General features: G+C 41.1%; 1 protein-coding gene across 1 annotated transcript; it reads left to right on the top strand.

Moving 5' to 3' along the window:
- Positions 1–32,152: 32,152 nt before the first annotated feature.
- Positions 32,153–113,167, top strand: MSN (moesin). The gene is made up of 13 exons (XM_044236060.1): positions 32,153–32,397; positions 79,862–79,945; positions 96,579–96,674; positions 97,928–98,202; positions 99,677–99,760; positions 100,431–100,577; positions 101,926–102,022; positions 103,749–103,912; positions 106,680–106,810; positions 107,070–107,230; positions 110,046–110,138; positions 110,478–110,702; positions 111,253–113,167. The coding sequence occupies exons 1-13, from the start codon at positions 32,386–32,388 to the stop codon at positions 111,415–111,417; spliced, it is 1,734 nt and encodes a 577-aa protein (XP_044091995.1). The 5' UTR covers positions 32,153–32,385; the 3' UTR covers positions 111,418–113,167.
- The last annotated feature ends 31,012 nt before the right edge of the window (positions 113,168–144,179 follow it).

The following is a 144,179-nucleotide window of genomic DNA, read 5'->3' as shown; positions in this document are numbered from 1 at the left end:
CCAAGGGTACTCGATCAATCCCCCTGTTTTAAGAGACCTCCCAATGTCTCTTAAATTTTTCATGACTAGTGCTTTGTCTTTTGAATCTTGAATACTTTCCAAAATCCCTTTGCAAAAATGCAGATAATTCCAGGAAGGGGATCCCCTTAAGCTGCCAGGAAAGGGGGAGAGGTGGGGAAGGGCTTCTGCACTCTGTAGAAGGTCTCTTTTGAGTGTTTAGAGGAAATTTTATATGTTGGAAGGCTATGCAAGGCAGAAGAGGGGAGAAGGCCTTTGGGGAAGGAATTCTTTAACCCAGGGACCTTACCTAATCTGTGGTTAAATCTTTTAAGAGCTAGACTCAGTAGTTCCTAGGCCTAGCTGCACATTAGAATCACCCAGAGAACTTTTAAAAATACTGGGGAACAGGAACTCCTGGGTGGCTCAGTTGGTTAAGCGGCTGCCTTTGGCTCAGGTCATGATCTCAGTATCCTGGGATAAAGTCCCACATAGGGCTCCTTGTGGAGCCCTATGTGTGCCAAAGCAGGGAGCCTGCTTCTCCCTCTGCCTCTGCCTGCCACTCTGTCTGCCTGTGTGCTCTCTCTCTCTCTCTCTGACAAATAAATAAATAAAATCTTTTAAAATACCGATGAACAGACTTTACTCAAGGCAGATTTGATTTAGTTGGTCTAGGGTGAGGTCCAGGAATTGTAATTTTTGCAAATCCTCCCAAGTGATTCTAATGTGCCAGAGCTGTGAACCACTAAGCCAAGAGAAGCCCAGTTAGATGTAATTCAGACTGAGGGAGAACAAACAGGGCTAGATTAGCTTCCTCGTCCTCAGTAGTTCAGGACCATGGGTAAGGGATTGCACTAGTCCACTGCTCCCTAGCTATATCTGCTTGCCTTGAGGGTGATTAGGAGCAGGAGGCTGATTACTTATATAGATGACCAAATTTTCTGGTTTGCTTGGGAGTTTTCTGGTTTTAAAACTGAAAGTCTTGTATACCTAGTAAAGTTGAAAGGTTGGTAACCCTACACAGGGTGACTGCAAGTACTTAAACCTTAAGTCATTTCAGCACTTGCTGGGACAACCACTTCTTTTTCCCCCTCAGTTTTCTCTTCTGAAGAATACTAGCAGCCTTTAAAGGCTTGTTCTGCCTCTCTCACTGGATGATATAAATATAATGCAAGTGAAAGGCCTCAGTGATCTATAAAGCAATGCATGCAGTAGTGGATAGAATGTTATAAATAATAAGCAGTACCTGTCAGGCTTGGGGTCACAGGATTCTTGCCAGTTAAATCTGTAATGTCCATTGTAGTCATGGGATGGCTCACATTTATCCTTTTCTTTTCTCCCATGGGTTCATTTATCTCTTCTTCCACTTTAAAAAAAAATCCTAGGATATCAGAGCTGGAATTGGCCCACTGATACCTTTCAGTCTTATCCCTTCATCAAATGGAGAGATGGAGGCCTAGGCCTATATTTACCTCTCTAGGTAAATATATATCTATCTATATATATATCTATATATATATCTATAATATATCTATATCTATAATATAGATATATTATATCTATATCTATATCTATAATATATCTATATCTATAATATAGATAATTATATTATCTATTATATTATCTATAATTGATAATAGAGATAACAAGATAATGCAGCTCATCAGTAGTAGAGTTGAGACTCAAACTCAGCATACCTTGATGCCCAGCCCCTTCATTTCAGAGTCACAAAACATTGTCAAACCAACTCCTTGATTCCCATAGGCCCATATCCTTTTCAAGGGCATCATATTTAATTTCTCCTATAAACATTGTCTGAGTTCAAAGAGAAAAGAAGCTCAAGGAACTGTGGGAGCTCAGGGCAGGGTAACAAAATTCAGTCTGGCAAAGTGGCTATTGTCAGGGAAGACCTCTAAGATAAGGTGAGCTGAGACTAAAAGAAAATTACTCATTTTTCAGGTAAATGGGGCAGATGGGCAGGGGGAAGCCAGCGGGGGAAAGGCAGTTTAAGTAATGGGAATAGCATGCCCAGTGGCCCAAAGGAGTCAGAAAATATGATTTTTCAGTGCTCTCCCATTGTTGTATGAGTGGAGAGTAAGGTGATCATTAGTTGGACAGCTGAGGCTAGTCATATATGCCTTGCTAAGGAGTTTGGACTTTAGTTTATAGGTGTCAATACCACAGAAGGTTTTTAAGCTTGGGTCAGATACTTAACTCTCTTGAACAATTGGTAACTCCAGGGCAAATAGAGAGGGATTAACAAAAACAGTGTGAAAGTTAGTTATCCTGACTCTCAGAACAAGTCTAACACTTTCCTGGCCCAAGCTGTCAGTAATGGAACTGAGGTTTAGACATGACTGACTCATTTCTGTGATACTGGGCTGGGAGGAGACTCAGCTCCTGTGTGGAGGTTCAGTCCCACCCTCTTCTCTGTGGGCTGAACCAGGAAAAATCTGGGCCTAGGCTGGCCAATCTTCAGGTTAACTCTTCCAGAGTATGTTTCCCAGTTTGCTCTAGAGTCAGGGACCCAAAGCCCCTGGTTCCTCTACCCTTGGCCGCTACTGCCCCCTGGGAATGTGTCCCCCAAGATCATTGCTCTGGTCCTTATTCTCATCTGCATTGGAGGAGTTTTCCCCATTTGTCTTCTGGGATTCATGTAATGACCCTTCATACTCTCAGGTCACCATAGCATGGGGTTCTCTCTCTCTCTCTCTTTTTAATTTAAACTTCAGTGTTCCAAGGTTCATTGTTTATGCCTAACACCCAATGACCATGGGGTTCTCTCTTTCTCCTCTACAGAGTTTATCTAAAGCATGTACGTGTAGCTGAAAGTCTAATGGGGGAGGCAGACAGCAGTAATTAGAGGACAATAGGAGAGTTTGGTATCCAAGCATGGTGAGAGCACAGAGAAAGAAGGGAGTTTCTGTGGGTGATGGAGCATCTTCCCAGAGAAAATGACATTTGACTTGGGTTATCAAGGGTGGATAGTAGTTGGTCAAGTGGAGAAAGAGTATAGAACTGAGGGAACAGTAGGCTCAAAAGTACAGATATTTGAACCTTTCTGGTGTTGATTAGGTGTGATTCCAGCAGAGAGAGAAGGCATGGTAGAATAAGGGAAACTAGGGAATGGGAGAGGAAATGCTGAAATGAGATAGCTCAACTACTTCTGGGCATCTCCACATGGATGGCTTATGGGTAGCTTAAACTCATCATGACCCAAAACTTCTTTTCCTTGCCCCACAAACTGGCCCTTATGTAGGACTTTCAATCACTGAGTCTTAGCAATTCTACCTCTTTAACCTCTCTCTAATTTATCCTCTTCTTCCAATTCCTAATACTACCACCTTCATCAGAACTGAAGAGTACTGTCTTTTCTTTTACTATAATGAAAACTATGTAAGTCATCACATCTCCCTTTCCATATAGACTTCAGGATGCTCAAAGCCAAATTCACAGCTCAACTGTGTGAATCACAGATACTTCCATACCTGTGCTTTATTCTTAACTAATTACTCCTTTTCTCTCACCATCATCAACAGGGTTCCTCAATTTTGACTTCCCAATTCTGACATTGGTCATTTTTATTTAAGGTTTTTATTTATTTATTTTTATAATTTTATTGCTTTTCTGTGGTACTTTGTCTCAGATCATCTGTGGAATGTGTTCAGAGATGGATAAATTGAGATATGGTTGGCCCACAAGAGATTAAATAGTTCAGATCCTCATTATTTTTGCCTAAATTATTACGATGTCTTCCAAAAATGAGTGCTATATTCCATACTCTATCTCATCCCCTCTAATTGGTCTCCCTCTGTTCAGCAGTGTTATCCTTTCTAAAAGCAAAACCTAGTCAAGTCACTCCCCTGTTTTGAAAACCTTAGCAGTTTCTCACTGTCTTGAGAATGACATTAAAGACCCTTAGTATGAGATGCAAGGCCCTTTGCAAACTTACCGCCTCTCATTTATTTATACTTACTGAGTACCAACTATACCATATGACAAACACTGTGTCAGCCACTGGCATTTGATAATGATCAAAAATAGGCACTGTTTCTTTTCTCATAAAACCTATACTCTACTTGGGGAGATTGATATTACTCAACTCAAGACTCAAATAAATGTATACTTACAAATTGTGGTTAAGTTATCTGGAGGAAGACTGGCTCTGTGAACATATGGCAGGGACCCTTATTAAGTTTTAGAAAGTTCCACAAGAAGTAACATTTTATTTTTTAAAAGATTTTATTTATTTATTTGTCAGAGAGAGAGAGAGAGCGAGCACAGGCAGACAGAGTGGCAGGCAGAGGCAGAGGGAGAAGCAGGCTCCCTGCCGAGCACGGAGCCTGATGTGGGATTCGATTCCAGGAAGCTGGGATCATGACCTGAGCCGAAGGCAGCCGCTTAACCAACTGAGCCACCCAGGTGTCCCAGTAACATTTTATTTAAAGGATGGATTGTGTTAGTGCTAACTAGGTAGATTGTGGGAGTGAAGAAACATGTACCCCTTGCAGAATAAATAGCTGGAAAAGATCTTTATAGGGTGGATTATAAGAGGAATGATACATTTTAGAAACAGAAAGGCCAGTGTGACTGGGATCCAAATAGCAACAGGAAGTGTTGGTTGAGAGGTTAAAGAGATAGGCAGGAACCAAACCACAAAAAGCGTTTAAAGACCATGACAAAGATTCTGTTCTTCATCATTCTGTTCTCCATCATAAGAGCAAAGAGAAGAATCCACTGAAGGCCTTTAAGCTGGAAAGTGACATGATTAGATTTTTATATTGAAAAGATTCCTCTAAATGCTTTATGGAGAATAGATGGGAGGAGAGCCAGAAAGGATGTGGAGAGATCAATTAGGAACCTGCTGCATCTGCCCATTCAGCTTGGCTGGGACAAGGGTAGCACCAGCTGAGATGGAGAGAAGTAAGCAGTTAAACAACAACAACAACAACAACTAGGTAGGAGGCCCATTGATAGGACTTGGCAATGGACTGGTACGGCAGAGGATAAGGAAGAAGGTGATGTTAAGGATGACTCTTAGATTTCTTTTTTTTTTTTCTTTCTTTAAATTTGATTTTGTTTTTTCAGTGTTCCAAGATTCGTTGGTTATGCACCACACCCAGTGCTCCAGGAAATATGTGCCCTCCTTAATACCCACCACCAGGCTCACCCAACCCCAACCCCCTCCCTTCCAAAACCCTAGTTCGTTTCTTAGAGTCCACAGTCTCTCATGGTTCTTCTCTCCCTCTGATTTCTCCCAACTCACTTCTATCTCCAATTCCCAATGTCCTCTGTGTTATTCCTTATGCTGCACAAGTAAGTAAACCATATGATAATTGTCTTTCTCCACTTGACTTATTTCACTCATCATAATCTCCTCAGTCTTGTTCATATTGATACAAAAGTTGGGTATTCATCCTTTCTGATGGAGGCATAATATTCCATGGTATATATGGACCGTATCTTCATGATCTATTCATCTGTTGAAGGGAATCTTGGCTCTTTCCACAGTTTGGCAACTGTGGTCACTGCTGCTATGAACATTGGGGTACAGATGGCCCTTCTTTTCACAACATCTGCATCTTTGGGGTAAATACCCAGTAGCGCAATTGCAGGGTCATAGGGAAGCTCTATTTTTAATTTCTTGAGGACTCTCCACACTGTTTTCCAAAGTGTCTGCACCAACTTGCATTCCCACCAATAGTGTAAGAGGGTTCCCCTTTCTCCACATCCTCTCCAACACTTGTTGTTTCTTGTCTTGTTAATTTTGGTCACTCTAACTGATGTAAGTAAGGTGGTATCTCAATGTGGTTTTGATTTGAATTTCCCTGATGGCTAATGACGATGAACATTTTTTTCATGTGTCTGTTAACCATTTGTATGTCTTCTTTAGAGAAGTGTCTGTTCATGTCTTCTGCCCATTTTTTGATGTGATTATCTGTTTTTAGGGTGTTGAGTTTGAGGAGTTCTTTTTAGACTCTTACGTTTCTGAAGGAGAACAGGTTCAATGGGGAAGACTGGAAGGGGTTTTAAAAACGTTGAATTGGAGGCGTCTGTGAGGTGGAAACTCTTTTTCATATAACTTAGTGTTCCGGCCTCACCCAGCTCCAACATGCTAACTTGCTAACTTTCTGTGATCTCTTTTGCTTCCTTGATTTTATAGATTCTGTTCCTTCTGTGTGATGCAACACTTTCCTTACTCCTGCCCTCCATTCCCACTGTCCAGGTGGAAGTAGTAGCTTGAGGAAAGTCTGTTTGGCTTTTCAGGGTGTGTGTGTGTGTGTGTGTGTGTGTGTGTGTGTGTGTGAATATAGAATGAGGGAGTTTACTAGTTAAAAGTGGGGGTCCTATGTAAGAGCATCTGGGCTCATAACAAGTCAGCTTCAGTTGTCAATGACCTTGAGCAAGTTACTTAATCTCTCTCAATTTCAGCTTCCTCATCTATAACATGGAGATAATAATAACCATGATTTGAAGCTGTGAGGATTAAATGAGATAATAATTCATATCAAGTAATTAGATGCTTGACACATAATAAGTACTCCATAAATATTGACTGTAGTTATTGTGTTGAGTGTTTGTCAGGGTAAAGTAGGGAACAGATGTGAATAATGAAGACACCAGCCTGATTAGAAATACCCACCTGTATTTAAAAAGAGAGATGAAGCTGGAAATGAAAAGTAGTGCTTGGATGTGAATGGGGGAGAGACTGCCAAAGATCAGTGTCAATAAGTCACCAAGTGAGCACTCAAACCTCGGCTGGGATTCCAAATCATGTGACCTTTCTACTCAGCTTAGTGCTGACTTTCACCAGGAGGAAAATGGAGAAAAAATAGTTGCTAAAAGGCAGGGTGTATCACTTCAGCAAAGAGAATGTGGAATGTTCAAGATGTAGTCTAAAGGAATAGATAAGATAGGTCCAGTGTATGAGAGTTTATGCATAAGGGAGTGGTGATTCTAATTCTAGCTCTTATACTCATTAGCTTGTGTGGCCTTGGGGAGGGTTCGTACCTTCTCTGAGCCTTTTCATAGTTCGGCTAGGAATCTTTACCTTTCAAAAGCAAGGAGTAAATGAGATAGTAAGATATAATGTGTGAAAAAACAGACTACTGCAAATAACCTATGAGCAAGCTCTTACCATTGCATATGGCACGTAATAATTGCCCCAGAAAAAGTTCTTGGTTGAGGGGTGCCTGGGTGGCGCAGTGGGTTAAAGCCTCTGCCTTCAGCTCAGGTTATGATCCCAGGGTCCCGGGATCGAGCCCCGCATTGGGCTCTCTTCTCAGCAGGGAGCCCGCTTCCCCCTCTCTCTCTGCCTGCCTCTCTGCCTACTTGTGATCTCTGTCTGTCAAATAAATAAATGAAATTTTTAAAAAAGTTCTTGGTTGAAAATCTGCATCTGTACTTAAGAAAGTATCAAAAAGAACATCTGTCATTATAGCCTAATGGAGAGTGTAATAGTTTTCTATGATTATGGCCATAAATCACTACAAATTTAGTGGCTTAAAACAACACTAATTTATTTTCTTACAATTCTGGAGGTCAGAAGTCTAAAATGGGTTAGCAGGGCTGCATTCTTACTGGAGACAAGGGGAAAATTCATTTCCTTGCCTTTTCCAATTTCTTGAGACTTCTTGCATTCCTTGGTTGTGGATAATCTCTGTCTCAAGGTCAGCTGATTAGCAACCTTAATTCCATCTACAGTCTTGTTTCCTCTTTGCTATGTAATATAACACATCTATAGGTCTGGGGATTAGGATGTGGACATCTCTGGTGGGACCACTATTCTGTTATTCTATCTACTGTAAGAAGGTAGATATTAAACAAGTAAATACAGAAATAACATACATTATTGCAAACTCTAGTTAATGCTGTGAAGAAGATAAATCTCTGAGATTGAAAATAAAGTTGTTGTTGTTGTTGTTCTTGTTTCTGGAAGAAGGGTAGAGAGCATTCTGTTTTACAAAGAATGGTTAAGAAAAGGAGTTATATTTAAACTGAGACCTAAAGGAAGAGAAAGAGCCAGCCATGCAAATAGCCAGTGGAAGAGTGTCCCAGGAAGAGTGTACCAGTCAGAAGGAACAGCATCTCCAGAGACCCTAAAGTAGGAAAAGTATGACACTGAACAGGAAGCAGAAGTATCCCACATCCAGTCTTTCATATGGAGTGGGAGAACTCAGGTAGGAGCAGAACACCTTGTAGAAATAAAGGAGATGATCAAATGACTAAATGTAATGAGGTAAAGTGATTTTACTACTTTCATCTCCATTTTCAATATAATCTGTGAGGCCAGAGTCTTTAAGGATGAGAATCAGCCCCCCTAGACAAGCAGGCAACCCTTTGACCCCTAGGGTATACTTTGCTGATCCAGCTCTCTAAAAAATTGAAATGACCAGAGTGTGGAGCACCAGAGGGCCACAGTATACCTGCAGATCTGGTACACAGCCAGTCAGTGGGTGGATCCAGACAGAGGCCTTTGCCCAGGAAACCATCTCTAAGCTTGGAGCTGTTCAAGCTTCTGGGAGATGAGAAGAAAATGCAAGCCATAACTTTTGGCATTAGGAGCTTATGTTGCAGATCTGGAACTCATGTTGCAAGAGGAACAAGACCTCCCCAGTTTTCAGATCAGTTGCTGGACAAAAGCCCACATTTTCCTGGGTCTCAGATCCTGCCCTGAGCCATGGTAGATACCTTGTCCAGGTTTGCTCTTGGCAGAGAGATCCAAAAGCCAGCCTTTATATTTATTTTTCCTCCCTGAGAATCATTCAGCTTCTGTTTTTAGAAGACATCTTCAAAGCAATAGAACTATAGGACCTTTTTTTTTTTTAAAGATTTTATTTTTTTTCAGACTGTTTTTCAGAGTCCATAGTCTCTCATGGTTCACCTCCCCTTCCAGTTTGAAGTGGCGGGGGGGTGGGAGGTTGGGGTACCAGGTGGTGGGTATTATAGAGGGCACGGCTTGCATGGAGCACTGGGTGTGGTGAAAAAAACAATGAATACTGTTTTTCTGAAAATAAATAAATTGGGAAAAAAAAAGATTTTATTTATTTATTTGACACAGAGAGAGATCACAAGTAGGCAGAGAGTCAGGCAGAGAGAGAAGGGGAATCAGGCTCCCTGCTGAGCAGAGAGCCCATTGCAGGGCTCGATCCCAGGACACTGAGATCATGACCTGAGCCGAAGGCAGCGGCTTAATCCACTGAGCCACCCAGGTGCCCCAGACCTTTTTTTTTTTTTTTTTTTTTTTTTTCTTAGCTAACTTTCTTGATCCTTATCGTTCTTGACTGTGGAGGCCCAGCAGAAAAACACTAGTCTGAGAATCGTGGGAGCTAGGTTTTTCCCTGAGCAAGTTAATTTGCTCCACTTGGCCTTAGTTTCCTTACACATAAAGTGAGACATGTAGGCTAGATGATAGGTAAAGGTGTGATATTCTAGAATTCTGATTTCTGTTTTCATTTTTCACAAGGTGGGGTTAGACAATGATGAAAGACTAGGCTAGCTTTTTCAGACTCAGTATTTCTATGAGTTAAACACAAGGCTCTCTCTCTGGGCTCTCTTTCTTCTCCTAAACATTCTTGGCACAGAAAAATTAGCTGAATATCTTTGAACCCAGTATATCTGGAAGCACATTTGAAATTTTGTTGATCTGGAAAAAGTAGAATCAGATCTCTTAGCCTTGAAAAGAGGAGGCTGAGGGGGTTGGGTAGCGATATGTGTGTGAGATAAAGAGGAAAACAGTTCCTCCTCTTCCCCTGAGGCATTACACCTGCCAGTAACATAGCCTCTGGAACCACTGGGGTCATCCAGGAATACGTGTGTAGTTGGTTCTAGGGGGCAAGTCAAACTTGGTGGAGGACCCTGCATTTTTGTCTATGAGACTTATCTGCATATGGGCTTTCATCTGCATATACACACATGGCTGTGTTGAACATAAGCAAAGTGCTTTTGAGGGGATGGGAAGAAGAATAAAGGCTCTCAAAACACATTTTGAGACCTCTATGTCTCAGATTAGAAAAATGTTGGAATGTCTTCTTGTCTAAGACCAGGGTTAAGGAATGAGAAAAAGTGTTTCTGAGGTGCATCTACTTATCAGAAACATAAAAACACAAATTAGGCTCATCAGCACACATGCACTCAAAAGGACACATAAACAGACAAGTATGTGAGTGTATAGACAATACACATATGACAAAACAGGCATATCTAAACCCAGGAGCACCATGGAACCTACATTTCCACCCACATAGCTATGATTATCTTTCTTCTTGGTTTGCACTTTATGGTTTGCAAAAATGCTTCTCATGTTCAACCTTATATATCCTTCTGACAACAATCCTGGGAGGTATCAATTATTATTTCCTCAGTTTTTACAGATGAGGAAACTGAAGCTTGGGGTTAATCAATTGATTTACATAAATTTTTTGGATCATCAAATGAAAAACAGGGGCTAAAAACAGGTCTTCTCCCAAATTCAGTGTTCTTTATATTATTTTATGATGCATTCTAATTGAAATTTTCTTTCTCTCTCTCATGCATGGACAAAAAATATTGTACAGCTATCTGGATATACATATACATATATATGTATATATATAATCTCAACCACATACAACTCTAGCTATTAGTAGAAGGTATTGAGCAGTGCTCTTTTAGAGGCCTCAGTAATTGGGGAGGAGTCTGCTCAAACCTTTGAGGCATCTTCCTTCTATTCTTTGTCCATTTACTTATGCTTTTTCAGAACATTGGAAATAGTTTCAATTGACCTTGCTAAGATTAAGCCTTTGATTTTCATAACTCAACACTCAGCTTGTAGGATGTGAGGAATATTAGAAAAAACACATAATTTCGGAGGGGGACAAGATGTCGGGGAAGTAGGAGGAGGCGCCTTTTAAACCTGTATCCTAAAGTGAGCTGATTACCTACCAAAGAACTCCGATGACCCATGAAATCAGCCTGAGATCAGAATTATACACGTCTGGATCTCTACAGGGGCAGAAGACGCCAGTGGGCAGGTAAAGCGGAATGGGAACAGCGGACTGATATCGGAAGATAAACAAAAGGGGGAGGGAGCCACCAGAGGTGACCGGTTGGAAAGTAATACCCCAATCCGAGCGAGAGTGCCCTGCGTCTGGGGACCAGCATTAACTTGGAGACTGGTTGAAAGCACTCCAAAAGAGCAAAGGATGGGGGTGGGATGGGATTGTGGGAATCAGGGTGGCTAGGGACAGGGGCTTAAGTTCCCTGTCCCAGGACAGCCTCCCCTGGCGCTGAGGCAGAGATAGTGCGGTGGAGAAACCAGGTCTTGGTCCCTAAGCCGCCAGCATGCCCGAAAATGCGTGGGGTCCAGCGCCTGTGAGGGGCTGGGAGCCTCACCAGACGACAGAATGCACGAGCCCTGCTATTCAGCCTGAGATGCGAGCGCCCCTCATCCTCCCCTGAGAGAGGTACACAAAGGCCCGGCTGGCGCTCTTTGACCCGCACCATTGTTTCAGAGCCCAAGACGCGCGCCCCAAACTCTCCCCTGAGAGAGGTGCATGAAGGCCCAGCCTGGTGCTTTTGGACCTGCGCCCTGTTCTCAGAGCCTGAAATGTGTGCGTGACCCACAGCCTTCCCTGAAAGAGGTACTCGCAAGCCGGGCACTCCCAGCCTGGGCCAGCGGGAAAATCTCAGTGTGCAATCCCTGCTTGGAACCTCTCTGGTGGTCTGGAGCTGTCCAGACAGCTGCTGCTGCCCTGGTTTTGGGTACAAGCAAGAGATCCTGTGTCCCCAGGGACGATGACTTGGAACCTGCTCTACCAGTGGCCAAGGGGGAACTTATTTGGACTCTGCAGCCAGACTGAGGTTTCTCTCTGAGAGGGAGGTCAGGGTGCAGTTTGTCTTCCCCTAAAAGGACGAAAACCACCCAAAGCGGTCAAGGTGAGAGAAAAAAAAAAAAAGTGAACAAACATAAAAACAGCCAGAGAACAAAAGCATGAAAAAAAAAAACCAGTTTCCTCAGAGTCCACCCCCTTGAGGGGGGCGGGAGGACTTAACTCAGGGAACATCATTGACTGAAAACCCACATGGCAGGCCCCTCCCCCAGAAAACCAACCAAGAAAGGAAAAAAAAAAAAAAAGACTACAAGAGAACAACCACCACTACTTCATAGGACAACTTTTTTTTTTTTTTAAAGATTTTATTTATTTATTTGACAGAGAGAGATCACAAGCAGGCAGAGAGGCAGGCAGAGAGAGAGGAGGAAGCAGGCTCCCTGCTGAGCAGAGAGCCTGATGCAGGCCTCCGTCCCAGGACCCTGAGATCATGACCTGAGCCGAAGGCAGCGGCTTAACCCACTGAGCCACCCAGGCGCCCCATAGGACAACTTATATTTTTAACTCATTCCCACTATTCTGGTTCATTTTTTTTTATATAGATAATTTTTTAACCTATTTACCATCACAGTGAGCTGTCCAGAGTATCAGATTTCATAATAACCTTCTAACCTGAACTTTTTGGTACATACACCTGTGTTTTTCTTTTGTATTTCTATTTTTTGAAATATTTTTTAATTTTAGTTTAGTTTAGTCTAGTTTATTCCTTTTTATTTATATTTTCTAATATTCATATAGAGTTGAACTTCAAAGTAATCCCCTTTCCCCAACCAATACTACCCCTATAGGTAAACCAATTTTTAATCCCCCTTTATCTTAGGAAATTTGAGTCATTTATCAAAGACATCAAGATACATCCAGGAAATCAAAACAACCTTTCTTGCCCACACTGAGAATTTATAACCACTCTCCCATCTTTTTCTTCCACCACTGTTTCTGTGTTTTTGCATTTGTCCTGATAGTATATAAATCTTACACTTGGGGTTCTTTTTGACGAGGCTCTTCCTTTATTTGCATATATATATATATATCTTTTCTCTTGTCATATACATTTATCAGTCTTTGTGTTTGTCCGTTTTTGTTTGTATACTTCAAAAATAATACCTTGGGGCCCATTTGGACTGACATTCTCTTTCAACTTCCCTTTCTTTCCTGTCTCTCTCTCTCTCTCCTTTTTTTTTTCTTTTTTCCTTTTCTTTTCTTTGTCTCCCGTATGGGTGGGGAATCCTGATTGCTCAGAAGTGTTCCAGGGTGCACCTTGACTGCACCACAGTCGATACATCCAGCTACATCTGGTCAGTCATCTCTCACCAAAATGACTAGGAGGAGGAATGCCCAACAGAAGAAAAATACAGAGGATGGACCTTATGCAACAGAGCTAACAGCTATCAACCTAGACAATATGTTAGAAAGAGAATTCAGGCTAATAATTATCCAGGCAATAGCTAGGTTGGAGAAAGCCATGAAGACCAAACGGAATTGATTAGGGCCGAGCTGAAAGCGACCAGAGATGATGTTACAATGTTAGGGCAGAGTTAAAAGCTACCAGGGAGGAGGCTCACAATGCTCACAATGAGTTCCAATCTAATCTAAACTCTCTCGAAGCTAGGGTAACTGAGACAGAAGATAGAATTAGTGATCTGGAAGACAAACAGAGAGAAAGGATCAGGAGGAAGCCTGGAACAAAGACATTAGAAACCATGAAAACAGAATCAGAGAAATAAATGATGCCATGGAACATTCCAACATCAGAATTATTGGAATCCCTGAAGGGGAGGAGAAAGAAAGAAGTTTAGAAGATTGAGTGGAAAAAGTTCTTCATGAAAATTTTCCCAATCTGGCGAATGGAGCCAGGATTCATGTACTAGAGGCCGAAAGGTCTCCACCCAAGATTATACATTCCAAAAAAAATCAAGGCACCTGATAGTCAAATTGAGGAATCATAATTGTAGGTATATTCGCTTGAAAGCCGCTAGGACAAAGAGGCTCCTTACTTACAGAGGAAAGCCCATCAGAATAACGTCAGACCTGTCCACAAAGACCTGGCAAGCCAGAAAGGGCTGGCAAGATAAATGCAGGGCACTAAATGAGAAGAATATGCAGCCAAGAATACTTTATCCAGCAAGACAGACATTCAAAATGGATGAAGAGATAAAGAGTTTCCAAGACAGGAAAGGCTTAAAAGACTACACAACCACCAAGCCGACACTGCAGGAAATATTAATGGGGGTTCTATAAAAGAGGGAAAATCCTAATAATAGCATTGAACAGAAATAAAGAGACAATCTACAGAAAGAAAGACTTCAAAGGTAACACGATGTCAATAAAAACGTATCTATCAATAGTCACTCTTAATGTGAATGGCCTAAAGGCACCCATAAAATGGCACAGGGTTGCAGATTGGATAAAAAAACAGAACCCATCCATATGTTGTCTACAAGAGACCCATTTTGAACCTAAAGATACACGCAGACTGAACGTGAAGGGATGGAAAAGCATCTATCATGCCAATGGGCCTCAAAAGAAGGCTGGGGTAGCAATTCTAATATCAGATAAATAAGATTTTAAACTAAAGACTGTATTCAGAGATACTGAAGGACACTATATCATTCTTAAAGGCACGATCCACCAAGATGATCTAATAATTGTAAATATCTATGCCCCCAATATGGGAGCAGCCAATTACATAAGAAAACTATTATCAAGATAAAGAGTCATATTGATATAAATACACTAATAGTAGGAGATCTTAACACGCCTCTCTCAGAAATAGACAGATCATCGAAGCAGAAAATCAATAAAGAAACAAGAGCATTGAATGATATATTGGACCAGATGGATCTCATAGATATATACAGAACATTCCACCCTAAAACAACAGAATACTCATTCATCTCAAGTGCACATGGAACCTTCTCAAGAATAGACCACATACTGGGTCACAAATCAGGACTCAACTGATACCAAAAGACTGAGATGATTCCCTGCATATTCTCAGATCACAATGCTTTGAAACTGGAACTCAATCACAAGGAAAAGTTCTGAAGGAGCTCAAACACCTGGAAGCTAAAGACCACCTTGCTTAAGAATGCTTGGATCAACCAGGAGATCAAAGAAGAACTGAAACAATTCATGGAAATCAATGAGAATGAAGACACTTTGATCCAAAACCTATGGGATACAGCAAAGGCGGTCCTAAGGGGGAAATACATAGCCATCCAAGCCTCTCTCAAAAAAAATGAAAAATCCAGAACACACCAGCTGTCTCTACACCTTAAAGAACTGGAGAATCAACAACAAATCAAACCAACTCCACACATAAGAAGAGGAATAAACAAGATTAGAGCTGAGATCAATGAGGTAGAAACCAGAGATACAGTAGAATGTATCAATGAAACTAGAAGCTGTTTTTTTGAAAGAATCAATAAGATTGATAAACCATTGGCCACACTAATCCAAAAGAAAAGAGAGAAAGCCCAAATTCATAAAATTATGAATGAAAAGGAAGAGATCACAATGAACACCAAGGACATAGAAACAATCATAAGAAGTTATTATCAACAGTTAAATGCCAATAAGCTAGGCAACCTAGATGAAATGGATGCATTTCTGGAAAACTATAAACTCCCAAAATTGAACCAGGAATAAATTGAACTTGAATAGACCAATATCTAGTAACAAGATTGAAGCGGTGATCAAAAACCTCCCAAAAAACAAGAGCCCAGGACCTGATGGATTCCCTGGGGAATTCTACGAAACTATCAAAGAAGAAATAACACCTATTCTCCTGAAGCTGTTTCAAAAAATGGAAGCAGAAGTAAAACTTCTAGACTCTTTCTATGAAGCCAGCATTACCCTGATCCCCAAACCAGGCAAAGACCCTACCAAAAGGGAGAATTTCAGACCAATATCACTGATGAATATGGATGCTAAGATTCTCAACAAGATCCTAGCAAACAGGACCCAACAGCACATTAAAAAGTTTATCCACCCTGATCAGGTGGGATTCATCCCTGGGCTACAAGGATGGCTCAACATTTGCAAATCAATCAATGTGATACAAGAAATTAATATGAGAAGAGAGAAGAACCTCATGGTCCTCTCAATTGATGCAGAAAAAGCATTTGACAAAATCCAGCATCCGTTCCTGATTAAAACGCTTCAAAGTATAGGGATAGAGGGAACATTCCTGAACTTCCTCAAAGCTATCTATGAAAGACCCACAGCAAATATCATCCTCAATGGGAAAAAGCTTGCGTCCTTCCCGTTGAGATCAGGAACAAGACAAGGATGCCCACTTTCACCACCCTTGTTCAACATAGTATTAGAAGTTCTAGCAACAGCAATCAGACAACAAAGAGAAATAAAAGGTATCCAAATTGGCAATGAAGAAGTCAAACTCTCTCTCTTCGCAGATGACATGATTCTTTATATGGAAAACCCAAAAGACTCCACCCCCAAACTACTAGAACTCATACAACAATTCAGCAACGTGGCAGGATACAAAGTCAATGTGCAGAAATCAGTGGCTTTCTTATACACTAACAATGAAAATACAGAAAGGGAAAATAGAGAATCGATTCCATTTAGTATAGCACCAAGAACCATAAGATACCTGGGAATAAACCTAACTAAAGAGGTAAAGGATCTGTACTTGAGGAACTACGGAACACTCATGAAAGAAATTGAAGAAGACACAAATAGATGGAAGACCATTCCATGCTCTTGGATTGGAAGAATAAACATTGTTAAAATGTCTATACTGCCTAGAGCAATCTATACTTTTAATGCCATTCCTATCAAAATTCCACCGGCATTCTTCAAAGAGCTGGAGCAAATAATCCTAAAATTTGTATGGAATCAGAAGAGACCCCGAATCGCTAAGGAAATGTTGAAAAACAGAAATGAAGCTGGCGGCATCGCCTTACCTGATTTCAAGCTTTATTACAAAGCTGTGATCATCAAGACAGCATGGTACTGGCATAAAAACAGACACATAGACCAGTGGAACAGAGTAGAGAGCCCAGATATGGACCCTCAACTCTATGGTCAATTAATCTTTGACAAAACAGGAAAAAATATACAGTGGAAAAAAGACAGTCTCTTCAATAATGCTGCTGGGAAAACTGGACAGCTATAAGTAGAAGAATGAAACTCGACCATTCTCTTACACCGTACACAAAGACAAACTCAAAATGGTTAAAAGACCTCAACGTGAGACAGGAATCCATCAGAATCTTAGAGGAAAACATAGGCAGTAATCTCTTTGATATCAGCCACAGCAACTTCTTTCAAGATACGTCTCCAAAGGCAAAGGAAACAAAAGCGAAAATAAACTTCTGGGACTTCATCAAAATCAAAAGCTTCTGCACAGCAAAGGAAACAGTCAAAAAAACAAAGAGGCAACCCACGGAATGGGAGAAGATGTTTGCAAATGACAGCAGAGACAAAAGGTTGATAACCAGGATCTATAATGAACTCCTCAAACTCAACCCGCACAAAACAGACAAACACATCAAAAAATGGGCAGAAGATATGAACAGACACTTCTCCAATCAAGAAATACAAATGGCTATCAGACACATGAAAAAATGCTCATCATCATTAGCCCTCAGGGAGATTCAAATTAAAACCACATTGAGATATCACCTTACACCCGTTAGAATGGCCAAAATTAACAAAACAGGAATCAACAGGTGTTGGAGAGTATGTGGAGAAAGGGGAACCCTCTTCCACTGTTGGTGGGAATGCAAGTTGGTGCAGCCTCTTTGGAGAACAGTGTGGAGATTCCTCAAGAAATTAAAAATAGAGCTTCCCTATGACCCTGCCATTGCACTCCTGGGTATTTACCCCAAAGACACAGATGTCGTGAAATGAAGGGCCATCTGTACCCCAATGTTTATAGCAGCAATGGCCACGGTCGCCAAACTATGGAAAGAACCAAGATGCCCTTCAACGGATGAATGGATAAGGAAGATGTGGTCCATATACACGATGGAGTATTATGCCTCCATCAGAAAGGATGAATACCGAACTTTTGTAGCAACATGGACGGGACTGGAAGAGATTATGCTGAGTGAAATCAGTCAAGCAGAGAGAGTCAATTATCATATGGTTTCACTTATTTGTGGAGCATAACAAATAGCATGGAGGACAAGGGGCGTTAGAGAGGAGTAGGGAATTTGGGTAAATTGGAAGGGGAGGTGAACCATGAGAGACTATAGACTCTGAAAAACAGTCTGAGGGGATTGAAGTGGTGGGGGGGTGGGAGGTTGGGGTACCAGGTGGTGGGTATTACAGAGGGCACTGCTTGCATGGAGCACTGGGTGTGGTGAAAAAATAATGAATAATGTTTTTCTGAAAATAAATAAATTGGAAAAAAAATGTCTATACTACCCAAATTAATCTATACTTTTAATGCAATCTCTATCAAAGTACCACCAGCATTTTTCTCAGACCTAGAATAAGCAAACCTAAAATCTGTATGGAACTAGAGAATATCCTCTATAGCCAAAGAAATCTTGGAAAAGCAAAGCTGGAGGAATCACAATTCCAGACTTCAAGTTATACTGCAAAGCTGTAGTTACAAAACAGTACTGGCACAAGAATAGACACATATATTAATAGAACAGAAAAATAAAAACAGAAATAAATCCACAATTATGTGGTGAATTAAGCTTCAAAAAACAGAAAAGAATATCCAACGTGAAAAAGACAGTCTCTTCAACAAATGGTGTTGGGAAAACTGAACAGCTTCGTGCAAAAGAATGAAACAGGACCACTTTCTAAAGGAATTTTCCCAAGGCCAGAAATGAAATGTAGACCTTTCCAACCTTCAAGCTACTCCTTGTCCAATATACCGCTCCATATTGCTGCTCCCAGAGTTGACAGAGATTACATTAAAGAATTTGATTTCTGAAAGTAACCAGAGGCCAATTTGAAATCTCTGAAAACAATGCACTAGCAAAGATGATGTTGTGAAATCTTTTAAGATTTCTTGCTAGAAAATAACAAATTTTAGGCTCTTACTAAGAAAATGGTATCAAAATTACAGAGTCCTTTCAATAAGCCAGTCTTGATTCCCTAAAGCATTAGACTGTTTAATTTGAATTTGGCTGTTGTGATGAATACAATAAATTTATTTGTGAAAATAAAAAAAAAAAAAAGAAAAAAACCTCCCAAAAAACAAGAGCCCAGGACCTGATGGATTCCCTGGGGAATTCTACCAAACTTTCAAAGAAGAAATAACACCTATTCTCCTGAAGCTGTTTCAAAAAATGGAAGCAGAAGTAAAACCTCCAGACTCTTTCTATGAAGCCAGGATTACCCTGATCCCCAACCAGGCAAAGACCCTACCAAAAGGGAGAATTTCAGACCAATATCACTGATGAATATGGATGCTAAGATTCTCAACAAGATCCTAGCAAACAGGACCCAACAGCACATTAAATAGTTTATCCACCCTGATCAGGTGGGATTCATCCCTGGGCTACAAGGATGGCTCAACATTTGCAAATCAATCAATGTGATACAAGAAATTAATATGAGAAGAGAGAAGAACCTCATGGTCCTCTCAATTGATGCAGAAAAAGCATTTGACAAAATCCAGCATCCGTTCCTGATTAAAACGCTTCAAAGTATAGGGATAGAGGGAACATTCCTGAACTTCCTCAAAGCTATCTATGAAAGACCCACAGCAAATATCATCCTCAATGGGAAAAAGCTTGCGTCCTTCCCGTTGAGATCAGGAACAAGACAAGGATGCCCACTTTCACCACCCTTGTTCAACATAGTATTAGAAGTTCTAGCAACAGCAATCAGACAACAAAGAGAAATAAAAGGTATCCAAATTGGCAATGAAGAAGTCAAACTCTCTCTCTTCGCAGATGACATGATTCTTTATATGGAAAACCCAAAAGACTCCACCCCCAAACTACTAGAACTCATACAACAATTCAGCAACGTGGCAGGATACAAAGTCAATGTGCAGAAATCAGTGGCTTTCTTATACACTAACAATGAAAATACAGAAAGGGAAAATAGAGAATCGATTCCATTTAGTATAGCACCAAGAACCATAAGATACCTGGGAATAAACCTAACTAAAGAGGTAAAGGATCTGTACTTGAGGAACTACGGAACACTCATGAAAGAAATTGAAGAAGACACAAATAGATGGAAGACCATTCCATGCTCTTGGATTGGAAGAATAAACATTGTTAAAATGTCTATACTGCCTAGAGCAATCTATACTTTTAATGCCATTCCTATCAAAATTCCACCGGCATTCTTCAAAGAGCCAGAATAAAAAATCCAAAAATTTGAATGGAATCAGAAGTGACCCCGAATCGCTAAGGAAATGTTGAAAAACAACAATAAAACTGGGGGCATCACGCTGACGAATTTCAAGCTTTATTACGAAGCTGTGATCACCAAGACAGCATGGTACTGGCATAAAAACAGACACATAGACCAGTGGAACAGAGTAGAGAGCCCAGATATGGACCCTCAACTCTATGGTCAATTAATCTTTGACAAAACAGGAAAAAATATACAGTGGAAAAAAGACAGTCTCTTCAATAAATGGTGCTGGGAATACTGGACTGGTATATGCAGAAGAATGAAACTCGACCATTCTCTTACACCATATGCAAAGATAAACTAGAAAATGATAAAATAACTCAACATAAGACAGGAATCCATCAGAGTCCTAGAGCAGAACATAGGCAGTAATCTCTTCGATATCAGCCATAGCAACTTCTTTCAAGATATGTCTCCAAAGGCAAAGGAAACAAAAGCAAAAATAAACTTCTGGGACTTCATCAAAATCAAAAGCTTCTGCACAGCAAAGGAAACAGTCAAGAAAACAAAGAGGCAACCCACGGAATGGGAGAAGATATTTGCAAATGACAGTACAGACAGAAGGTTGATATCCAGGATCTATAAAGACCTCCTCAAACTCAACACACACAAAACAGACAATCATATCAAAAAATGGAACAAGATATGAACAGACACTTCTCCAATGAAGGCATACAAATGGCTATCAGACACATGAAAAAAAGTTCATCATCACTAGCCCTCAGGAAGATTCAAATTAAAACCACATTGAGATATCACCTTACATCAGTTAGAATGGCCAAAATTAGCAAGACAGGAAACAACATGTGTTGGAGGGGATGTGGAGAATGGGGAACTCTCTTACCCTGTTGGTGGGAATGCAATTGGTGCAGCCTCTTTGGAGAACAGTGTGGAGATTCCTTAAGAAATTAAAAATAGTGCTTCCCTATGATCCTGCAATTACACTCCTGGGTATTTACCCCAAAGATACAGATGTAGTGAAAAGAAGGGCCATCTCTTCCCCAGTGTATATATTCATCAATGACCACAGTCGCCAAACTGGGGAAAGAAGCAAGATGCCCTTCAACGGATGAATGGATAAGGAAGATGTGGTCCATATACACGATGGAGTATTATGCCTCCATCAGAAAGGACGAATACCTAACCTTTGTAGCAGCATGGACAAGACTGGAAGAGATTATGCTGAGTGAAATAAGTCAAGCAGAGAGAGTCAATTATCATAAGGTTTCACTTATTTGTGGAGCATAACAAATAGCATGAGGACATGGGGAGTTAGAGAGGAGAAGGGAGTTGGGGGAAATTGGAAGGGGAGGTAAACCATGAGAGACTATGGACTCTGACAAACAATCTGAGGGTTTTGAAGTGGTGGGGGGTGGGAAGTCGGGGTACTAGTTGGTGGGTATTATAGAGGGCACGGATTGCATGGAGCACTGGGTGTGGTTCAAAAATAATGAATACTCGGGGCACCTGGGTGGCTCAGTGGTTTAAGCTGCTGCCTTCGGCTCCGGTCATGATCTCAGGGTCCTGGGATTGCGTCCCACATCGGGCTCTCTGCTCAGCAGGGAGCCTGCTTCCCTCTCTCTCTCTCTGCCAGCCTCTCTGCTTAACTGTGATCTCTCTGTGTCAAATAAATAAATAAAATATTTTAAAAAAGGAACAAAAATAATGAATACTGTTATGCTGAAAATAAAAAATAAATTAAAAAAATAATGAATACCGGTATGCTGAAAATAAATTAAAAAACCACATTATTTACATAACATTTCTTGTCTATCTCTTGAATGAGGCTGGGAGCTCTGTGAACGTAGTGACTTCTATATGTCTACATCCCTGGAGCCTAGTGCAATTCATTTTTTATAGTAAGCATTCACACACATTTTCTAAATGAATACAATGCATGGCTGCTGAGTAATAAAGTCAAATGGCTTAATTTGGGGTTCTTACTGTGGTGTGATCATGGCCAAGTGACCTCACTTTTTTGATCCTCAGTTACCTTATCTGTCAGATAAGGATTGATACCTATCATAACTAAGATGTTCTTAGGAGTGAATGAGATGATAATTTGATAGTGGCTTTTTTTTCACCTGAGGGTCTTTAAAACATTGGTTTCATAGATTCTTTTTTTTTCAATTTATTTATTTTCAGAAAAACATTATTCATTATTTTTTCACCACACCCAGTGCTCCATGCAAGCAGTGCCCTCTATAATACCCACCACCTGGTACCCCAACCTCCCACTCCCCAGCCACTTCAAACCCCTCAGATTGTTTTTCAGAGTCCATAGTTTCTTATGGTTCACCTCCCCTTCCAATTTACCCAAATTCCCAACTCCTCTCTAACGCCCCTTGTCCTCCATGCCATTTGTTATGCTCCACAAATAAGTGAAACCATATGATAATTGACTCTCTCTGCTTGACTGATTTCACTCAGCATAATCTCTTCCAGTCCCGTCCATGTTGCTACAAAAGTTCGGTATTCATCCTTTCTGATGGAGGCATAATACTCCATAGTGTATATGGACCACATCTTCCTTATCCATTCATCCGTTGAAGGGCATCTTGGTTCTTTCCATAGTTTGGCGACTGTGGCCATTGCTGCTATAAACATTGGGGTACAGATGGCCCTTCTTTTCACGACATCTGTGTCTTTGGGGTAAATACCCAGGAGTGCAATGGCAGGGTCATAGGGAAGCTCTATTTTTAATTTCTTGAGGAATCTCCACACTGTTCTCCAAAGAGGCTGCACCAACTTGCATTCCCAACAGTGGAAGAGGGTTCCCCTTTCTTTACATCCTCTCCAACACATGTTGTTTCCTGTTTTGTTAATTTTGGCCATTCTAACGGGTGTAAGGTGATATCTCAATGTGGTTTTAATTTGAATCTCTCTGAGGGCTAATGATGATGAGCATTTTTTCATGTGTCTGATAGCCATTTGTATTTCTTGATTGGAGAAGTGTCTGTTCATATCTTCTGCCCATTTTTTGATGTGTTTGTCTGTTTCGTGTGTGTTGAGTTTGAGGAGTTCATTATAGATCCTGGATATCAAACTTTTGTCTATACTGTCATTTGCAAATATCTTCTCCCATTCCGTGGGTTGCCTCTTTGTTTTTTTGACTGTTTCCTTTGCTGTGCAGAAGCTTTTGATTTTGATGAAGTCCCAGAAGTTTATTTTTGCTTTTGTTTCCTTTGCCTTTGGAGACATATCTTGAAAAAGGTTGCTGTGGCTGATATCAAAGAGATTACTGCCTATGTTCTCCTCTAGGATTCTGATGGATTCCTGTCTCACGTTGAGGTCTTTTATCCATTTTGAGTTTATCTTTGTGTACGGTGTAAGAGAATGGTCGAGTTTCATTCTTCTACATATAGCTGTCCAGTTTTCCCAGCACCATTTATTGAAGAGACTGTCTTTTTTCCACTGTATATTTTTTCCTGTTTTGTCAAAGATTAATTGACCATAGAGTTGAGGGTCCATATCTGGGCTCTCTACTCTGTTCCACTGGTCTATGTGTCTGTTTTTATGCCAGTACCATGCTGTCTTGATGATCACAGCTTTGTAATAAAGCTTGAAATCAGGTAAGGTTATGCCGCCAGCTTCATTTCTGTTTTTCAACATTTCCTTAGCGATTCGGGGTCTCTTCTGATTCCATACAAATTTTAGGATTATTTGCTCCAGCTCTTTTTATTGTATAGGAATCTCTTCTTCAACCTCCCAGAGTGTGGGCTTCTCCAGTCTTTGCTCACACATCTCCTTTTTTTTTTTTTTTTTTTTTTTTGAGGGAGAGGTGGGGAGCAGAGATAGAGGGAGAGGGAGAGAATTTTAAGCAGGCTCTACACCCAGCACAAAGCCCTATGTGGGGCTTGATCTCGTAACTCTGAGATCATAACCAGGGCCAATCAAGAATCAGATACAGCTGACTGAGCCACCCAGGTGCTCCATGATTTCAGAACATATTCAGTGACTCTCCAGTTTTAGACAGGTATGATAATAGCCTTCTTCCTTGCATCTCATAACTTTCTCACAGCTCTGTCCTTTGGGGCTGTATAGAGCCCATCTATTACCTTTTCTTAAGGTGACCATTCTGAAGTCCAAACACATAGACAACATCCCCCTAAATCTTTTCAAAGTCAAACCATCTCAGATACTCCAACTATTTCTCATGCATCCTGGGTCCCAGGCCCTCCACAACTAGCTCACTCTCCTATGAATATATCCCAATGTGTGTGTCTCCCCTTAAAGTGGGGGAACCACAATAGCATACAGTTCTTCAAATGGGGTCTGACTAGAAGAGGACAGAACTATCTTTTCCTCCTTGACCTTAGTCTACTAGGCCTGAATTAACTCTACTGGAAACCACAGCTCACTGTTAACATTTATGAAGTTTATTATTAAGTAAAACTTCAGAGGTCTTTCTTTTCAATTATTTTATTTCATTTCATTTATTTTTTTTTCATTTTCTTTTATTTACAGAGTTATATTAGTTTCAGGTCTATAGTATAGTGATTTGATAATTCTATACATCACTTCAGAGGTTTTTTTAACCCATGCTGTATCTAAGACACATCTTCCCCATGATGTTGACTTTTTGGACTCCAGCACAAATATTACATTTGTTCTACCTTTTAGTTTTACCATTATTTGGGCCTATCACAAACTTTTGGGTTCTAACTCTATTGCACAGCCTACCTACATTTTCTCCTAGATTCTTTTTATTCTCCTTTGTTCTCTTCTTCCTCCTTCTCTTCCTCTTCTTCCTCCTCCTATTCATGTATTCATGTTTCTTTTTTTTTACCATTTTATATAATTACAAAAATAATTTAGGCTCACTAAAAACATTAAATACTATAGAAATACATACATTAGGAAGTAAAAATTCTCTCTTTACTCTCCTTTCTAATACCAGTTTCCTTTCTTGAGATAACAACTGCTATAATTTGCTGTGCACATTTCTCCTTTTCTGGGAACTTACATGTATATAATCACATGGATATTTTAATTCATACTATTCATATTGTTCTGTAACTTCATACTCACAGTTCTCTTCATGGTAGTTCATGGTTTTAAAAGGCTCTACTGTGTCCTGTTGAATGGATATACCATAATGTATACTGTACATAATTAGTCCCCTAGTCATGGATATTTAGTTTGTTTCCTCTATTATAGTATTACAGTAAATGTTCTTCTACATTCCTCCTTGTGAAGTAGAATGTTTTCCTAAGGTAGACTGGTAGCAGAACTGGCTCACACACACACACACACACCGCACACACTAAAGGGAGGAGAGAGAGAGTTGTAAGTGGGGGCAGAAGTAATGAGACAGGAATAGAAAGCTCTGTTCTATTAGTTTTGTCTCCTAACAGGTGAACTTAAGTTAGTGTAAGGGGAAATTTGGGCCATTAGAGAATTAGGACATAATACAATTTGATAGGCCTGCAAGGCTAGATGTGAGAATGGTGGATCCCTCTCTTTCCCTGGCCTAGCTGAGCAATTTGTCCTGAGCTCCAAAGATATGCCTGAAAGTGTGTTGGGATCTTTCTGCCTGGAGCACAAAATGTGATCCCTTCCCAGGAGCAATTATAGCCCTGCCTGAAATGGAGGGAAAAAAATAAACAAAACAAAACAGTAGTTGACAAGACAAAGTGAGATGTGAGAGAGAAACCAGATGAGCACAGAGGACCTTGCACACTACAGGAGCTGGGATGAGGCAGAGAGTACAAGGAGGGCAGGAGAGATCAAGGGAGGGCTTTGTGCAGAGACAAGAGTGAGCACACTATAATGTGTACATGTGGTAGGAGTAGCCTGGCTCCAGGTGAAGGGCTGTGCTGGGAAGCTGTGGGAGGAAGAGAGGAAGAGAAGTGTGCAAAGGTTAAGTGTGTGTGCTAAGAAGAGGGGGTCATCTGATGACTCTAAGCACAGGTGATGGCTGCATTTCTGAAGATCACCATGGTGCCTATGTGGAGGATGGCCAGATGGAGGATGTAGAGGATGGCCTAGATGGGACAACCTTGAGGCAGGGAGACCAGGGAGCTGGTGAGGGTTGACCTAGGGCACTGATCATGGAGATGAGGAGGAGAGAAGCTGTGAAAGACAGAGAACAGGGCTTGGTGACCCATGGTAAGGGTCAGTCAGAGGGGAGTTAAAGATGATAACAGTGTGCATGCAAAGGATGGTGCTACTAGCAAAACCAGTTACACAGAGCCAACAGGAAGGAGAGCTCCTAAGAAGGAAGCGGGTAAACACCCCTTGCAGAGGCTCTTATAAGACCAGGGATCTGGTCACTGCTGGAGCTGTGGTTGGAGTGGACAAATAGTTTCCTTCTAGGTGTATTGAGGTGAACTGAACTGTGAGTTATTCATGGAGGTTGCCATTATGCTCAGCAGGGTCTCTGGCCCCACATGGTCTTTGGTCACTGGGGATGGGCATGGGGGCTAATGACTCTATGGGAAGACCCTTTCTGCAGGGTTAATTTCATATTCCAAGAGGAATATGACTCAAACTGAATTTATATTGGCTGCCTCAGGGAAGTTCTTGAAAAATTTCCAGGCTTTTTAGAGGAAAAGCCAGAGAGAAGCTTTTCCTTCTCACTGTGGTCCGTTATTAATCATAAATATTCCCAGACAGTTGATATTGCCAAGATTCTGTTATCACCACTGTTTATTATTACCTACCTGATATCTCAAGCTATCTAGTGTGACCATTGAAGTGTAGGGATGACATGAATCTTAAAATGCATCTCTCTCCTTGGGTTTGTCTGGTCATAGTTCAGGTTGTGGAAGAATGTGGACTTTGGACTCACATAACTTGAGCCCAAATCCTTGTCCCACTATCAAAAAACTGTAACTTTTGGATAAGTCACTTCACTCCTCAAAACTTCAAACTCCTCATTTCTACCTCTAAAGCTTTTTTGCTAGATATTGAAATGTCCTTCTCAGTTCTCAACACACAAAAAGTGCCTTATTAAAGTTATCTTCTCCCCTTTCACCCAAATCCTAGCTTTTGCTTCCAAGAAGTGGGTAGAAGATGAGGGTGCCTAAAAGCAATATTTTTCTACTGCTCAAGTATACTGTACTCTCAACCATATTGTACCAGGAGGACCCATTTCCTTTGGGGGAGATAGCAGTATATTCTTATGTTTATTCTCTTGTGTGTTTTTTTTTAAGATTTTATTTATTTATTTGACAGAGAGAGAGAGAGAGACATATCACAAGTAGGCAGAGAACTAGGCAGAGAGAGAGAGGGGAGTCAGGCTCCCTGCTGAGCAGAAGGCCCAATGCGGGGCTCGATCCCAGGATCCTTAGATCATGACCTGAGCCAAAGGCAGAGGCTTAACCCACTGAGCCACCTAAGTGCCCCAATTCTCTTGTGTAAAGGGTACCGATAGTTTAGTGCCTGGGCTACTGACTCAGAGGAAGGAAGAGAGAGAAAGGTCTTAGAGTGTGTGACCTCAAGCCAAAGTTTACTCTCATGTCTGCCAGATTTCTCTTTTATGAACAGGGGAACTAGTCATAACTGGGTGGCTCAGTTGGTTAAGCGTCAAATTTTTTATCTTAGCTTAGCTCTTGATCTCAGGGTGGTGAGTTCATGCCGCATGTTGGGCCCCATGCTGGGTGTGGATCCTACAAGAAAGAAAGAAAGAAAGAAAGAGAGAAAGAAAAAGAGAAAGGGAAAGTAAAGAAAAGAGGGGAGGAAGGGAGAGAGGGAGAGAAGGAAGGAAAGAAGGTGAATAAGGAGGAGGAGAAAGAAAGAGAAAGAGAAAGAGAAAGAAAGAAAGAGAGAGAGAGAAAGAGAAAGGAAAAGGGAGTAGGGGAGAAAAGAGACTTCAGAGGCTTAGTTAATTCCTTCCCTAAGCATCAGCCAAGAGCAATTGTGCTGAGTGAAGAGGAAAAGATTTTATTTAGATATAAAGAAGGACTTTTCAACAGTGATCAAAATGAAAAGTGGCCCTCAGAAAGTTCTAAGTGATGGGATCTTTCAACTGTTACCATCCAATAAATGGGAAGGTGAGGTGCTTCTTTATCTGAAGTATCTCTGTGATTCAGTACTGTTCCCTATCCAGTTCCTCTCTGGTATTCTCTCCTGTACTATTGTGTCCTCTGAAGGAGAAATACCATTTAGAACGCAGAAGCTTCTTTACTGCAGTGAGTTTAGATCCTAGGGGTGGGAGGTGATTACAAGTCTGATCTCATTTCTCTCTTGAGTTTGGCATAGTCTTTCACATACATCTGCATCATGCGGTTCCTGCTTTCAATTTCTTTGACTTTGATATCCAGATCTGCTGCTGCTCCAGAATAGCCCTAGTCCCCCAGGAATCCTGAACCTTTCCACCTGGACCCCCTGTCTGGCTCTAAAGCCCAGATATTTTGCATCTCTTATTGCCAATTAAGATGCCCCAAGCTTCCATGGGCTCCAGGTCTAGAAATTTTCTGTACCACCCTCTGCTCATAACTGGCCCTCACCTACATTTACTGCTTGAAAAATACTTGCCTATTCATCCTTGAACCTTCTGAATTTAGATCTTTTGAAAATCTGTCTTTAGACCTTTGACTTCCCTCACCCAGGGTAGCCAATATATGTTAACCCTTATTCATGTGTCTTCTTTCTATAAGCAGTGGCATAAATGTCATCGTATCTAAACCTAAGTGTCAGGATTACTCTGGCCACAGGAAGATTGAGCTAACTTTCATTTCACAAGGGATCATGGTAGGAAGTGGAGTGTGGGGGAGATAAGACATTCTGGTCATATAGGTATAAAGGGTCTTACAAAGAAGTAAGAAATGAAGATGTGTTTCTCTGGCCATCTTGAAAAAAAAAAGAGACCCTCAGCCACTTCCACTTTGCTCTGGAGATGGGGAGAATACCTAAGATGGGTCCCTCCTAGCTAGAGGATTTTAACTGTAATCTTCAAGCAATATCTAGCTGCCTCACCATAATCACCATAACCAGCTTCTGTCTGGTGAAGTTGAAGGGCGTCTACTTTCCTTGTTCTAGCTTTCAAAATTTCTTGCTTATTTTATCACAACAGCTTAACTGACTTCTTTGCCTTCTCTACTATCCCTGAATCCATTCTTTACACTTATTGCCTGATCTTGCGTAAGTTCTTTCCTCTTTCTGATCCTCAGTTCCCTCAACCTGAATGGAGGTTGGACAAAATAGTTTCTGACAGTCTGTGCTTTCCTATTTCTCAACCTTCTCCTGCCCAAAGGGCAAAACCTATCCTTCTCTCTTGACTCCTCTTTCCATCAAATTACTTAGCTTTCCCACCCTCTGATCTCCCTTCCTCCTTCCCTATTTGGACCCCTCTGCCCCTTTTCCTTTTAATAGTGTGTTAAGCTGCTTGATACTCCCTAACCAGCTATCTTTTGTGTGTTATAGAAGGTGTTGACATGGGACATGGGGAATGACACACGGGGGTTTCCATTTTCTAGAATGGACAATGACAGTTGGAGTCTTCAAACAACTTCCCTTCCCCCTTTAAGCACTTAGCCTAGTCTGAGGCTCTTGTGGGCTTTAATAAATGAGGGAATCAGTGATTCCTGAGGCCATGGTAATGTCAAGGAAAGTGACTGGCTGCTCTTGCTATCCCTGCTGCTGAGGCTTTCTGGAGAGTGCTGCTCTTCCTTAGAGGGTCAACTGCTCAACTTAAGAAAATAGTTTGGGCAGGGAACTTTTTTTTCAATTCTTAATACATCTAAAGCATCTAATTTTCATTTTTTGAATTTATTTTAAGTTCCTGTATAGTTAAAATACAGTGCTATATTACTTTCAGATGTACAATATAGTGATTCAACAATTCCATACATCACCCAGTGCTCATCACAAACAAGTGTACTCCCTAATCTCCATCACCTATTTCACCCATCCTCACCACCCTATCTCCCCTCTGGTAACCATTAATTTGCTTTCGAAGAGTCTGTTTCTTGATTTATCTCTTTCTCTCTATTTCTTTTTACTTTGCTTCTTTTTGTTTGTTTCTTAAATTCCACATATGAGTGAAATCATATGATATTTATCTTTCTCTGACTGATTCATTTCACTTGGTATTACACTCTCTAGCTCTATCCATATTGCAAATGGTGAGATTTCACTGCTTTTTATGGCTGAATAATATTCCACTGTGTATATATACCACATATTCTTTAACCATTTATATGTCGATGGACAATTGGTCTGCTTCCATAATATAGCTACTGTAAATAATGTTGCTATTAACATAGGGGTGCATTATCCCTTAGAATTAGTGTTCTTGTATTTTGGGGGTAAAAATTCACAGAAGTACAATTACTGGATGACAGTGTAATTCTATTTTGAACTTTTTGAGGAACTTGCATATGTTTTCAAGAGTGGCTGCACATTTGAATTCTTACCAACAGTACAAGAAATTTCCTTTTTCTCCATATCCTTTCCAGCATTTGTTGTTTCTTATGTTGTTGATTTTAGCCATTCTGACAGGTGTGAGGTGATATCTTCTTGTAGTTTTGATTTGCCTTTCCCTGATAGTGAGTTGAGCAGGGAACTTTGTTTACCCTAGCACACATCAATGAATCTTGGGAGCACTGAGGGAAACTGAGGCACACTGATTGATGCACATTGTTGAGTTGGGAAAGCAAAGGAGCAGGAAATAGGACTGCTGATTCCTGAGGGCAAATGCAAGGTCAGTCCTTATGCAACCCTACTAGACTCAATCTATTGTTGTAGGGATTCTACTTCCCTTCTCATCCTTTTATAATGTCAGAGTGGGAAAGGACCTTGGAAGCCCAGGAATCCATTCTTTTCTTACAAAAGGGGAAACTCGAGTCCAGAGAGGGGAAGGGACTTCCCAAGGCCACAGAGTGGTCACAGAGTGAGTTAATGGCAAAGCCTCACCTAGAAGCCAGGTGTTCTGACCACCCTTCTCAAGTATCCATTTCACTTCACCAAGTTGGCTCATCATCCTTGGGGTATGTAGTGCTCTACATTGCAAAGGATCCTCAGACCATACCTGCACACTGTTGCCTATGGATAGGAGGAAAAAGTCACTTTCAAAGTAAAACTCAAACTTATCCAGATAACTGCTACAGTCTTGAATTCTATTGTCTTGAGATTCTTGAAAGAAGTAGAATGATTTCTGGCAAAGACGTCTCCAATGCGTGGACTGAGGGTGCATCCCACCTGGGAGATTACAGCCTTATCAGAAAGTAAACACATAAATCATGAATGTGTTGGGGGGAGGGAATAAAGCATCAAGGCATTGATTTGAAGAAGATGAAGACCGGGATTTGAAGGAAGGAAATTGAATAGAGAACAGATACAGAGAATAAGCCAAATTCTGTTGAAAATGAGGACTGAGTAAGAATGGGGTGGGAATATGATGGGAAAAGGGATACATAGAGCTACAGAAGAGAACGAATGAAGTGTTGGAGGAGCTGAGGCAGTGTAGCCAAGAGAAGAGAAGTTTCAGGGGGACATGGGATCTTCAGAGCTCTAAGGGATTATTAGGGAGAATCGGGGATTTGTGTGGCCACCGGGAGCAGAGCTGAGATCCCTAGTCACAGTGCAAAGAAGTTAGCTATACGCAAGGACTTTCTGAGAGTCAGTGCTATCTTGAGAGGGAACAGACACTTTTGATAGGTAGTGAGCTCCTCATTTATGGAAACTTGCAGTCAGGGGCTGTAAGCTTCTGCCAGGGTGCCGCCCAGGGTCGGGCCTTGCTTGGGGGTGGGGCCGGGCCGCCTGGATTTGAAAGGGTGGGGGCTGCGAAAGGCGTTGGAGAAAGAGTAGGCCTGTGCATGTGTGTGTGTGTGTGCGCGCGCGCGCGCGTGTGTGGGGGAGTCCCCCTAAGAGTGCCCAGGCCCAGCCTGACCCCCAAGTGGCTGGTGTGGCGGGGCTGGGCTGGGCGGGGCGAGGCCAGCGGCCGGCAAGAAGGCGGGCTCGAGGGCGGGGAGCAGCGCGGAAGCCCAGCCACATAAAGAAACGGGCGACGCGACAGGGGCGGCTCTTTCCTGGGTGGGGTTTCTGAAGTCGTGGCCCGTTAGCAGGAAGCCGAACAGTTGCCCCAGCGCTGGAGAGGGACCCAATCTGAGCCTCCAGCCCTCAGAGTCTGTGCTGTCTGTACTGTGTTCTCAGCGCTGCCAGACAGCTCCTAGCCGAACTTTATATCAACTCTGCCACTTTTGCAGTCACCATGCCTAAGACGGTGAGTACAGGGGATATGCGCTGCCGCCCTAGGGGCTCTAGCAGACTCTAGTAGCCCCCATCTGATGGTTATGGGCTTGGCCAGCCATCCGCCCACTCAGAACGCCGCGCCGTCAGCTGAGGCCTGGGTTGGGGAGGAGCGAGAATGGAGTCCTTGTCTGGTGAGCCCTCTTGTGTGAGTGGGTACCAGGCTAGAAGTGGACAGGGCGGGACCGGCCTCTTTCTCAGATTCCAGTTTCCGGCGGCATGTGGGATGAGGCAGTAGGGAAGGTTCCTTGGGGACCCCGAAGTCTCCTCTTGCTCCTGATGGTCTGCGGGGGCAGGGGAGGGAAACACTTCCTCCAGTTCAGGAATTGGCGCCTTTCTGGGGACAAGGCTGCTTAGGTCCAGGAGAGGCCATGGGAAAGGTGTAGGAAGTGCAGTGGGCTGATTCAGCACCCTCTTTCACCTTTCTCATAGTCTCCCCTGGAGACTCCATATGTTTTCGACTATTAGAGGAGAAGGAGTTGGTGGAGGAGAAAGTTGTGGAGGGACTCAATAGATGCTGTTTGCTTCCATCCAGGATCACTAATACTTCACTTGGAGCAGGAGGTCTACTTTACTTCCTAGTGTGGAAGACTGGTTTCTTCCTCTCTCTACCGACAGATTCTTGCCCTTCCCATTGCTTAATAGTTCTCTGTCTCCTTCTGTCCCATCCAGATTGTTCTGTGAGGTGTGGATTCTCCCCCGTAGGGCCACACCTTTCTAGAATGGTGGTAGCTTCTACGATTTGATCTCCACCCTGCTGGCTGTTATGAGAAGAGCAGAAGCCTCCTGGGAGTGGGGCCTAGGGAGGCCGGATGCCCAGAAGGGAGGGGCATGGGAGGGGTGTGCCTGAATAATGAGTCCTACTTGCTTTTGTGCAAGTCATACCAAGAGGTTTCTGGAGCCCTTCTCTTGTTCAGGAAGGCCTAGTGACCACCCTGGCTTGCGTCCCTAAGGCCAAGAAGCTTGTGCTTCCCGATCCCTCTCCCTAGAGGATTGTCTGAGCCTTGTAGTGCTGAGATAGTGACTAGTAGCCCTGAGAAGGTCCGGGGGTCCCTGGAGGAGAGAAGTGGGGGGCTGGTTCGTTGGGTGTATGCTGATTTTGGTTGCCACGTTGCTATAGTCCAGCCTTTCTGCCAAGTCATTCTTGTCTTTTCAAAACCCTGTCTATTAGAAACACCACGTTTTCAACAAGCATGTGCTTCTACATTCTCTCTTTTTAAAATTGCTCATGGTTTTATGACATGGAGTTTTTCCGCCTCCCCCAATACACATAAAGTGACAGAGAATGGTTTTGAAAAGAGAGAGGGAAAAAAAAAGCTCACTGTTTCTGTCAACACAGAAGATTATAAAGATCCTTACAGGAGACTCTTCTTCAGTTTATCTCTCTGTGGGTGGTTTTACCTAAATAGATGGGTGGATCTCTGAGAACAGACTTTGCCCCACAATCTCTCTTCACTACTGGCATCTTTCATCCTCAATTCTAAAATATCCCACCTTTAAGTACAACTTGATGGGCCTGGAAATTGTCTTAAAGTTGCCTTAACCATCCCATCTCAGTCAGAAGTGGTGAAGAAGATAGCCTGGTGATCCTTTTCCTGGGCTTGGAAAGAGGCTGGAGAATGAGCTGTTTGAGGTCAGGCCTAGGGTACTGAAGGTACCTGAATACTGAAGGTATTTTTATGCAGATTGTCTGAAACTTGAATCAAATTGGAAGGAGAGGGCTGAATTTTGATAGTCTGAAAGCTTTGGAGAATTTTCCATGCTGTTCAGTTCAAGGAATAGTCAACTTTTAGGAGAAACAATTATATCATGCCTATTAAGACCATAGAATCTTGACCTGAAAAGGACCTCTGAGACTCTCTAGTGCAACTTTCTTCCTCCCCCCACTCCACTATTTCTCTTTTAAGTAATGAGGATATTGGGCTTACAGAAAAGAACCTAAGAGTACACGGTGACATAACCAAGACTGGGGCCCAGACTCTTTGATGCTTATCTCAAGGACCCTTCTTTCTGCCTCAGTGACAAGGTTCTTTTTTTAAATATTTTTTAAAGTTTTTTATTTTGTTCATTTGGCAGAGAGAGAGAGAGAGAGAGAGATCACAAGTAGGTGGAGAGGCAGGCAGAGGGGGAGGGGGAAGCAGGCCCTCCGCTGAACAGAAAGCCCAATGCAGGGCTCCATCCCCTGAGATCACGACCGGAGCTGAAGGCAGAGGCTTAACCCACTGAGCCACCCAGGCGCCCTGTGACTAGGTTCTTGAAGTTGAGTCCTCTCTCCTGCCCAAAGCAAACTGCCCCTGTTCTTAGGACTTCCTGGTCCTCAGATAAAAAGAGGTAGATAATTCAGACATAGTGACGTTGGCATTTGGTGGTCTCCTGTTGAGAGTTGGGGGTTTCACAAGGTGCCTCCTGTTACTTTTCTCGTTCCTCATGCCAATGCTGAGGCATCCAGGAGCATATACTAGTTCACTGCATGCCAGCTAGTAACTTTAATGGAGGAAGAAAATCCCCTGTTTGCCGCTCCTCCTTCACTAGTTAGGCTATTAGGCTATTTCTGGATTATGACAGATAGGGAAGGGTAGTGGAAAAATCAAATCCGTTCATTCATATGAACTATGTCTATAGTCTGTCCAGAGTTGGTTTCACTTTTACAGCCAATTGTCTCCCTTAGTCAACCCAACCTCTGTTAAATCTGTTAAAACATGCTTCTCTGTACCCTCTCCCTGCCAATTCTTGGATTCTGCTTCTAGTTGCCAGTTTCCTAAGTCTGCCGGAATGAAGAAGCTTATTAACTGATATCTACACTTTCTGCTAAGACAGTTGTTAAAAAAACAAAAAGCAAAAAACAAAAAATAACTTTTCCCTTCTCTGCCCTCTTTAAATTTTTTTAGGTCACAAAGTCTTTGGGAGTTTTTGATGTCCCAGAAAGAGATTGTTTTGAATTTTCAAGGTTTTCTTGAGTTTTTGGTTTGTTAGAGTTGAAAAGGCTCTTCACAACTGTCAAGTCTAACCCTTCTAATTTATAGAGGGGGGAAAATGAGGCCCACAGATAAGGAGGGCCTGACCTAGTATAGCATGTCAGTAGCAAAGCCAGAACTTGAATTTAAGTCTTAGAGTATCAGTTTGGTAACATCTTTTCAATTTGCTGAATTTTTAACCCTAGCTCAGCAGGTCAGGGGGAAGGTTCTCAAATGATTGTTGATAGGACCATCCATGTGAGCAGATGTAGCATCCACCTCCTTAAAGTATTTGAAGGCTTCTGGATCTGCATTCAGCTAAACTTTAACAGGGACTGTGTGGACTGTTTATTCTCCTGCCATTCCTAGCATTGCTTGAGCCACTCGAGTGGCACTGAAATGGTACTTTGTGAATAGAAGGCAGAATCTCAGTCTTTTAACTCTTGAACCAACCATGCCTACAGACTTCAGGGTGGGGCAAAGGATTAGGAATGGAGGTTATGAGAGAGGGCAGCTCTGGATCCTGCATCTCTCCACCTCTGTTTGTCCAGTTCATTCAGCCCTTTGTGGAAGAATGGATGATAGAGCAGGAACCATCTTGGGGATTTTCTTTAGGCTGTTGCTTGAATAGCCCTTTGGGCAGAGAGGTGCTGGTGGGGTAGGAGGACACTTGAAGGTATCAACTAATCTGTACTTAGTTTTTTAGAGGGGAAAGTTTCTCTGTGAGTGGATGACAGAGGCAGTACTGACCACTACTCTGCTAGCTCTCCATTATTATCTAGCTGCCTATAACGATAGCTTTGTTTTAGTGGAGTTATTTTTATTTTTTTCTCTTCCCCCTCTTAGGAGAGTACTTTCCTGGATGGTGAAGTGATATTTAGAGGTCATCCATCTGGTCTATCTCGCTGACTCTAAATCCAGTTCTATAGATGACAGCTACACTTATTCTGAACTCTGTTCTGCTAGTGTTGCTTGGCAACAGTCTATGTAGGTTCCTCTGTATCTTCTTGGGAGTCCCCCTCATTGGAATTTCCAGACTCATGGTCCCCAGAGAGGAGAATATTTGGCTACCACCACAATCAGGGTTGGGCCTTTAATGGCTAGAGTTGATGAAAATTGGCATTATTACAGGTTGGGAACAGTGTGTTTCTGATTTTTCAAAGATAGAACTGAGTTTATTGTGTACATCTTTCCCAACTCACAGTATTCTTTCTGCTACCACTCTTTCTGCCCCACTCTTCTGCCTCCTCCCCAAAAAGAGTACAAAGATGGTCTCCTTAGGGCCAGTCTAGTGGTCAAGAGGAGAGGTGGTCTTGTCGTGATTGGCTGGCTTTGCTATTCATCCCTCCAATTTCATGCTTGATAGAGCTGAAAAAACTTTTCAATTTTAGGTTTGGATTTGTGGTATAGGAACAGTCACTTGAAGGGTAGTTCAGGACTCCATTGATTTGGAAATTGGCAAATAACACTGACCTGGGAATTTTTCTTCTTCTCTTTCCATGTAGGAAGAACATCTTCCCTGTCCTCAATAAAGTGATCCAAATGAAGTAAATATTTAGACAGATCCTTTCTTTAGGCTCTCAGTCTCTCCAAATTTGTCATGAAGGAATTGTAAAAGTAATAAGGACACTTAGGGACTTTTCCGGTACTGATATCCTTGAGAGCCTTGATGATACAATTTCAAGCCTCCATTTCTATGTTTTTTCCTTCAGACATTTTTTTTCCTCAAAATTTGAGTGCCTTCTATACCAGGCAGTGTGCTAGGCTTTGCTGGGAATACACACTTCATCAGCACTTGCTAGAATGTACCTTCTTTTTCCCCCTACACCTCTGGAGTACTGTTTTTTTTTTAAGATTTTATTTATTTATTTGACAGAGCTCAAGCAGGGGGAGCAGCAGAGGGAGAGGGAGAAGCAAGCTCCCCGCTGAGCAGGATGCTCATTGTGGTTCTCGATCTCAGGACCTGAGCTGAAAGCAGAGGCCCAACCATCTGAGCCACCCAGGTGCCCCTGGAGTACTGTTTTTGCCTGGGTGTTGACTTCAGAATGGAGTTTCTAGCTTGGGAGTTGGTTTGTTTTGTTAGTAGCTCTAACAGAAACACTGGCATGATCCATAGAGCAAATGACCTGGCCTTAAACATTTAGTTCTACCTTTATGTTTTAGATGGGGTCAGCAAAAGTCAGAAAAGGGAAGTGATATGAGTAAATGGTAATAAGGTTGGTACTAAAACCCAAGTTGGCTGGCCCCCAGTGTACGGGAGGAATTTTTTTTAAAGACTCATTTATTTTAGAGAGAACATGACCCGTGCTGAAATCAAGTGTCAGATGCCCACATGACTGAGCCACCTAGGTGCCCCTAGGGAAGGAACTTTTAAGTTCCTGCCTTCTAAGTCGCACTTGGTGCAGGGTGCTCAGTGTTTCCTACCTCTTTGCTGGGGGTGACTTGACCGTAGTGTTGTTATGGTAATGGGAAGAGCCAATTCTTTCTGAGTGTGTAGAGCTGACCTCAGAGGTTATATGAAGATAGCTCAGGCTCTGACAGTGCCTTTGGGACTGTTTGTAACACTTACCAGGAAGGTAAATGTTTTTTTTTTTTTTGCTTTGTTTGCAATGAGTGGTAGAAAATAGATGTATGTGTTGAAGGGAAGAAGAGAAGAGACTAGCCACATTTTCTTGCTTGAGACTGGGCCTCAGTTCTCCTTAAAGTCTTTATGGATAGGGGTTATTTCTTTTGTGTATTCATAGCTAGAGGAGTCGGTCATCTTGTCCAGGATCACATGAAGTTGAAAAGAAGAATTTGGGTTTTCCAGTTACTAAGTTAGTGGTCTCTCACTAACTTGCCTATCTTGGAAGAATGACTATTCACCAAGGTGACACAGACTTCCAGAGAATTGGTTCTGTGGTGATTAAATTAACAAGATGGCTGCAGTAGAGTTCCTCTAAATAGCTTCTGCTGTAGCAGGTTTCAGTCAGTGGGTGACTCAGTTTTTCTGGGGCCCCAGGATGACTGTTTTCTCTTCCTGCTCACTCCTCACCCACATTATTGCTTTCTCTTTGCCTTCTTAAATTTTGAGTTCTGACATCTCTGTATCTGACTCAATGCTCCAGCTTGACCTGTTCCATGAATTAGGAGAACATTATGGTACTTTGGTCGAAGTAGTTGCTGCTGTAGCAGATATTTGAATTCAGACTGGAGTCTCCTGGCCTCAGCCCCTCACTACTCACCTCTAGGTGTTGTAGGCCAAGCCTAAGGTAGGTAGAGAGCTAAAAAAATCCTTTTCATGACTTCATAGAAAGGTAGCATAGAGTAGTGGGGAAAACACAGCTTCTGGAATCAGACTACTTAGACTCAAATCCGAGCTCTGTGACCAATTAGTTGTGCAGCCTTGGCCAATTTACTTACCTTGTGTGCCTCATTTTCCTCAGCTGTAAAGTGAAGATAATAGTAGTTCCTATTTCATAGGGTTGTTCTGAGGCTTAAATGAGGCAATTTTTGTGAAGTGCTTAAAGCTGTGCCTAGCATCTACTAAGTTAGATGCAAATGTTTGTTATGATTACTTATGGAACTGAACTATTATATGCCCAACCTTGTGCCAGGTATAAGAAGGGTAAGAAAGAAAGCAGGCAGTTGTATTCTCACCATTTATTGAGTGTTTACTAGGTATTATTTACTATGAGAGAAACAAATAAATGAATGGAGCTGCCTTCATAGATCTCCTATTTAATTGGAGATTTAGGGCTAACTCACTTAAAAACATTTTGACAAAAATAAATTTTACATGGCATTTTCTGTAGATTTTGAGAAGAAGGGGGTTTAAACAGGGCTTTGAAGGAAGTGTATACTTGGGAGCAGTGACTGTTCTGAGTGGGAGAGGACGTGGTTTTGGCACATGGACGTAAATCCTAGTCCAGTGCTCTCTTGAAAGTAATTTTGGGGGATTCTGGGTGGCTCATTTGGTTAGGTATATGTCTTCAGCTCAGGTCATGATCCCAGGGTCCTGGGATCAAGCCCTGAATTGTGCTCCCTGATCAGTGGGGTGTCTGCTTCTCTCTCTCTCTCCCCCAGCTCATGCTTACACTCTCTCTCAAATAAATAAATCAAATCTTAAAAAAAAGAAAGTGATTTTATCTGAAATGAAGGAATCACTGAGGTGTTTCAAGGACAGTGACAGAGTACATGTAAGCATAGACCAAGTTAGTCTTTGTAAGGTCAGTTAGAGCCAATAGTTCTGAAGGAGTTTGTTGGGGAAGACTTCACCTTGGGTTTTCTAGAATTGGGTGAATTAACTGAAATAAATATTATTGTCTTTGTTGCCCATGTAGATATTTTGTGTGGCAGAGTATCAATCAGGGCCTAATGACTAATCTGAGATATGGAATTGTAGGACGGGGGTCAAGGTAATAGTGTCATCTATTTAAGTGTCATCAGTTAAGTTGTACAAACCTTTGTGATCTTTGAGGGTGTTTTAAAAAATGTTTTATTTATTTATTTATTTTAGAGTAGGGGAGGCATAAGTAGGGGGAGAGGCCAAGGGAGAAAGAGAGAATCTCAAGCAGATTCTTCACTGAGACTGGAGCCCACTGGGGAGCTCAATCTCATGATCCTGAGATCATGACCTGAGCTGAAATCAAGAGTTAGACACTTAACAGACTGAGCAACCCAGACATCCCACTATCTTCAAGGGTTATAAGTGAGCAAAACTCCTCTTCAAACATCCTTGCAGATATACCTGGGAGATTAATAACTCAGAAATTCCTATGCCGAGAACAAAAGTCACTTAACCTCTTTGCCTTTGAGGCATCCATTCATCCGTTGAAGGGTGCCTTTGAAATTTTCTTTTCTCTAACATGAGACTGTCAATAATAACAAAAATACGCAACCAGAGTAGATCAGAGGCCTCTTCCTCAGGTTTCTTAATCCTCTTGGCACCTGGACCATGGTGGATCTGGAATATGCTTAGTGAAAACATCTGGCATTTTGCTTCAGAGTTATGCTATACCTCTCTCTCTGTTGGTACTTGAAAAGCTGCTCCAGAAGAGCCTGAGGGTGGGCCTGGGGAAAACCTCTTTTGGTTATCTTTCTCTTTGCCATAGCCTGGGCATTTTCCTAAGGTTGGGAGTTTGCCTCCTGGCCTTAGGCCAGTTGCCAGAGGAAACCAATGACTAAACGCTTCCTCCCTGTGACGTCAGCTTTTGGAACCTTTCCTGATGATTCCTTACCAGTCAAGTATGCCTTATTTGGTATTTTTTCCCCCCTCAAATGCCCTTTACCACCTCTACTAGTCCCCCGTTCTTTTTTGCTTCAGAGAATGCCTTTCTCAAGTTTATGTAGTGCCACCTGCAAACTTTTTTTTTTTGCCTTAGCATAGGGCTTTGCTTAGAGTGAGTGGTTGAGGCTCTTTGATGGAGGAGGGGGAGAGGTGGGAGAGAAGAGAGAAAGCTGGGAGACCTCTGGAATAACTGTGATTTCTGCCTTCATTTCTTTCTTTCTTTCTTTCTTTCTTTTTAATCTCTGCAAGCTCTTTTGACCCAGTCTGGTCACCTCTGTCTAGCTTCTTATTTTGATCTCTGACAGCCTAGGTAGTCCTGCTTAACCTAAAAAGGCTCAGAGTGTTGGGGTAGGGCGGGGTCATCCTGGCCCCTTCAGCATCTTAAACTATTCCTTTGGAGTAGGTGAAGCCTTCCAGTTAATCAATTCTTTGTGTGCCCTTTGTATGCATAAGCTTCTGACTTGGCTCTCCTGAGTGGAATGGGTCTGATGTCCCTCTGCCTCCCATCCTCAGTTCTGAGTTTTCTAGCCCTAGGTTAAAAGAGCTGAACTTTCTGACATTTAAAGCTTGACATACTTGTCTGGGTGGTTTTTTCCTTAATGCTTTTTAATAGAAATGGTGCAATGAAAAAAATAGTATACTTAAAAAGGATATCTGCTTCTTAGTCTCTGCCTTTGTGACCTTGAGCAAGTCATTTCTGTGGGCTATAGTCTTAATATCTGTTTAAAGAGAACATTGGTTTTTCCTGAAATTCTTACTATTTGTGCTCAATCTTTAAGAAGATAGTAAGACTTCTTGGAAAGAGCATAACAAAAGAGAGAGCAGTGACTATTTGGAGAAGATGTCCTTTCTTTACAATGACACTGGGAACATTATTTTTGCCCCCAACTATCCATGCGTAAGTAACCCTCTTTATTTCAGTGAGCTCCGCTTATACTAGGTTTTTGATCCACCTACCCCAGAACTCACTGTGGGCATGCTGGCTTGGAGAGACAACTGTTGGCTAAGTGCCTTGGGTGGGGCCTTGGAGCCCAGCCTGCAAACCACAATTGCTGGCTATTTTAGGTCGTTGGTGAATCCAAGAAGAATAGAAGACCCTGGAATTGGTCATTGTTCCACCAGGGAAGGGGGAGGTGAAGAAACAAACCAAAACTGAATGCAAATGAGATTTGACTTCCTTTACTCCCTTCCTCCACAACATCCCTCTTCTTAGGGCTATGAAGTTGCTTTTGGCCAAGTCTTAAATTAAGACCTTAAAAGGAAGGTCCCCTTCCTTTTCCTCTCTCTGAGTCACTGATATCTATATTGCCCTTGCATGGGGAGAGCTAGGTGATGTGGGCTTGGGAGGAATTTTTTTTAATTTTTTAATTTTTTGGGGGGAGGAATTTTTAAGGGAGATTGCCACATGCCTGGTGTTGAGCCTTCAATTGGTCCTGTATTTTGCGAATATGGTTTTCTTTGGTGTTAGACCTGTGGATCAAAAGAGAGTATTTTCTGAATTTCCCATCAAGGCCTAATGGGCTGATATGGCATAAGCAAGTTACTAGAAATGATGTGGTCTTGGCTGGATTTGTTTTCACCCATCTTCTTCTTCCTCTTTATTGACATTTTATATAGTTATTATTTATGAATAAAGGATATCAACCACCTAGGAGTTGTCCACAAATTTGATCTTCACTTACCCTGAGTTCCCAGTAGGGAGGTTATAATAGAAGTATTTTGGTGTTTGTCTTCCTTTGGGAACAAGTTCCTAGACAGCTTAACTGAAGAAGACTTAGTTGGGTAGAGCTAAGTAGTGCTTTTGGGTGGAAGATTCTTCCTCAAAATTGGGCTGAAATATCCTCCAGGCTGTGTAGGAGCTTTCTGCTGGGTACAGCCACCTTGCTGTCAGCCTTTCCTTTCTAGAGACCTCTCAGGTGGTAGAGTAGAATGACTGTTCATGAAGGAGAGTAAGCAAGCAAGTGGATGAGTGAGAAGGGGAGAAGGAAAAAGAGGAGTCAAATGGAAGAAGAGTAGTTATTTTTATATTTCCCCTTTTTTAAAAAAATATTTTTTTAAATTTCTTTTCAGTGTTCCAGAATTCATTGTTTATGCACCATACCCACTGTTCCATGCAATACGTGCCCTCCATAATAACCACCACCAGGCTCACCCAAATTCCTACCCCTGCCAAACCCTCAGTTTGTTCCTCAAAGTTGACAGTCTCTCATTTCCCCCTCCCATTTCCCCCAACTCCCTTCTCCTCTCCATCTCCCCATGTCCTCCGTGTTATTCCATATGCTCCACAAGTAAGCAAAACAAAATGATAATTGACTCTCTGTGCTTGACTTATTTCACTCAGCATAATCTTTTCTAGTCCTATCCATGTTGATACAAAAGGTATTCATCTTCTTTGATGGAGGCATAATACTCTGTAGTATATATGGACCATATCTTCTTCATCCATTCGTCCGTTGAAGGGTGTCTTTGTTCTTTCCACAGTTTGGTGACTGTGACCATTGCTCCTATGAACATTGGGTTACAAATGGCCCTTCTTTTCACTACATTTGTTTTGGGGTAAACACCCAGTAGTGCAATTGCAAGGTCATAGGGAAACTCTATTTTTAATTTCTTAAGGAATCTCCACACTGTTTTCCAAAGTGGCTGTACCAACTTGCATTCCCACCAACAGTGTAAGAGGGTTCCCTTTTCTCCACATCCTCTCCAACACATGTTGTTTACTGTCTTGTTAATTTTGGCCATTCTAACTGGTGTAAGGTGGTATCTCAATGTGGTTTTGATTTGAATCTCCCTGATGGCTAGTGATGTTGAACATTTTTTCATGTGTCTGTTAGCCATTATATTTCCCCTTTTTATAAAACACAACATGACATATGACAGAGTTTAGTAAGTGGAGAAATCTTCCATTAAACCCACCATTTAACATAGTAATTATTATTTATTTATATTTCTTGTCATAGCTCATATAATAATTTTCCATTGTGCAGTCATTATATATATTAAAAAGTACTACTACTTTATCTTTACTTAATATATCACTAAAAGCTTAAGTAAATGCTGCTTAGTTTTCGAAAATGAACACTTTCATGGTTTTATAAAATTTCATCCAATGGCTATGCCATAATTTACTATTACTCTTTTGGGAGTCATTTAGATTAGTCCCAACATTTGCCAGTATTTATAACACTGCAGTGAATGTGAGGAAGAGAAAATCTAACCCCCTTAGCATGATATATATATAGAAAGCCATTTGATGCCTGGATCCATCCTAGCTTACTTTCTGGACTTACCTCCCCAGATGTATGCTATATTATGGGCTTGTGGGATCAAGGTTTTCTAAGTAAGCCTTACCTTTTCTATCTTTCAGCTCTAGCATATGTCTTCCCTTTCAGTTTGAAACATCAAGTGTGTCTTCTTCACCTCCCTCCACTCCATGTCACCTCCACTGGAAACTTTCTTTAATACTCCTAGGTAGTTAGTATTTGTTGTACCATCCTCTGTGTGGGGACTGTACTTCCTTTATAAGAACTTCTGTTATGATATTTAACATGTGGTGTTGCAACCATCTAGGCTCTCAGACTTTTTCCTTCAGTAAACTCATGGACTTGAAAGTTTCTAACTACTCTGCCTCAAGAAGGGGATCTTTGTCCAGGTGGAAGTGGTTAGGGATGGACAGGTCTTTGAAGAATGTATAGTCAGTGGCAGACATAGAGAGAGAGAAGCAGCAATAATGTATGCAAGGGATCCAACAGTGTTGAATTAGAACCTAGTAGGACATACAAGACACTAGTAATAGAAAAAATACACCTTGGAGGAGGGAAAGATAATTAACACCTACAGGGCAGAGACGCTCCTTGAGAGTTTTGTTGGCCTTGACCCACCAGTGTGAGCTTCTTAAACATTCCAGATCTCAGTTTCCTATCTGTGATACGGAAAGAGTGATAACACCCTACTTCTTAGGGTTATGGCAAAGATTCAGGCACTAATGCATCTGAAAGTGCTCTGTGAGGTGTGGGGTACAGAGGAGGGAAGGTAGGCTGAGGCTATCCCAGAATTTTTCTGGTTGTCCTCTTAAAGTTCTTTCCTTGTGTGTTCCCTAGTAAGCTTCTGAGCCCAGAAAGACAGATGCTGTGGTTTCCCTGAGCAAGGCCTACAGCTTTGTACTTTAGTAGAAGGTATGCAGGGAAGTCCCATTCATGTAAGCAGGGTGGCTCCAGCTGGCCCTAGTCAAGAATAGCCCCAAGGGGCTGGAAAGGGAGGTGCCACCTTCTCCCTAGCTCTTTAGCATCAAATGGATGGTACTACAGTAGAAGTTTTCAGCTGGAGGTGGAGGTATTTATAGAAGCTGCAGTGAAGCTGGGTACCTTTCAGGCCTCCTGGCCCCAAACCTGCCATGGATAGAAGGAAGGGTATCTGTGTCTGTCACTGACTATGTATTATTCAAAGGCTTGCCCATCCACCTGTCTTGGGCAAATAGCTCATGGACAACCATTCAAGCCAGATTCAAGGTCTTTGGATGTGTTTTGTTTTCTCCACATACTACTGTGGTTTTTTGCTGCTGTTGTGGCCATTTGAAAACCCTTAAGTAACCCAGGACTTTGTTTTATAGAGGAAACAAATTATATGAACCTATGGAAGATCTATTAATTATAAAATACAACAAGGGGAAGGACTTGCTCAAGGTCCCATAGTCAGGGACAGAATCAGGTCTTAAAGCCAGGGCTCTCAGGAGTGTGTTCCTTCCATTCTATCAGCCTATGCCACTAAGAATGTAAACTTCATGAGAACAGGGAGAGTTTCCCACTACTCATTGTATCCCAGTACCTAGTACAATGCCTGGCATAGAGGAGGTACTCAAAAAATATATGTTGAATAGATACATTAGTAGCTACTATTGTCATAGCTACTATGTGTTTCACAGACTTCTTTGGCTAAGTCTACTAGAAAGCCAAACAACAATTTCAGTGGTGCACTGGAAATTACCCAATATAAACCCAGCTGGGCCCTGGAAGAATGGAGCTGAGTAGTGCCAAGGAATGGGGAGGAGTGATCCCTCTTGTGTACCTTAGAGAACCTGTTTACCTGTGAGCAGTCAGCTAGTTCACAGACAATTCCCATTCACCGTTTTATGTCTTCACAAAATATTGGTAGCATTCACAAGGGAGAATATTCGAATCAAAGTTTTTGGTGGATTCTAATAGCAGCCATGCAAGCATTTCTATATGCCTTTGTGAAGCAACCTACACTTTAGTTCTGGAGTACATATTTGAAACATATTTGAAACATTACCCAATTTTTAAAGATTTTTAATATTTATTCATTTGAGAGAGATACAGAGACAGAGCACAAGCAAGGGGAGAGCCAGACGGGGAGGGAGAGGCAGACTCCATGATGAGCCAGGATCCCAACGTGGGGCTTGATCCCAGGACCTGGAGCTCATGACCTGAGCCTAAGGCAGATGCTTAACTATCTGAGCCACCCAGTTTTTAAATTTGCCCCTACCCAATTTTTAAATTTAATTTTTTTTTGTGTGTGTGCTGCTCACTGTGCTATAGCCAGCAGGCAGGGATGCCTTGTATTATCTAATCCTTAGAGGTATGTGCTCCTGAGATTTAGGGATTGAGTTGACTCCTATGCTCAGGAATGGGCAGGACCAGGCACAGATCAAGGAAGCTAGCAGGGAAGATCTATAGATCATCATTTTGGGGCACTCAACATCTGTGTTCTCCTGTTGCCACTGTTGCCACCACCACTGCCACCACCATTACCTTTGCTGCCTTAGGGCCCAGAATGGCAATTCTTTGCATAATTGGGCATATTTTAATCAAGGTCAGCTAATCAGGGGAGCAATAGAAGGTACTCTTTTTCCTACCCATTCCTGAGAGTAGGGTGTGGCTAGCATTTGGGAGGTTTAGGTTGAAGCCTACTAGATACAGTTGGGTGCTCCAAAATAGGTAAGTTCCTCTGAAGGTCATCTTGTCTTTAAATAATTTCTCCATATGTTCTTAAAGTGCTGAGATAGATACCATAGAGGGTATATTAACAGTCTGTGCTGCTTGGTAGGGCATAGTTAAAAAGACTATTACAATTTATGATTTGGCTTTTTTTATTATGAAACTAAGATATATTTGCTGTGAGAAATGAAATAGTACAAAAAAAGGAGAATTCCTTGTCTTCTGACCTGACTATTCTTTAGAGATAATGACCATTTATCTGAACTTACAGTCCTCTGTAATGTATTTATACACATATGATTTTAAATACATGCATAACACAAATTCATACTGTTCTGCATTTTTTTACTTATTTTGTGGTGGTCATCTTTTCATTTCAAATCATATTTTAATGTCTATATGATGAACTCATTAATAAGCAAGTTATCAAATGGGTGGAACACATAAAATCTACATGAAAGAAAAGGACCCATATTCTTTGTTTAGTGGAAAATGAAGAAGATATTTTATTTACCTGCCAGAGAAAGAAAGGCTTCTTGGAGAAGGCAGGAATTGTGGACCATTCTGTTAGCATGAAGGATAGGATGAGGAAAGTTATTTCCCTTTCCAAGCCCCTCATCTCAAGATTGCTGTGCTTTCATCTGTGTGTAAATAATCTTAGTGGAATGCCTAGCAAGTAGGTAAACCACTTTCCTCTGTTTTATGTGGACCCTTTCTCTTGCATTTTTGCCACTTTGGAGTAGCTTGAGTCCAAACAGTACCTGACTGAGAACCCTGTTTCCTAGAAGACCTCTAGCTGCCTTAGTTGTTTAAGGTTAAGTAAAGAAGCTGTGTGTGTGTGTGTGTGTGTGTGTGTGTGTGTGTGTAGTAGTAGTAGTAGTAGTAGTAGGTAGGGTAGTGGTGGTGGTCACATGCCTTTCCAGTTTTCCCCAGAGAAGAGCATTGAAGTTGGATTAGAATCCTCCCCACCACTCATAGGTATCAGGGATCTTGTTCAGGTTGCAGAAAAGTGGAACTTTGCAGAGTATTCAGTTATAATTAAGCCAGCCGGTTGAAGAGTTGAGGAATATAGTGATTTTTGAATTAAAAAAATATATATACACTATATTTTGAAAACAAATTTAGCCTAGCAGCTGCCCCTGGTCTTAGAAGCTTGCTAGCTTGAAGATATTGATCATGTTGAAAGGAGCCAGACCCAATGAGGACAAGCAGAAATTACCGGATATGCAAGATATCTTCTGCCTACTCATGGCATGCCCCTCCCTTCTCTTGTCTCTTAGTTCCCAGACTTTCATAGTGGATGGAACAGAGTTTCTGCTTGTCCAGCCTTTAATCCTAGAGCCTCTGACACCAGAGGTTAACCTTGATTCAGACAGACCTACAGGCTGCAGCAGGTGCCATCACCTTCTTCTTTAGATAAACAGGAAGCTGCCTGAAGATTCTGAGTGATTGGAACTTTCTGAATCTTATGGGCAAGGAGAGCAAGGCTCTGAGAGAGAACTCCAAAAAGGGAAAGGAGATGACACTTGGGATACTTTATTCTTTGGGCTACTTGGGTCAAAAATATCTTTATGCATTTATTGTAGGCCAAGCTTGCAAGAAGTTCTGTATTTTAGCATATTGGCTGTGTGACCTCAGGGAAGTCCCTTAACCTCCCTGTGCCTCCCATTCTTCATTAGTAAAGTGGAGATGATAATGCTAGCCTCAGAGTTGGTGGGAAACTTGGATAAGATAAAACTGGAAAACCCTCAAATGTTAATTCTGTAGAAAATAAACATACAGGATTCAAGTCCTCAGAGATGCTTAAGTCACGTTTTCTTTTTTTTTCTCTCCCAATTTATTTATTTTCAGAAAAACAGTATTCATTATTTTTTCACCACACCCAGTGCTCCATGCAAGCTGTGCCCTCTATAATACCCGCCACCTGGTACCCCAACCTCCCACCCCCCCGCCACTTCAAACCCCTCAGACTGTTTTTCAGAGTCCATAGTCTCTCATGGTTCACCTCCCCTTCCAATTTACCCAAATTCCCTACTACTCTCTAACGCCCCTTGTCCTCCATGCTATTGGTTATGCTCCACAAATGAGTGAAACCATATGATAATTGACTCTCTCTGCTTGACTGATTTCACTCAGCATAATCTCTTCCAGTCCCGTCCATGTTGCTACAAAAGTTGGATATTCGTCCTTTCTGATGGAGGCATAATACTCCATAGTGTATATGGACCACATCTTCCTTATCCATTCATCCGTGGAAGGGCATCTTGGTTCTTTCCATAGTTTGGCGACTGTGGCCATTGCTGCTATAAACATTGGGGTACAGATGGCCCTTCTTTTCAAGACATCTGTATCTTTGGGGTAAATACCCAGGAGTGCAATTGCAGGGTCGTAGGGAAGCTCTATTTTTAATTTCTTGAGGAATCTCCACACTGTTCTCCAAAGAGGCTGCACCAACTTGCATTCCCACCAACAGTGTAAGAGGGTTCCCCTTTCTCCACATCCTCTCCAACACATGTTGTTTCCTGTTTTGTTAATTTTGGCCATTCTAACTGGTGTAAGGTGATATCTCAATGTGGTTTTAATTTGAAGTCACGTTTTAACAGCCTCTGTTGACAAAGGCAGTAGAGTGCCAGTGGATGAAAGACTTTCACCTCATCAGTAAGAATGGTTATCCTTAAAAGGGTAAGCCTCGGTTACTAGGAAGAGTTCATTCCCGTGAAACAACTCATTTATAAACCATCCAGGACCAGTGATGCATTGCTGTATAATCAGCTCTCAACTAACCATAACAACACTTTTTTTTTAAAATTTATTTTCAGCATAACAGTATTCATTATTTTTGCACTACAGCCAGTGCTCCATGCAATCCATGCCCTCTATAATACCCACCACCTGGTACCCCGACCACCCACCCCTCACCCCTTCAAAACCCTCAGATTGTTTTTCAGAGTCCATAGTCTCTCATGGTTCACCTCCCCTTCCAATTTCTCCCAACTCCCTTCTCCTAACTCCCCTTGTCCTCCATGCTATTTGTTATGCTCCACAAATAAGTGAAACCATATGGTAATGACTCTCTGCTTGGTTTATTTCACTCAGCATAATCTCTTCCAGTTCCGTCCATGTTGCTACTTTCTTCTTCCAGTAACATACACTGGCTTTCCTAAGCCATGTAAGCCCAGGGAATGCAAACTCTCTTTGCTCTTCTTACAGTCCAAACAAGAATAATTAGTTAGGGAAATAAAGTCCAAACAATTTCCCAGACATAAAGTGGTTAGAGTGCTACTGCTGAGTTGTCCATAGGGTATTACACTTTTTTTTTTTAATGCTATTTTTCCACTTTATTCTGGGAAATACTTTTTATTTATTTTTATTTTTTTTAGTAAGCTTATAGTTTGTATTTTCTTAAACTTTTTATTTTTTCAGTGTTCCAAGATTCACTGATTATGCATCATACCCAGTGCTCCATGCAATATGTGCCCTCCTTAATACTTACCACCAGGCTCACCCAAATCCCCACATCCTCCCCTCCAAAACTCTGTTTGTTTCTCAGAGTCCACAGTCTCTCATGGTTCTTCTCCCCCTCTGATTTTCCCCAACTCCCTTCTCCTTCTCCCAGTGTCCTCTGTGTTATTCCTTATGCTCCACAAGTAAGTGAAACCATATGATAATTGACTCTCTCTGCTTGACTTATTTCACTCAGCATAATCTCCTCCAGTCTCATCCATGTGGATACAAAAGTTGGGTATTCATCCTTTCTGATGGAGGCATAATATACCATGGTATATATGGACCATATCTTCTTTATCCATTCATCTGTTGAAGGGCACTTTATCTATTCATCTGTTGAAGTGCATCTTGGCTCTTTCCACAGTTTGGCAACTGTGGCCATTGCTGCTATGAACATTGAGGTACAGATGGCCCTTCTTTTCACTACATCTGTATCTTTGGGGTAAATACCCAGTAGTGCAATTGCAGGATCATAGGGTAGCTCTATTTTTAATTTCTTAAGGATTCTCCATACTGTGGCTGCACCAACTTGCATTCCCACCAACAATGTAAGAGGATTCCCCTTTCTCCACGTCCTCTCCAACACTTGTTGTTTCTTGTCTTGCTAATTTTGGTCATTCTAACTGGTGTAAGTAAGGTGGTATCTCAATGTAGTTTTGATTTGAATTTCCCTGAAGGCTAATGATGATGAACATTTTTTTGGGTGTTGAGTTTGATGAGTTCTTTATGGATCTTGGATATCAGCCCTTTGTCTGTAGTGTCATTTGCAAATATCTTCTCCCATTCTGTGGGTTGCCTTTTTGTTCTGTTGACTGTTTCTTTTGCTGTGCAGAAGTTTTGTTCTTTTTTTTTTTAAGATTTTATTCATTTATTTGACAGACAGAGATCACAAGGAGGCAGGGAGACAGGCAGAGAGAGAGGCAGAGAGAGAGGAGGAAGCAGGCTCCCTGCTGAGCAGAGAGCCCGACGTGGGGCTCGATCCCAGGACCCTGGGATCATGACCTGAGCCGAAGGCAGAGGCTTTAACCCACTGAGCCACCCAGGCGCCCCCAGAAGTTTTGTTCTTGATGAAGTCCCAAAACTTCATTTTCACTTTTGTTTCCTTTGCATTTTGATAGATGTTTTTTTTTTAATTTTTTTTTAATTTATTTGACAAAGAGAGATCACAAATAGGCAGAGAGGCAGGCAGAGAGAGAGAGGAGGAAGCAGGCTCCCCCCTGAGCAGGGAGCCCGATGCGGGACTCGATCCCAGGACCCTGAGATCACGACCTGAGCCGAAGGCAGCGGCCTAACCCACTGAGCCACCCAGGCGCCCCTTGATAGATGTTTTGAAAGAAGTTGCTGTAGCCAGTGTCGAAGAGGTTACTGCCTAAGTTCTCCTCTAGGATTTTCATAGATTCCTGCCTCACGTTGAGGTCTTTTATCCATTTTGAATTTATCTTTGTGTATGGTGTAAGAGAATGGTCATGTTTCCTCAATACATAGCTGTCCAATTTTCCCAGCACCATTTATTGAAGAGACTGTCTTTTTTCCATTGGATATTTTTTCCTGCTTTGTCAATTATTTGACCATAGAGTTGCTGGTCTCTACTCTGTTCCACTGGTCTATGTGTCTGTTTTTGTGCAGGTGACATGACACTTTATGTGGAAAACCCAGAAGACTCCATCTCCAAACTACTAGAATTCATTTAGCAATTCAGTAATGTGGCAGGATACAAAATCAATCTACAGAAATCAGTTGCTTTCTTACATGCTAACAATGAAAACACTGAAAGGGAAATTAAAGAATCAATTCCATTTACTATAGCACCAAGAACCACAAGATACCTAGGAATAAACCTAACCAAAAACATAAAGGATCAGTACTTGAGGAACTACAGAATGCTCATAAAAGAAATTGAAGAAGACACAAAATGATGAAAAAGAATTCCATGCTTGTGCTGGAGAATAAATACTGTTAATATATCTATACTGCCCAGAGCAATCTATACTTTCTATGCCATCCCGATCAAAATTCCACCAGCGTTTTTGAAAATGCTGGAACAAATAATCCTAAAAATTTGTATGGAACCAGGTAAGACCCTGAATTGCTAAGGAAATGTTGAAAAAGAAAAAGAAAACTGGGGGCATCATGCTGCCTGATTTCAAGCTTTACTACAAAGCTGTGATCACCAAGACAACATGGTACTGGCATAAGGTATTACTCTTATGCTGATGTGGATAACTGACCTTAACCAAAAGGAAAACAGTGAACTTGGCTTCTGAAACAAGGAAAGATATAAGCTTCTACTTTCCTGACCATTTGTGCCCTCAGTAGCATCCGTCTAGGCTATTAACTCAGATAGGGGTACCACATTTATAAGACTGAGATTGACAGAGGGAGGTATCCTTTCAAAGAGTGGAATAGAAGAGACCATGTATGAGATTGTCCTACATAGGACATTATTCCAGCATTCTACATTATTCCAAGGGGGTTTGAACCATTCTCCTTTCCACACTCTATTGGGATTCAACCTTTGTCAAGGGAGCCAAGACTGAAGAAATCTTGATAAAGCTTTTAGAGACCATCTAGGTGAGTTCTTCTGAAACCTCTAGCTGTTGAGCAGCCCAGAAAAAGGAATGCTTGGGTGAGGAAGCTAGGAGGAAGTTATAAATTAAGAGGATAGCTATCTGCTCTCCACATAGTTCCCTGTTTAAAACAACCTTGACAGATGTGAATTGAAGGAATCCTTTTACAGGTTGGGTAGTATTGCCCTGCAATTATTTTCCAGTGTTCCTAGCTTTACTTATCCCTTTCCTGAACAAAAACAAAACAAAGCAAAACAAAACAAAACAAAGCAAAACAACAACAAAAAAAACAAGGTCTCCAACACAAATACTGATAATTCTCTATGTTTGTGATATGCATCATAGCTGTCAAAACCCTTTTTACCAGTGTTATGTCATTTGATATTTATTAGCTCTCTCCAGTTGGCAGGTTAGGAATTATTGTCCCCGTATTTTCATATGGGAACACAGACTCTGCAAAAATTACTCAGCTAATGAATAAGGGAGATAGGACTTGAGTGGGAAACAGAATACTTTAGCTTTAGACTCTGTATGAGGTGGAGTATGGGAAGGGGAGATAAATGTTGTTTCACCGAGGCCTGAACTTAAGCTCTAGTCATAGTTAGGCCAGAGTTCTAAGACTAGAAAGGAAGTTTCAGGCTTAAACATGAGGTACTTCCCCTGTACCAATAGTTGCTCAACCTTCCTTTAGTTTCTCCTTCTAATACATCACTAGTCAAGAATAAAGTTTAGAGAGAATTCTAGTAATTGAGATTGGTGTGTGGATGGCCATCTGTCAGTTGTTTATGTTCTGCCTGTTTGGGGTCTAGCCTGACTCTTGTTTTGTAGCTGGTATCCTGTGTCACCCTTCTTGCTAGTGTCAAACCACTGCTTTCAAGTCTAGTCAAGCTTTCCACCTGGTTGAGCCAGTAACTTACTTGGTTTTGCCTTACTTCTGAACACATAGATGTTGCCTGCAGTGAGAATTATTTGGGGACTGCTTTGACCTAGCTAATGTAGCATCTTGTTTGTACCTTGGGATCATGAACATTGGTCCAACTTGTTGAATGGAGGAGGTGCTGGGGAATTGTGAGAAGAGCACCCTTCTGGAGTTGAAGAGATGGAGTTTTGTCTGGGCTCTGCTGCTAGCTTTCCAGAGTAACATTGGCCTTTTGGGGCCATAGGCTGTTCTACAAGGAGTTGGTTTGCCTAATCTCTGAGGGCCATTCCTGTTCTGAAAGTCTGTGATTTACTCAGAAATGTTATATTCCCCTGACAGTAGACATGGGTCTGCTCACCTTGAGTAGAAGGTTGGTGGCTGCTGCTGCTGCTTCTGCTTCTGCTTCTTCTTCTTCTTTTCAAATAATGCATCCAATGGCTGGGATTGCATTTTTTTATGTTATGTAGTCATCATAGAGTACATCATTCATTTTTGATATAGCATTCAATGATTCATTATTTGCATATAACACTCAGTGTTCCTTACAACACATGTCCTCCTTAATGCCCATCACCACAAGCTTCTTCTATGGTAGGAAAGGGGATTATGTTTCAAGTCCTCCCTGGGGCCCAAGAAGGTGTTTAATGTGGAGACCCAGGCAATTCCAGGAGGACATCTTGGTTTCTTTTCACCCACCAGCCTCCAAAAGGACTTTTTATTTGGGAAGAAAGGTGACTAGGAGCTTTAGGGTGGATATAACACATACTGCATTCTGTGGGACCCAATAAGTTTATCTTTTCACTACTAGATGGGGAACCCTTTGAAGTAAGGGCTCGTCATAATCTTTGTGTTCTCAGTACCTAGTACTCTGCCCCATACTTTGTAGGTTCTCAATAACTGCTGGATTTTCTTCTCCTATTTCTCCCTTGAGTCAGATTCTCTGGAAACCTTCCATCTCCAGAGGGAAGAATCTAGAAGCTAATGGGGAGAAAAGGGTTACATCTGAGTATTGGCCATCAGTGGTACCCCTTGTGTCCAGAAGCCCACAGTTCTTAGTAGTAGCTGATTTAAAGGTATATATGCTTTCACACATACATATTTTTCTTTTCTTTATTTTTTTCTACAGAAGGGGTAAATGTGAGGATCCAGGGCATGGAGTGGGAGGTCAGAAGGTGGACTTCTGAATGGTTGTTTTTTCTCACCACTTCCTTATGAGAGAAGTGCTAACTGGACCCTGAGGATCCTAGACCTAGTCCAGAGGAGAAAGGCTTGTGTGCAGTGTTGACTACTAATAGAGGTCTTTAGCCTTGGAACTTTGTGGTTGGCACTAATTTCATTTATTTTAATTTCTTTTCAGTGTTCCAGAATTCATTGTTTATGCACCACACCCAGTGTTCCATGCAATACGTGCCCTCTATAATACCCACGACCAGGCTCACCCAACCCCCCAACCCCCTCCAAAACCTTCAGTTTGCTTCTCAGAGTCCACAGTCTCTCGTGGTTCGTCTCCCCCTCCAATTTCCTCCAACTCACTTCTCTCCATCTCCCCATGTCCTCCATGTTATTTCTTATGTTCCACAAGTAAGCAAAACTATATGACAATTGACTCTCTCTGCTTGACTTATTTCACTCAGCATAATCTCCTCCAGTCTCATCCATGTTGATACAAAATTTGGGTATTCATGCTTTCTGATGGAGACATAATATTCCATGGTATATATGGACCATATTTTCTTTATCCATTCATCTGTTGAAGGGCATCTTGGTTCTTTCCACAGTTTGGCAACTGTGGCCATTGCTGCTATGAACACTGAGGTATAGATGGCCCTTCTTTTCACTACATCTGTATCTTTGGGGTAAATACCCAGTAGTGCAATTGCAGGGTCATAGGGAAGCTCTGTTTTTAATTTCTTAAGGAATCTCCACACTCTTTTCCAAAGCGGCCAGGTGGGATTTATCCATGGGATGCAGGGTTGGTTCAACATTTGCAAATCAACCAATGTGATAGAACAAATCAATAAGAAAAGAGAGAAGAACCACATGGTCCTCTCAATTGATGCAGAAAAAGCATTTGACAAAATACAACATCTGTTCCTGATTAAAACAATTCAAAGTATAGGGATAGAAGGAACATTCCTCAACTTCATAAAATCTATGAAAAACCCACAGTGAATATCATCCTCAATGGGGAAAAGCTGATGACAACCTTCCCTTTGAGATCAGGAACATGACAAGGATGCTCACTCTTGCCACTGTTGTTCAACATAGTAGTAGAAGTCCTAGAAACAGCAATCAGACAACAAAAAGAAATAAAAGGTATTCAAATTGGCAATGAAGAAGTCAAACTCTCTCTCTTCACAGATGACATGATACTTTATATGGAATACCCAAAAGAAATTGAGGAAGACACAAAAAGATGGAAGATCATTCTATGCTCATGGATTGGAAGAATAAACATTGTTAAAATGTCTATACTGCCTAGAACAATCTATACTTTCAATGCCATTCCAATACAAATTACACCGGCATTTTTCAAATAGCTGGAACAAACAATCCTAAAATTTGTATGGAATCAGAAGAGACCCTGAATTGCTAAGGAAAGGTTGAAAAAGAAAAACAAAGCTGGGGGTATCACGTTGCCTGATTTCAAGCTTTACTATCAAGCTGTGATCACCAAGATAGCATGGTACCAGCACAAAAACAGACACATAGACCAGTGGAACAGAGTAGAGAGCCCAGATATGGACCCTCAACTTTATGGTCAAATAATCTTCGACAAAGCAGGAAAAAATATACAGTGGAAAACAGTTTCTTCACTAATTGCATTCTTTTTTTTTTAATTTCTTTTCAGTGTAACAGTATTCATTATCTTTGCCACACCCAGTGCTCCATGCATTCCGTGCCCTCTCTAATACCTACCACCTGGTTCCCCCAACCTCCCAACCCCCGCCCCTTCAAAACTCTCAGATTGTTTTTCAGAGTCCATAGTCTCTCATGGTCTCTGGTCTCTCATGGTCCCTTCCAATTTCCCTCAGCTCCCTTCTCCTCTCCATCTCTTCTTGTCCCCCATGCTATTTGTTATGCTCCACAGATAAGTGAAACCTAATTTCATTCTTAGCTCTCTTTCCCACTGAGTTAGACGTCTCTGCCTTGGTTTCTTTTTATTCTTTAAACCTTTGCTAAGGGCATAGGGAGGGAAGCAAGCCATACATGTCTGTTTCCTTTTTGAGCCCTTAATAGGGCAGCTGGGCAGGTCCCTTTCTTCTTTCTTCTTCATGCATGCCTCTTGTTCTTCAAGGCCTGGGGTTTGAGCCAGAGGCCTAGGGGCTAGGTACTCCATGGCTAGCTCCTGGCCTGGGGCCTACTACTGAGGGGGATCTGTATTAACCAGGGCCTTTCTGTTTTGTGAATGAGCCTTTGGGGAAGATGGTTAGTGCTCTAAGCTTACTGCTTATTTTTTTCCCAGTGCTTTTACTTAGGAAGGAAGTAACCTACTGTGTATGATTGTTTGGGCCAGTTATCTTTGGCTAACTTTTGGATAAGACCCTTGATGCCCATGTTTTATAGAAAGTAGAATGTTATGAGAGGTGTTAGTCCAGATTTGAGGCCTTACTGATAGTGAGTGGAGTTACTAGCCTGACAAGTATTGGTCCAGTCTAGAAGTTGGCAAACTTGTTTGGGTCCTATTTATTGTGTGTATTGTAAGAATAGGTTTCAAAAAAAACCTGCTAAAAAGAGAAAAAAGGGGTGTCTGAGTGGCTCAGTGGGTTAAAGCCTCTGCCTTCAGCTCAGGTCACGATCTCAGGGTCCTGGGATCGAGCCGCACATCGGCTTTCTGCTCAGCCAGGAGCCTGCCTAACCTCCCCCGCCCGCCACCTGCCTCTCTGCCTACTTGTGATTTCTGTCTGTCAAATAAATAAATAAAATCTTTAAAAAAATAAAAAAGAGAAAAAAAAGAATATGCAACAGAGACCATTTGTGGCTCATAGAAACAGTTTGCCTATCCCTGATAGTCTGTACTTTATACTACCAGTTTATTATGTACCAGTTTTTTAAAGATTTTATTTATTTATTGGACACAGAGAAATCACAAGTAGGCAGAGAGGCAGGCAGAGAGAGAGGGGGAAGCAGGATCCCTGCAGAGCAGATAGCCCAATGTAGGGCTCGATCCCAGGACCCTGAGATCATGACCTGAGCTGAAGGTAGAGGCTTAACCCACTGGGCCACCCAGGCACCTCTATATAGCAATTTCTTATAAACTCATGACACCATTATAACAGTGTCTATAGTCACCAAATTCCTGAGCCATGCACCCATATGGTAGACCTCTGAATCCTGATTTATAGGGTTGAATCCCAATTTATAGTTTTAGGGTTGTTTGTAGCCAGCCCCTTCCATATTTGTTACTAACTAACCAAACCACTCTGTCTCCTTCTGATGTAATTTGGGGCCTTAGTCACTAGGGTTAGAATTAAAATTGTATCCTCAGAGCAAAAAGACCCTGATAGATGATAGTTTTCTTCCAGCTCATCATTCCTATGATCAGATGGCCCTGAATCTGATAAGTATGCAGCTGCTGTTGATAGTAATTAGGGAGATTTTAAAAAGAAAACACAAAGTCCAAAGCTATACTCAACAGTTGATTCCAGAGCTGGGAAATGTCTCTTCCTATTCCTTCCACCACACTTTATTTTTGGCTTTGCTGAGCCTCCTAAAATCCAGTCTGGCTTTTTTTTTAATTTTTTCAATTTATTTATTTTCAGAAAAACAGTATTCATTAGTTTTTCACCACACCCTGTGCTCCATGCAATCCGTGCCCTCTATAATACCCACCACCTGGTACCAGTCTGGCTTTTTGAGAAGATACATCCTTTGTGTTTTTCTGAGACCATGACTAAACAGAAGGAATCCTGGTACTTTTGAAGTATGACACAGAAACTCTTTGGAGTTATGGGAATGACACAGTACAGCTCTAGTGATAGGCTTATTGGGACACAGAGACATTCCCAGCTCTATCTGTAGCCCTTACATCCAGTGTTCTGGGGACTTCCACTATGTTAGCTGTCATGTGTTTATGTGAGTACATGTCTATTTGGGCACCTGTGCCATTTCATGCCAAAACTTTTGGAATTCTAAGAGAGAATGTGGTGCCAAGACTGAGTCACTCTTCTGTAAAGGTCAGAGTTTTAAAAGGGGTTGTACCAGATTTGCTCTGGAATGCTTTTTCTTTTTCCTTCTGCTGTGACTACCCTTTGCCAAACACACTGAGGGTTATGGATGGATACACACCCAACCCAGACTACTAGGGAGACTCAACCACTGAGCTTCCTGACCTGAGGTGATCAGGGCACAAGGGGTAAACAGCATTCATCAGAACTGCTTTTCTTCTCCCCTTCCCTAAAGTCCTCAGTACTCTACACTTCTATCCAACACATAGAAGACCTGTGGAATATGCAAAGATGTTTCTGTCCTTAATTACTGAAGCATATTTGTGAATAGTCAGTGAGTAAAGTTAGTTTAAATTGTTTTAATATGACAATTGATGGTAAGCATTCCAAGTAGAGTTGCTTCAGGGTTTCCTGTAACTTTTTGGGTGGGGGTCTGGTCAACATTGTTTAAGGTGACTTGAGAGAAAAGAAGCGTGGTAGCCACAAGATAAATTAAGTAGGTCAGTTATAAAGGATCATTTTCAACTACTATTTATAGGTGTATGACCTTAGATTAGGCATTGACTCTTTCTTAACCTGAGTTTTCCATTTTAAAAGTGTGGGTAACAGTGATACCCACTTCCTTGGGATTTATGAGAGAGAAAATAGCTTGCAAGTGTGAAAGTACATCTAGGAGTGTGCCTGGAATATTGAAAGTGCTTGATAAATACCTCATTTTTCTTAATTTCTATCATGTATTTTGCTCTCTTTAAGTATTTGAGATCAGAACAATTCAAAACCCTAGTTAGGCTTTGCCTCTAATTTGTAAGTGTGCTCTCTGTGTGCAAGTAGCTCTTTCTCTGTATGATTTTTTTTTATAATTTTTTTTATTTTATTTTTATTTTTTTTCTCCCAATTTATTTATTTTCAGAAAAACAGTATTCATTATTTTTTCACCACACCCAGTGCTCCATGCAAGCTGTGCCCTCTATAATACCCACCACCTGGTACCCCAACCTCCCACCCCCCCCCGCCACTTCAAACCCCTCAGACTGTTTTTCAGAGTCCATAGTCTCTCATGGTTCACCTCCCCTTCCAATTTACCCAAATTCCCTATTTTTTTAATAGGTGAGTAAACTGATATTTGAAACAATGATGCCAATTACTGGCCTAGTTTGTGGTGAACCCCACTGTACCTTCCACTGCAGCCTGTTGAGGGGGACTGAGAATCTATGTGGGCATGTCTTGCTTTGTGAAGAGGAACCCCAGCTCTCTGGAGCCTTGCAAATCTCAGGATGAGGGAGTGGGGGAAAAGAAGAGCTATACTGAGACCCATGTTAGACTGGATGGTTATGGGGTGGGAGGAAGAGAGGATGTGCAGAGGAAAAAATGATTAGAGGAACCCTTACTCAAGAGGGCAAAGTAGTTTGTGAAATTAGTGTGCCCCACCTCTTTGCAGAAGCCAGGCAGCTGTGGCTGAGGCCCATCCCAAGCTCTTGCTGTGTTGGTAGCTTTCACTTCCTCTTTGTGTGTATATGGTGGGGTGTGGGTACAGTGGAAATCTTTGGTTGCCTTTCCAGGTCTACCTGTAGGTAGACATGTTTTTCATATGGACTGAATGGGTTGTAGTAGGCTCCCCTGAGATCTGGAGAGTGGTTCCACCTAGGTTTGTGGGAGCTAGGGTAGGGAGTACTCATTAAACTAAGCGGGTACTTCAGTGGGGCTGTGCAGAACAGAGCCAGCTTCCTACCTATATCTTGTATATTAGGCCTCCTTGTCTGGCTTTGTCTTCAGGAATTTCTCTCTCTGCCTGTGGAACAACTATTCCCCAAATCTTATGATCTTGTGCCTAGTATCATGGTGGTGAAGTGGTCTGTAATTTACTCTTTTGATAAATTCTGAGGAGAGAGTCTGGGAGCTGGAAAAGGAGATCTGGATCCTTCGTACCTTAGGAATGTTTTTCACATGTTGTATATTTCCCTGTAGCATTTGGGGGCATACATTGTGTTTCTTGCCTCTGTGTCCTTATACATGCTATTTCTCTAAACAGAACACGTTTCCCTTTCCATTTAACATCTTTTTCCTATGACAGCCTTATTTATCTCAGGACATGTCAGCTCTTCCTCTAAAAACCTTCTGCCCTTCTGTTTTCTCCATTATGGCCTGAGTGCCCCTTTATGGTTCCACAGTTCCCTCTGATTAACTCTATCACTGCTTTTACTGTATAGAATGGTAATTACCCATTCACTTGTCTGCATGCCACTGCATCCTTGCCTCCCCCCCGACAAAATCTGTAACATGCTCATTCACTCACTTTCACACACACATGTGTAAGCATTAAAATCATCTTAAGGCCTGATCCATACTGGGTATCTGATAAATTTGGTGTATGGAACCAGCGTGTGTGCATACACAACTGTATTAGAGAAGTCGATCCTTTCTAAAACACCTGAGGTAGGTAAGAGTTGGCCCTATTTGCTTTTCTGGATCTTACTAGAATTGTAGGTATAATTTAAGGGTTTATTTTGGAAAAATGTGTATTGCCTGGGCCATTGGGAGGGCTTGTGGGTAATTACTGTAGAGATTCTGGTAGGCCTCTTTCCTGCTGCTCTTTGAAGAAACTAGACCAAAATTAGGGTAGTGGGGGAAAGGGCTTCTGAGTCTACCCAAAGAGCTCACATGCTTGTGTGTGTGTATGTGTGTGTGTGTGTGTGTGTGTGTGTGTAGGGTAAGTGGTTTCATGCATACTCACTTTGGCATTAAGGGGTGCAAAGACTGTGTGTTTGTGGTGGTAAGGATGCTAAAAACCCTGGTATTGTCTGAATAGTTTAAACAGGTTTTACCAGTTTGGTAGCTGGGCTTGTAGTTTGGAAGGCAAGAGGTGGCTTTATTAACTGAAAAAAAAAATACAAAGCCATCTTTTAAAGAAGTTATATCAGTCTATCATATTATATTATCATATATATTATATTATATTATATTATATCAGACCTAAACTAATAAGGTGGATGTTATGACCACATCCTTTCTGCAACTTTTCCAAAATAATCATAGATCTGTAGAGCCTAAGGGCATTATTTAGGATCTCTTTACCTCTGCTCCCAGGAAGACGACCATGACAAAAATGAAGACTAAGCTATGACCACTAACAGAGATACCTAGGGCAGGTATAAGAGTATTCCTCAGTCTTCAGCACATCCACTGGAGGCAGGTGCTGAGACGTTGGTATTTTCTTAAGGCCTATGTGATAAACCTTGTTCCTTGATGTGGGCAAGAGTTAGATTACATTGTAAGATAAGGTGTAGGGAAGTAATAGGCTGGGTGGAACTGAGGACATCCTGCTTAGGGGTGGTCGGCCAAGGTCCTCCATACAATTTTAGCCAAGAATCATGCTGCACCGAACATTCACACTTAGTGAGGCAGTGCTGTGGAATGACATCTGCCTCTGCTTCACTCTAGATGAATGAGGAGGTTCTCCCTGAACATTCAGATGGAATGTTCAGACACATTCTTTGCTACTTATAGTCTAGGAAGTAAAGACAAGGGAGAGCCCGGGAGTCAGCTGGTCAGAGAGGGAAATTGAACAATGAGTAGACTTAGGCTGTGGTACCTTCTTGCCATCCCTTACTCTGTGTTGGAGGAGCTATTTATTACGGGTCTGAAGCCATTTTCTTTTTTATAGTGGCCAAAGCCACCCTAGGCCTATTAAGACTGCCTGTAGATCATGCTACTTTAGCAGAAATGCTGTTAACTGGCATCTAAAACCCATTTGTAGTACCTTGAATAATGTTTGGGAGACTTTTTGAAAAATAAGTTTCCTGCATTTTTGTATCTCCTGGTTCATTAATCAAAGAAGAGCATTAGCATGTTGTTTTCCAGTTTCCAAATGTTGAAGTTGCCAATTTGTGTTTTTCCAGAAAATTCGTTTTTCTAGAAGTACTTTGGATCATCACCATTTGTGTCTAGGCATGGATCCTGAAATATCGAAGGTGCTCTCAGTCAGTGGTAACGTGTTACCCTTCCTGTCCCTGTCTGTGAAACTGGGAGATTTATTGTAGATTATTCAGCTTGATCAGGCAGAGAACTCCAGCTCCTTTCGCAGTCAACCAAAGCCTCCTCCAAGGAGGGGAAGTGTGGTAATGACATTATCTTTCCCCAGGCAGCCACGTGTTCTCTGAGAACAGGATGTGGGGAGGGCTGGGCCCCAGTCACAGGGCTTGGGGAGGCCAGGGAAAGTGGGCTGGTGGTTTGGGCATGCGGGTTGGTACCTGCCTCCTTGGCTTTGAAAGGCATGAAAAGCCCCTGTATTTTTAAGGGTTCACTTATGTGTACTTATGTGTACACCTATGCATACATGTCTGTGTTCTTACCCTAATAAAGAACTTTAAACCCCTGTGAATGAAGCCCAACTTTTCAGGCTGTAGAAACTAAGTGGTAAGGAGTGGGTGGGCCTATGCTTCCCACTACCAGCTCATGCCTTGTGACTCTGCAGCCATAGGCCTTTTGGCAAGGTTTTGTTGGGGGGACCTGGACCCCAGTAAAGAATGGGGCTGCTTTGTTTCTCTTTCTCAGGGTCCTAGTCATTTCCCTCCCCCAGATGGCTTCCTAGCATACTATGGTGATTTGCATGTTCAGTTTCTTTTCAGGCCTCATCCTCTTCTTCTCCCTGCCCCCACTACTTCTGCTGGGGACTTTGGAGATGTGCTGTGTGGGGCGGGGAAAAGAGGATGTAGCTAGCTTCCTGTACAAGGGAGGGTGGGGTGCCTGCCTTCCTGCCTGTCTGCCCACCCGCCCAGTTGCCATTTACCCAGTGCTTGAGGAACTGACTAAAGAGTTCAGAGTCACCAAAGGCCGAGGGGTTTTCCAAGGGCAAAGGGATGGGTCTTTGCTTTTAATGGCCTCTCTTCACAGTTCTTCACCATGGGGATTGCTAGGCTTCCTTTTCCTGGAATCCCAATGCTGAAACAGCCTTTAGAGGCCAATTAGTCCAGCTACCTTAGATGGGGAAACTGAGGCCAAAAGAGTCCATAAGTTCTATAAAGAATCGTGGCCAAGTTGAGTAAAATTCTAGAAAGTTATACCTGGAGCTCTTTCCCTTTCCCTATGCTGGTAGTCCAGTGGTTTGCAAACTGTATTTGGCTGAGCTGTCTGGGCAGCTGTAGTCCTTTAACTAGAAAAGTTCTACTTTTATAGTACTTCATATTTTAAAGTTTCATGTGGTTTTCTTTCTATCTGAAGAGTGAAGAGGCAAGCAGCTGCTAAAAATATAATAAAATTGGGGTGCCTGGGTGGCTCAGTGGGTTAAGCCTCTGCTTTCAGCTTAGATCATGATCTTAGGGTCCTGGGATCGAGCCCCATGTCAGGCTTTCTGCTCTCTTTCTTCCCCCTCTCTCTCTGCCTGCCTCTCTGCCTACTTGTGATCTCTCTCTCTCTCTCTGTCAAATAAAGAAATAAAATCTTTAAAAATATATAATAAAAAAAAATAAAATAAAATTGAAAACCACTGAGCAATACCTGCCTAGTACAATTGGAGACACTCTTCCTAGAAGAGAAAAAGATTATTCCGAGGTTACTGGGGCAAGACCCAGGTCCAATTTCTGGCCCGCTGTTCTTGGTTGGTTGCTCCTAGATAATTGTGTAGCTCCCTCTACCACAAGAAGACTATTTCTACCCCATTGCTGCATTGATCTTCTCCCCTCCCAAGAATAGTTCCGTTTGTAGCACCTGAGACAGAGCTAGAGGCCACTTGATTTCTTGGATGAAATAAATGAAAATAGGTAAGCCATTGGACTCTCCTTCAACTTTTTTTTCCCTTTTAGTCTTAATAAAGAGAAACTTGGAAGGGTAAAAAACAGTGTACTAGTAGTTGGGGAGACGTGGGTTCTAGTCCTATCTCTTTCATACTTGAGCAAATTGCTATTTACCTCATTGAAACTCCATTTCTCCCTTCTGCAAAACAGGGCTTGTCTATGCCCTGTCTTCCATATAGAATTGAATTAGGTGAGATAATGCATATGAACAAGTGTCACTTAAGCTGTAAAGCATTGTGTACCTGGGGCTAGGGTTATTACTGTATAAGAGTAAACCAGGCACCCTGGAAGAGTCTGGATTGGATAGGTTGCACAAGAAAAAGAACTAAAATTTATCAAACATCTAATACATGCTAAGTGCCAAGCCAGGTTATTTTCTTTTTTCCTTTCATTTCTTTTCTTTTTTAATGTTATATTAGTCACTGTACAGTACATTAGTTTTTGATGTAGTGTTCCATAATTCATTGTTTGCTTATAATACTCAGTGCTCCATGCAATATGTGCCCTCCTTAATACACATCACCAGGCTTACACATACCCCCACACCCCTCCCCTCTGAAATGCTCAGTTTTTTTCCTATAGTCCATAGTCTCTCATGGTTCATCTCCCTCTCTGGTTTCCTCCTTTCATTTTCCCCTTCCTTCCCCTAATGTCCTCCATGCTATTCCTTATGTTCCACATATAAGAGAAATCATATGGTGATTGTCTTTCTCTGCTTGACTTATTTCACTTAGCATAATCTCCTCCAGTTCCATCCATGTTGTTGCAAATGTTGGGTATTCATCCTTTCTGATAGCTGAGTAATATTCCAATGTATTTATGGACCACATCTTCTTTATCCATTCATCTGTTGAAGGGCATCTTGTTTCCTTCCACAGTTTGGCTATTGTGTATCTTGCTTATATGAACACTGGGGTGCAGGGACCCCTTCTTTTCACTACATCTGTGTCTTTGGGGTGAATAACCATCAGTGCAATTGCCAGGTCATAGGGTAGCTCTAAAACCTCCATACTGTTTTCCAGAGTGACTATACCAGCTTGCATTCCCACCAACAGTGTAAGAGGGTTCCCCTTTCTCCACATCCTCGCCAACATTTGTTGTTTCTTGCCTTGTTAATTTTGGCCATTCTAACTGACATAGGTGGTATCTCAATGTGATTTGGATTTGAATTTACCTGATGGCTAATGGTTTTGAACATTTTTTCATGTGTCTATTGTCTTCTTTGGAGAAGTGTCTGTTCATGTCTTGCACATTTTTTGACTTGATTACTTGTTTTTTGGGTGTTGGGTTTGAGAAGTTCTTTATAGATCTTGGATACCAGCCTTTTATCTGTAGTGTCATTTGCAAATACCTTTTTTTTTTAAAAGATTTTATTTATTTATTTGAGAGCAAGAAAAAGTGAGAGAGAGAGTGAGTGCACAAGTGGTGGAGGAGCAGAAGGAGAAGCAGATTCCCTGTTAAATGGGGAGCCCGACGCACGGCTCAATCCCAGGATCCTGAGATCATGACCTGAACTGAAGTCAGAAGTTTCATCAGTTGAGCTACCCAGCCTCCCCAAGCCAGGTTTTTTCTTAAAAATAAAGGAGTTACCCAAATTCCCTACTCCTCTCTAACGCCCCTTGTCCTCCATGCTATTTGTTATGCTCCACAAACACTGGGTGTGGTGAAAAAATAATGAATACTGTTTTACTGAAAATAAATAAATTGGAAAAAAAAAATAAAGGAGTTGATGGTTGTTCTCATTATAATCCTGTGAGGTAGGCATTATTACTCCCATTTTACTTGTAGGAAAATTGAGGCTTCAAGAGATCTATGGACTTGCAGTGTCCCAGGGTCTCCCTCCAGAGCTCAGACTGTCATATATTTGTGAAGAGACCCTAAGAATGTGCTTTGGTTTCAATTGGGGCTTTCTAAACCATTCCCTGCCTCACTCCATCCTCTCTCATGAGGTAGTGATGGGACTGTTTCTTTTGCTTTCATATCTCAGTCCACAGCTTTTTACCTCCAGCTTTCCTTGGCACCAGGCACATTTAGGTGCCCTTGTTTGGCCTTTAGCTAATGGAGAAGGCCTCAGAGTCAGCAGTCTTTTTTATTGACAAGAGGGGCTTCCTACTCCTTTGGGGTGCTGGCAAGGAGAGTCGGATTTGTTGCTCGTCAGACACACCTGGCCAAGATTATGAAGCTAGAAGATGACAGTTGTTTCTTTTCACTGAGGCTCAGTTTCCTCATTTGTAAAATGGGGCTAAAGATGCTTACCTGCATGTGTATCATGTGCTGGTAAATATTTAAAAGCAAATTTTCTGGTGAAGTCAAGGTTTATACTGTTTACTGATCCCCATGGTGTAAATACTCTCACCATGGCTGTATCAAAGGTACCTATTTGAAGTCCTTGAGGGAGGAACTGTAAAGAGATGCACATAATCAGGACTAGTGTGAGCTAGTTCCAGTGCACCATTATTAATCACACCTGTCTCAGCTTCCACCCTCATCCTCCCCATATGCTCACATCTCAAAGCAAATATAGGACCCCCTCACCATGTCTCTTCTGTTCTCCCAAGTTCCCAGAGCATCCAGGAAAGGGAGAGTATTATTTAAGGTGCTCCTTGCCTAAAAATTCTCCCAGGAAAGAGTGAATATAGAGTATTTAAGGGACAGAGAACTCAAGAAGGCTTTGATTGGGACCCTAATTAGAACCTGCAATTGCACTCCTGGGTATTTACCCCAAAGATACAGATGTCGTGAAAAGAAGGGCCATCTGTACCCCAATGTTTATAGCAGCAATGGCCACGGTCGCCAAACTATGGAAAGAACCAAGATGCCCTTCAACGGACAAATGGATAAGGAAGATGTGGTCCATATACACTATGGAGTATTATGCCTCCATCAGAAAGGATGAATACCCAACTTTTGTAGCAACATGGACGGGACTGGAAGAGATTATGCTGAGTGAAATCAGTCAAGCAGAGAGAGTCAATTATCATATGGTTTCACTTATTTGTGGAGCATAACAAATAGCATGGAGGACAAGGGGTGTTAGAGAGGAGAAGGGAGTTGGGGTAAATTGGAAGGGGAGGTGAATCATGAGAGACTATGGACTCTGAAAAACAATGAGGGGTTTGAAGTGGTGGGGGGGTGGGAGGTTGGGGTACCAGGTGGTGGGTATTATAGAGGGCACGGATTGCATGGAGCACTGGGTATGGTGAAAAATAATGAATAATGTTTTTCTGAAAATAAATAAATTGAAAAGAAATTGTAGCCCCTAAAAAATAAAATAAAATAAAATTGTAGCCATAAAAAAAAGGATATTCTGATCAATGTGTTTTGGCTGGTGAGGTATCTGCATCAGCTGTTTTCTTCAATTGTCTGATTTTTTAAAAGATTTTATTTATTTATTTGGGAGGCTGAGTGATCCAGTGTCCAGTGGCAACTGTCCAATCAATTTATTTATTTGAGAGAGAGAGAGAGAGAGAGAGAGAGCATGAGCCAGGGAAGAGGCAAGGGAAGGAAGAAGCAGACTCCCTGCTAAGCAGGGAACCTGATGCGGGGCTCAATCCCGGGACTCCAGGATCATGACCTGAGCTGAAGGCAGATGCTTAACTGACTGAGCCACCCAGGTGCCCCTCCCATTGTCTGATTCTTAACTAGATGTGAGGATGGTGGAAGGCTCTGGACAATGGCCTAAGCATTTGATCATTCCAGAAAGCATTTAGATTTCTGTTTGGAATTCCAAAGTCTCCCTCTCCCGCCTGCAGAGCCTGCTCTGCTGGGCCCTAACTTCAAAGTCCCTGTCATAAGGGTATCTGGACCAGAGAGCAGTTTAGAAAACCAGACCTCTGATCCAACCCCTCATCTCCTCTCAACAGTGTCTGTGCCAGGTGAAGTTTCTTTAAATTTCCTAAGGGATAAGAAAAAAACCCCACTAATTCCTAAGATCCTCTTCTGTCTGTTTCAGTTTGGAATGGGGTCCAGGATTCTGTGTTTTTAAATTAGTGCCCCTAATGATTCTTATGATCAGTTAAGTTTGGGAAACACTGCATTAGGACTGCAGGACACTCTGCCAGGTTGGCATCATTATGCCCATTTTGCAGATGAGAAGTTGGAGAGCTCATGTCTTAATTGGTAAAGTTGGAGCTTGCATATAGTTTCAGAATACAAAGCTATGTTCTTCCTACAACAGAGGCATTGCTTTAGGGCACAACAGTATCTCTGGTGGTGGGGAGTGATACCAGCTAGCAAGGGACAAGGATTATCCCTGCCCTATTTTACAAATAGGGAGACCAGGTTGCAGTGGGATTTGGCAGCGGTAGCAGGACTGTTTGCATTGCTAATCTTTTGTGGACAAGGGCTGCATTCAATTTTGGAGAGCTGTTCACCAGGCCTAGTAGCCTAAATGTCTCCATAGTTGTTCTCTACTTGTGTTTCCCTTCCTTCAAGCATCCGTCTAACCATAATAACACTAGCCCGTGAGAAGGTTGGTTCAGGGAACTGTATTCCATGACAGAGTTTCCCAAATCTGGCTGAGCCTTAGAATTATCTGAAGTTCTTAACTTCTGATGTCCATGCCCTCCCTCTTATATAATAAATCAGAATTTCTGTGGGTGAGTTCAGGGTATGTGTATTTCAAAAATTTCCTTAGGTGAATATGATAAGCCAGTTTACAGATACAGCTTGTGATTTTTCTGGATACCAGCTGAAGAAAGTTTGGAGGTCCTGGTGGGGTGTGTTGAGGGGTAGGGAGTTGTGTATTTTGGTGAAACTTGATTGGAAAAAATGGCAAGGCAGAGCCCAGCTTAATGAAAATCAGGCAGCCTCTATAAAGGACAAGGTAGCATAGGTGCTCTGTTGTGTTCTACCTCTCCCCAGGACTTTGCTTCTTGGGGGAAAATCCCCATTCCTCCCAAGAGAGAACATATTTAAAATAATGCATGCAAGGATATGCATGTGTGTACCTGATGTGCATGGCTTCACATTGTTAACCAACTAGAATTCTAATCACATTTTAGAGTTTGTCCCCAAAGTGCACGTGTCCTTTATGCTGAAAGGGCTTTCTGGAGGTCGTCTTGGGTAGCCCCTAGACCTCTACAGTTGGACACATTTTCATTTTAAATAATTTCTGAGAGGTAGGATATCTGTAATCACATGGCTAAAAATGTGGGGTGCCTAGGAGGCTCAGTTGGTTAAGCGTCTGCCTTTGGCTCAGGTCATGATCCCAGGGTGCTGGGATTGAGCCTTGCCTATGGTATTGAGCCCTGCATCTGGGCTCCCTGCTGATCAGAGAGTCTGCTTGTTCCTTTCCCTCTGCTCACTCCCTCTCTCTCAAAGAAATATATAAATAAATAAAATATTTTAAAAATATACGGCCAAAAAGGAGGGGTTAGTAGTCTTCCCATTCTACTTGTGATGTGCTATGCATTTTCATGTCTATTATTTTAACCTAAATCTCCCAATGACCTTGTTGTGAAGTTGATATTATTAGACCTGTTTTATAGTTTTGGAAACTGAGTTTCAAAAAAAACGGGAGGTGAAAGAAGCTGCAAAGCCTTTTTCTGTCATACCATGCTTCACTCCTCAAAGAGCTGAGACAATTATTTCTGGGACAAGGACTCTAATTTTGTGGGTTTTCCAGATACTGGGTTTAGCTCTTGGCTTACCAATAAGGTTGGCAGAAAGCAGACCTTAGCTTACCTCTGGGGTTAAAAACAGCTTTTTGACTTGGCCTAGAAGCCTCCTCCTGCCCTTGCTGAGTCAACTGATCCTGGCTTCAGCGATTTTTAATACCCAGGAGCATAAGACAGGGCAGAAATCCAATGAGTATTAGATAGAACTCAGGCTGATGCTTGGATCAGCCCCAGTGTGCTTCAGAGCTGTGATGCTGGAGATTTCTGGGGTGGGTTCCTAATCAGAGAAAGTAGAGCCCTCTTCTGGTGCCCTGGGAAGACCTGGTATCTCCAGACAGGTGCAAATGCTCCATGTTTCCAGCCTACAAATACTTCTTTTTAAATTTGCAGGTGGGAAGGTGGGTCAAGCATGGAACTGGTGTGAAAGACTGAAATCCAGCTGGGTGTAGTCCCAGAGAGGGGCTTTGGCCATTTGGGAGACTATTTTATTAATGATGGGTCCTGTTCTCTTTTATTTCAGCAGCTTCAGAGTTTTATGGGAATTGAGGAATCTGTTGTTCTTAGCTACTTAGATATAAATCTGTTCCTGAAATTCCATGCCTCTTTCCCTGTTGCCTCCCACTCTCTCCTCACCAGACTCCGTCTCAGATCTTGGCTGTGTCTGCTGTCAGGGAACTTCCTAATCAGTTGCTATCCAAGTTTTTGCAAAAGAAGCTGTCTTAGAAACAAGGATCTTTGAGTTTTCTTCTATGGTGTTATGAAAGGTTTAGTTTCTTTAGAATCAATGTTGGTGAATGTCTCAGAGTCTGAAAGTTAGGCCTGCCTTCTGTTGAAAGCTAGACTTCCTAACCATGCCAGCTTGGGGTTTTTCATGGAAGCAAGATGGCCCAGCTTCCTCCACATAGTCTTCATAGTCTTCAGCAGTGGTTCACCTGAGGTATCTACTGTTTCTAAGTGCCAGGGTGGTTCTATAGCTTATTAAATGGCCACTAAATTAAGAGCCAGGTTTTTATCCCTGATCTCAGGCTACCTAGCAGCTATATGACTCTGGGACAATGCCTCTCCTTTCCTGGACCTCAGTTTCCTCAGCTGTTATGTTGCAGAGTTTGAAACAAATGATCTCTAAGGTTCCTTTCAGGTCTGACAGTTTGGGATTCTGGTCTGCTTGTTCTGAGAGCAGGGATGAGAAGTTCAGAAGGATGCTATTCTGCAGGAGCCAGATGAGATACTAGAATGAGTGGATTTTAATTTTGAGGAACTGTAAAGAGGAGGGAATGGCTGTGCTGAGGAACTGGTTGGGCAGTCTCTGTAACTAAGAAGGAGAGATGAGCTGGGGTAGGGGTAAGGGAGTAGGTATTGTTTGATCCTGGAGTATGGTTTGGCTGAGCTGATTTTGAGAGTAAGTCCTGGAGTTAGATGCACATGGTGAAAAGCTAGTTTACTTTCTGACCTTCATGTGTTGAGAGGGGGACTCTACCTCAGTCTGAGCTTGATCCGAAAGGTCATACAATTAAGGCTGGATTAATGGGGAAGCCGCAGCTTGCTAAGGTAGTCTCATTGTATCTGACCTTTACAGCTTTGGCCTCTGCTCTGAACTCTCAGTCCCATAGTGACTAGATATGTTCTCATTGCTAAGAGAGATTAGTTACATGTGGGGGTTACTTCCCTCAAATATATGGTGAATGGTGGAGTAACACCCCATTTCTAATATGTACTTATCTCCCATTGATTCTTGGGGAGCTTTGGGAGGGCAGGACTGAGTCAAAGCAAGTAAAAGGGGAATCCTTGTCTCCCATGGTCTTTGCAGCACTTGAAGTAAAGAAGTGCTGACCCATTAAGGTACAAGTATGGATGGGGTTGGATATAGCTCTCCTTTGTAGAAACTACTGGGAAAAGGCACAGGCCCGGGAAGGGTTAATCCCAGGCAAGTGTTGATGGCTGTGTTAAGGGTCTAGAGATGGGCAGGAAGAGGTCAGAACAGATTACTGTTCCAGGTACCATTTCCAAGTCAACAGTGGCTGCGTTGCTGGGAAGTAAGTGAGTCAGTGGAAGAGGGGAGGGGGGAAGGAGAATACCTCCTAAGCTGGAGATTCAAAGCAACCCTTGTTTCCCTCCTTATGGAAAACAGCTGCTTGAGGCAGTGCTGTCATTCCAAGAAGCAAGACAGACCAGGCCTTGCCCTGCCCTGCCCTGGCCTTGCCTCCGTTCTGGCAGCAGGAAATGGTTGGTGCTGGAGCCTAAATAGTGGGGATTAGGTAGTTTGAGTAACACTGTGGTGACTGTTCTCTGTCCAGTGGAGAGACTGAAGTTCTGAGGTTGCCCTGGTAAGGTTTATCCTGCTTTGTCCCCCTTTCCCACTTGCCTTTGTCTTCTTCATACCAGCAGCTCCACAGAAATGCCAGAGCCCTTGAGAATGGGGAGGTGGCAAGTGGGGGTGAGGTCATTGAGCTCAGACACAATTGGGCTGACTCACAAGCTCTGCTCCTGTGAGAGGGCCTTCCCAAGGAGTGTTTCCCAGATGTGCTCAGGCTTCCAATGCCGAGTGTTTGGTCCTTGGCCAAAAGAGTTGCCAAGGCAGTGTCTGAAGACAGCAGTGAAACCAGCATGACCAGAGAGAGGAGTGAAGTCATGGAAGGAGCTCTGGGAATGTCTAGAAGACCTTCCTCACTTGATGGCTGAGTAAATTTGGCTTCAGTGATATAAAGTGGGGCTGTGGATGATGGGGCTTGGCACATAGTTGGTATTCAGTAAGTGTTCATTTCTATCCTTCTGTCACCTGCTTCTGTGTATTTCAGTTTCATCATCCATGAAGTGGGGCCAGTAATTTTTTTTAATTTATTTTTTATTTATTTTCAGCATAACAGTATTCATTATTTTTGCACCACACCCAGTGCTCCATGCAATCTGTGCCTTCTCTAATACCCACCACCTGTAATTTTAATTCTTTCTGGTTTACATGTCCATTCTTCAGGCAAGTTACTTGTGGTTATTCAACTTTCTCTACTTGCTCCTCTGCCTCCCCCAAATTTCTTTCCAGGGAAAGCCATCTTGAAGTTCAGCGATATTGGACAAATGAGGGGAAACATTGCCCTGATCTCCTCACTGTGTGGTCTGGGCTACTGCTTACCTTGATGTTGTTGGCTCTAGGAAAAGAGAGGGTTGGTCCCTTCTTTCCAAAGTACCCCAGCTGCTGCAGCATCTGGCCTGGTTATTTTTGTTTTCTTGATCAGCCACCTGGGGACAGAGGAGAGATCCCAGTTTGTTGAGGGCTTTGGATGGCAGAACACTAAGATTTGTTTGTTAGTCTCCAGTGAAGGGCATTGGTGTGGAAAGTGTCTGTGTTCAGTTTTTCAGTAAATAACAGTATATTTATTGTTCTTGGGCTAGAGGTGGGAAGGCTAGTGTATGAGAGGATGACACCGTCCCTACCGCACCCAAACTTTTTGTTCTTGTTCCTTAAACCCTTAGTGTTCTCCAGAGACACAGTCTTTAAACTCAGACTGCGGCTAGATCCTCAGGGACAGGGTTTGAAAAGGATTTAATTCTCACATATTGAAATGATACCCCACCCAGGCCAGTTCCTCTATTCCTGCCAAGCTGAGGGGCTTCCCAGGAAATTTCTGCTGACTTCAGAGGTTTTATTTTCAGGTTCTTGCCTCCCAAACAAGATCACCCTCTTCTCACTGAAATTGCAGAGAACAGACCTCAAAGGAAGGCAGTGGGTACCTATGTACTAGGGTGAGAGTCCAGTGGGCCCTGTGTATCAGTGGGTCTGGGCATGCAGCTTATTTTACACACTTGGGTTCCAGATTATTCTAAGGGAGAACAAGGGATCTTCGTTGAACAAGACACCTGTTCTACCTATCACCTTCAAGCCCCAGCTGTGTATTACCCTTATTCCCCCTCTACCTCTGACATACAGAAAACAGGAGAGTACAGACCAATGACCCTGTCCTCATGACTCACATTTTCTTCTGAGTTAAGTGGTGGCAAGAATAGAAGTCCCTTTGTGTTTGCTTTTCTTTCTATTTTTTTAAACCTAAGATTATTTGTCCTCAGTGAAATTCAGGAGATATTAGACTATTCTCCCTAGAGTAATAGCCACTGTGGAAATGGCAGAAACCCTGGACAGGAATTCTGGAGAAGTAGGTTCCAGTTTGGTTTCATCTAGACATCTTTAGATTTTAGAAGAGCCCTTGTTTTGGGGTCATGCTCTATTTAGGAGGAAGGAAGCATAGACAACACTAGTGTGTATGACATTCTTATTCCTAACCCAGGCTAAGTCCTTTTCTACCAACTGATTTATTCAAGAAACATTTCTTTAACAAATATCTGACTTAAATATTTGGACTTCTGAGCTAGACCCTAAAGATGTTACATTGGCATGACCTGTGATTAATATGATCTGTGATTAACACTGGCTTATTTACTTTGAAAATTCTTCCCAATAGTGTGAAATAAAGGGAACTCGTAGACTATGGAATATTTCCTTGGAATCCTACCTCTTTCATCAGTTTCTTCCCTGGGCACTTTCTTCAAAAAGCATCATTCTGAGTCTGCCCCACTCTGCTCAAAGCCTCAAGGATGGCTGGCCTTCCAATAGGTTAAGGCCCAGCTCTTTAGTATAAACCTCAAGGCCCTCCACTTACCTTCCCAGCCTCTCTGCCTACACTTCACTGTGTAGTCCACATTCACCCTGAAGTAGATCTGCTTCTAAATGGGCCATCTCTATCCCTGTCTCATTCTGGGCCATTGCACATACTGATTTCTCTACCTGGGACATTTGGATGTTCTTCCCCCCATCCCACAATCTTTCTATATTTCTTTCTTTCTTTCTCTCTCTCTCTCTCTCTCTTTAATACAGCTTATCCTTGTGGACCAGTGCAAATATCACTTTGAACTGTGGTTTCTTATCGCCACAAAATGTTTCTTTTGTTCTGCTATGGCATTTCTCAGGGTCTTCCTTGTATAGTATAGTTTTCCTATTATTCAATAAGTGCCTCGGGGTCAAGGACTGGTCCTAGAGCTCTACTCTAATGATAGTTCCTTAAATGTTTTGTTCCATTAATATTGGGTGAATTGAAATAAATTTATAGGGAGCTCCTTAACTTGGAATTTTTAGGCCTCCATAGGGGTCCATGGATATAATCTGAAGTGGGAAAGATCTATGAGAGTGGGGTGAGAAAAATTACATATCTGTTTGTACTAACCTCTCACTGAGATTTGGACCTCCTTCAAGTATGAATATAAGTGAAATTGCACTACTAGGCATTTACCCCAAAGGTACAGATGTAGTGAAAAGAAGGGCCATGGGCACCCCAATGTTTATAGCAGCAATATCCATAGTAGCCAAACTGTGGAAGGAACCAAGATGCCCTTCAACAGATGAATGGATAAAGAAGATGTGGTTCATATATACAATGGACTATTACTCAGCCATCAGAAAGGATAAATACCCACCATTTCCATCGACATGGTTGGAACTGGAGGAGATTATGCTAAGTGAAATAAGTAAAAAAAATAAGTCAAACAGAGAAAGAGCATTATCATATGGTTTCACTTATATGTGGAACATAAAGAATAGCATGGAGGATATTAGGGGAAAGAAGGGAAAAATGAAGGGGGAGAAACCAGAGAGGGAGACCAACCATGAGAGACTATGGACTACTGGAAAAAAAAGAGGGTTTCAGAGGGGAGGGGTGTGGGGATATGGGTGAGCCTGGTGATGGATATTAAAGAGGGCAAGTGATGTAATGAGCATGGGGTGTTATATACAACTATTGAATCTTTGAACACTACATCAAAAACTAATGATGTATTTATGTTGGCTAATTGAACATGGTAAATAAAAAAAGAAAAGAAAGATACAAGCCCCAGAATCTACAAAGGAAAATAATGACAAATTAATTATGTACAAAATACTATAGGAAAAAAATGTTAGAAGATCTAACACAAATAACTGGGAAAAAATATTTGTCCAACCATGACCTTAGTATATAATAGATATAACTAATTACTTAATAGATAAAGAGAACAGCCCAATAGAAAAATAGACCAAGGACAAAAAAATTAAAATGCTAATAAACATATATTTTAAAAGCTTTTATTTATTTATTTGACAGAGAGAGAGACAGCGAGAGAGGAATACAAGCAGAGGAAGTAGGAGAGGGAGAAGCAAACTTCCTGCTGAGGCAGGAGCCTGATGTGGGGCTCTATCCCAGGACTCTGGGATCATGACCTGAGCTGAAGGCAGACGCTTAACTGACTGAGCCACCCAGGTGCCCCAATATAATTATTTTTAATGAGCAAGCCCAACTTGCTGGTGTATAAACAAAATATATTTTTTTATTTTTCAAAAAACCCCCTAATATGTTGGCTAATTGAACTTAATAAAAAAATGTGAAATATAAAAAAACAAAAAACCCTAAATGACAGAATGGGGAGAGCCTTAGAGCTGATAAAAGCATGGAGGTACTAGGAAGGTGCCCAGCTGGAGAAGGCAGGATGCTCTGTATCTCTCAAACCCCTGCCTACCCTGTCCTGTGCATGTTTTCCATTTGGCTGTTTCTGAGTTACATCTGTTTATAATAAAATGAAAAAAAAATGAATATGAACAAAAAAAGAAGTGGTAAAAATGGCAGTACCAGTGACTTTGTCACTAATGGAAATCTTAGAAACTTTTATATCACAATTTTTTGCTGAGGTTTTATTCTTATTTTATTAACTTAAAAATGTATTATTAAAGTATACTTGGTACACAGTGTTAATATTAGTTTCAAGTATACAACATAGTGATTTGGCAATTCAATATATTACTCAATTCTCTGTATTATAGATTTCTCAAAATATTTCTATGCTCAACATAATGTTAAAATTACACTAATAATAACTACTAAGATACAGTGCTAGGCAATTACTTAATGCCATAAAAAGCACACATTTTTATAATTATTTCAATATAATTGGTTTCTTTATATCACTTTATTTCATGCATTCACATATATTCTGAAAGGGGGTTGGTCCATAGACTTTATCAGACTGCCCAAAAGGGTCCATGGCACAGTAAAAAGATAAGATATTAAATCTTCCCACCTCTGGATCTTTAGACTATACTTGATCTCTGTATTTCTTATATTCCCATGTTTACAACTGCTCATTTAACCATCTTCTGAGTACCTATTGAGTCTTGGGTACTGGAGAGGTAACTCAAAGTAAGACAGAAACCTTGAGGTGATAATGAAGTCCAGTGTATTAAAAGCCCTACTGGCTCTTTTCCACTTTTTCCTACCTCCTCAGTCATTGGTGTTTTGAGGTCTCCCTTGCGTCAGCTCAAGGGTGATATGAGGCTAGATGTTGAGGCCAAATTCCAGCCCATTGGGCTTCATTCTCACTACCTTATGAAGGCCCATTCTACAGGGTTACTGGATTGGCAGGAAGCCTAGGATAACACCAAGTCAAGGTGGCTAACCTTGCCTGTTGTCCCCCTCTGGGGTAATTTGCCTTACTTGTTCCTGCCTTCAGGGCCTTTCCTGTCCCATTGTCTATCTTGAAATAGATTTCCTCCCTGACTCCCTAGTGATATTTATTTACAAAGTTGTTCCCCAGGCCTGGTCCTCATCAGAATTGTTCAGCTGGCAAAATGGTATTTGGCCCCCTCTTCCCCACTAACTGACCCCTACGCTCAGGAAAGACCCAGAGATGTCAAAGACTGATTAGGTTTATGTCTTACCTACTCCATGGGGATTTGCATTTTTAATTTTAATTCTTTAATTTAATTCTTTAAATTTAATTCTTTAATTTAATTTAATTCTTTAATTTTAATTCTTTTTTTAGTCTCAACCAATAGTGTAAGTAGTATATAAGCATCTTAGAAAATGTAGATTCATTTTTTTTTTCAATTCAAAGAATAGAGAACACATTCATAACCACCCAAAAACCAAGCCTGACTAGTACTTGGGCATGATTCCAATAATTATCTCTCTGTACATACTGTTTATATAATTGAGCTCATGTAGTCTTGCTGCTTACCCTTCCTTGTTTAATATTACTGAAGTATTTTCCCTGGGCATGAAATAGTCTTCAAAATATTTTTTAAAAGATTTTATTTATTTATTTGACACAGAGAGAGATCACAAGTAGGCAGAGAGGCAGGCAGAGGGGCAGGCAGAGAAAGAAGGGGAAGGAGGCTCCCTGCTGAGCAGAGAGCCTGATGTGGGGCTCAATTCCAGGACCCCGAGATCATGACCTGAGGCTAACCCACTGAGCCACCCAGGCACCCAATCTTCAAAATATTTTATATGACCTTATATTACAAGCCAGTTTGTGGCCGTACTATATAGAATACTTATGAAAAATGTCCCACAATTTAAATAATCAATATTTTATTTCCTCTCATGGGGAATATTTTGCACTTTGATGTATAAAAGTTTTAGTGTATTGGTTTAAATTGAGGTTTGGACTTAGATCTGAATTCAAACCCTGTCTTCTGCTTTACTAATGATATGACTTCAGACAAATATTTATTTCTTCATTCCCAATGTGGAGATACCTTTCTCTACTTCACAAGGTGATTGTTGATATTAAATGGGATGGTGCACATGAATTACCTAGTGAGTAGCAAGTCTCCAAACATGAAAGCTACTGCATATTGCTCCTACTGCTACCAATACTACCAAGTTTTCAGCTAAAAGAACAAATCTCTATTGATGAAATTTCAGCTATCAATATCATCTAGGGGATCTATTTGTAAAAGCAGACAGTACTTTTCGGGGTGCTTGGGTGGCTCAGTGGGTTAAGCCTTTGCTTCTCTACCTACCTGAGATCGATCTCTCTCTCTCTCTCTCGAATAAATAAATAAAATCTTTAAAAAAAAAAAAAAGCAGATGGTACTTTTTCCAGTGGTTATAAAATTGTGTGTGTGGCTACCTATTAGTTTCACTGGGACCTGTCCCATTCCTTTTTCCCCTCTGCTGACTTGGCTTTTGTAGCATCTCTGTGCCACCCACACCTACCTTTGGTAAGGCCCCCTCTCTCTTTTGTGCTTAGAGAGACCAATGAAACATAAAAGCAAGATGTAGTAACAGTGCAAGTCAGTATATAGAACCATAGACACCAGTATTGAAATGGTCATCACCTAGTGTAATTGACACCCTCGCCCCTGCATTACTATTGTTGTACAGAGGAGGTGAACTAGGGCCCAGGAAAGAGATAAGACTTATCCAAGGTTGTAGATTGAGACAGTTGCAGTGCTAGGCTTGGAACCCAATGTTCTTTATCTTCCCCTTAACTTGTGTCTGCAAAGACAAGTACTGTAGATAATCCAGGCTGTGGATCAGAGGTGGGAAGAGAATGCTTTGGGCCTAGAGCTGGCTGGTGTAGGTGGGGAAGGCTTCCTGGAAGAAGTACAGTCAGCACTTGCTTCCTCTTGAAAGTAGGCTGATTTGCATTTATGTGTTTGCCCCTTGGTAAGCATTGCTCTTTGACTATGTTTTTTGTCTTCATAAGCTGGTTGGGAGCCAGGGCCTAGTTATTTTTTGTTTATTTCAGTATTCTCCCTTCCTTCCCACCAATATCTAAGCTGCTCAGATTCTTAGAACCCTAGTTCCTTCTTCTGTGGTTGAACAATATACCTGTCCCATGCTCTGCTAAGCTCAGAGCCAGACAACTAACTTGCCTCTTTTGATCTCATCCTAGATCAATGTGCGTGTGACCACCATGGACGCAGAGCTGGAGTTTGCCATTCAGCCCAACACCACCGGCAAACAGCTGTTTGACCAGGTAAGGGATGGACTATTTGTTTCTTAGTCTCTTCTATTTCTCCCAGTAGTTCCCTCCACAATGCCCACTTCTTGGGAATCTTTTCTCCTACATGCTCCTCCAAGATAATTCCAAACAAAGGCTGACCCCTGCCTTAATAACAAAGGAGGCAGAGTTTAACTTTGGCAACCTGCACCACAGATGGCTCCAATTAATCCTATCCTTGGTCCTGAACATGGTAGAAAAGAGAAGCAAGCAGAGTATGACTCTGTGTTACATGCTCTAAAAATATTAACACAAGGAACCTTCCTCTCAACTCTGAAAGATGCAAGTGATCTCTTCCCCATTTTAATAATGAGACTCGGAAATAAAATAACTTAGTGTATCTATCCAATATCTGGCTGGGATTTCAATGCTGCATTCTAGTCACTGTACCCCATGACCTCTGTCACTTTTTTGTTTTCTTCCTAGTAGAAGGAAACAAACTTATTCTCTCTGAGGTATTGTCCTCTATGTGCATTTCCTTCAGAAGAATATTGGGACTTAGGACACCACTGGGAGTGCTAAATGCATTATGAGGGTACTTCATACCTTGCACTCATGCCATGGAAATAATGCTGATGTGTCATTCCCATCTCCAATGCAAGGGATATCCCTTCATGGGGAGTCACTATTATCAGAAGGGAAATGCTATATATAATCTAATACCTGGGTGGGGGGGCACAGAATCTTTCAGCATTCAAAGACTTTCCAGGGGCCAAGGGAACGTGCTGTCTGTGACCAGCAAAATGGGGTTTGCATCCCTTCAGGTGGGTCATTATCCTATTTGCCTACCAGTTTCTGGTAAGTGGGGGTCTGATATTACCTAGGATATGTTACCTTGTTGGATTTTCTAGGCCTTCTTTTTCCTTTGCCCTCTGAGTCCCTCTGTTGTCTTAAGAACTTACCAGAGCTGTGGAGGGAAAGGAAGAAAGGCTCCTTTGGCCTCTTGTTAGACTCCTTCCCAGACCCCTTGTTCTACACATTACCCTTCTCAAGCCAAATGATTCCATTCCCTGCCTTCAACACTGGGGCTTTGTTCATTTTCATTGGAGGGAGGTAACTGTGGAGGGAGGGTGAGGAAGGCATCATTTAGAACCTAGGGCAGAAAAATTCTTGAACAAAGAGGCTTATTAACTTCAAAAAGCCACAAGGCATGGTAATTCTTTGTTCGTGTTGGTTTGATTTGTGTACTGTGGGTGTTGTTCTGTATGAAGCTCAGATGGTAGGGAGCCCTGGACATCTGGTGTGCTAGTTGTGAGAGCAACTACTTCCCAAACAAAACCTTTGAGAGACTCTGAAGCATTCATACTGGCTGGAGAGAGGAAAGGGAGAAAACCAGTGAGTTCATGACTTCTCATCTGGAAGATCAGTGTTGTTTTGAGAAATACCATTTATTGACCACTTAATATGAACTAGCCTTGGCTAGGTGCTTTAATCCTTGCAAAGATCTTGCCTCTGACAAGTAAAAGAACATACTCTAGGTTATGTAAGTTATACTATGTTATAACTTAGTAAGTTATAATATATATAAGTTAGTAAGTTATAATATGGAGTTTCAAATACAACTCTGCAAAACTATAGTTTTCCCACTGTAATATTCTGCCTGGGTAAATGAGGCTGTTTGGGTCTAGAAGACTTAAGAGAAGATGTGTTTTCTGTCTTGATATTTCTGAGGGGCTGTCATAGGAAGGAGGGAGCATTAATGTTCTGTGAGGTAAGTTGGGGAAGATCTGGGACTCCATGGGTGAAAAAGGGAAAAAGATTTGAACTCAAACAAGGAGTTGACAATCTGGCACTCTCAGGGCCAAGTCAGATCTGGATGGGAATCCACAGAAGTATGTGTTCACATGCTGTTGGGGAATACTATCTTTTCCCTCTCTCTAACTTAATGAGTGAGTCATAAGAGAAGAAGTCCGTTCTTACTGGCCTTTGAGATCCATTATTCAGGGAGGCCCTCCTGGTGGAATTGGGGCCTAGGAGGAAGGAGCTGGACTCCTTGGAAGGAATAGACAAAAGCTCTGGGCCCACCCTGGAACTCTGGCCAATGACCAGAGAGGAAACTGACCGGAAAGGAAGCACCCTCTTTGGCATTAGTAATAAATAACAAGCAACAATGGGAAGTCATAGCTCGAGGACACACAAGACCTGTTGGGAAAGGGAAATGTGGCCTACAGTTTCTCCGTTTACCTTTGTGAGTGTGTGCACACCTAGGGAATGGAGAGAACATGTTTTGCTACAGCAGTCCTGCACTTAACACCACTTCTAAAGCCTGAGGTTCTTCAGAGGGCTCTTGGTTACCTAGGTGCCACTAAGGGGCAGTGTGACCACCATGAGTTACATTTTTGAGAACCCCTTGCCTGGCTCCACCCCAGCAAGGGGCTCTAACTCTACCTGCCTCTTGCCTTCAAGATACTGAACTCCGTAAGAAAGGTGAAATCTCAGAGCAACCATTCATTCATTTATTCACTGACTGATTCACTGTTGACTGAAAGTCTACTGTGTCTCAGGAAAAATCTCTAGACTGTTAAGTACCATCTCTGTCCTGTCTGTACCTATAGAAGGAGAGACAAGTAAATGCAATACCGCGCTCTTCCCACATGGAATAAAACACCCTTGAAGTTCAGGTTGTGTATAGAAGTGATGTATAGGGGCGCCTGGGTGGCTCAGTGGATTAAAGCCTCTGCCTTCAGCTCAGGTCATGATCTCAGGGTCCCTGGGATTGAGCCCCACATGGGGCTCTCTGCTCAGTGGGGAGCCTGCTTCCCCCCCTCCGCCTACTTGTGTTATCTGTCTGTCAAATAAATAAATAAAATCTTTTTAAAAAAAAAAGAAGTGATGTATAGTGTTTAAAGTATGGGTTTAGTGTCAGCCTTGGGTTCAAATTCTGTCCTAGTTAGCTGTGTGATCTTGGATGTCTCATTTAGCCTCTTGGGACTTAAATCTTCTTAGTGAAATGGTAATCAAACTAATTTCAGAGATTTTGTGGTCTTATTTAATCCTCAAATAAGTAAAGTGTCTCGTGTATAGGAGACACTCAAATGTTTGTTGTTCTTATTAAGGGCTAAATAGGTAGTAGAAATTGCCCTGGAGGTACGGATAAGGGAGCCATTAAATCAGGAAGCTTTTCTGGCTTGGTAAAGTCTTTATGATTTGTGGATTCTGCATTGAAGGCAATGACCTTTCTTCTTTTTCTTCCATTTTTATTCTATAAAATAATTAACATCTATTATTATAATAGTAATAACTCTATCTTAGGTGAAGGATTGAGTCTTACAGGGGGAAAAGATCTATTTAAGGTTAGACAGCTAGGAAGTGGTATAGTGGCTTGAATCGAGGCATATATAATTCGTGGTTTTCCCAGAACCTTTTGTCAGCTGTGTCCTCAGTGACCTCTCTTCTCTTTGCCTGTTCCTATTCTGAGTGGAGGAAATTTGTCTCTAAACTTAGAATCCTAGCTGAGTTTGTTCTGTGCTATAGATCAGGTGGCCACTCGAACACAGGCAGTGTGGAGTAGCAGAAACAGGGTTGGTGGCAACCCCTACCAGAACTTTCCAGTTGTACATTGATTTTCTTTCAGGTAGGTAATTGATGCAGCTGCTGCCAAGCCTGTAATGCTGTCTCAGTGGGCCTCAGGTGTTTTGGCACTGATGGAGTTTGCACGTAATTTTTCACAGTTTTCCTTTTGAGGCTCCAGCCTTGCTTTCCAGTCCTGCTCTGGACTTCTGAAGTGGCTCATTTCCTCACTAGTTGGTTCACTCAGATGCATGGGGGATTCTGCATGGGCTCTGGAACTGACCTAATTGCCCCTTCCCTCCATAGACCTCAGATATAGGCCACCTTCACATGCAGAAGAGAGACAAAAGAGGGTTCTTTGTTACATTCAGATGCTCCTAGTAATTAGTGAGGATTTTCTCAGAGGCAAATCTCTTCCCCTCACTGGACCTCAGTTTTCTAGTTTATGCTGCTTGGACCCTATAATGCTTCACAGTCTGTCATGAGGGTTTGTGTTGTGTGGCTCAATAGAATTCACAGCCAGTGTCTTAAAAAACTGAAGTCCTAGTTCCTGTATATGTATATTGCAGATTTTAGGAGGTACAGAGATCTGTGGGATGAATTTGATAGAGTATCTTTTTTTAAAGATTTTATTTGTTTGTCAGAGAGAGAGAGAGGAAGTGCACAAGCAGGGGGAGTTGTAGACAGAGGGAGAAGCAGGCTCCCTGCTGAGCAAGGAGCCCAATGTGGGACTCTATCCCAAGACCCTAGGATCATGACCTGAACTGAAGACAGATGCTTAAGTGACTGAGCCACCCAGGTGTCCCTTGATTTAGTATCTTGGAGCATCACTTTTACTTATAGATGTTATCTTTTTAAAACATTGGGGTACATAGGTGTCTCAGTTGGTTGAGTGTCCAACTCTTGTCCCTCCAAACTCCATCAGTGCCCAAACACCTGAGGCCCACTGAGACCCCATTACAGGCTTGGGAGCAGCTGCATCAATCACCTACCTGAAAGCAAATCAATGTACAACTGGAAAGTTCTGGTAGGGGTTGCCACCAACCCTATTTCTGGTTTGTGGGATTCAGCCCACCTGGGGTTCCACACTTAGCCACGAGTCTGCTTGAGGATTCTCTCCCTGTGCCCCTCCCCCAACTCATGCATGCATGTGTACTCTTTCTCTTGAATAAATAAATAAATCTTAAAAAAATTAAAAAAAAGATATTTAAGGAGTAGAATGTAAAATGTGTGCATGTAATTAAGATTAAACCTGAGGCTTCAAAGAAATTCTGGCTTTAGCTATCTACTTATATCCCGCTATCCTTTGTGTCCTCAGGGGTATATGCATTTATTATGTTCTGCTGCTTATGGATTCTTCCATAGAAGCTTTGAAAAGTCCTGGCTCATTTCAGTAAGTTGGCAGTCTGGGGTCAAAGGGAGCCAAGAAAGAATATATATGAAATTTATATATATATATATATATATATATATATACACACACACACATATATAAATTTATTATTTATTTATTTATTTAGTTCTCAGAATAGAATGGGAAGGACCCTAGTCACTACAACCATAAATGTTGTTTCTGGAACAGGACCTAGAAAATAAGATTTCTCTTTTCTCTGGGGTGGAAGTCTCAGCTGGAAGCAAAGCTGGAAGCAAGCAAAGCTTGGCCTCATTTCCAAGTAGAGACAAGAGTTGCCTGATCAAATGATTCTCAGTATCCTGTGGACCTTAATTGGAAATTTCCTTATAGCTTGGAGTCCAGGGGTCATCTGTTATATCCTTTTTTTCTTTTTCAGTCTCAATTCTGACTTTAGATCATATTTCCTTCCCTCCACATCCTTATTTCCTCACGCTGGGACTTCAGTGGACGCTGAGAGAGATTGCTCATTTCTCCAAAACCCTGAAGCCTAAGGACATGGAAAATGTATATGCATCTGATTTCTCTATGTTCGTAATGGAAGAGGCAGAGCTCAGAGAGATTAAATTTGCTACTGATCCTGATTTTTTTAAATTTCACTTTAACTGTTATTTGTCCAACTGCTCCTCAGAGATACTCCACATCCTGGAACGATTTTAGGTCCTGTGATCTTCCTCTCATTATAAACCTACTCATCCTTCTAGTGAAACGGACAATATGGTGCAAAAAGAGGCTAAGGAGCCCATTCTTGGGACATCTAGGACTCATTATGTAGTCTATCTGCCTTAGTCCATTTTAATTCTGGGATCCCCAAGCCTCTACAGTTGGTACAGGCAGAGGCCAGTTGCTCCCCTACCAATTCTATTCTGAGTCTGCCATCCCATGACTTAGGGTCCTGGCCCTAATGGTCCATCTTCAGCATCTTCAGTGTCTCTTTCTCACCTGGGGCTGAATTACTTCTTCCGCACCAATTGCATCTGGTCGCTATTCTTCTAAAACCCTGTGGAAAATCTTTAGAACTGTTAGTTAGGCTCTGCCTTAGGTCTAGGATGAGATAAGAGGTGCTTTAAATAAAACGTATCTTTTTCTAATACCTTCCCCCTCTGTCCTCTCCAAAAATCCAAACAAAAACAAAACAAAACGGGACACATGGGTGGCTCAGTTGTTAAGCATCTGCCTTCGGCTCAGGTCATGATCCCAGGACCCTGGGACCCAGGACCCTGGGATCGAGCCCCTGCACCCTGGGCTCCCTGCTCAGCAGGAAGCCTGCTTCTCCTTCTCCCACTTCCCCTGCTTGTATTCCCTCTCTCTAGCTGTGTCTCTGTCAAATATATTTAAAAAAAAAAAACACAATATCACATTTCAACCTGAGCATTTTGTGTTCTCCATCTAAAACTTATAGACAACTCATATTGCCTATTAACTTAGACTCAGGGATTCACCTTGCCATTGAATCCTGGAAGTATTTTGATCTTTCCTTAACACTGCCAACACACAAATTATCTTTTTTAAAAACATGTTCCTAATCACTCAAGTCAGCAAGAGGTATGTGGAAAATAGGACTGTATTTCTTGTTTTCTTTTCTTTTGTTTCATTTGAACTGGTAAATCTTATTTATTTATTTATTTTTAAAATTTAATTTCTTTTCAGTGTAACAGAATTCATTGTTTATGCACCACACCTAGTGCTCCATGCAATACGTGCCCTCCAAAATACCCACCATCAGGCTCCCCCACTCTCCCACCCCCCGCCCCTTCAAAACCCTCAGATTGTTTTTCAGAGTCCATGGTCTCTCATGGTTCATCCCCCCCTCCAGTTTCCCTCAACTCCCTTCTCCTCTTCATCTCCCCATGTCCTCCATGTTATTTCTTATGCTCCACAAAGAAGCGAAACCATATGATAATTGACTCTCTCTGCTTGACTTATTTCACTCAGCATAATGTCTTCCAGTCCTGTCAACGTTGATACAAAAGTTGGGTATTCATCCTTTCTGATGGAGGCATAATACTCCATAGTGTATATGGACCACATCTTCCTTATCCATTCGTCCCTTCAAGGGCATCCTGGTTCTTTCCACAGTTTGGCGACCGTGGCCATTGCTGCTATGAACATTGGAGTACAGATGGCCCATCGTTTCACTACATCTGTATCTTTGGGGTAAATACCCAGGAGTGCAATTGCAGGGTCATAGGGAAGCTGTATTTTTAATTTATTTCCTTTTTTTTCTTTTTTTATATATTTTATTTTATTTTTTTCAGTGTTTCAAGATTCATTGTTTATACACTATGCTCACTGCTCCATGCAATATGTGCCCTCCTTAATACCCACCACCAGGCTCACCCATCCCCTTACCCCCTCATTTCCAAAACCCTCAGTTTGTTTCTCAGCATCCACTGTCTCTCGTGCTTTGTCTCCTTCTCCAATTTCCCCCAATTCACTTTTCCTCTCCTTCTCCTAATGTCCTCCATGTTATTCCTTATGGTCCACAAGTAAGTGAAAATGATAATTGACTCTTTCTGTTTGACGTATTTCATTCAGCATAGTCTCCTCCAATCCTATCCATGTTGACACAAACGTTGAGTATTCATCCTTTCTGATGGATGCATAACATTCCATTGTGTATATGGACTATATCTACTTTATCCATTCATCAGCTGAAGGCCATCTTGGCTCTTTCCATAGAACTTTATATATTATACCCTTTCTTTTTTTTAAATTTTTTATTTCTTTTCAGCATAACAGGATTCATTGTTTTTGCACCACACCCAGTGCTTCATGCAATCTGTGCCCTCCCAAATACCCACCACCTGGTTGCCCCAAACTCCCACCCCCATCCCTTCAAAATCCTCAGGTTGTTTTTCAGAGTACATAGTCTCTCATGGTTCACCTCCCCTTCCAATTTCCCTCAACTCCCTTCTCCTCTCCATCTCCCCTTGTCCTCCATGCTATTTGTTATGCTGCACAAATAAGTGAAACCATATGATAATTGACTCTCTCTGCTTGACTTATTTCACTCAGCATAATCTCTTCCAGTCCTGTCCATGTTGCTACAAATGTTGGGTAGTCATCCTTTCTGATGGAGGCATAATACTCCATAGTGTATATGGACCACATCTTCCTTATCCATTTATCCAGTGAAGGGCATCTTGGTTCTTTCCACAGTTTGGTGACCGTGGCCATTGCTGCTATGAACATTGGGGTACAGATGGCCCTTCTTTTCACTACATCTGTATCTTTGGGGTAAATACCCAGAAGTGCAATTGTAGGGTCATAGGGAAGCTCTATTTTTAATTTCTTGAGGAATCTCCACACTGTTCTCCAAAAAGGCTGCACCAACTTGCATTCCCACCAACAGTGTAAGAGGGTTCCCCTTTCTCCACATCGTTCCAACACATGTTGTTTCCTGTCTTGCTAATTTTGGCCATTCTAACTGGTGTAAGGTGATATCTCAATGTGGTTTTCATTTGAATCTCCCTGAGGGCTAGTGATGATGAACATTTTTTCATGTGTCTGATAGCCATTTGTATGTCTTCATTGGAGAAGTGTCTGTTCATATCTTCTGCCCATTTTTTTATATGATTGTCTGTTTTGTGTGTGTTGAGTTTGAGGAGTTCTTTATAGATCCTGGATATCAACCTTTAGTCTGTACTGTCATTTGCAAATATCTTCTCCCATCCCGTGCGTTGCCTCTTTGTTTTCTTGACTGTTTCCTTTGCTGTGCAGAAGCTTTTGATCTTGATGAAGTCCCAAAAGTTTATTTTCGCTTTTGTTTCCTTCACCTTTGGAGACCTATCTTGAAAGAAGTTGCTGTGGCTGATCCTGAAGTGGTTACTGCCTATGTTCTCCTCTAGGATTCTGATGGATTCCTGTCTCACATTGAGGTCTTTTATCCATTTTGAGTTTATCTTTGTGTATAGCATAAGAGAATGGTCGAATTTCATTCTTCTACATATAGCTGTCCAGTTTTCCCAGCACCATTTATTGAAGAGACTGTCTTTTTTTCACTGTATATTTTTTTCCTGTTTTGTCAAAGATTATTTGACCATATCTGGGCTCTCTACTCTGTTCCACTGGTCTGTGTGTCTGTTTTCATGCCAGTACCATGCTGTCTTGATGACCACAGCTTTGTAGTAAAGCTTGAAATCAGGTAACGTGATGCCACCAGTTTTGTTTTTGTTTTTGTACATTTCCTTAGCAATTTGGGAGTCTCTTCTGATTCCATACAAACCTTAGGATTATTTGTTCCAGTTCTTTGAAGAATACTGGTGAAATTTTGATCGGCATGGCATTAAAAGTGTCTGGAAAACAATATGAGGGGTTTGAAGGGGTGGGGGTGGGAGGTCGGGGTACCAGGTGGTGGGTATTATAGAGGTTACCGATTGCATGGAGCAGTGGGTGTGGTGCAAAAATAATGTATAATGTTATGCTGAAAATAAATAAAAAATAAATTTAAAAAAGTGTAGATTGCTCTAGGCAGTACAGACATTTTAACAATGTTTATTCTTCCGATCCAAGAGCAAGGAATGGTTTTCCACCTTTTTGTGTCTTCTTCAATTTCTTTCATGAGCATTCTGTAGTTCCTCGAGTACAGATCCTTTACCTCTTTGGTTAGGTTTATTCCCAGGAATCTTATGGTTCTTGGTGCTATATAGTAAATGGAATCGATTCCCTAAATTCCCTTTCTGTATTTTCATTGTTAGTGTATAAGAAAGCCACTGTTTTCTGAATATTGACTTTGTATCTTGCCACGTTACTGAATTTCTGTATGAGTTCTAGTAGTTTGGGGGTGAAGTCTTTTGGGTTTTCCATATAAAGAATCTTGTCATCTGTGAAGAGAGAGAGTTTGACTTCTTCATTGCCAATTTGGATACCTTTTATTTCTCTTTGTTGTCTGATTGCTGTTGCTAGGACTTCTAATACTATGTTGAACAAGGGTGGTGAAAGTGGGCATCCTTGTCTTGTTCCTGATCTCAACGGGAAGGCTGCGAGCTTTTTCCCATTGAGGATGATATTTGCTGTGGGTCTTTCATTGATAGATTTGATGAAGTTCAGGAATGTTCCCTCTATCCCTATACTTTGAAGCGTTTTAATCAGGAACGGATGCTGGATTTTGTCAAATGCTTTTTCTGCATCAGTTGAGAGGACCTTGTGGTTCTTCTCTCTTCTCTTATTGATTTGTTCTATCACATTGATTGGTTTGCAGTTGTTGAACCATCCTTGTAGCCCAGGTATGAATCCCACCTGGTCATGGTGGATAATCCTTTTAATGTGCTGTTGGATCCTGTTGGCTAGGATCTTGTTGAGAATCTTAGCATCCATATTCATCAGTGATATTGGTCTGAGATTTTCCTTTTTGGTGGGGTCTTTGCCTGGTTTGGGGATCAGGGTAATGCTGGCTTCATAAAAAAAGTCTGGAAGTTTTCCTTCTGCTTCAATTTTTTGGAACAGCTTCAGGATAATAGGTGTTATTTCTTCTTTGAAAGTTTGGTAGAATTCCCCAGGGAATCCGTCAGGTCCTGGGCTCTTGCTTTTTGGGAGGTTTTTGATCACTGCTTCAGTCTCGTTACTAGATATCTGTCTATTGAGGTTGTCAATTTCTTCCTGGTTCAATTTTGGGAGTTTAGAGTATTCCAGGAATGTATCCATTTCATCTAGGTTGTTTAGCTTATTGGCATATAACTGTTGATAATAACCTCTGATGATTGTTTCTACTTCCTTGGTGTTAGTTGTGATCTCTCCCTGTTCATTCATAATTTTATCAATTTTGGCCTTCTCTCTTTTCTTTTGGATTAGTGTGGCCAATGGTTTATTGATCTTATTGATTCTTTCAAAAAACCAGCTTCTAGTTTCATTGATACGCTCTACTGTATCTCTGGTTTCTACCTCATTGATCTCTGCTCTAATCGTGATTATTTCCCTTCTATGTGTGGAGTTGTTTTGATTTGTTGTTGGTTCTCCAGCTCTTTAAGGTGTAGAGACAGCTGGTGTATTCTGGATTTTTCAATTTTTTGAGGGAGGCTTGGGTGGCTATGTATTTCCCCCTTAGGACCGCCTTTGCTGTATCCCATAGGTTTTGGACCGAAGTGTCTTGTTTCTCATTGGTTTCAATGAATTGTTTAAGTTCTTCTTTGATCTCCTGGTTGATGCAAGCATTCTTAAGCAAGGTGGTCTTTAGCTTCCAGGTGTTTGAGTTCCTTCCAAACTTTTCCTTGTGATTGAGCTCCAGTTTCAAAGCATTGTGATCTGAGAATATTCAAGGAATACTGTCAGTCTTTTTGTATGGTTGAGTCCTGATTTGTGACCCAGTATGTGGTCTATTCTGGAGATGGTTCCATGTGCACTTGAGAAGAATGAGTATTCTGTTGTTTTAAGATGGAATTTTCTGTATATATCTATGAGGTCCATCTGTTACAATGTGTCATTCAACGCTCTTGTTTCTTTATTGATTTTCTGCTTGGATCTGTCTATTACTGAGTGAGGCATGTTAAGATCTCCTATTATTAATGTATTCATATCAATATGACTCTCTATCTTGATTAATAGTTTTCTTATGTAATCCGCTGCTCCCATATTGGGGGCATAGATATTTACAATTGTTAGATCTTCTTGGTGGATAATCTCCTTAAGAATTATATAGTGTCCTTCTGTATCTCTGACTACAGTCTTTAGTTTCAAATCTAATTTGTCTGATATGAGAATCACTGCTCCGGCCTTCTTTTGAGGGCCATTGGCATGAAAGATGCTTCCCCATCCCTTCACTTTCAGTCTGGGGTTATCTTTAGGTTCAAAATGGGTCTCTTGTAGACAACATATGGATGGGTCCTGTTGTTTTATCCAATCTGCAACCCTGTGTCCTTTTATGGGCACATTTAGGCCATTCACATTGAGAGTGATTACTGATAGATACATTTTTATTGACATCCTGTTACCTTTGAGGTCTTTCTTTCTGTAGATTGTCTCCATATTTCTGTTCAATAATATTTTTAGGATTTTTTCTCTTTTATAGAACCCTCCCTCAATATTTCCTGCAGTGTTGGCTTGGTGGTTGCACAGTCTTTTAAGCCTTGCCGGTCTTGGAAACTCTTTATCTCTCCATCCATTTTGAATGTCAGTCTTGCTGGATAAAGTATTCTTGGCTGCGTGTTCTTCTCACTTAGTGCCCTGAATATATCTTGCCAGCCCTTTCTGGCTTGCCAGGTCTCTGTGGACAGGTCTTAGGTTATTCTGATCGGTTTCTTCTGTACATAAGGAGCTTCTTTGTCCTGGCTGCTTTCAAAAGAGTCTGCCTGCAATTATAATTCTTCATTCTTACTATTAGTTGTCTCGAGGACATTGATAATCTATAATCTTGGGGGGAAACTGTTCTGCCTCTAGTACATGAACGCTGGTTCCATTCATGAGATTGGGAAAATTTTCATGGACAACTTGTTCCACTATATCTTCTAGACTTCTTTCTTTCTCCTCCCCTTCAGGGATTCCAATAATTCTGACCTTGGAACTTTTCATGGCATCTTTTATTTCCCTGATTCTGTTTCCGTGGCTTCTAAGCCCTTTGTTCCAGGATTGCTCCTCATCATTTCTCTTTATCTGTTTGTCCTCCAGATCACTAATTCTATCTTCTGTCTCAGTTACCCTAGCTTTGAGAGAATTTAGATTAGATTGGAACTCATTGAGAGAATTTTGAACATCATCCCTAGTGGCTTTCAGTTCTGCCCTAATCAATTCCGTTTGGTAATCCATGGCTTTCTCCAACCTAGCTATTGCCTGGGTAATTGTTAGCCTGAATTCCCTTTCTGCCATACTGTCTATGTCGATAGCCATTAGCTCTGTTGAAGAAGGCCATCCTCTGTATTTTTCTTCTGTTGGGCATTCCTCCTCCTAGTCATTTTGGTGAGAGATGACTGAACGGATGTAGCTGGATGTATCGACTGTGGTGCAGTCAAGGTGCACCCTAGGACTCTTCTGAGAAATTAGGATTCCCCATCCAAATGAGAGAAAAAAGAAAAGAAAAAGAAAAAAAGAGAGAGAGAGAGAGAGAGAGGAAAAAAAGGGAAGATAAAAGAGAAGGCTCAGCCCAAATGGTCCCTAAGGTAAGATTTATGAAGTATACAAACAAAAGCAGACAAACAAAAAGACTGACAAAAGTATATGACAAGAGAAATATATATATACAAAAAAAGGAAAGAACCTCATCAAAAAGAACCCCAAGTATAAGATTTATATACTATTAGGACAAACACAAAAAGACAGAAACGCTGGTAGAAGAAAAAGTTGGGACAGTGGTTATTAATTCTCAGTGTGGGTGAGGAAGGTTATTTTGATTCTTCCTGGATGCAACTTTCCTAAGATAAAGGGGGATTAAAAATTGGTTTACCTATAGGTGTAGCATTGATTGGGGAAAGGGGGTTTCCTTGAAGTTTAACTCTATATGAATATTAGAAAATAAAAATTAAAAAGAATAAACTAGACTAAACTAAAATTAAAAAAATTAAAAAATAGAAAAGCAAGAGAAAAACACAGGTGCATGTATCAAAAAGTGAAGGTTAGAAGGTCATTATGGAATTTGATGTACTGGACATCTCACTGTGATTGTAAATAGCTTAAAAAACTATATATATTTAAAAAAATGAACCAAAATAGTGGGAACAAGTTAAAAATAAAAGTTGTATCTATGAAGTAGTGGTGGTTGTTCTCTTGTCATCTTTTTTTTTTTTTTTTTTCTTTCCTGGTTGGTTTTCTGGGGGAGGGGACTGCCACGTGGGTTTTCAGTCAATGTTGTTCCCTTAGTTAAGTCCTCCCATCCCCCTCAAGGGGGTGGGCTTTGAGGAAACCGGTTTTTCAGGCTTTTGTTCTCTGGAGGTTTTTATGTTTGTTTGTTCTTTTTTTTCCCTCTAGCCTTTACAGTTTTGATGGTTTTTGGAGGTTTAGAGGAAAGAAAACTGCACCCTGACCTCCCCCTCAGAGAGAAGCCTCAGTCTGCTCCCCTGTGGGTGCTGCAGAGCTGCTGGCAGAGCAGGTTCTGACTCGTGGTCCCTGGGGATGCAGGATCTCCTGCTTGTACCCAAAACCAGGGCAGCGGTGGCTGTCTGGGCAGCTCCAAACCGCCAGAGAGGTTCCAAGCAGCGATGGCACACTGAGATTTTCCCACTTGCCCGGGTTGGGAGTGCCTGGTCTTTCCGGTTCCAAGAGCACCAGGCTGGCACCTGCACACACCTCTCTCAGGAAGGGTGTGGGGCGCAGGCATCTCAGGCTCTGATAGCAGGGCGTGGCGTTCTGCCATCTGGCGAGGCTCCCAGTCCCTCACAGGAGCCGGACCCCACGCGTTCTTGGGCACGCTGGCGGCTCAGGGACCAAGACCTGGTTTCTCTGCCGCACTCTCTCTGGCTCAGCCCCAGGGGAGGCTGTCCTGGGTCCGGGGACTTAAGCCCCTATCCCTAACCGCCCCGATTCCCACAATTCCCTCCCCCCATGATCCTTTGCTCTTTTTGAGTGCTTTCAACCAGACTCCAAGTTAATGCTTGTCCCCAGACCCAGGGCACTCTCGTATTGGGGTATTACTTTCCAATGGGTCGCCTCTGGTGGTTCCCTCCCCCTTTTGTTTATCTTCCGACATCAGTCCAACATTCCCACTCCGCTTTACCTGCCCACTGGCGTCTTCTGCCCCTGTAGAGATCCAGACGTGTATAATTCTGATCTCAGGCTGATTTCATAAGTGATCGGAGTTCTTTGGTAGGTAATCAGCTCACTTTAGGGTACAGGTTGAAACGGCGCCTCCTCCTACTTCCCTGCCATCTTGTCTCCCCCAATTTCATTCTTTTTGATGGTTGAGTAAAAATTGAGTAAAATTCCATTATATGTACACACACACACACACACACACATCTTCTCTATTGACTCATCAGTCAATGGACATTTGGGTTCTTTCCATAGTTTGGCTATTTTGGCAATGCTGCTATAAACATCAGGGCACATGTACCCCTTTGAATCTGTATTTTTTATACTTTGGGTAAATACCTAGTAGTAAAATTGCTGGATTGTAGTGTAGTTTCATTTTTAACTTTTTGAGGAATCTCTAATACTTTTCTCCAGATTGAGTACATTGGTTTGCATTACATTCCCACCAACAGTGCACGAGGGTTCCCCTTTTTCCACGTCCTTGCCAACACCTATTGTTTCTTGTGTTGTTAATTTTAACCATTCTGACCAGTGTTAAGTGGTATCTCATTGTGGATTGGATTCGTATTTCTCTGTTGATAAGTGATGTTGAATATCTTTTCATGTGTCTGTAAGCCATCTGGATGGAAAAGTATCTAGTCATGTCTTCTAGGCAGGTTGCCTCTTAAGCCTTTGTTTATTCATGTATAAAATAGAGATAATAGCTATCTCAGGGTTGTTCAGTGTTCAGTACCTGTTACATAATAGGTACTTAATAGATATGAGCTACTTTTTCCTTGGGGCCTCCGAAGCTCTAGATTGTAAGCTTCAGGAATGACTATGGGGTCTGGGTTTGGGTGCATAGTAGAAACTTTGTAGATATAGTGGAGGAGTGTATGTGTGTGTGTGCACATGTGTGTGTATGTGTTGAGGGAAGATATAATTTATTGATAAGGAAGGACATTAGCAATGTTGGGTCCTCCTTTCCTATTTCTATATCCAGGTAAATTCCTTCGGCTCACTCCCCTACCTCCCTTGCCTACCCCCGAAGAAAATGAAAAAAAAAAAAAAAGAATGAAAACCATCAGCACAACCTCATTAGGTTATGAGTCAGCTTTATTGCCTCCCATCTCCAGTGGTGGGCATGCTGGGGTTCAGCTGTCAGCCAGAACCATTAACATTGCTAACGTCAGGGACTGGAAAACAATCTCCATCTCCTGGCTAGCCTCCCTTTCCTACTACCCACTGCTTAGCCAAGAGGCCCAGAACACCAGGGGCCACTTCGCTACTATACTGAGGTACTCACCCTGTTTCTACCCTCTTTCCCATTCTCAACCTGTGCTGTTGGTAAAGGTAATCATGACTAGCCTCTAATCAGGGCTGGGAAGAAGCATCTCAATACCCAGACACAGCACATCTTTGGATTAATGGATACCACAATACCTGCTATGTCTCCCTGAATATTCTTTCTTAGGGCATTGTAAATGGGACTTGGAACAGTGTGGACATATTTCTAGTTACTAAAGATAAAAGAGTAACCCAAGAGAAGAAGATAAAGGAATTAAGCCAACACTCTCTATTTCCAGCCTTTAATTCATCCGGAGAGTAGAAAGGCACATGACATAATAGAGGGAAGAAGTGGCAGTAAACACTGGATTTGAAAAACTCATGGGTTTGGAGTCAAACAGACCTGACTCTGCTACTCACTAACTGAACCGTCACTTCTTGGAAACTTAGTTTCACTATCTATAAAATGGGCCTAGTTGTAAATGTATCACAGAGCTATTGTGAAAATCAAAGGGGATAATGAATATAGTTATTGGTATGTGGTAGTGCTCCTAAGTGACAGACCTGTTCTCTACCTCAACAAAAGTACTTTGTATAGAGAGATGCTGACATCATTTCTTGACTACTGCCCAAGTGTATTTCCTTGCCAGACCCTGGACACCTTATGTCTTTTGAAGTCAGGGACCATCTTAGTTTCAGTTTTGTGTCCTCCGTACATTCAAGCAATGTTTTTCTTTTCTTTTCTAGGTGGTGAAAACTATTGGCCTGAGGGAAGTTTGGTTTTTTGGTCTGCAATACCAGGACACTAAAAATTTCTCCACTTGGCTGAAACTCAATAAGAAGGTAACTTCTTACCCAGTTGTTGGGTTTGTAATTCATTCCTCCATCATATCTTATATTCAAGTGGGTAACATGTGGTAGCTGGCAAATTCAGGACTGTGCTTTTCACTGGATGGTCTGTTGATCAGAATAAAGACAGAGGACTCAGCCAAGGTAGAACTCCTGCTCTGTCTCCACTTTGACTTCTAACAATGAGAATGGCCAGTGTCCAAGGAGGAAGAGACCCTTCCCTTTTTCCTTGGAGCTCTGTTTTAAATTTTGAATTGTCTTATACCATAATCATTAATGGATTTTCAAGAGGAGATTGGCATCCTATTTTTTCTTTCCAAACTCAAGGGCTTTAGGAGGTTTGTTAAAAGGAGAATAACAGACTGAAGAAAAAAAATATATGTGTTTATAAAGTTTCTTCAGGTACTTATTTAAATTCCAGCTAGTTAGCATACAGTGCAATATTATTTTCAGGTGTAATATTTTGTGATTCATTGCTTACATACAACACCTGGTGCTCATCACAAGTGCCTTCCTTAATACCCATCACCTATTTATAACCCATTCTTTCTTGATTTTCTATCTCAGTTCAACTCCAGATGAGATGGTTTGAGTGTAAGTCCATTCAGGCTCTTCACCTCCAAGCAGTGTCACTGCAGGAACATGTCAGTCCTCCATCTCAATATCCTCAAACTTCCTAACTTTGTTGTTGGAGGTTTCCAGTGTCTTGTGTTACCTGATTCTGATTGTGTCTAGGGGATACGTACCTCACCTTCACCTGGCAGAATCTTGTTTCCCCAAGGAGTGGAGACTTTTGCTGGACAAATGTGTTGCTGTTAAGAGCCAATTTCAGGCTTTAAAAGATAGTCTAGTTTGTTCTCTTGTCTAGCCAATTTCTAAGCCTCAATGATACATACTAGTTTTTACTTTGCTAATTTATGGTATGGGGGGGTGCTTAAAAGAGGAGCTTTCTTAAGCCTAACCTCAAAATTTAGGGGCAGTTGGTATATTGCCAGATGTTGGTGGCTTGAAGGATTATGACCATCAGTGGGTCGAAGGTCATTTCAGGAAGGAATCCCCAAAAATAAGCAATTATGGGCATGGAGTTGGGTCCCCAGTGAAAAAAAAAATGTCTCTTTTCTGAATTAACCAGAACAGTTGCCACCTGGCTCTTCAGGATTACCCAAATTGAGGACTTTTCAGTGTCTCTCCCAACCCTACAGGCAAAGACCATTTTTTTAAGAGTTGTAACCCCTTGCTGCTCCCAGGTGACTGCCCAGGATGTGCGGAAGGAAAGTCCTCTGCTCTTCAAGTTCCGGGCCAAGTTCTATCCTGAGGATGTATCTGAGGAATTGATCCAGGACATCACACAGCGCCTGTTCTTCCTGCAAGTGAAGGAGGGCATTCTCAATGATGATATTTACTGCCCACCAGAGACTGCTGTGCTACTGGCCTCCTATGCTGTCCAGTCTAAGTATGGTGACTTCAATAAGGAAGTCCACAAGTCTGGCTACTTAGCTGGGGACAAGTTGCTGCCGCAGAGGTGAGGTGGTGCCCTTGGTCATCTGCCCTTGCATGGAGAAGGTCCGTGGCTGACCAGGCCCTGTTATACAGTGACTGCCAGATCTGTTCTGTTCTACTAGGGTCTCTCTGAAGATCATGTTATGCATACTGGTTTTTATTTTGCTAATTAATGGTGTTGGGGGAGTGTTAAAAGAGGAGCTTTCTTAAGCCTAACCTCAAAATTTGGGGGCAGTTAGTATAAGAGACACATATTTGCATATGGCACCATACCCTTTTGTTTCTCTGTCAAAACAAAAAGCTTTTTTTTCCTTCTCTTCTTTTGCCTGATTGCGGAATTGTATTGCTCTGGAAACAGGTGCTTATATAGATTACCAAAGACAGATTGACTCCTTCTACCCTAGTTCCATTTTTTTTCAATCCTTTTCACTGATTTAGACCTCTTGTATCAGAGGTTCACAGGAGGGACAGAGAAATACCCAAGCCAGGGATGTGGGGGGAGCTCCAACTGTATTTTAATATCAATAACCAGTGCACAGAGCTTTCTGCTTTTATAAACTTCAAAGCTGAATGCTCTCAAACACACATTATTTTTGTTTTAGCATCACAACAACACACAAAATGAATAAGGCAGGCATTATCTTTATTTCCTGGCTAAGGAAATAGAGCAGAGTGCTCACTCTGACTTGCCAGACCTCCTACAGCTCATTTGAGGCAGAATCAGACCTGGGACCCTAGTCTTTTGAATTTTTAAACCTGGTTTTTTTCCTACTGCTTCCAGTAGCCATTTTACTAAGCTTGTGGATGGAAGAAAAAGTTCTTCATTCTGGGAGCCTCAGTCCCATTGGAGCTGTGGCATATGTACAACTTACCTGAGAGTATTAGGGATAATGATTGTTCTCTGGAACTCTACCTGAGTCATTGCTTTGATATCTGAGGTGGCATATTTAAAACAAGTCTTGTTTATAATCTAGTAGATCTTGTTTATGATCTAGTAGATCCAGTAGCTCTAGTTAAGCCTCTTTCTTCTAAAGTCATTTGGGCTGAGTTCTCTGTACTGGAGCTATACCCTGAGCAATTTTCTCATAAACAAAAACTATTTGTCCCATAAGGATCTAGGAGAGAGTGTCATGCCTCCTCCATGAGGCCCATCTCTACTCTTAACCCCTCAAGTCAGCACAGAGTCTTGATACATTCCTGCCCTACTTGGAAATCACAGCATATTATTGGATTTTCTGGTTAAAACTACAAAGGAAGGTGTTAACATTGTCTTTCTTTTCCACCCATTCTTGTATTTCTCCTACCTCTCAGGCAGTTCCCTATGTCTGATTAATACCTCCTGCTACAATTTCAGTCTACTTCCAGTATGCTCTTAGTGGGCTGACTCCATATCTTTTTTGCATCAATTCCTCAGAAAGTTAAGTGGGGTTCCCTTTATTTGCTTTACTCCTGCATTTGGGTTTTGTGCTTGAATCTACTATCTGTTGTCTTTCTAGGGTCCTAGAGCAGCATAAACTCAACAAGGACCAGTGGGAGGAGCGGATTCAGGTGTGGCATGAGGAGCACCGGGGCATGCTCAGGTAATATCACCCTAGCAACTATGTGTATTACTGCTTTTGTAGGGAGAATGAGAGTAGGTTTTGGTCCAAAGAGATAAAGGACTAGGGGCACTGGAGGATGCTAGGGAGAAAGGGACAGGAATGCAACTTTATAGGGGAAATTAGAGATAGAAGGCAAATAAAGATCATTATGAAACTATATTTTTTTTAATGATGGCAACTGATAGCCCACAGTTTTGACCACAAAGAAACTGAAGGGACCTCAGGATCCCTAGGGAGCTTCTAGAGTACTAGGGCCCCCTCCACAAGAAAGAAATGGTCAAGGAGATCTCTAAACATGGCAGATCTTTTGGTGTTGTCTAGTTGAGGAATGAATCTTATCATTTTGCCATCATCACACCATCTGGGTTCTGCTAAGAACGTAAGATACTTCAATGCAGCTAACATGCCAGAGGCCGGCAAGGGTCGGCCCACCCTTGTTACCCTTGAGAACCTCAGATCCTAGGCTCTTGTCAGCAGGTTTTGTTTGACAATGTCATGTTGTGCTCTAATTTCCATCATCTGCTCACCTTCTATCCCCTTTCCCTCCCCTAATGGCAAAATTCTTGTCAAAAGTGCAGAGCAGATAGGCTATCTCCCTGGGTCTGATTCACAGGCTCCCCTCTATAATCCCCCCAAATCTTTTATTTAGGGAGGATGCTGTTCTAGAATATCTGAAGATTGCCCAGGACCTGGAGATGTATGGTGTGAACTACTTCAGCATCAAGAACAAGAAAGGCTCAGAATTGTGGCTGGGAGTGGATGCCCTAGGTCTCAACATCTATGAGCAGAATGACAGGTATAACCTAGATTTCTCTTAGTTTATTTGGGCCACTCTGACACCTAGTACTCATCACGAAGTAGGACTGTATCTCCTGGGTCCCAACTGGGTCCCACATTTTTCTACCTAGTTTGATCAGCTTAAATGATTGCATAACCTCCCGGGCCTCAAAATCTTGCATTGACCAGACTTGCACCATCCACTATGGTAGTCACTGGCCACATGTGGCTATTAAGCTCTTGAAATACAGCTACTCTTAAATTGAGATACACTGTAAGTGTAAACTATACACAAGACTTTGAAGACTTAGTGTGAAACGTAGAATGATGAATGTCTCATTAAATACTTTCTAAGATATTTATGTGTTCAAATGATAGTCTTTTAGGTATGTTGGGTTAAATGAACTGTTATTACAGTTACTCCCACCTGTTTCTTTTTTACTTCTTTTCTTCTTTTAAAATTTATTAATGTATAATGTATTATTTGTTTCAAGGGTACAGGTCTGTGAATCATCAGCCTTATACAATTCACAGTGCTCACCATAGCACATACCCTCCCCAATGTCCATTACCTAGCCACCCTATCCCTTCCCTCAACTCCCCTCCAACATGTGGCTACTAGAAAATTTAAAATATCATTATTTTTCCATTGGACAGCATCACCCTAGCACCAACCTTGTCAGGATTTGTAATTAATCCCACTCCCATATGATGATTAAATGCTTTTTGGCCTACATTCCCTCTTTCTATAGACTTTTCTCATTTTCTTATTTTTTCCCTTGGTCTGCTCTTGGTGAGGATGGATGTAGTAAATGATTGTTCCATGTAACTTCTGAATCTTGGAGCTCATTGTTTACATTCTCCCCAACTATTACAACCTTGGGTGAAGAGTCCCAGTAAAACAGGGGTGGAGATTCTTGTGAGAGATTTTCACAATGTTCCTGCCTCAACAAAAAATACAGTAAAACTGAAGACTCTGATAAATAAACTGAGGGTTTTGGAAGGGAGGGGGTTAGGGGGTGGGTGAGCCTAGTGATGGTTATTAAGGAGGGCACGTATTGCATGGAGCACTGGGTGTGGTGCATAAGCAATGAATTTTGGAACACTGAAAAAGTAAAATTTAATTTAAAAAATACAGTAAAACAAACCTCAGAGTTTGGGACAAGAAATAATAAGTTGGTTGTGGTATCAGGAGGTCCTTTTTGCACCCTCAAACTGGCAACTGACCTGGTAGCTTGTGATAACACTGGCTGAGCTGATAATGAATCTACCTCCTTAAGGAAGAAGTTGGGGGTGCAGAAGGCAAACCACCAGCCCTCTATGTCCTTCTTGTCTTTCCATGGTCCTAATGTCCTTGTTCTCTACAGACTGACTCCCAAGATAGGCTTTCCCTGGAGTGAGATCAGAAATATTTCTTTCAATGACAAGAAATTTGTCATCAAGCCCATTGACAAAAAAGCCCCGGTAAGTGATTCTTCCTACTGGACAAGAAAGGTACTTGCCAAGACCTGGATAATGCTAGGAGCAAACATGTCATTGTATGTTTCTCTCATTTTTTCTGGATTTTTTTTGTATGTGTGCGGGGGCTAGGAATAGGAGGCACAAAAGGAGATTGGCCCTGAAAGGGGTTATTGATGACGAGACATGACCAGGAGACATCCTATTCTGTAGCTGGTGCCACCCTGGCAAATGTGTGTTAGGAGAAACATAGATGAGGGAGAGCCCCAGGCAGTCTAAGTACTTCCTCTCTGCCACTGTCTTCTGCTGCCCTGATGCCGTGGGGTGGAAACAGAGAGCACATCTTATTTTTTTAAGCCTGTAGGCTCCAGAAAGGGAAACTGTTGGTATACTTGATTTATTTTTAATTGTGGAGAATAGACAGAGCCAGAAATCCAGATCCAAAGATGATCTTTGAAACTTACTCTTTGGTATAACTTTACTGCTGTCCTCTCAAGACTGATCTCCAGGGCAACCCAAGAATAAGAAAGGGCTTTGGGTCCAGGCATTCCTCTAACATGCTCACCACAGTTTTCACTTACTTAGTTGCCTGTGGTTGATAAGACTGGAAAGCTGGTGATTGAGAGTAAGATAGAAAAAAGAAAAAGGTCTTGTCTTTTGGTATACCTCATGTCCAACAGGGGTCAAAGGCCATGCTGAGATAGACCCTTCTCATGAGGCCTCAACAATTCTTCTCCAGCTGTAAGTTCTCTGAACTTCTGCTGCTAGGTACTTTATATACTTTATCTTGTTTAATGCTCAACAGCCTTGTCAGGTAAGTAGTAGTATACCTGCTTTATACTTGTGGAAATTAAGGTTCAAAGAATTGGAGTGGTTTGCTCAAGATCACACAGCTAAAAAATATAAATCTGGGGTTTATATATACATTATTTGACCTCTAAAGCCTGTGTTCCTTCCACTGCACACTAAGCCATATGAAACAGTAGTAATTTGGGTTCCATGGCAGAGGAACTGGTAGTTAGCCCATTAATTGGTAACATTGGTCCAATGGTATTTATAGTAACAAATAAGCAAACTAGATTCTTGTGTGTGTGTTTTTTCCTTTTCTTCTTTTTTTAAATTGCTGCTGTGTTCAACTTCCAGTGGGAAAAGTTAATTAACAAAGACAGCTGAGATCAAAGGCTTATTTTTTTAATTGACAGCCAGAGCAATCAGTGTTAAAATTTATGTATTTATGTATGTATTTACAATTTGCATTATCCCAAAAATGATTTAAGGGGCTGTGTCTAGGATATGCTTTTAGGAGGATACAGAAACAGTCCAGCTCCCCACACCACCATATCCCAGCTTATTATACAGGGATTATTGGGCCTCTAAGAGAGACCCCTGAGATTTAGCAAGATCCCTCATTAGCAGATAGGTTCCATTCCTATCTTTCAATTAGATTGAGGATATTTTAGGATGTGATGTTTTCATAAGCAAAGGTTAAAAGAAATTGTGGTTTGGTGGAAAGAACACTGGTTTCAGAGTCCAGAGGTCTGGGTTCTAGTCCTGGGTTTGCCACTAGTCTTCTGTGTTTCCATGGACAAGTTACTTAACCACTCTGATAATCAACCTTCTTATCTGTAACATGAGAAAATTGGGATACATAACCCTTTCAGTGCTTTCAAAAGGCAGAAGCTTACTTTCATCTGTCCTTCCAAACTCATTTTGATTGTTGGTTTCCTATCAGGACTTTGTCTTCTATGCTCCCCGGCTGAGGATTAACAAGCGTATCTTGGCCCTGTGCATGGGGAACCATGAGCTATACATGCGCCGCCGCAAGCCTGACACCATTGAGGTACAGCAGATGAAGGCACAGGCCCGGGAGGAGAAGCACCAGAAACAGATGGAACGGTAGGTTCTGTGGCACTAGAGTGGAGGGTGGAGGCTAGGGCAAAGAAGCTTCCCCAAAGTGTCAAGGTTGATAAAGGAAAGACATGGAACCATCCTGGGATGGGGGGAGAGAGCTGTACAGGGTTATCACCTCTACTATTAAGTCTCAGGCATCACCTTCCCCAGGAAGCTGACATCAGAAGCCTAGGATTTTAGAGGCTTATTGGGGGAGGGGTATTTCATAGTTCCATATAGTCTCTGATTCTCATGCCATTGCTTTTCTAGGCAGATTCTTGGTTGCTCCAGCCTATCTGACCAGTGTAGTGTCATTAGCAGAAAGCTCCATGCACATTTAAACATGGACTCTGTAGGGATTTCTGAGTGGAATTGGGGAGAGCCACCAGAATTTTCCTTATGTAACTCCCTTGTTACTGAAAGTGTAGCAAGGCTCAGCAACAGTGACATCAACTTGAGAACTTATTAGAAAGGCAGAATCTGACACCCTACTCCAGACCTTCTAACTCAGAATCTGCATCTATTTTTTTTAAGATTTTATTTATTTATTTGACAGAGATCACAGGTAGGCAGAGAGGCAGGCAGAGAGAGTGAGAGGGAAGCAGGCTCCCTGCCGAGCAGAGAGCTCGATGTGGGACTCGATCCCAGGACCCTGAGATCATGACCTGAACCGAAGGCAGCAGCTTAAACCACTGAGCCACCCAGGCACCCCCAGAATCTGCATCTTAATTAAGATACTAGGAGATCAGTTCTCCAAAGAAGGTATGCAAATGGCAGAAAACATGTGAAAACATCCCTAATCATCAGGGAAATGAAAATCAAAACTACAGTGAGGTATCACTTGGTAACTCACTAATATAGATATAATAAATAAATACAGAAAATAAGAGCTGTTGTCAAGGATGTGGAGAAATTAGAACTCATGTACATTGCTGGTGGAAATGTTTCAACTACTATGGAAAATAGTTTGGTGGTTTCTCAAAAAGTTAAACATAGAATTACCATATGATCCCAAAATTCCACTCCTAGGTATATATTCAAAATAATTGAAAACAGTACATGTGGGGCACCTGGGTAGCTCAGTGGGTTAGGCCTCTGCCTGGCTCAGGTCATGATCTCAGGGTCATGGGATTGAGCCTGGCGTCAGGCTCTCTGCTCAGCAGGGAGCCTGCTTCCCCCTCTCTCTCTGCCTGCCTCTCTGCCTACTTGTGTTCTCTGTCTGTCAAATAAATAAATAAAAATCCTTAAAAAACAGTAAATGTACACAAATGTTCATAGCAGTGCTATTTGCAATAGACAGAAGGTAGAAATAGACCGAATGGCCAGCAGATGAATAGATAAACACATTGTATAGCCATACAATGGAATAGTATTCAGCCATAAAAAGGAATAAAGTACTGATACATATTACAATGTGAATGAACCTCTATAACAGAATGCTAAGTTAAAGAAACCAGACACAAAATTTCATATACCATATGATTCCATTATATGAAATATCCGAAATAGATAATGTTTAGAGGCAGAACGCAGGTTGATGGTTATTAGGGGTAATGGGTGGGGAGAGGTAAGAAGAAACTCACTTATGTGTATATGGTTTTGCTTTGGAGTGATGAAAATGTTTTGGAACTAGATAGAGGCAGTGAATGTACATTATGAATGTACTAAATGCCACCAAATTGTTTGCTTTATAGTGGTTACTATAATGTAAATTTCACCTCAATAAATTATTTAAAAAATAAAATCCCAGGTGATTCCTGTGCATGTTAAGGTTTGAGAACAGTGTTGTAGTAGATACTCTTTCATAAACAGTTTGGAACCTCAGGAGGCTTCTAAATGTAGTAGCCTAGAAAAGGAGTCCATGTTTGAGAGGTTAGACACCAAAGTTCTTATTTATTCGGAAAAATTTTACTGAGATTGGGGAAGTGTACAGAGCTGGATCTGGCAGGAACCTGCCCTCAAGGATCTTACAGTCTGGTAGGAGAAAGAGGAAAAGCAATATATACATAACTGTTCAAGGTACAAATACCCTGTCATTTTTTCATTCAATAAGTATTTAATAAGTAGTGAAAAATAGACAAAAATCCCTGCTATCAGGAATCTGACATTCTTGTGGAAATAAGGAATTAAACAAATAAGGAAATTATGTAGTATGTGAGTTGGTGAGAAAGTGCTGTGGAGAAAAATAATAAAGAGGAGGGATGGGGAGAATATAGGTCAAGTATTCTGAGGGCTCAGAGAAAGAAAAAACGCCTAGCCCAGGGTGAAAAAGGAACCTCCTAGAAGATGCATTGGGGCAAAAAAAAAGTGAATACTTGTTTTAGATTTGCAACAAATTCTGGGGGAATAGAGCCTAGAGGTGGGATTTAGAGGGCCTGTTGAAGCCATAGAGCTCAGTGGACTCCCAACGCAGAGTCAAAACTTGACCCTATAACTATGAGGTAGATGGTCAGGACTTATTAGGCCATTTTACAGATAGGAGTGCTGAGAACAAGAGAAAAGAAATGACATAGTTAAGTTCACCCACTGGTTACACACTGGTGAGTAGTAGAGCTGGGAGTCCAGGTTAGATCCTGACTCTGGAATAAATGACAGGGTCCTGGGTGTACTGACCAATGTGGGGCTATGATGTAAGGACAGGATGTGGGGATAAGGGAGCGTGGTCCTAACTCACAAGCTCTAAGTGTGTTAGATGGGTAAGGGCTGAGGGTCCAGGGTCGGAGAGCCTTGGGGCCTTTCCATGTGACCTATTCCATCCTTTCTCTTTCCTTAGTGCTTTGCTGGAAAATGAGAAGAAGAAGCGTGAGATGGCAGAAAAGGAGAAGGAGAAGATTGAACGGGAAAAGGAGGAACTGATGGAGAGGCTGAAGCAAATTGAGGAACAGACTAAGAAGGCTCAGCACGGTGAGGATTAGAGTCAGTCACCTTGGAGACTGGGTTTTCCTAGAGCCTAACTCTGAGCTAGAGGCTCTTCTGCCTGAGCTGCAGACTCAGGCTATATAATCCATATGTGGCTACAGATAGATGAAAGACAGGGCAAAAGGAAGAGTTCCCAGAGCTTTCTGCCAGCTGTGCCCTGGGATGAAGCATTTCCAGGAAGGAAGCTAGGTGTTCCTTCCATGTCTGCATATTTCACTATCTTTCCCCCTTCTTCTCTTTCCAGAATTAGAAGAACAGACCCGCAGGGCCCTGGAGCTTGAACAGGAGCGGAAGCGTGCCCAGAGTGAGGCTGAAAAACTGGCCAAAGAGCGTCAAGAAGCTGAAGAGGCCAAGGAAGCCCTGTTGCAGGCCTCCCGTGATCAGAAGAAGACTCAGGAACAGCTGGTAAAGCTATAAAATGAGCTAGGATTGTGGTAACTGAATTTTCTTCCCTGTCTGCCTACCTATTCACAGTTACCCCTGCCTGCAGAGCTGTCTCCTTCCATCAGGGTGCCAGTCAACAGGTCTCCAGCAGATATTTTATTCAAAAGCAAGCTGCAGAGTCACTGATGTGGCCTAGAAAGCTTTGCAGTCTTCCCTAACCCTTACTTTTATTCTACTTTCTTAGCCCTTAGGGATCTGAGCTGATGACCTGAAAAAGGAAAGGGAGGGAGGAAAGAAGCAAAAGAATTTACACTTAATTGACTACCTACTGTGTGTTACAAGTTATGCTAGCAACTTTTCCTCTTCCCTTACTTTCTTATTTCTTCTCCCCATAATCCTGTGGGATTAATCCACATGGGATACTATGCCCAGTTAAGGAAATTAGGACTCAAGGAGGTTTAAGAGACTTGTCAAAGATCGCACAGTGTGGCTGACTAAGGCTGAGAACCTATTTTTGCCTCTTTTTGAAGGGTTTGTTCACTAAAATTGTATGTAAAACTGTGTCTAGGCACTTTTCAGGGGAATAGAGTGAGCATCCTTACTTTAATCTTTTTTTAAAATTTATTTTTTATTTATTTTCAGCATAACAGTATTCCTTATTTTTTCACGACACCCAGTGCTCCATGCAATCCGTGCCCTCTATAATACCCACCACCTGGTGCCCCAACCTCCCACCCCCCCGCCACTTCACACCCCTCAGACTGTTTTTCAGAGTTCATAGTCTCTCATGGTTCACCTCCCCTTCCAGTTTCCCCCAACTCCCTTCTCCTCTCTAACTCCCCATGTCCTCCATGCTATTTGTTATGCTCCACAAATAAGTGAAACCATATGATAATTGACTCTCTCTGCTTGACTTATTTCACTCAGCATAATCTCTTCCAGTCCCGTCCATGTTGCTACAAAACTTGGGTATTTCTGACAGAGGCATAATACTCCATAGTGTATATGGACCATATTTTCCTTATCCATTCGTCCGTTGAAGGGCATCTTGGTTCTTTCCACAGTTTGGTGACCGTGGCCATTGCTGCTATAAACATTGGGGTACAGATGGCCCTTCTTTTCACTACATCTGTATCTTTGGGGTAAATACCCAGTAGTGCAATTACAGGGTCATAGGGAAGCTTTATTTTTAATTAATTGAGGAATCTCCACACTGTTCTCCAAAGAGGCTGCACCAACTTGCATTCCCACCAACAGTGGAAGAGGGTTCCCCTTTCTCCACATCCCCTCCAATACATGTTGTTTCCTGTCTTGCTAATTTTGGCCATTTTAACTGGTGTAAGGTGATATCTCAATGTGGTTTTCATTTGAATCTCCCTGAGGGCTAGTGATGATGAACATTTTTTCATGTGTCTGATAGCCATTTGTATGTCTTCATTGGAGAAGTGTCTGTTCATATCTTCTGCCCACTTTTTGATATGATTGTCTGTGTGTTGAGTTTGAGGAGTTCTTTATAGATCCTGGATATCAACCTTTTTTGTCTGTACTGTCATTTGCAAATATCTTCTCCCATTCCGTGGGTTGCCTCTTTGTTTTTTTGACTGTTTCCTTTGCTGTGTAGAAGCTTTTGATTTTAATGAAGTCCCAGAAGTTTATTTTCGCTTTTGTTTCTTTGCCTTTGGAGACGTATCTTGAAAGAAGTTGCTGTGGCTGATATCAAAGAGATTACTGCGTATGTTCTCCTCTAGGATTCTGATGGATTTCTGTCTCACGTTGAGGTCTTTTATCCATTTTGAGTTTATCTTTGTGTACGGTGTAAGAGAATGGTTGAATTTCATTCTTCTACATATAGCTGTCCAGTTTTCCCAGCACCATTTATTGAAGAGACTGTCTTTTTTCCACTGTATATTTTTTCCTGTTTTGTTGAAGATTAATTGACCATAGAGTTGAGGGTCCATATCTGGGCTCTCTACTCTGTTCCACTGGTCTATGTGTCTGTTTTTATGCCAGTACCATGCTGTCTTGGTGATCACAGCTTTGTAGTAAAGCTTGAAATCAGGTAACATGATGCCCCCAGTTTTATTTTTGTTTTTCAACATTTCCTTAGTGATTCGGAGTCTCTTCTGATTCCAGACAAATTTTCATCTTTATTACTTCTGTGACTCAAACGTTAAGAACCCATGTCCCAAATTCCTTTATATATGTTCTTTCCCTCTACTGTTTGGAGTGTGAATGCGGGAACTAAGACCTATTTTCCAGGGAGAAGTTTCCTCTAGAAGATAGATGTGTCCAAGATGAGAGGGTGTGCATAAGGGTTTTTTCCCCCCTTGTTCAGATTGCCTTGTGACACTATAGCATCTTTCCTATACTTGTCCTGGGAGGAGTCTTAGTGGAGTCCTGAGCATCCCAGAAAAGCAGGAAGGGTCTGGCACTTCAGACAGTGACACATTGATTCCCAGAGTTTATGAAGGCCCTAAATATGCAGTGGGCAATAGTGTATGCATGAGAGAAAGAGGGGGAGGATGAGAGGAAAGGGGGGAGAGGGAGAGAGAGATGAGGGAGAGAGAAATTACATGTTTGTGTTCAGGAGGTCTGTTGTCTAGGTGTGGATCTCTGACTTCTAACAAAATGATTTGGAGTTAAAAAGAATAGTAAATCTGAGAATAGGATGGTCTTCCAGTCATCCTGGAGGAGGTGTGGTAAAAAGAGCCTCCAGAACAGCAAGCAAGTGGAACAGCAGGTTTCCTATTGGCTCCCCAGTGGAACTGGGGTTGAAGATACCTAGGTCCTGAGAACCAGAAGGCTCAGCTCTCACAAGCTTCCAATTTATCCATAGGCCTTGGAAATGGCAGAATTGACAGCTCGAATCTCTCAGCTGGAGATGGCTCGACAGAAGAAGGAAAGTGAGGCTGTGGAATGGCAGCAGAAGGTGAGACACAGTGCCCAGAGTAAAAGCCTTATGATAAAGGGTAGGTTTCAGTTCCTTAGATTCCTCAGATTTGGGCTCCTTATTCTTTCCATCCTTCCTTGATAGCAGGCATCATGGGAGAAGGAGCTCGAGGCTTTCTCAAATACTTCCCAGAATTCTCCAATACACCAGGGAAGTTGGTAAATTGTTCCTATTACACAGATGCAGAAACTAAAGGCAGACAAAGTGACTTGGCCTTCCTGGTACCTGCCTCCTGCTGGGCCATTCTATGCATTTGTAGGATGCCACAAGTTAGCCTGATCTGACTGCTGGTTCTTCCTGCCCTCTATTACTGGACAGGCTCAGATGGTACAAGAAGACTTGGAGAAGACCCGTGCTGAGCTGAAGACTGCCATGAGTACACCTCACGTAGCTGAGCCGGCTGAGAATGAGCAGGATGAGCAGGATGAGAATGGGGCAGAGGCCAGTGCTGACTTGCGGGCTGATGCCATGGCCAAGGATCGCAGTGAGGAGGAACGTACCACTGAGGCAGAGAAGAATGAGCGTGTTCAGAAGCACCTGAAGGTATTCCAATAGGACCAGAGGGTCAAAGATACCATGTACATTCCTTATATCATTATTGGGTTAGGTAGAGGAGCCTGTCTCATTGTGGTATGGGAGTCTGAGCCTTTCTCTAATGAGAGCTTTAAGGATAAGCACCCATCACTTATCAGTCAGAACTTGGGCCACCTCCTCCTTTTGTTTTTTGCCCTATACTCCATTTTTTTCTTGTATCCAGAAAATACCCTGACCCAATTTCTACCTGAATCTTTGGTACATTTTCCTACTTTCAGAGAATACCTGCCATTGGTCCACAAAGTTTGTGGATTTTTCTTTTTTTGATTGTTTTATTCTTGCCCCACTGCATTTCCAACATTGCTGAAAATGGACCTCAAAAATATGTGTATGTGTTTGTATGTAGAAAGAGAGGAGTGAAGTGTGTGTGTGTGTGTGTGTGTGTGTGTGTGTGTGTAGAGGGTGGGGAGAGAGAGAATGAATCTGATGAATCTGCTTAAATAAGAGGAGGTAAAGTGAGAGCAAGCCATTAACCCCTCATCCCCTTACACCCTCACAGGCCCTCACTTCAGAACTGGCCAATGCCCGTGATGAGTCCAAGAAGACTGCCAATGACATGATCCATGCTGAGAACATGCGACTTGGCCGAGACAAATATAAAACCCTGCGTCAGATCCGGCAGGGCAATACTAAGCAGCGTATTGATGAATTTGAGTCCATGTAATGTTCACCAAGCCTCTAAGGATCCCTCCTCCCTTCTTCCTTGCCCCCACACTCCTATACTCTTGCCTAACTCACATTGTGCTGAAGCGACTAACTAGAGCAGCCCTGGAGTCATGCCAAGTCTTCAGTGCCCCTATGGGACCAAACCTAGCCCCTCAGCCCTCAATCACCTCATTGGGCAAATAAATGGCCCACTATAGTGCCAATTGGACCGTCTTTTCCCTCTATGTCCATTTTAATCTAGATTGCTAGAAGAGACCACTTTGTAGCTTAGAGGCAGTTCCCACTTGATTGGGGAAATACCCCCACACAATACTGTTCTGTGGGACTTAAGTGTGATATAAGTTGAAAACTAACCCCCATCCCTGCCCCACAACTTCCTTCCTTTTCAGGGTCCTGTGATTTGCAGAATTAGAGCATCACACAGTTTACAGAAGGAGGTAGGGCCCTGGGTGTATGCTCTAGGATATCAGCGAACTTAGGATTAGACCTTCCAATGTCCATTTCTTCTAGAGTTATTTAGGCTTCATAATGATTGGAAGTGAAAAAGGTATCAGTCATTCTTCTCTATACCTCCCAGATTGGATCTGTTACAAAATCCTTCTAAGTCTTGTCCCTGAGTTCAGGAATTCAGATTTTCCCCACAGTGAGATGGGAGGAGACAGTATCTTCAGGAGACTTCACCAACATCTTAGAAGGCTATTGCCCATTCTATTCAGGCAGGGCTGTTTAGAAGATCCTTCCCAATGCCTTATGGGAGCCTAGGCTTGTTTCAAGTGAGCTCTATGGGAAGAGGTATCCCTTACTATTATTCTGGGTCTCTCCCTTCTTGGGATCTGCCCCTCCCCATTCCAATCCCCAAATTCCCTCCAGCTAGAATAGTAGGGATGTTTACCCAAAAGCCTAGTCATCTCATCCAGAACTCTTGCCAGTGGGGGTAAATGTTCACACTGGGCTTCAGAGAGCTGTTGGGGGCTCTGGTCTGGTCCTTTCTACACTCTAACCCCTTTTTCTCAACACAGGAGCAACCTCCTCCTCTTCTCTGTTTCATGTGTGCTCCTTTTTTTTTTTTCTTACCAGTATTATATATTCTAGTGGCATCTAATTCAATATCGATTTCTGTGTTTCTTGCTAGTGCACCCTTAGAAGATACTAGTTTTGAGGCAGGATGATTTTGGCCTCATTTCCTTACCATTCCCACATATGGGGGGAAGCATATACGAGGAAGCATATACTATATTATAAAAGAATATTTTGCCAGAAATACTATTGTAAGAAGCTTTCAGTATTAGTGATGTCATCTATCACTATAGGTCATACAGTTCATTTTTAAAGTACTTGGTATTTGGTTTTATTGTTCTTTTTATTTTCCCTTCTCCCCAGAGTTCAGTCCCCAAACGGTCATACTGTTCCTCCATGGCAGTGCCCCTAGCCCAGAGCCCTTGGCTTCAATCCCTCCCCAACTCCATCCTGCCTGACTTAGGGGAGTCTTATGTGCATTGCTGTGAATTATATTGACACTCTTTTGGTGATAGGCCCTATACTGGCTAAATTCAAACCTGGAATTGTGGGGTACTCTAGCTGCCTCTTAAGGGCAATAATGCACCCACAGGGAGCCTGGGGAGAAAGGTTAGATTTTGTATTCAGTTTTTTTGTGTGTGTTTTTTGGGAGTTTTTAAAAAATTGTTTTTGGAAGGATTTATGCTCAACCCATGTTCTATTTCAGTGCCAATAAAATTTAGGATGACTTCTCTGTGACTTTATTTTTGTTGTGGTATGAGTAGTGGCTATAAAATACTACACTAAAATTTCCGTTCTGTAGACCACCTTCCAATATTTGGGCTCATTTCATCCTCATTTCAGTCCTATGGAGAGCAGATATGACCATCCTCATTTTATAGAGGGGCCAAAGGGAATTGAAAAAGAAGAGTAACTGCTAAAGGGCACAGGACTCTCTTAATCACTTATGCCCTTTCCACAGCTCCAGGCTAATTTTTCCAGTGTAGGTGGGCCCTGCATTGACCATGTAATGTTCTGGGGCTCACTTGCACTTGCGACTTTGGAGTTGCTTGTGAGAAATGGTTTGTATCTCTAGATTCCTCCAGGGATAGTTAAGCCCTGTCCCGCCTTCTTGTCAGGAAATCTTCCAGGCTTGCCTACTTCCTACTACTAAATTTTTCACTACCAGTGAAGGTCAGAAAAATTACCTTGAGCCCTGTTGTAAAAGGCAGTGGGGAGTGGAGTGTAAAGTGAAATGGAATATGTACAAAAGCTGTTGGGAAGTACTTTACAGCTTACAAAACGTGTCTATTTTGTAGCCTAAATGGGGTTATGTCAGTTTAACAAATGAGGAAACTGATACCAGGATAAGATTTCTCGGCTCTCTTGAACCTGACACATTATCTCACTCACCAGTCCCCATCTTTGTGAACCAACACTTGCAAGGGAAAGTAAACTATGTATTCTGTGAGCTTTAAATCCTCACAACAAACCTTTGAGCCAGGGAACCTGAACTTGTCTGCACATTGGAATTTTAAAGGTTGAAAAACCCAGACCACATCCTCAGATCAAATTATAATCTGTAGTAGTAGGATACAGATCAGTACACTTGGTGATTTCAATGTGTAGATAGACTTGGGAAACACTGCTCTGAAAACATACTATTTTTTAACACTTCTTAAAATTTTTAAATTTCATTTTAATTTCAGCATAGTTAACATGTAGTGTTACTCTGGTTACAGGTGTACAATACAGTAATTCAACAATTCCACACATCTCCCAGTGCTCATCACAGCAAGTGTACTCCTTATCCCATCCCGCGTTTCACCCACTCTCCCACCACCTCCCCTCTGGTAACCTAACAGTATGTTCTCGATAATTAAGAGTCTGTTTCTCGGCTTGTCTCTTTCTCCCAATCTTTCCTTTCCTTATTTGTTTTATTTCTTAAACCCCACACATGAGTGAAATCATATGTCATTTTTCTTTGTCTGACCGACTTATTTCATTTGGTATTATATTCCCTAGCTCCATCCATGTCATAGCAAACGGCAAGATTTCATTATTTTTATGGCTAAATAATATTCGTGTGTGTGTGTGTGTGTGTGTAATATATCTCATTTCTTTACCCACTCATCTATCAATGGACACTTGGGCTACTTCCATAATTTGGCTATTATAAATAATGTTGCTATAAGCATAAGGATGCAAGTATCCCCTTACATTTTTGGGGGGTAAATACCTAGTACTGCTATTGCTGGATCATAAGGTGTTTCTATTTTTGACTTTTGAGGAACATCCATAGTTTTCCACAGGGCTTCACCAGTTTGCATTCTCACCAACAGTGCAAGAGGGTTCCATTTTCTCCACATCTTTGCCAATACTTGTGTTTTTTGTGTTTTTGAGTTTAGTTATTTTGATAAATATGAGGTGGTATCTCATTGTAGTTTTGCCTTGCACTTCCCTGATGACAAGTGATGTTAAGCATCATTTTGTATGTCTGTTGGTGATCTGGTTATCTTTGGAGAAATGTCTCTTCATTTTTTGTGCTCAAGTTTTAATTGGATTATTTGGTTTTTGAGAGTTGATTTATATACGTTCTTTATATATTTTGGATGCTAACCCTTTATCAGATACATCTCTTGCAAATATTTCTCCCATTCAGTAGATTGCCTTTTATTTTGTGGATTGTTTCCTTCATGGTGCAGACGTTTTTTGTTTGTTTGTTTGTTTGTTTGTTTTTTTAAGTAGTCCCAGCAGTTAACTTTTATTTCCCTAATCTCAGAAGATATACCTAGAAAAATATTACTAGGGCCAATGTCAGTAACATTACTGCCTGTGCTCTCTTCTGGAATTTTTATGGTTTCAGTTCTCATATTTAGGTCTTTAATCCACTTTGAATCTCTTTTTGTATATGGTGTAAGAAAGTGGTCCAGTTTCATTCTTTTGCATGTAGCTGACCAATTTTCCTAACACCATTTGTTGAAGACACTGTCCTAAGCCTACTAGATCATCTTTCCTGCTTTCTCAAATATTAATTGACCATATAGTTGTGGGAACCTTTCTGGGTTTTCTATCCTGTTTCATTGATCTATGTGGCAGTACCATACTATTTTGATTACTACACCTTTGTAATATAACTTGAAGTCTGGAATTGTGATACCTCCAGCTTTGCTTTTCTTCTTAAATGTTACTTTTGCAATCAGGGATCTTTTGTGGTTCCATACAAATTTTAGAAGTGTTTGTTCTAGTTCTGTAAAAAATGATGTTGGTATTTTGATTGGGATTGCATTTAATGTGTAGATTGCTTTGGGTATTTTAAACATCTTAACAATATTTGTTCTTCCAATCCATGAGCATGGAATATCTTTCATTTCTTTGTGTCATCTTCAATTTCTATCATCTATGTTTTATAGTTCTCAGAGTATAGGTCTTTCACCTCTTTGGTTAGTTTATTCCTAAGTATCTTATTATTTTTGGTACACTTGTAAATGGGATTGTTCTCTTAATCACTCTTTCTGCTGCTTCATTATTAGTATATAGAAATGCAACAGATTTTTTATTATTAACATATAATGTATTATTTGTCCCAGGGGTGCAGGTCTGTGAATCATCAGGCTTACAAATTTCACAGCACTCACCATAGCACATACCCTCCCTAATGTCCATAACACAGCCACCCCATCCCTCCCACCACACTGTCCTCCAGCAACCCTCAGTTTGTTTCCTGAGATTAAGAGTCTCTTACAGTTTGTCTCCCTCTCTGATTTTGTCTTGTTCCACCTTTCCCTACCTTCCCATATGATCCTCTGTCTTTTTCTCAAATTCCTCATATCAGCAAGATCATATGATAATTTACTTTCTCTGACTTTATTTTGCTAAGCATAATACCTTCTAATTCCATCCATGTCATTGCAAATGGCAAGATTTCATTTTGATGGCTGCAAAATATTCCACTATAGATCCATTCCATTGTAGGTCCATTCATCTGTTGAAGGACATCTAGGCTCTTTCCATAGTTTGGCTATTGTGGACATTGGCTGCTGTGGACATTGGGGTGCCTGTGCCCCTTTGGATCACCACATTTGTATCTTTGGGGGTAAATACACAATAGTGCAATTACTGGGATGTATGGTAGCTCTATTTTCAACTTTTTGAGAAAGCTCCAAACTGTTTTCCAGAGTGGCTGCACCAGCTTATATTCCCGCCAACATTGTAGGAGGGTTCCCTTCTCTCCACATCCTCACCAACATCTGTTGTTTCCTGACTTGTTAATTTTAGCCATTCTGATTGGTGTGAGGTGATATATCATTGAGGGTTTGATTTATATTTCCCAGGTGCCAAATGATGTTGAGCACTTTTTCTTGTGTCTGTTGGCCATTTGGATGTCTTCATTGCAGGAATGTCTTTTCATGTCTCTGCCCACTTGTTGCCTGAATTATTTGTTCTTTGGGTGTTGAGATTGATAAGCTCTTTATAAATTTTGGATACTAGCTCTTTATCTGATATATCATTTGTAAATATCCTCTCCCATTCTGTTGTTGTTTGGTTTTGTTGACTATTTCCATTGCTATGCAAAAGCTTTTTATCTTGATGAAGTCCCGATAGTTCATTTTTGCCCCTGCTACCTTTGGCTTTGGCAATATTTTTAGGAAGAAATTGCTGTGGCTGAGGTTGAAGAGGTTGCTGCCTGTGTTTTCCTCTAGGATTTCTATGGATGCATGTCTCACACTTAGGCCTTCATGCATTTTGAGTGTATTTTTGTGTGTGGTGTAAGGAAATGAACCAGTTTCATTCTTCTTCATGAGGTTGTCCAATTTTCCCAATACCATTTGTTGAGGAGATTATCTTTTTTCCATTAGACATTCTTTCCTGCTTCATCAAAGATTCATTGACCATAGAGCTGAGGGTCCATTTCCAGGCTCTCTATTCTATTCCATTAATCTATATGTCTATTCTTGTGCCCGTTCCATATTGTCTTGATGATTGCAGCTTTGTGATAGACCTTGAAGTCCAGAATTGTGATGCCATGATCTTTGGTTTTATTTTTTAACATTCTTCTGGTTATTTGGTGTCTTTTCTGGTTCCATACAAATTTTAAGATTATTTGTCCCATTTCTTTGAAAAAAGTTAATGGTATTTTGGTAGGGGCTGCATTAAATGGGTAGATTGGTCTAGGTACATAGACATTTTCACAATATTGTTTCTTCCAATCCATGATCATGGAACATTTCTACATTTGTGTCTTCCTCAATTTCTTTCATGACTATTCTATAGTTTTCTGATACAGATCCTTTACCTCTTTGTTTAGGTTTATTCCTAAGTATCTTATGGTTTTCAGTGCAGTTGTAAATGGGATTAAATCCTTAATTTCTCTTTCTTCTGTCTTGCTGTTGGTGTATAAAATGCAACTGATTTCTCTGCATTGATTTTATGTCTTGACACTTTACTGAATTCCTGTATGAGTTCTAGCAGTTTGGGGGTGGAGTCCTTTGGGTTTTCCACATAATGTATCATACCATCTGCAAAGAATGAGAGTTTGACCTCTTCTTTGCCAATTTGGATGCACTTTATTTCCTTTTGTTGTCTTATTGCTGAAACTAGGACTTCTCGTACTATGTTGAATAGCAGTGGTGATAGTGGACAGCCCTGCCATGTTCCTCACCTTAAGGGAAAAAGCTCTCAGGTTTTGAGGATGATATTTGCTGTGGGTTTTTCATAGATGGGCTTTTATGATATTGAGGTATGCACCCTCTATCCCTACACTGTGAAGGGTTTTAATGAAGAAAGGATGCTGTACATTGTCAAGTTCTTTCTCTGAATCTATTGAGAGAATCATATGGTTCTTATTCTTTCTTTTATTAATGTATTGTATCACATGGATTGATTTGTGGATTTTGAACCAACCTTGCAGACCAGGAATAAACCTCACTTGGTCATGGTGAATAGTTCCTTTAATGTACATTTGGATCCTACTGGCTAGTATTTCAATGAAAATTTTTGCATCCATGTTCTTCAGGGATATTGGTCTGTAATTCACCTTTTTGACCAGATCTTTATCTGATTTGAGATCAAGGTAATGCTGGTCTCATAAAATGAGTTTGGAAGTTTTCCTTCCATTTCTATTTTTTGGAACAGTTTCAGGAGAATAGGTATTAATTCTTTAAATGTTTTGTAGAATTCCCCTGGGAATCTGTCTGGACCTAGGCTCTTATTTTTTGGGAGATTTTTGATTATTGCTTCAATTTTCTTACTGGTTATGGGTCTGTTCAGGTTTTCTATTTCTTCCTGGTTCAGTTTTGGTAGTTTATAACTCTGTAGGAATGCATCCATTTCTTCCAGCTTGTCTAATATTGTAGCATAAAGTTGCTCATATTATATTCTTGTAATTGTTTGTATTTCTTTGGTGTTGGTTGTGATCTCTCCTCTTTTATTCATAATTTTGTTAATTTGGGTCATTTCTCATTTCTTTTTGATAAGTTTGGCCAGGGGTTTGTCAATATTATTAATTCTTTCAATGGACCAGCTCCTACTTCCATTACTCTTGTTTTACTGTTCTTTGGGTTTCTATTTCATTGATTTCTACTCTGATCTTTATTATTTCTCTTTTCCTGCTGGGTTAAGTCTTTATTTGCTATTATTTCCCTAGCTCCTTTAGGTGTAGGGTTAGGTTGTGTACTTGAGACCTTCCTGGTTCATTGAGAAAAGCTTGTATTGCTATATAATTTCCTCTCAGGACCACCTTTGCTGTATCCCAAAGATTTTGAACAGTTGTGTTTTCATTTTCATTAGTTTCCATGAAATTTTTTGATTCTTCTTTAATTTCCTAATTGACCCATTCACTCTTTAGTAGGATGCTCTTTAGCCTCCATGTGTTTGAGTTCTTTCTAACTTTCCTCTTGTGGTTGAGTACTAGTTTCAGAGCACTATAGTCTAAAAATATGCAGGGAATGATCCCAATCTTTGGTACCAGTTGACTCCTGATTTGTGACCCAGGGTGTGATCCATCCTGGAGAATGTTCCACGTGCACTAGAGAAGAATGTGTATTCTGTTGTTTTGGGATGGAATGTTCTGAATATATCTGTGATGTCCATCTGGTCCAGTGTGTCATTTAAGACCTTTATTTCCTTGTTGATCTTTTGCTTAGATGATCTGGCCATTTTAGTGAAAGGGTGTTAAATTTACCTACTCTTATTGTATTATTGTCATTGTGTTTCTTTGTTTTGTTATTAATTGGCTTATATAATTGGGTACTCCCATGTTCGGGGAATATATATTTTAAATTGTTAGATCTTCTTGTCACACAGACCTTTTAGGTATGATATAGTGTCTTTTCTCTTGTTACACACTTTGGTTTAAAATCTAATTTGACATAACGATTGCCACCCCAGCTTTCTTTTGATGTCCATTAGCATGGTAAATTGTTTTCCACCCCCTCACTTTAAATCTAGAGGTGTCTTTGGGTTTAAAATGAGTCTCTTACAGACAGCATAGTGATGGGTCTTTTTGTTTTTGTTTTTTGTTTGATCCAATATGATACCATGTGTCTTTTGATTGGGTCATTTAGCCCATTTATATTCAGGGTAACCATTGAAAGATATGATGTTAGTACCATTGTATTTTCTGTAAGGTGACTATTACTGTGTATTGTCTCAGTTCTTTTCTTATCTATGTTACTTTTAGGCTCTCTCTTTGCTTAGAGGACCCCTTCCAATATTTCCTATAGGACTGGTTTGTTGTTTTCAAATTCTCTTAGTTTTTTTTTCTTTTAGTTTTTAGTTTCGTTCTACCATTGTAGGTTACAGACCTCTTGTCCTGAGCTGCTTTCAGGATGTTCTCTGTCTCTGAGATTTGTAAATTTTACTATTAGATGATGGGGTGTTTACCTATTTTTATTGATTTTGAGGGGGGGGTTCTATGTGTCTCCTGGATTTTGATGTTTGTTTTCTTCCCCAAATTAAGGAGGTTCTCCACTATAATTTGCTCCAATATACCTTTTGCCCCCCTCTCTTTTTCTTTTTCTTCTGGGGTCCCAATTATTCTGAAATTGTTTTGTCTTATGGTTTGTATTATCTTTTGAATTCTCCCTTCATGGTCCAGTAGTTGTTTTTCTCACCTTTTTATTCTCCATCATTTGATCTTCTATATCACTAATTCTCTCTTCTTCCTCATTTATCCAAGCTGTTAGAGCTTCCATTTTTTCTGTGCTTCATTAATACCTTTCTTGGTTTCAATTTGGTTAGATTTTAATTGTTTTATTTCTCCAGAAAGGGATTCTCTACCCACTTCTGTGCTTTTTTCAAGACCATCTAGTATCTTTACAATCGTCATTCTTTTTTTTTAAGATTTTATTTATTTATTTGACAGAAAGAGATCACAAGTAGGCAGAGAGACAGGCAGAGAGAGGGAGGAAGCAGGTTCCCTGCTGAGCAGAGAGCCTGATGCGGGGCTCGATCCCAGGACCCTGAGACCATGATCTGAGCCGAAGGCAGAGGATTAACCCGCTGAGCCACCCAGGAGCCCCTACAATCATCATTCTTAACTCTAGTTCTGACATCTTACTAATGTCCATAAGATTGGTCCCTAGCAGTTGGTACTGCTTAATATTTTTTTGAGGTGATTTTTTTTTTCATTTTGTCATTTTGTCCAGAGAAGAGTAAATGAATAAAATAACAAAATGCTAAGAGGGTAACAACAACCCTAGTAAAATATACACTAAACAAATAAAAAATGACCTGAAACTGGGGGGGGAAAGGAAGGAAAAAAAAAAGGATAGCATCAAGTTGATGACTAGAGCAGAGGCACACACTAGATTTTAGTCATGGTTTGGTCTGTTAGAAGAAAATGCCTTCCAAAATTTTAAAGAAAGAAAAACACATATACAATATTAAGGGTAAATTCAATGATGGGACAGAATATGACTGCAAAGATGAAAATTTAAAAAAGCTTTTAAAAAAATGAAATGATAAGATCAGAAGTTGGTTGTAAAAAGAAAGAAAAAAAATTAAAAAGAAGAGTGTGATCAGGCAGGAGACTAGAACAAAGCCACATACTATACTTAGGGTATATTTTAGTCTGTTAGAAGAAACTGTATTCCCAAATTTTAAAGAATGAAACACACACACACGTAAAATAAGGTTAAATACAATGAAGGGATATAATATGACTGTAAAAATGAAAATTAAAAACGATGTTAAAAAATGAATTGAGGGCACCTGGGTGCACCTCAAATCTATCTATGGAAGACCCACAGCAAATATCATCCTCAATGGGAAAAAGCTTGCAGCCTTCCCATTGAGATCAGGAACAAGACAAGGATGCCCACTTTCACCACTCTTGTTCAACATAGTATTAGAAGTCCTAGCAACAGCAATCAGACAACAGAGAGAAATAAAAGGTATCCAAATTGGTAATGAAGAATTCAAACTCTCCCTCTTCGCAGATGACATGGTTCTTTATATGGAAAACCCAAAAGACTCCACCCCCAAACTACTAGAACTCAGACAGCAATTCAGCAACGTGGCAGGATACAAAGTCAGTGTGCAGAAATCAGTGGCTTTCTTATACACTAACAATGAAAATACAGAAAGGGAAATTAGAGAATCGATTCCATTTACTATAGCACCAAGAACCATAAGATATCTGGGAATAAACCTAACCAAAAGGTAAAGGATCTGTACTTGAGGAACTACAGAACACTCATGAAAGAAACTGAAGAAGACACAAATAGATGGAAGACCATTCCATGCTCTTGGATTGGAAGAATAAACATTGTTAAAATGTCTATACTGCCTAGAGCAATCTATACTTTTAATGCCATTCCGATCAAAATTCCACCGGCATTCTTCAAAGAACTGGAGCAAATAATCCTAAAATTTGTATGGAATCAGAAGAGACCCCGAATCGCTAAGGAAATGTTGAAAAACAAAAATAAAGCTGGTCGCATCACCTACCTGATTTCAAGCTTTATTACAAAGCTGTGATCATCAAGACAGCATGGTACTGGCATAAAAACAGACACATAGACCAGTGGAACAGAGTAGAGAGCCCAGATATGGACCCTCAACTCTATGGTCAATCAATCTTCAACAAAACAGGAAAAAATATACAGTGGAAAAAAGACAGTCTCTTCAATAAATGGTGCTGGGAAAACTGGACAGCTATATGTAGAAGAATGAAACTCGACCATTCTCTTACACCGTACACAAAGATAAACTCAAAATGCATAAAAGACCTCAACGTGAGACAGAAATCCATCAGAATCCTAGAGGAGAACATAGGCATTAATCTCTTTGATATCAGCCACAGCAACTTCTTTCAAGATACGTCTCCAAAGGCAAAGGAAACAAAAGCGAAAATAAACTTCTGGGACTTCATCAAAATCAAAAGCTTCTACACAGCAAAGGAAACAGTCAAAAAAACAAAGAGGCAACCCACGGAATGGGAGAAGATATTTGCAAATGACAGCACAGACAAAACGTTGATATCCAGGATCTATAATGAACTCCTCAAACTCAACCCACACGAAACAGGCAATCACATCAAAAAATGGGCAGAAGATATGAACAGACACTTCTCCAATCAAGACATACAAATGGCTATCAGACACATGAAAAAATGTTCATCATCATTAGCCCTCAGGGAGATTCAAATTAAAACCACATTGAGATTAAAATTAAAATTAAAATTCAAATTAAAACCTTACACCAGTTAGAATGACCAAAATTAACAAAACAGGAAACAACATGTGTTGGAGAGGATGTGGAGAAAGGGGAACCCTCTTACACTGTTGGTGAGAATGCAAGTTGGTGCAGCCTCTTTGGAGAACAGTGTGGAGATTCCTCAAGAAATTAAAAATAGAGCTTCCTATGACCCTGCAATTGCACTACTAGGTATTTACCCCAAAGATACAGATGTAGTGAAAAGAAGGGTCATCTGTACCCCAATGTTTATAGCAGCAATGGCCACGGTCGCCAAATTATGGAAAGAACCAAGATGCCCTTCAACGGATGAATGGATAAGGAAGATGTGGTCCATATACACTATGGAGTATTATGCCTCTATCAGAAAGGATGAATACCCAACTTTTGTAGCAACATGGATGGGACTGGAAGAGAATATGCTGAGTGAAATAAGTCAGGTGGAGAGAGTCAATGATCATGTGGTTTCACTTATTTGTGGAGCATAACAAATAGCATGGAGGACAAGGGGCGTTAGAGAGGAGTAGGGAATTTGGGTAAATTGGAAGGGGAGGTGAACCATGAGAGACTATGGACTCTGAAAAACAATCTGAGGGGTTTGAAGTGGCGGGGGGTTGGGAGGTTGGGGGTACCAGGTGGTGGGTATTATAGAGGGCACGGCTTGCATGGAGCACTGGGTATGGTGAAAAAATAATGAATAATGTTTTTCTGAAAATAAATAAATTGAAAAAAAAAATGAATTGAGGGCACCTGGGTGGCTCAGTGGGTTGAGCCTCTGCCTTTGGCTCGGGTCATGATCTCAGGGTCCTGGGATCGAGTCCTGCATCAGGCTCTCTGCTCAGCAGGGAGCCTGCTTCATCCTCTCTCTCTGTCTGTGTCTGCCTCTCTGCCTACTTGTGATCTCTCTCTGTCAAATAAATAAATAAAATCTTTTAAAAATATGTGCTTTTGGGTAAATTGGAAGGGGAGATGAACCATGAGAGACTATGGACTCTGAAAAACAATCTGAGGGGTTTGAAGTGGCAGGGGGGTGGGAGGTTGGGGTACCAGGTGGTGGGTATTATAGAGGGCACAGCTTGCATGGAGCACTGGGTGTGGTGAAAAAATAATGAATACTGTTTTTCTGAAAATAAATAAATTGGAAAAAAATTAATTGATAAAGTAAAATCTTGCTTCCAGGGCGCCTGGGTGGCTCAGTTGTTTAAGCAACTGCCTTTGGCTCAAATCATGATCCTGAAGTCCCAGGGTTGAGTCCTGCATCAGGCTTCCAGCTCCACAGGGAGTTTGCTTCTTCCTCTCATCTCCTCCCCCTTATGCTCTCTCTCACTGTCCCTCTTTCAAATAAATAAATAAAACCTTAAAAAAATAAAATGTTTCTTTCAGAAAGTGGTCACTTTGCTGTTCATAGAATTGCTGTTATTCTTTTTGTTGATATCCTGTTGAATTTGCAGGTGTTCATAATGGTTTGATAATTGTCTAGTTGAATTCCTGAGATCAGACAAAATTTAGGTCTCCTACTTCTCTGCTATGTTACTCTTCCCTGCAAACTGGACTTTAAAACAAAGACTGTAACAAGGGATAAAGAAGGGCACGATATCATAATTAAGGGGACAATATAGTAAGAAGATATAACAACTGATGAAAAAATAAAGCAAGATGAAGTCAGAGAGGGAGAAAAAACCATAAGAGACTCTCAATCATAGGAAAGAAACTGAGGTTTGCTGTAGGGGAGGGGCATGGGGGGTGGGATAACTGGGTGATAGACATTAAGGAGGACATGTGATGTATGAGTATTGAGTATTATACGAGATTGATGAATCACTGACATCTACCTTTGAAACAAATAATAAATTATATGTTAATTAATTTAATTTAAACTTAAAAACATAAAAAAACCAACATAGTGCACCCAAGATGGGAACACATAAATACACAAAACAGTTAATAACAAACCTAAAGGCACTAATTGATAATAACAATACTAGGGGACATTAACATCCCACTTACATCAAAGGACAGAACCTCTAAACAGAATATAAAGAAGAAAACAATGACTTTGAATGGCGCACTGGACCAGATGGACTTAATAGATATATCCAGAACATTCCATCATTAAACAACAGAATACACATTCTCCTTGAAGGCACATGGAATTTCTCCTGAATAGATTACATACTAGATAAACACATGGAAGATAAATAACATGCTACTAAACGGTGAAGGGGTCAATAGGAAATCAAAAAAGAAATGATTTTTTTTTTCTCAAAGTACATGAAGACAAGTGGCGGTGGGGTGGGAAGTTGGGGTACCAGGTGGTGGGTATTATAGAGGGCACGGATTCCATGGAGCACTGGGTGTGGTGAAAAAATAATGAATACTGTTTTTCTGAAAATAAATAAATCAATTAAAAAAAATAGAGCTTCCCTATGACCCTGCCATTGCACTACTGGGTATTTACCCCAAAGATATAGATGCATCTTGGAGGACATGGGGAGATGAGAGGAGAAGGGAGTTGAGGGAAATTGGAGGGGGAGATGAACCATGAGAGACTATGGTCTCCAAAAAACAATCTGAGGGCTTTCGAAGGACGGGGGGGTGAGAGGTTGGGGGACCCTGGTGGTGGGTATTATGGAGGGCACTCCAAATGGGTATTATGCATGGAGCACTGGGTATGGTGCATAAACAATGAAATCTGTTACACTGAAAAGAAATTAAATAAAAAAACTTATACTTCTCAAGTTATTCCAAAAATTAGAAAAGATATAAAAACTTCCAAATTCATTCTATGAGGCCAGCATTACCCTGATACCAAAATCAGATAAAGGCACAATTAAAAACAAGAACTACAGGTCAATATTCCTGTTGAATGTTGATGCAAAAATCCTCAAAACGATAGTAGCAAACCGATTCCAGCAAGACATTTAAAGAATCATTCATCAGGAGCAAGTGGGATTTATTCATGGTTTGCAAGTATTGTTCAATATTTGCAAATTAATTAACGTAACAGCACATCAATAAGAAAAAAGGATAAAAACCGCGTGACCATGTCAATAGACACAGTAAGAAAAATTTGACAAAATACAACATCAATTCATGGTGAACCGCCTCTACAAAGTAGGTTTAGAGGGAATATTTCTCAACAAAATAAATGAAATACCCACAGCTAACATCATCCTTAAGGGAGAAAAACTGACAGCTTTTTCCCTAAGCTCAGGAAACAGACAAGGATATCTACTCTTGTCACCTTTGGTGAACATAAGAATGGAAGTCCCAGACAAAGCAGTCAGAAAACAAAAAGAAATAAAAAGTCTCGTAAAGAAGAAAAAACGTCACCATTTACAGATGTCATGACTCTCTCTCTATAAAACTCAAAAGACTCCACCAAAAAATTGCTAGAACTAATAAACGAATTCAGTAATGTTTCAGTATACAAAATCAATGTACAGTAATCTGTTGCATTTCTAGTCACCAACAATGAAGCAACAGAAAGAGAAATCAAGGAATCGATTCCACTTAAATTGCACCAAAGTGATAAGGTACCTAGGAAAAGAACCTAATTACAACATGAAAGACTTGCACTCTGTAAACTATAAAACACTGATTAAAGATGTCCACGATGACAAAAATAAATGGAAAGACATTTCACGCTCATGGATTGGAAGAACATGTATTGTGAAAATGTCTATACTATAGGGTCATTTGCGAATATCTTCTCTCATTCTGTGGGTTGCCTCTTTTTTTCTTTTTTGACTGTTTCCTTTGCTGTGCAGAAACTACAAAGAGCTAATATCAAAGATCTATAAAGAACTCCTCAAACTCAACACTCAAAACCAGATAATCACATCAAACAGTGGGTAGAAGACAGGAACAGATACTTCTCCAAAGAAGCCATACAAATGGCTAACAGACACATGAAAAATGCTCAGCATCATTAGCCATCAGGGAGATTCAAATGCAAACCACATTGAGATACCACCTTACACCAGTGAAAATGGCCAAAATTAACAAGACAGTAAAGAACAAGTGTTGTAGAGGATGTGGAGAAAGGGGAACCCTTTTACACTGTTGGTGGGAATGCAAGTTGGTGCAGCCAATTTGGAAAACAGTGTGGAGATTCCTTAAGAAATTAAAAATAGAGCTACCCTATGACCCTACAAATGTACTACTGTGTATTTACCCCAAAGATACAGATGTAGTGAAAAGAAGGGCCATCTGTACCCCCCAATGTTCATAGCAGAAATGGCCATAGTTGCCAAACTGTGGAAAGAGCCAAGATGCCCTTCAACGGAAAAATAGATAAAGAAGACGTGGTCCATATATACTATGGAGTATTATGCCTCTATCAGAAAGGATGAATATCCAAGTTGTTTTATCAACATGGACAGGACTGGAGGAGATTATGCTGAGTGAAATAAATTAAGCAGAGCCAATTATCATATGGTTTCACTTACTTGTGGAGCATAAGGAATAACACAGAGGACATTGGGAGAAGGAGAGGAGAAGGGAATTGGGGGAAATCAGAGGAGGAGAAGAACCATGAGAGACTGTAGACTCTGAGAAACAAACGGGGTTTTGGAGGGAATGCAGGTAGGGGTTGGGTGACCCTGGTGGTCAGTACTAAGGAGTGCACATATTGCATGGAGCAGTGGGTGTGGTGCATAAACAATGAATCTTGGAACACTGAGAAAAAATAAAATAAAATTACAATATTAAAAAAAAGGAAACTAAAAAAATAGTGCAACCTTATGTCCCAGAAATTGCACTACTAAGTACCCACAGAATACAGTGATTTGAAGGGGCACATGCACCCCAATGTTTATAGTAGCAAAGTCCACAATAGTCAAAATATGGAATGAGCCCAGATGTCCATGGACAGAAGAATAGATTTAAAAAAAAAAAAAGAATGTGCGTGTGCACGCGCGTGCGCGCACACACACACACACACACACACGGTGGAATATTACTCAGCAATCAAAAAGAACCAAATCTTGCCTTTTGCAATGACATGGATGGAACTAGAGGGTATTACACTAAGCAAAATAGGTCAGTCAGCGAAAGACAAATACCATGTGATTTCACTCATATGTAGAACTTATGACAAAATAGATGAACGTAGGGGAAGGGAAGGAAAAATAAAATAAAATGAAGATAAAGAGGGAGGCATAGAGGGAACCATAAGAGACACTGAACTGTAGAAACAAACTGAGGTTGCTGAAGGGGAGGCAGTTGGTGGGAAGGAATAACTGGGTGATGGGCTTTAAGGAGGGCACTTGACGTAATGAGTACTGGGAGCTCTGTGCAACTAATGAACCACTAAATTTTACCCCTGAAACTAATAATACAGTATATGTTAAGTAAATTGAATTTAAGTAAATAATTAAAAAATGGTGTTCACCAGTGCCTTTGACCCTGGGGTTTTAGCAGTTCCCTGCCTGTTTGGCGATGCCCTAGGCTTAGTAAATTATTTCCTTCACTTTTATTCTAGTTGCCCTTTAAATCCCTGTTTTTGCACTGTATAAGGAAATCTGTACACAGACCCTTTAGAGATACCCCTCACTACACTTCAGGTCATTGCACTGTGGGTGAAGTTCCTATAATTACCATGTCTCCATCTCTCCTACTTCTCTCTTTGTGGTCCTTCTATCATTTGTTGTTCAGAAGCTGTTCAATTAGCCTTCAGTTTTTCATGAGGAATTGCTCTAAATAAAAACGTATATCCATTGTGTCTAATAGAATATGTGAACTCAGGATCTTCCTATGACACTAGCTTGGACTCTATCATTTTTTAAAACTCTTTTTTTTTTCTTTTTGTTGCTCTATCCGGATGAGTTCCATTGTTTTGTCTTTCAGCTCGCTGATTTGTTCTTTTGCTTCATTCAGTCTTCTGTTGAACTCCTCTAGTGTATTTTTCAATTTAATTATTGTATTCTTCATCTCTGTGACTTCTGTTTGGTACTTTCTCGTATTTTCTATCTCTTCAGTGAAGTTCTTATTGTGTCCATCCATTCTTCTCTCAAGATTGTGGCACATCTTCATGACCACTACACTTAACTTTTTTTAAATTACTAGTTTTTATTTTATTAAGGTCTTTTTCTGAGATTTTGTCTCATTTTTTTTTTCATTTAAAACATTCCTTTTTCTCATTTTATCTGTTTGTCTGTGTTTGTTTCTATGTATTAGGTGAAATAACTACCTCTCTTAGTCTTACATAAGTGGCTTTCTGTAGGAAATGATTTGTGAGCCCAGAAATGCATTTCCCTCTGGCTGCTAGACTTATGGGCATATACTCAAGAGGCTTTCCTCATGTTGGCTGCACACACATGCTGGCCATAGTGGAGCCATGTCTGTGGTACAGGGGAGTGAGGGGTCACTCATTTGGCTGTGGCATGGCTGCATTGTAGGGGATATGGGATGTTTGCCCTCACTAGCAGTAGTGTGACTGCAGCATAGAGGGGGTGTGAGCCACTCACTTGGTGGCTGTGGCACAGATGTGGCATGGATGGATGAGGCTTGCCCAGTGGCACTAACATGTTAAAGAGAAATTCCCAAAATGTTGCCTGCCAGCCCCAGAATAATCCAGGTAGAATGAGATCTCAAAAAAAAAAAAAAAAAAAAAAAGATGGCATCAATGAACATTTATTCTTCTGGTGAGAGTCCCAACAGGTTCTTACCCATGTTATGATTAATAAGTGGGTCTTCTTCACATATGTTCTTGGCACTTTTCAAACTACTGCTTTTGTTCTGGGTTTTGGGAATATTGAGACTGCACGTGAATCCTAAGAGCAGGTTCTTCATTCCCTACAGTGCTATGGTTCTCCTGGACATATTCCTATTTGTTTCTAGAGGCAAACATTTTTGGGGACTATCTTTTCCATTGCAGAATCCAAGGGCCACAGTGCCTTATGTCAGGGAACAAACCCCTTGCTCCTCAGGGAAAAGTTCCATGTTTTTAAGATTGTTCCTAATTGTAGGTTGCCACATTTTGGGTAGAATTTTTGGCAAGATACCTATCTTGATGTAACCCTTTTATCTTTTGTTGTGGAAGATGCACCACAAACTTGAGAGAAGAATGGATATAATAATAAGAACTTCTTTTGTAGTGATGTTTATCTAGTTTCCAGGACTTTTTCAGAGTAATTATTCTGTATGTACCTGTAGATTTATTTTGTCCATGGGAGGAGGTGGATTAAGGATCTTTGTATATTACCATCTTGTCTCAGTTTACTCATATGGTTTTAAGGCTACTAAGCTCTGCTTTAGGTTTTATGACACCAGTCTAGGAGTACACATGGTAGACAGAATTCCTAGGAAACCCCTCCTTGGCTGGGATACTGCCTTTCATCACCAAGTCCCACTTTGAATTAATGAAATAGTGACAGAATTAAGACTAGGTTCTAGGTCTTTCTTTCAAAGGCTCCTTATGAGTTGAGAGACAAACTTCGTTATTAGCTTGTTTCTCTGTAATTTGGGTATCTATAATAATTGCAGAGATACCCATCTACAACTCCAGTGTTTTGCAGTGGTTTTACCAGGCAGCTCAACACTGTGACTGGTAAAGGTGCTCAGCAAAGTTTACTGAATAGTACCAAGCATCATGTTGGACAGAGCAGCAGGATAATGAGGTATGTGTCCATGGGAGATTAAGGCAGGCTTTAGACCCTCTTCCCTATCGTCTGATCTCTTGGGAACAGTTGGGGAAATGAAAGTGTGATTGTTGTTTGGTTTAGAAAGTGATCTTTAGAGGGAAGGAAAAGAGTATGTATCATCATTGAAGGTGTGTGCATCTGAGGAAATGTTAATAGGAACACTTTAGGGTTGTGCAGACAGGAATAGAGACCAACACATGTTTCCTCAATAGGTCTTATGGAATCTGAGGAAGGGAGTTACTTTTGAAGATTCTACATGGTGAAAATAAGAAGATCTTTATTCCAAAGTTTAGAGTATAAACCGAGCAGGAACTTTATTGTGTCTTGTTCACTGTTATGTCCCCAACACCTAGAACAATATCTGGCATATACTAGGTGCTAAATAAACATTTGTTGAACAAAATTGATGAATTTTAGATGTGGAAATTGAAGGACAGATTTACCCAAAGTCACACAGTGAAAGAATTGTGGGGGCTGGTGGTTATGAGACCCTAGGCTTCCACTGTACTAACCTAAAGTTCCCTTCAAGTCCCCCTCATAACCTGACACAATTCTCCCACACCCCCTTTTTAAGAAAAAATGTATTTTTTGTTGTTTTTGTTTGACATAAAGGTGATCATGCTTATTTTGAAAAATATTTTTAAAAATAAATTAAAATACCAATGCCCAATCACTGTTAATATGTTGCTGACTTCCCTTGTAGTAATTTCTTTTCTACATATATGTCCTCCTACTGTAGGTCAATCTTATCTCTCCCTATTCAAAAAAAAAAAAACCTATGCTCCAATAAAACTGCAACACTTGTTTCTCTAATGTGTCTTTTATTTTCCCATTTCTACTCTTTTGCCCATGAAATTCCTTCAATCTGTTGCCCGTCTACCTGTGTTTATCCTACCTATCTCCAAGATTCTTATTAAATACTACATTTTTCATGACAAACTTGATTTTTCATAATATTACTTCCATTTTGTTTCTTACTCTGTAATTAACCCCCTCACCCCATGCCCTACCTTACAAGCATGAGAAGTTTAAAGCTTAGTCTCACACCTGACTCCACTTTTTCTCTCCCAACAACATATCACTATATCTGGCATATATTAAGTAATCTGTAAAGGCTGAATTGGTTCAGCCATGGTTTAAAAAATTGTCAGGTGCAGAGATGCCTGGGTGACTCAGTCAGTTGAGTGACTGTTGATTTCAGCTCAGGTTATGATTTCAGGGTCGTGGGAGGCCCATGTCATGCTCGACACCCAAAAGCCTGCTTGAGGTTCTCTTTCTTCTTTTCCTGCTGCCCCTCCCCTCTAAAAATTATCAGGCACATATTATGTACCAGGCACTGTTACCAGGCATGGTTTTAAGCACTTTACATGCATTAACTCATTAATTTCTGAAAACAATATTGTGTGGTTGGTACTATTATTATTTCTGTGTTTTTGTTTTGTTTTGTTTTGTTTTTGTTTTTGTTTTTAGATGAGAAAACAATGAGAGAGGTAAGTAATTCCTCTTGCAATGTCATACTACAGAGTGGTCGGGGTCATACCCAGGCTATTTGATATTAGGATCTGTACTCTTAACTGTTATGCTCTGCTGCCCCCAAAACAATTGTCAAATTGCGATATAACCATATTGATCAATTGACTGATCAACTGACATATATATATATATATATATATATATATACAGATATATAAATTCTTATGGGATGGACACCAGGAAAAAGGTCAGATAGTAATGAATACACAGAGTGTCAGAATAAACACAAAACACCTTTGTGCAACAACAGTTTTATTTATATATTTGGAGAAGGGAAAATAAACTTAAAATAGCATGGTTATATCAAATAAAAGAAAACTTGGATTAATATTTCATACACAACATATGGTTTGTGATGGGAATTAAAGGGGGCATGTGATAAGATGAACACTGGGTGTTATATTCAACTAATGAATCATTGAACATTGTATCAAAAATAATGATTGGCTAATTGAATTTAAATAAAAAATTAATACACAACATCAATGTTCCAAAAAAATTGGCTTGTAGTTAGTTGTTTTGGGTTGCATCCTCAGGGACCCCCTGGACAGAACATTTCCTTCAACTTCTTGGAGTATTTAAGAAACACTGGCTTAGAGGGCCATAGCAAGAGGGATAGTGGATGTCAATGGTAAAGGTTGTGGGCAAAGAAATGTTGGGGGTCACAGTGGACTGGAATGGTGGTAATTAACATGACACCTCAGGTAGAAGCAATGACAGTCCTCATAGTGGCAATGATGCCAGCAGTCATTATGATAGTAAAAGGTAGAATGAGAATGGTGAAGATGAAAAGGACTGATCAGAGTAGTTATGACAGTTACTTAGTTGTGTTCCAGTTTTTTGCCAAGCTCGGGATCACCTCCAGAATCAAACTGAATTAGGAGTGGTTATTTGCTTTTCCCCCATTTTAAATCATAAGGCCCCATTTAGGAAGTCTCAGCCGTTTTGCAATTTCCTACCATTTCTTCTGAAAGCTTGCTCATGACTTCATGAAGTTCCTTCTCTATGCCCCCTTTACACCCAATTCTTCCACCTCAAATTTATGTGAAGCTCTTTTCAAGACTCAATTTTTAAAAATTTTTATTTATTTATTTGACAGAGATCACAAGTAGGCAGAGAGGCAGGCAGAGAGAATGAGAGGAGGAAGCAGGCTCCCTGCTTGAGCAGAGAGCCCCATGCAGGGCTCGATCCAAGGACCCTGAAATCATGACCTGAGCCGAAGGCAGAGGCTTTAACCCACTGAGCCACCCAGGCACTCCATCAAGACTCAGTTTTAGAATCTCCTTCTGCCTTTGTGCTCCCATAACACTCTTTATTTAAGGTTTGTCACAGATTGGATAAGTGTCATCTTCTACTCTAGACTGTCAGCTCTTACTGCATTTTGCCTTCTCTCATCCGTGGGATGTCGGAGAGAATGAAGATGTATCAATAGATTATTCTTTCCACTGTAAGATTGCAATTTGGTCCCAAATCATTAAACAAGTGGGTGGTTATATTGAAGACTCAGAAGCATATGAGATATCTTAGAGTTCCTTGACAGGTGGGTTAATAGATTTGGAGATATTTAAGGAACGATTTCAGCCCAAGTGTTTATAGTAATTATGCCTACCCTGGGATGGTCATTTATTCATTCATTCAACATGTATTTATTGAGCCTTAAGTAAACCCAAGGGTGTGCTGACTGGCTCATAAAAATACAGAATGATGTAGTCTACTTTCCTCTAGCACCTGCCATATGTCAGTGCCTATATACTAACTGAATGCTCACTTGGCAAGAAGGAAGTAACTTTTTCTATATGGTACCAAAGGGGTAGAATTTAAAGCCATAGGGAAGCAGATATCAATTTAACACAATGGAGTACTTTCCAACAGAGAGATGGTTATGATCAGGACAAACTGCCTCAGGAGGAAAAGAGTTAACCATCACTGGAGGTCTACAAACAGAAACTGGGGCCTTAAAGTAAATATCCAAGGTTCATTTGAGCTCTGTTATTCTGTTCTTAGAAAGAGCTCTAAGTTCCTCTTGCTTATACCCTAACTGCCCTTTCAAATACCTTTTGACCCCTAAATAGTCATCTAGCCATAGGTCTTTCTTTTATTTAATGTTCTCCTATTCCTTTATTTACAGTTTCTGATTTCTCTTTCTCTCCATTTCCCTCCCATTCCCCAATATTGAATTAGGGGTGAAAATGGGTGGCAAAAAGCATTTCCTTTATGTGAATTCACAACAGAGTGTCCTAATTTGACTGGCTGGTATGGAGCTTTATAGTTTGTCAAGCACTACCACATGTATGGATCAGTTCAAGAGAGACTTATTGAGTCCTCCTATGTGCTGGGCTCATAATTTTGTGGTATCCTCACAACCCTACAAAGTAAGTTGAGGGAGCCCAAGGCCCAGCTTGGGACACTGGACTCAAATCACTTAGCTCATGAATAGTGTCAGAGAAAATTAAGCCAATATCTCCTGGCTCTCTCCCATCTGATCAGCTGGCTCCCAGATCCAACCCTACGGAGGATGTTGTCCTTCTCCCAAAGGAGAAGGGAAAAAATAGAGATGCTTAGAGGTAAACTGGTTCACAGCCACCCACCAGTTGTTTTTCTGTCCCTAGAAAGAACTTTGTGTTTCTTTTACCTGTATCTCCACCTCACCACTCCCAAATGCCTTTTGGTCCCTGAGGTGTACCTGAAACTTAGTCCTTCTTACTGTTTTGCTTCTGGCAAAACAGAAAGCAGCCAAGCAGCCTATGTGGCCAGCTTTCAGCTTTGTGGCATAGCCAAAGAGGGTGATTTTGGAGTCTTTTGTTCATGGACACAGAGTTGGAAGCCTGGATGGTTTCAGGATAACAAAGTTGCAGGCCCTAAAACCATTTACACCAGAAAAGAAGTCTCCTACAGAAATTTAAAGGATTGAGTCCTAACACTGGAGTTGGGAACAGGGAACTGTCCACTGTCTGTCAGGGCCTTTCCCAGACTGCTCCCATCTCCTAACTGAATTTCCTCTCAATCCCTGTATCTTCCTACCCAATTTTCCTTTCAATCCCCATATCTTCCATGCTGAAATCACCTTAAAAGAAAAATAAAAATTAAAAATAAAAATATGCAGAAAAGATCAAGTAGCTACATTTCAGGTGGTGATCAAACTAAGGGGGAGAAAGGCATACATCTACTGACACTTTCATCCACCTGTTCCATCTACCCCTTGTAATTCTAAGTGGCAACATAAATGTACTTGTGCTGAATTTCATACTCAAATTATGCCCTGTCCCCAGCCACACTCTTCATTTATGTTGATTTTCGTTTCTTAGACTTGAGAATGAATATTCGGTCTGTGCTTTTTTTTGTTGTTGTTGTTCACAAAGACCATGCTTTATCTCGTTTGATCCTCATGAGATCTCGTAAGGCAATCAAGTGGGAGTGATCACTTCCATATTGAAGAAGAATAAATTAGGACAGAGAGGAGAATCAATTCATTTAAGGGCTCAGTCACATTCTTTTTCATTTTTTTTAAAGATTTTATTTATTTGAGAGAGAGAGAGAGATCACAGGTAGGCAGAGAGGCAGGCAGAGAGAGAGAGAGGGGAGGAAGCAGTCTCCCTGCAGAGCAGAGAGCCCGATGTGGGGCTCGATCCCAGGATCCTGGGATCATGACCTGAGCCGAAGGCAAAGGCTTTAAACCACTGAGCCACCCAGGTGTCCCCCCCCCTTTTTTTTTTAATAAGGTCATTCCTACTGAAGTGTCTGGGACTCTCAGGGTTAAGAGCAGTGACACCTTCATTTGAATGAATATATACAATATATACTTTTAATGCCATTCCGAACAAAATTCCACTGGCATTCTTCAAAGAGCTGGAGCAAATAATCCTAAAATTTGTATGGAGTCAGAAGAGACTCCGAATCACTAAGGAAATGTTGAAAAACAAAAATAAAGTTGGGGGCATCACGTTACCTGATTTCAAGCTTTATTACAAAGCTGTGATCACCAAGACAGCATGGTGCTAGCATAAAAACAGACGCATAGACCAGTGGAACAGAGTAGAGAGCCCAGATATGGACCCTCAACTCTATGGTCAATTAATCTTCGACAAAACAGGAAAAAATATACAGTGGAAAAGACAGTCTCTTCAATAAATGGTGTTGGGAGACTAGGCAGCTATATGTAGAAGAATGAAACTCGACCATTCTCTTACACCATACACAAAGATAAATTCAAAAAGGATAAAAGACCTCAACGTGAGACTGGAATCCATCAGAATTCTAGAGGAGAACATAGGCAGTAATCTCTTCGATATCAGCCACAGCAACTTCTTTCATGATATGTCTCCAAAGGCAAAGGAAACAAAAGCAAAAATAAACTTTTGGGACTTCATCAAAATCCAAAGCTTCTGCACAGCAAAGGAAACAGTCAAGAAAACAAAGAGGCAACCCACGGAATGGGAGAAGATATTTGCAAATGACAGTACAGACAAAAGGTTGATATCCAGGATCTATAAAGAACTCCTCAAACTCAACACACACAAAAAAACAGGCAAATGTATCAAAAAATGGGCAGAAGATATGATCAGACACTTCTCCAATGAAGAAATGCAAATGGCTATCAGACACATGAAAAAAATGTTCATCATCACTAGCCCTCAGGGAGATTCAAATGAAAACCACATTGAGATATCACATTACACCAGTTAGAATGGCCAAAATTAGCAAGACAGGAAACAACATGTGTTGGAGGGGATGTGGAGAAAGGGGAACCCTCTTCCACTGTTGGTGGGAATGCAAGTTGGTGCAGCCTCTTTGGAGAACAGTGTGGAGATTCCTCAAGAAATTAAAAATAGGGGCGCCTGGGTGGCTCAGTGGGTTAAGCTGCTGCCTTCGGCTCGGGTCATGATCTCGGGGTCCTGGGATCGAGTCCCGCATCGGGTTTTCTGCTCAGCGGGGAGCCTGCTTCCCTCTCTCTCTCTGCCTGCCTCTCCACTCCATCTACTTGTGATTTCTCTCTGTCAAATAAATACATAAAATCTTTAAAAATGCAAACTATTTAAAAAAAATTCCAAGGGGGCCCAGTCTTAAAAAAAAAAAAAAGAAATTAAAAATAGAAATTCCCTATGACCCTGCAATTGCACTCCTGGGTATTTACCCCAAAGATACAGATGTCGTTAAAAGAAGGGCCATCTGTACCCCAATGTTTATAGGAGCAATGGCCACGGTCGCCAAACTGTGGAAAGAACCAAGATGCCCTTCAATGGATGAATGGATAAAGAAGATGTGGTCCATATAAACTATGGAGTATTATGCCTCCATCAGAAAGGATGAATACCCAACTTTTATAGCAACATGGACGGGACTGGAAGAGATTATGCTGAGTGAAATCAGTCAAGCAGTGAGAGTCAGTTATCATATGGTTTCACTTATTTGTGGAGCATAACAAATAGCATGGAGGACAAGGGGTGTTAAAGGGGGAAGGGAGTTGGGGTAAATTGGAAGGGGAGGTGAATCATGAGAGACTATGGACTCTGAAAAACAATCTGAGGGGTTTGAAGTGGCGGGGGTGTGGGTGGTTGGGGTACCAGGTGGTGGGTATTATAGAGGGCACGGATTGCATGGAGCACTGGGTGTGGTGAAAAAATAATGAATACTGTTTTTCTGAAAATAAATTAATAAAAATAAAATCTCCAAACAAATAAAGCCCAGGGCCAGACGGCTTCCCAGGGGAATTCTACCAAAAATTTAAAGAAGAACTAATTCTTATTTTCATGAAACTGTTCCAAAAAAATAGAAATGGAAGGAAAACTTCCAAACTCATTTTATGAGGCCAGCATCACCTTGATCCCAAAACCAAACAAGGTTCCCATGAAAAAAGAGAGCTATAGACCAATATCCTTGATGAACACAGATGGGAAAATTCTCACCAAAATACTAGCCAATAGGATTCAACAGTACATTAAAAGGATTATTCACCACGACCAAGTGGGATTTATTCTAGGGCTGCAAGGTTGGTTCAACATCCGCAAATCAGTCAATGTGATACAACACATCAATAAAAGAAAGAACAAAAACCTTATGATACTCTCAATAGATGCTGAAAAAGCATTTGACAAAGTACAGCATCCCTTCCTGATCAAAACTCTTCAAAGTGTAGGGATAGAGGGCACATACCTCAATATTATCAAAGCCATCTATGAAAAACCCACCACAAATATCATTCTCAATGGAGGAAAACTGAAAGCTTTTCTGCTAAGGTCAGGAACACGGCAGAGATGTCCATTATCACCACTGTTATTCAACATAGTACAGAAGTCCTAGCCTCAGCAATCAGACAACAAAAGGAAATTAAAGGCATCCAAATCGGCAAAGAAGAAGTCAAACTATCTCTCTTCGCAGATGATATGATACTATATGTGCAAAACCCAAAAGACTCCACTCCAAAACTGCTAGAACTTGTACAGGAATTCAGTAAAAAGTGTCCGGATATAAAATCAATGCACAGAAATCAGTTGCATTTCTCTACACCAACAACAAGACAGAAGAAAGAGAAATTAAGGAGTCAATCCCATTTACAATTGCACCCCAAACCATAAGATATCTAGGAATAAACCTAACCAAAGAGGCACAGAATCTATACTCAGAAATCTATAAAGTACTCATGAAAGAAATTGAGGATGGCACAAAGAAATGGAAAAATGTTCCATGCTCCTGGATTGGAAAAATAAATATTGTGAAAATGTCTATGCTACCTAAAGTAATCTACACATTTAATGCAATTCCTATCAGAGTACCATCCATCTTTTTCAAAGAAATGGAACAAATAATCCTGAAATTTATATGGAACCAGAAAAGACCTCGAATAGCCAAAGGATATTGAAAAAGAAAGCCAAAGTTGGTGGCATCACAATTCCGGACTTCAAGCTCTATTACAAAGCTGTCATCATCAAGACAGCATGGTACTGGCACAAAAACAGACACATAGATCAATGGAATAGAATAGAAAGCCCAGAAATAGACCCTCAACTCTATGGTCAACTAATCTTCGACAAAGCAGGAAAGAATGTCCAATGGAAAAAAAGACAACCTCTTCAATAAATGGTGTTGGGAAAATTGGACAGCCACATGCAGAAAAATCAAATGGCATCTCTTGTAGACATCATATGGTTGGGTCCTGTCATTTTATCCAGTCTTAAACCCTGTACTATTTTATGGGAGCATTTAGGCCATTCACATTGAGAATAATTATTGATGGTAAGTTTTTTATTGATATCATGTTGCCTGTGATGTCCTTGTTTCTATGGATTGTCTCTGTAAATTTCTGTTCTAGGTTACTCTTGGGTTCTTTCTTCTTTTATGGAACCCCCTTTAATTTTTTTTTTTAATTTTTTTTTGTACTACTGTCTTGGTGGTCACATAATCTTTTAACTCTTGCTGGTCTTGGAAGCTCTTTTGCTCTCTATCCATTTTGTCAGTCAGCCTTGCTGGATAAAGTATTCTTGGATGCATTTTATTTTTATTTAGTGCCCTGAATATATTTTACCAGCCCTTTCTGGACTGTCAGGTTTCTTTGGACAGGTCTGACTTTATTCTGGTGGTCCTCCCTCTGTATCTAAGTGATCTCTTCCTCCTAGATGCTCTTAAGACATATTGTCTAAAATTATGATTCGTGAATTGCATAATCATGTGACTGGATGTCTTTCTCACCCCCTTGATCTTGGGGATTATCCTCAATGCCTCTAGGACATGAACACATATTTCATTTCCCAGATTGGGGAAATTTTCATCCAGGATTTGTTCAAATATATCTTCTAGTCATCTTTCTCCACCTCCCTCAAGGATCCCAGTAATTTTGATGTTGGAACGTTTTATGGTGTCATTTATTTCCCTAATTTTGTTTTCTTGGATTATAAGCTGTTTGTTCCAGGCCTCCTCCTGATGCTTCTTTTCTATCACTTTGTATTATAGATCACTAATTCTATCTTCTGCCTCAGTTCCCCTAGCTGTTAGAGTATTTAGATTAGATTCGATCTCACTGATAGCATTTTTAACTTCTGCCACATCTGCTCTCACTGCCGTCCTTAGAGATTCTATGTTGTCACTGTTTGTCTTCTCCAACCTAGCCATTGCCTGGATATTTGTTACATTGAATTCCCTTTCTGACATATTGTTTATGCCCATATCCAATAGTTCTGTGGCAGAGGGCACAATCTCTGAAGATTTCCTCTTGGGTGTTCCTCTTCCTATTCTTTTGGTGAGAGTTGGTTGAGGGGATGTATAGCTGAATATATCAACCATGATCTAGGCACGGTGCATCTTGAAAAGTGTCAGAGCAATTGTAAGACACCACCAAAAGAAAGTAAATATCTGGGCAGAAGATATGAACAGACACTTCTCCAATGAAGACATACAAATGGCTATCAGACACATGAAAAAAGTTCATCATCACTAGCCATCAGGGAGATTCAAATTAAAACCATTTTGAGATACCACCTTACACCAGTTAGAATGGCCAAAATTAGCAAGACAGGAAACAACATATGTTGGAGAGGATGTGGAGAAAGGGGAACCCTCTTACACTGTTGGTGGGAATGAAAGTTGGTGCAGCCACTTTGGAAAACAGTGTGGAGATTATTTAAGAACTTAAAAATAGAGCTTCCTTATGACCCTGCAATTGCACTACTGAGTATTTACCCCAAAGATACAGATGTCGTGAAAAGAAGGGCCATCTGTACCCCAATGTTTATAGCAGCAATGGCCACGGTCACCAAACTGTGGAAAGAACCAAGATGCCCTTCAACAGACGAATGGATAAGGAAGATGTGGTCCATATACACTATGGAGTATTATGCCTCCATCAGAAAGGATGAATACCCAACTTTTGTAGCAATATGGATGGGACTGGAAGAGATTATGCTGAGTGAAATAAGTCAAGCATTGAGAGTCAATTATCATATGGTTTCACTTATTTGTGGAGCATAACAAATAACATGGAGGACATGGGGAGATGGAGAGGATAAGGAAGTTGAGGGAAATTGGAAGAGGAGGTGAACCATGAGAGACTATGGACTCTGAAAAACAACCTGAGGGTTTTGAAGGGGTGGGGGTTGGGAGGTTGGGGGAGCCCGGTGGTGGGTATTAAGGAGGGCACATATTGCATGGAGCACTGGGTGTGGTGCAAAAACAATGAATACTGTTACGCTGAAAAGAACTAAAAATAAAATAAAATAAAATAAAATTTAAATTAAAAAAAAGTTCAGACATTATATGTTTCTGTGTTATATAAACAATAGGAAAAGACTAATCTATGGTGCTAGAACTCAGAGTAAGGGCTGCTTCTAGGGAGTTACTGGATAGAAGAAGCACCAAAGGATACCCTGGGAATGTCGGAAATGTTCTATAGCTTCATCTTAGTATCAGTTAGCCAGGTATATTTTTCTCAAAATTTATCAATTGTACACTTGAAATGAGTGCATTTTATTACATAAGCATTTTACAAAAGTACAAAATAAAATTAAATGTCCTCCTTTAGAGGCTAGAATTCATATAAAAAGGGAAACATTTATTTAAAATGGTTAGCAAAATATGGGCTTTTGACATGTGCCCTGATCCCTCCCTACCCAGGGTTCATTCCATCATTTTAAGTGTTTTTCTACCTCTGCATGGGGTAATCTATAGAGCAGTAGGCTGGAGAGGTCCTATTGCTTGTGTTTGGAGTTCCAGGATACTAGAGGTGTTGCAAACATCCTACCCCTTCCTTTCCAGCTTTTTTTTTTCTTTTTAAGATTTTATTTATTTATTTGACAGAGAGAGAGAGATCACAAGTAGGCAGAGAAGCAGGCTGAGAGAGAAGGGGAAGCAGGCTGTCTGCTGAGCAGAGAGCACAATGTGGGGCTTGATCCCAGGACCCTGAGATCATTACCTGAGCTGAAGGCAGAGGCTTAACCCACTGAGCCACACAGGTGCCTCACTTTCCAGGTTTGAAGACTACCTGCATACTTAACTCTAGATGAATGGCGGAGGATTTTTTGAAAGTGGTAAGATAGATCTACAGTTGGAAAACCTCAGGCCCCTGGAGCCAAATCCATCAACCTTTTCAAATCATCCTCTGTACCTGGAACCACATTCAGCCACATATAGAGTCAAAAACCTGTCACACTTTGGTTAGGTTTATATCTGTACTCGAGGAACTACAGAACACTCATGAAAGAAATTGAAGAAGACGCAAATAGATGGAAGACCATTCCATGCTCTTGGATCGGAATAATAAACATTATTAAAATGTCTATACTGCCTAGAGCAATCTATACTTTTAATGCCATTCTGATCAAAATTCCACCGGTATTCTTCAAAGACCTGGAGCAAATAATCCTAAAATTTGTATGGAATCAGAAGAGACCCTGAATCACTAAGGAAATGTTGAAAAACAAAAATAAAGCTGTGGGCATCACGTTACCTGATTTCAAGCTTTATTACAAAGCTGTGATCACCAGGACAGCATGGTACTGGCATAAAAACAGACACATAGACCAGTGGAACAGAGTAGAGAGCCCAGATATGGACCCTCAACTCTATGGTCAATTAATCTTTGACAAAACAGGAAAAAAGACAGTCTCTTCAATAAATGGTGCTGGGAAAACTGGACAGCTATATGTAGAAGAATGAAACTCGACCATTCTCTTACACCGTACACAAAGATAAACTCAAAATGGATAAAAGACCTCAACGTGAGACAGGAATCCATCAGAATCCTAGAGGAGAACATAGGCAGTAATCTCTTTGATATCAGCCACAGCAACTTCTTTCAAGATATGTCTCCAAAGGCATAGGAAACAAAAGTGAAAATAAACTTTTGGGACTTCATCAAAATCCAAAGCTTCTGCACAGCAAAGGAAACAGTCAAAAAAACAAAGAGGCAACCCACGGAATGGGAGAAGATGTTTGCAAATGACAGTACAGACAAAAGGTTGATATCCAGGATCTATAATGAACTCCTCAAACTCAACACACATGAAACAGGCAAACATATCAAAAAATGGGCAGAAGATATGAACAGACACTTCTCCAATCAAGACATACAAATGGCTATCAGACACATGAAAAATGTTCATCATCACTAGCCCTCAGGGAGATTCAAATGAAAACCACATTGAGATATCACCTTACACCAGTTAGAATGGCCAAAATTAACAAAACAGGAAACAACATGTGTTGGAGAGGATGTGGAGAAAGGGGAACCCTCTTCCACTGTTGGTGGGAATGCAAGTTGGTGCAGCCTCTTTGGAGAACAGTGTGGAGATTCCTTAAGAAATTAAAAATAGAACTTCTCTATGACCCTGCAATTGCACTCCTGGGTATTTACCCCAAAGATACAGATGTCGTTAAAAGAAGGGCCATCTGTGCTCCAATGTTTATAGCAGCAATGGCCACAGTCGCCAAACTGTGGAAAGAACCAAGATGCCCTTCAATGGACGAATGGATAAAGAAGATGTGGTCCATATACACTATGGCGTATTATGCCTCCATCAGACAGGATGAATACCCAACTTTTGTAGCAACATGGATGGGACTGGAAGAGATTATGCTGAGTGAAATCAGTCAAGCAGAGAGAGTCAATTATCATATGGTTTCACTTATTTGTGGAGCATAACAAATATCATGGAGGACAATGGGTGTTAGAGAGGAGAAGGGAGTTGGGGAAAATTGGAAGGGGAGGTGAATCATGAGAGTATGGACTCTGAAAAACAATCTGAGGGGTTTGAGGTGGCGGGGGTGTGGGAGGTTGGGGTACCAGGTGGTGGGTATTATAGCGGGCACGGATTGCATGGAGCACTGGGTGTGGTGAAAAAATAATGAATACTGTTTTTCTGAAAATAAATAAATTGAAAAAAATTTAAAAAAATAATTAATA

This window comes from Neovison vison, chromosome X (genome assembly GCF_020171115.1).
Source record: "Neovison vison isolate M4711 chromosome X, ASM_NN_V1, whole genome shotgun sequence".
NCBI lineage: Eukaryota > Metazoa > Chordata > Mammalia > Carnivora > Mustelidae > Neogale > Neogale vison.
This window is presented reverse-complemented; position numbering and strand designations above follow the sequence as displayed.

What these genes read in the sequence shown, in the direction of transcription:
- MSN (XM_044236060.1), top strand. An exon ending in GACAAGTTGCTGCCGCAGAG is followed by an intron (nt 98,203 to 99,676) that starts GTGAGGTGGTGC and finishes TTGTCTTTCTAG; the next exon opens with GGTCCTAGAGCAGCATAAAC. An exon ending in GTGTTCAGAAGCACCTGAAG is followed by an intron (nt 110,703 to 111,252) that starts GTATTCCAATAG and finishes ACACCCTCACAG; the next exon opens with GCCCTCACTTCAGAACTGGC.